Source organism: Cibotium barometz, chromosome 25, assembly GCF_041138505.1.
Source record: "Cibotium barometz isolate CiBa-2024 chromosome 25, ASM4113850v1, whole genome shotgun sequence".
Taxonomy (NCBI): Eukaryota; Viridiplantae; Streptophyta; class Polypodiopsida; order Cyatheales; family Cibotiaceae; genus Cibotium; species Cibotium barometz.
In genome coordinates this window covers 15,980,106-16,124,284 of record NC_141070.1, presented here as the reverse complement: position 1 = coordinate 16,124,284, position 144,179 = coordinate 15,980,106, and the positions used below count along the sequence as shown (strand labels likewise).

General features: G+C 42.7%; 2 protein-coding genes across 11 annotated transcripts; both read right to left on the bottom strand.

Moving 5' to 3' along the window:
- Positions 1-13,515: 13,515 nt before the first annotated feature.
- LOC147624302 (putative beta-1,4-xylosyltransferase IRX14H) lies at positions 13,516-22,396 on the bottom strand. Of its 4 annotated transcripts, none has more exons than XM_086819280.1 (3): positions 21,247-22,396; positions 20,582-21,133; positions 13,516-14,355 (listed from the first exon to the last, which is right to left on the bottom strand). In XM_086819280.1, the coding sequence occupies exons 1-3, from the start codon at positions 22,197-22,199 to the stop codon at positions 14,157-14,159; spliced, it is 1,704 nt and encodes a 567-aa protein (XP_086675406.1). In that variant the 5' UTR covers positions 22,200-22,396; the 3' UTR covers positions 13,516-14,156. The 4 variants fall into 4 exon arrangements, with proteins under 4 accessions (XP_086675406.1, XP_086675405.1, XP_086675407.1 ...); XM_086819279.1 differs by lacking the exon at positions 13,516-14,355 and adding an exon at positions 19,709-20,284; XM_086819281.1 differs by lacking the exon at positions 13,516-14,355 and adding an exon at positions 20,042-20,330.
- Positions 22,397-59,950: 37,554 nt separating this feature from the next.
- LOC147624301 (ubiquitin C-terminal hydrolase 12-like) lies at positions 59,951-117,223 on the bottom strand. 7 transcript variants are annotated; one of them, XM_086819275.1, is made up of 32 exons: positions 116,817-117,223; positions 116,682-116,739; positions 116,292-116,442; positions 115,538-115,695; positions 115,122-115,387; positions 114,806-115,024; positions 114,592-114,700; positions 114,355-114,470; positions 114,040-114,138; positions 113,828-113,937; positions 113,645-113,719; positions 89,470-89,548; positions 89,243-89,389; positions 89,060-89,140; positions 88,789-88,908; positions 88,589-88,711; positions 88,417-88,494; positions 88,179-88,270; positions 71,895-72,003; positions 71,732-71,800; positions 71,425-71,535; positions 63,714-63,769; positions 63,387-63,576; positions 63,158-63,259; positions 62,903-62,974; positions 62,695-62,760; positions 62,543-62,608; positions 61,471-61,557; positions 61,245-61,358; positions 61,065-61,139; positions 60,634-60,720; positions 59,951-60,506 (listed from the first exon to the last, which is right to left on the bottom strand). In XM_086819275.1, exons 1-32 carry the CDS (start codon positions 116,841-116,843, stop codon positions 60,465-60,467), a joined length of 3,354 nt encoding a protein of 1,117 aa, XP_086675401.1. In that variant the 5' UTR covers positions 116,844-117,223; the 3' UTR covers positions 59,951-60,464. The 7 variants fall into 7 exon arrangements, with proteins under 7 accessions (XP_086675401.1, XP_086675403.1, XP_086675398.1 ...); XM_086819277.1 differs by having other exon boundaries at positions 63,399-63,576; positions 116,817-117,217; XM_086819272.1 differs by having other exon boundaries at positions 116,664-116,739; positions 116,817-117,135.
- Positions 117,224-144,179: the final 26,956 nt, after the last annotated feature.

The window sequence follows — 144,179 nt, the reverse complement described above, 5'->3', positions numbered from 1 at the left end:
CTAGTGCATCTAGTGTCAATTGTGTATTTCTTCCACCCATAGGTTAGACATTGTGATCACTCTTTCCGAAGCTCTAAAATTCAATACTAATGTGTGCATTGGAAAGAGTAAAAAATCCATAGTGTCCCTTAGCATGTACTCTCATAGTGTCCCTTAGCATGTACTCTCATAAAAAAAATGTCCATCACAAATGTGCGTATGGCGTAATGAGATAAATATGCTAGCATCTACAACACCTACATCTTGTTATGTCCTTTAGGTCTAGCTAACTGAAAGGTTCAAGCAACTAGTAGCATTTTCTTAGTGATGATGAATACATTCCTAGGTGTAGCTGGAACCATGGGGTGTAGTAGTGATTCATAAGACTAATGCCCCACACACTATAGGGCCTTTCTTTTTTTATTTTCTCTACAATGTACTCTAGACTAGGGATTTCTTTAGCTCCACTACCCTTCTCTCCTACAAATGTTCCCTTTCTTGGAAATCTCTTTGTATAAAAAACGTTTGTTGCATATACTTGGTAGAAATCTCATGAACCTTTAGCTATTCTAACTTGTGGACTTAGGCATAAGGGCAAGTACTTTGTCCTTTGATTGACCTAAGTGATCCTCTTGTGCTTCCTACAAAGATGATTTCATTGTATTCAAGAGGAGCTAGCTAATTTCATAGACCACCCAATGTGTCTCAGTTAACCACTATTTTTTATTTTGCTAAGTGTTTTGTTTGCAAGATCTTGTGTTTCTTCCAACACTTTTATATCTAGCAGGGATTTTTCCTATGGTCAAAGGGTTTCTCCTAATGGTCTGGTTAGGAAGTTATTTCAGTTGGCTTCTCCTTAGTGAGTATATGGACCATGGAAAAGTCAATTTTTCTAAGGTCCTTTTTCTACTCCCCATCAACATCAACGGTTCTTCATACTTGTCCTTAAAAATATTTTGCATTCCCTCTTCTGGCAACAATGTTTCCTCATCATTTATGACAAGGTAATCAAAGGAAAATGTTCTAGAATAGGTGTTATTCAAGCCTTCCAAATGTCAACATAACAAGAATACAATTTCCATATGCATATGGGTTAATAGGATTCTCTTGGAATTTTGATGTGGGTAGACATAGTAGTGTCTCACCTCATAAAGCCCATAGGTTATCATCTAGTCCAAGACATTGTTTATTCAATGATGCATGGGGATTCTAAGGCTTAGGTTCTCGGGCATACTCAACGAAAAGTTCTCATCATCTTCAAGAAAATATTCATCCAATACTAGTGCAAAAATGTCTCATCATCCCCATCCTCTTGAACATAGTGAAATCATGGGAGGGTCACTTAGGTCAATCACACAAGACAAAGCACTTGCCCTTATGCCCAAGTCCACAAGTTAGAATAGTTAGAAGTCTGTGGGGCTCATAAAGTTTTGCACTATTGGATGGGGCTCTAAAGTTTTACACTATTGGATAAATAGGAAACTCAAAGATATCATTTGGCTCTTCTTGAAGGACTAAATCTTTGAGAAAGTTGGCCATTACTAGGGTAGGAGTTGTTTGTGTACCTAGGCAATTTCCTTATCAATTTGCTATTCAAAATTAATGGTTGATTAGCTATTCAAAATTAATATCTCTTTCAATTATTGACAGGAGCAAAGTGGAAGTGTAGAAAGATTAGGTTTGCTTACGCGTCCTAGGTACAATAGCTCAGCTCAGCTAGGAAACATGGTTGCTCAAAGTTTCTAAGAAAGTACTTGGGAGCTCCTTTTGAGAAGAAGTCACTCTTTCATTGTCGGTTTGTTCTTGCAAAGTCGACTCCAACTCCTTGGACTTCTCTTCAACAGCTTCTTCTAATAAGCTATGGCATTCCTATCTCAACTCTTCCATTTGTTGTCTCCCAAGGGCTCTTCATATTTTTCATGATTCCTTTGCTATTCTTCTTGGAATCTTTGAAGATGTAGCACAAAGTTTTTCCTTGATTCCTTTCTCCTTTCTAGCTTCATTTGGACTACATCCTTTTCTTTTTCGACATCTACTAGATCTTGGTTTGACTGATGCACCCTTTATTGTGACATCTTTTCTTCTTTTAGTAGTTTTTTCTATGAGGTCTAATGTTGCTTTTCCTAGTTCTTTGGATGTCTTGACCAGAGCCTTGAGTTTTGGATTTCTTCATCCTATTGCTTGATGACCTCTATTTCTTTGCTGGCTAATTTGTGCATACCATTATTGTCCAAACTAGAGATTTCATTAGTAATAACAAATTATCATTATGGTCATCTGAGTAACAATATTAATAACTAGAGATTTCATTAGTAATAACAAATTATCATTATGGTCATCCAAGTCACTAATTTCTCCTTCTAATTCCTCTAGAGAGACTACTTGTTCTTTGACCCTATTTATATTTAGATCTTCTTCCTCTTGTGTGTACCTTAGATGTTTGGTTGGTCATTCCGTTGACCTTGAAAGGGTATCATCATGAATTCTCTGGGGACATTTTGGAACACTTGTATCCTATGCTCCTTCTTCTATCAAGTTATCTTGAGCTTTTTCTTCTATCCTCACAACCTCTGGGTTTGTCGCCCCACTTTCATGCTTCTTTCTCTTACTTCTTGCTCATTCTACAAATTGTCATTGAGTTGTGAGCTAGCTTGGGAGGACATGGTTTTATTTTTCCAACAATATTCTCTCATCATTATGATCACTAGTTGGTTCTTGTTTTTTTTAGCCTCTGGTCTAGAAGAAGGTACAAATGGGATCCCTTGCTCTTCCAAAGCTTTCTTAGCAACAATCTTCTCCTGTCATTGTGGTCACTCATTGATGGCCGTTGCTTCTCCGTTACTAACAATCCAAAAGCTTCCGCAACTATCTCCTTTGTGATGGCCACTTCCACCATGTGTTCTCCTGATTGGGAAATCCCAATGTCACTAACGATATCATAGGAGTCCAAGTAGCTACTAATTGTGACTGGGGAATATTCCAATTCAACTATTGTAGCCATGTTACCCAAACTAGTGCCTTACAACTTGCTCTCAATTATATATTGAAAAAATCCTTTTCAACAACCAAGTATGCATTTATCTTCTCATACCATGTTCTGGGAGTTGCTTAAAGTATGCAAGTTAAGAAAAGCTTTATACGGCCTTAATAGAATAGCAAACAGATGCATGGTCTCTACATGGTAAACAAAGACCCATATATCGTAGAAAGACCCATATATAGGGAATCCTATCTGGTCCATATGTGCTTATAGAATAGCAGACAAATGCATGGTAAACAAAGACCCATATATAGGGAACCCTATCTTTTCCATATGTGCTTATACACACCTAGATCCACTCGCCATAAGGTCTTGCATCCCCCAGCCATAACTTGGAGTACCAGTGCTTAAGAATCGATCATGTTCCATTGAGCGTGGACTAACCTATGACATCCAGTCTTCTCTTTTTGGGAGGGCCACCTTTGTGCTCATGGCCAAGATTGCTCATCTCCGTGAAAGAAGACATCCTTTTCACTCTTAATGGCAACAGTCATCAACAACCCCTACCATCCTTTCCTCATATAAGAAAATTTAAAATCAATATACATTACAAGTTCAATGCAAGTTCTTCCTATTATGCATCTGCCCTTTCACAAATCGATTAACCTTGGCTACCCATAGTCAGCACTAACTTTTGATTCTAAAAATTCCCCACTTTCATTGCAAGTTCTTTTATAGCCCTTTACCTTCTGATTGAGAGATGATGGTAAAGCTTGACTTCCCAAAAGAAGGTTGATGGGCCTAATCCCCCTTGCCGAATTTGGACACACTCTAGTCAATGTAGAGTAATGTTGAAGAAGAAATTGAATAGGCACAAGTGAGAGTGTGGGAAATTTGTGTAGGCTTGCAAGGTAGTGGTGAGGTTGTTATTTATGCTCTATAGACATGTTGAGCTTAGGTTCATTTAAATGCATAAGTTAAAGTAGGATTAATTAAGTCAACGAGGTCAAAGTATTAAGAATATTCATAGAACTAAAAAATAGCAATAAAGATTCATCCACACAATTTTATGTCAAGGTTAATGTAGTGGCACTTCAAAATTTTGATGTAGGAGCCAAGAAAGTTCTCGAAGTGGTGATGTTCATGTACATAGTTCTGATGTGAATCTAGATCCACAATTATCTCCATTATTATCTCTAACAAATTTCTAAATCCTCTTGATCTACCCATGAATCTCACACACCCATGGGTCCACGTAATTTCTTACATCATTGCGTCATCATTTGGAATCCCTTAACTTGTTCACACGTAATTTGTTTGATTGCTTATATCATTTGGAATCCCTTATCTTTTATGACTTCAATAACAAATAACCTTTGGTTAATAAGCTTTTGCTTACACACCACACAAAAGAAGCTTTTAACTAAGGTCCTATAGACCCCCACACATGTGCACATGCATACAAAGCTCATGCATGCACATATAAGGCTTTTGCACACACATACAAAGCTCCTGCAAAATAATTTTCTCAATTCTCCACCCTCATGTTGTCACTGCAAGTGGTGAGCACCCACCACAGTAGATAGCACCCAATAGATTTCCTAGTTTAGACATTGTATGATGATTGGGCCAAATGTAGCTAGATGTTTAGATTAGCATTATGCCAAGTCTACATCCTACTTGTTGGCACTGTGCTAACAAGTAGGATGCATGCTTGTATGAGCTATATAATTGCATTTGTAAGCATTGGTGGACAACAGACCACAATGTTCTCGAGTTATGGGGCCCTTTGACGATCTATATGGTCTCAGATGGTCGTGGAGTCATGTAAAGCCCCTATGGGACATTGTTGTAGTCTAATATGGTACCTACCCAGATGATATGATTGGTTGGTTAGTTTGGACCAAGTCATGGGGTGGGGCCAACATGGACAATAATCTACATCCATGCTGACATTTTGGGGTCACTATATATGTACTAGTTTGGTAGCCTTTGTTCATGGAATTTACTATGTTCAAGCACTCTTGTAAGCACAAGGAATCCTCCATCCAAAGTCTTTCTAAATCACCATCAAATCTCCTTACTCGGAGCGCACAGGTGGGCGCAAACAACCATCATTAATTTTTTCAATTTTAATATATGGTTCTCTTCTTTCTCCAACTTCATTCTTTTTATATTTTGAATATTCTAATTTTTCTATTTTATTTTCTTAAATTCACTCCCCATCAAATAATACACATCATCTATCACTAGTTTTCACACATGCCGTGAGCAGCAGCACAAAATTATAAAATGGTCTCACTAAGGTTTTAGAGAGATAAGGACAAAGGGTCCTAGAGTAGCATCATGACAATAATGATAGTGACAAAAGGTCACACCAATCAAAAAGTAGGTTCCCAAGGATATGTTAGAAGCAGAAAGGCCTAAATATGGCCCACAAATTTTCCTATGCTAGGTGCCTAAGTTGAAGTCTCATCAAAACACCCCATCAAATTTTCATGTGCTAGGTGTGAATAACTTAAAGTCCCATCAAAACACCCCGTCATATTAGTCTTTGATTCCATAAGGTGATGCTATCAAACTTATCCTATCAACATGCAGTTCAAAACTTAGACCTCCACAAAAGTGCTTACCTTTTCTAAAGCAATTATAGATGCTCATCATAAAAGTTGATTAAGGGAAATAGCAATGGACAAGGAGTCAGTGGAGATATAGATTTAAAAGTGACAATAAAAACACTAACCCTTGGGTCATAGATGTAAGATCTAGTGAGAATTATCCCATACAATCTTTCTAAATCCATATAATGGTAACTATCTCATCAACACAAGAAACATAGGTACAAGGCACATCAAGAACTTTTGAAGTCGTGTTGTTTTTTAAAGATATGCTAAAACAATGATTCTATAGTCACCTCATAATACCACTAGGGAATATTTAAAATCAAAGTATTAAGGATAACAAGTGTTAAAAGGTCATAATTAGAATCACTATTATCAAGAATAAAAATAATTAAAATTTCATTATTGATTCAATGTGTGGCTAAAATTATTGGATGCACAAAGTCTAATTTGTTTCACTTAGATAAAAAGAATGTAAATTTCAACAAGGAGTACTTGCAAAGTGCAAAGACATACTATTATATTTGTTATTTTGGATACAAATAATGATGTGAACAAAAGTTTATCTTAATATAATAAACTAAATAAAATAATCAAGGTGGCTTATAACATTATAATATCTTAATCCAAATTTACAAGGAACGGGAGGCTAATTACTAACAAACCCTCTTAAATGATTAATCTACAATATTTATAAATGGCGACCAAGGAAGAATAGGAAAAAAGGAGGAAATAAAAGGCTACTTATAAACCCTCTCAAACGATAACAAACCCTCTAAATGATAATAAACCCTCTCAAATGATAACAAACCCTCTCAAATGATCAATCAAAAATTTGTTGTGCATACTCACTACAAGATTTACAAATGGCCAAGGGAGAATAGGAAAAAAGGAGGAAATAAAATTCTAACTACTAATAAACCATGATTAAACAAAAAATTACATTTTCATGGACCATGTTAAATGATTAATCAAATGCATAAATCTTAGGGTTTCACATCAGCTTTGTGTCACTAACTATTCCCTCTAACTAATTTTTAATCTCACATGATTCTTTTGATTTTCATGATCTTAGCTAACTAAGAAATGAATTATACCCTATCTAATATAGGCTAAAGAGACCTTAGATGGATCCTATCAGGAGTTATTTTTACACTTAGATAAAAACATGTTCAAGGTAGAATTATCACACGTGAAAATTGTCCTCTAGATTTTCACACTGTGAAGAGGGGAAACATAGGGGATAACTTTTCTTTTGTCTCAAAAGATTTGACACCCGTCCATAATTTTAAACTTTGCATAAGAAAAGTCATAGGACATTTCATAAAAATCAACCATGTTTCATGCCATGAAAATGCAAGATGAATAAGGTTGAATTCATCATACTACTGATCAAAATTACAATTGCCCTAAGCCACTCGTATATAACTCAACATGGTCATACAACCAAAGGCATTCATTTTTTCATACTATAAAAACAACCTTTGTGTTCTCATGTCATGACAATGTGGACTATCCCAATTTCCACACTTTGACGTCTTTAACACTAGTCATGGGCAAAAAGAAAAGGAGTTAAACCCTAACAAAATAATAATTCAACTTCTGCTAACTACTTGTTTCTAACCATGGTAATATTAACGATATGACAATCAATTTAGTTTCATGATTGAACATAGTCAAAAGGCTAAATCAATAGGATAATACTACAAGGAGTGGCATAATCAATTTAAAATTGCAAAGGCCAACAAGGAGATTGGCACGCATAAAAATGGTATATATATTTTCATGTTATGAAAATAGGATTTCATTTTCATGGCCATGAAAACAAAGCATCATAGCCATCTCCTCATCATCCACATGTACCAAGAAATAGGGCCAAATAGATAATGTGTAAACTTGGGACAACAGTAATAGCTTCTCCTCATACCAGGGCCCTTATAATGATAGTAACGAGGGTGGAGCATTGATTTCCAACACCCCCATCAATTTTCACCCGTAGTAGTAGTGACCTACCTCTTCAATCCAATGCCGAGTGAATGAAGATGCTGCTTCTCTAGCAAATCTCTCCCAAGGGTGGAGATATGTGGACACTTCTCTATTGTCATGCTCAACTTGTCAAAAAAGATCATCTTGAACACAAAGTGATACAGAATCTCAATGTGCTTCATACAAGCACGAAACACTAAGTTTTCATCAATTGCCATGCAACTTTGATTTTCACTCAACTCAATTGGATGCTCGTGAGCCCACCTATGTCCCTCCAAATTCTCCTCAATCAACGATAATGCTTCACGTGTTGCCTTCATGCCAGCTTGTGTAGAAGAAAGTGCCATCATAGGTAGCTTTTTACTAATCCAAGAGGTAACTCTAGACCCAAGTGAAAACCAAAATTTGACTTTCTTTTATCACAATATGTTTACTGATTTGAGCCATAATATCTAGACATAAAGACTTGCTCATGCATAGGTAATGTCGTACTTAGGTGTACCTTGGATGTATTTCGACACTATATCCCTGCCTTTCACCAAGAATTGGTTCTCTCATGGGCTGATTTAAGAATTTGCTTATCAATACACCAACTACAAAGTTGATGTGTGGCCATGTATTACACAAGAACATGAAACTCCCCACCACCTGATGTGGGGAACATTTTCCTATAGGGTAAACAAATGCCCCTAATACTTTTAAATCCAAGGTTAGTCCCTTCCAAGATATGAAAATAGAATGCCCTAACATAAATAAGCCTTTAAAAAAAATTAAAAAACAAACTAAACTTGTCCAAAGCTCCAAGCACCCCAACTCCATCCTAGAATCTAAGCACCCCAATGCCATTCCATATGAAGGCACATGATTCGAAGATGTTTTCAAGGATTGCCCCAAAAAGAGTGACAATCACCCCAAAAAGAGTGAAAACATGCTTTCAAGAGCATCAACAGTCGCTTTGATGAGCCTTAACTTGTTAAGTGTATAAGGAGGGACCCATTGATATAGTCCCCCTTCCAACCAAGAGAACTTACGAGGCTACTAATAAGTAGAAAGCTCAAATTTCAACTTCAAAGGAAGTAGCTAAAGAGCCGGAGGTGCAAGCCTCAAAGGCTATAGTAGCCCCTAAAAAGGCTAAAGGACTAGAACAAGAGGCCTAAAAGAAAAAAAACATTAAAGAGAAGAGCTCAGAATCTGAAAGTGGTTCATGCAAGAGCTCAAAATCTACCAAAGATAATGAGCAATCTCTTGCTCAAACCAGCTCTTCCCAAAGAGAAGAAGTCTATACAACCTACTCAAGAAACTAAAGGAGTAGTATCCCAACCCCATGTTAGAGAAGGGGAAAATGAAACAAGTCTGAGAGCTTGTGGGGGAGGGTGTTTGGGCACGGCACCACGGGGGCCGGGGGCATGAGGACACTGCTCCGGGGGGCGGGGGCAGGGGGGGTGTTCGACTGAATTAGAGCGTACTTGAGCAAGTAATCGCGTAGTCCAAACCACTGAACCCGCTTAAGCATATACCTAACCCTATTTTAGAGACAATCATAGAACCAATCAGATAACCTCATAACCTACCCAAAGGCCTTAATCGAACCCATAACCATTCTCAAGAGGCCACCGAAAAGATTTAGTATCAGAGCCTCTGCCCTCTGCTTCTCGAGCCAATTCACATAGGCCTTGCATTGGTAGATGTAGTGAAGGAGGACTTAGTGGGAGGTGAAATTTAGTCTTCCATGGTTCATTATAGTCACCATTTTTATCAGAGGTGATTGGTGACAACTTCATTATAGTCTTCCATGGTTCATTATAGTCACCATTTTTCTCAGAGGTGATTGGTGTGACGACTTCATTTTGACCCCATAGAGGTAATGCCTCCTAGGTAGATTTAGTGCTTCCGCATCCCTCATTGTAGATCCAAGCCCACCTCCGAGTGCGTGTAAATATTATCCCCGAGGGACATTAGGCCTTCTTATCCTTGGAGATTTGAGTCTCGATAAGTTCTCTTTTACAAGGAAATGCTTAGCTTTGTAAATATTATCCCCGAGGGACATTAGGCCTTCTTATCCTTGGAGATTTGAGTCTCGATAAGTTCTCTTTTACAAGGAAATGCTTAGCTTTGGAAAGACTTATCGAACTAGATAACTAGGAACCTAAGAGCCCACACAATTGAACCTGAAGAGGAGGATGAGCCACATTGAGTGCTTCCCCTTTCATATGCAAGACCAAGGGAAATCCAAAAGTTCCCATGAAGGTGTGAATGCCTTGTCACATGATGTTGCCTACAAGGGAACGACGGTATCTATAATTATGGTTGATGGTGCTGGCGTTGGCATTCACCAAGGATTGTTGGGTGGCAGAGTCTACCACTCATAAACACAAGCCTCGTGTGGTCAAGATTGATGGACGGAAACATAACTACACTATTAGACATCCTTGAAGATGCAAAGATTAAGACCTTTGGGCTAAGCTTCCACCACACAATCGTGGTGATGGATTTCCACAGAAGAGGATTATATACCATGGTCCTCGAAAGACCATGATCCTCACAAGACCTTATATGCAAGGCCAAAGATTAAGTAGGAATGAACAATAGTGGCTAAGATGCAAGGCCAAAGATTAAGTAGGAATGAAGGATAGTGGCCACCACCTTGTGTCACGAGCCACACTAGCTTCGCGAAGTCGAAAGTGGTTATGGTAGTAGCAACAAAGAGGCAATACCTAGTTCATGTGTAATAGCCCTACCTATCCGGATCCTATCAAAGAAGAGCCACACATGGTGCTAAATCCCAAAGAGAGTGCACACGCTCTTTTGTGGCACTGTCTAACATCCCCAAGGTGGCTCAAAGGGATTACCACAACCCCCCCCCCCCCCCCCCCGCCCATGCCCACATGCACTACCCTGCAACACCAACCCTGCAACACCAACGTGCTACTTGGAATTGTAAGGACAAAGCTCAATCAAGCGTGCCAGCAAAAGCCACTTTCATCACTCATGGAGCCCACACGGTAAGCCAAAAACCTTAAACCCCTATTATGTAAATATGCAATGTAGCATCCTATCAATTGTACATATATATTACCTGGGAATGAGTAATAAATTGGAAACAAAATCAAAAACAACAAAAAAACTAAAATAATCTTACGTGTATATAGACATATACACACATACACATGTGCACACACACACACACACACGTGCATATATATGTAACCCCTCTCTAGTCTTGCACAACACGCGCACATGTGTGTGTACATACATAAAACACATAAAAACTTACATGTGTGTATATACACGTGTCACGGCGGGTAGGAAAACGCTTCCCCGAGCCCATTTCCAAAACTCGACCAGGTGCGAGCCATTTTCCACATTTTTTCCTCAAAACCATCCTTGACTTGCCATTGATGCCTCATCGACTCAGAGTTTCACACAGCTTTCCAATTTCTAGCCCGTTGGCTTCATGAACATTTCCCACATCAAACTTTCCAACATGCCGACCTAGCCTCACATTTTGGCCCGTCGGCCCAGTGTACCTTGGCACAAGACTTCCCATCAAACCCATCCATCATGGCCTCTTTTTTAGCCTATCAACATGGCTCCATAAATATCTTAGCCTTCCACACAAATATGACTTCACTGGCCCAACCCCGTCTGGCGATTCACCGTTTTCGTCATTTATGTCATTCTTGCCATTTTCCCAACTATCACTTCACCATTGCAAAACACTCACACACAAAACACACACATGCATGCACATGCACACACAACCCCCCTCTATCCACACACACCTGCAAGCACACTCCGTACACTCACATTTGCATGCACGTCGTGCACACACACATGCTAACTCATGCACACACACCCATTCATGTATCAAACACCCCCACCCCCCTCTTCATTTTAAATACGCCCCCTTGAATTTCCCCTTCCTTCATTTAAATGCCCCCCTTTAATTTCCCCTCCTTTTACCCCCTTAATTTTCCCTTCCTCCATTTTAAATTACCACCCCTCTCCCTTTTATGTAATTTATTCTTTTTAATTTTGTTTCCTATTAAGTTATTTTAAAAAAAAAAGAGCTCTCCCTACCTACTTCATTTTTCCCTCTATTATTTATTTATTTGTTTAAAAATATCTGCTTTTTTTTAAATTTGTTTCCTATTAAGTTATTTTTTTAAAAAAAGAGCTCTCCCTACCTACTTCATTTTTCCCTCTATTATTTATTTATTTGTTTAAAAATATCTACTTTTTTTTAAATGATTTTTTTATAAAAGAAAACTTTTTTTTTTAAAGAAGATGCACGCATAGGGCATGTGTTGCCACATGGTAGGTTTGCCCTTGGGTCTCAGCCCCCATGTATATTTACTTACATTGTTTTTATCTTAGTATACTTGGTTTGCTCTCTATGTATGTATCTTTCCCCTTTTGATCTCAGTTTGTGTAATAGCATGTGTGAATATTTGAGTTTGATGCATCTTCCTATACTACTATGTATGCATACTATTATGTGTATCTTTCCTTGTTGGGTATTTACATGTATGTTATATATCTACATGTTGACAAATCATTATCATATATAATTTTCCAATTCCTTTACATGTTAACTCTATTCAAATGCATCATGTTGTTAGAGTTTGTATGTTGATCCTTTTTTCATGTTTTTGTTTGAAGGGTTACATATGTTTGGTTTTTGTTATATGAGGAGTGTGAAACTATACACTATTGATAAAAGTTGCATGCTATATGGTTTCAGAGCATCGAGCAGGCACTGATCCTATAACAATAGAGAATAACTATACATAGCATTTTGACATGTTTAAGAGTCAATTAAAGTTAGGATTTGGGTTGTTTTAACAAGTTTCTTTTTGTGATCCGTTTATGGGCGAGCCCAACGAAATGATGAGCTTCCTTGCCCTTTCTATTTGCATGCATTCACCCATGTCTTTTCAATTTAAAATCTCACGATTTCTCACGATTCTGTATAAAAGGCCTTGTCCGCTTGGATTTAATGCTAAGCAAGGTTACTGGGGGTGACCTTCCGTGGAGAAGGGAAACCCCAATCATGGGGAAGGAGGGGGCTCATGTATCAAGGTTCTATTAATTCAATGGCATGTCAGTGTTATTTAATTATTATGATTACTAATAATTATACTAATAATTAGAGTGAATAAATAAAATAGATACAACTAACACTTTAAGTCAAAAAATACTTTGCATTACGTGGTTTATGATCTACATCGGTGGACTCCGATCCAACGGTACATTAAATCAAGATGATCCCTCTTACATCACTCTGACAATTCATAAGGAACTGTGATTGAAGGCTTATTGAAGGTGGTGAATCTCCTTGTATTCAATTAATCATCTTAGACTATGTTTGATGACTTTCCCATCATTAGTGCTTTTGAAGAATTAATTGGTATTGCCTAAAAGTAAAAGCAAGGTTATGCAATTGATGTTTGTCATTAATACATGTGTTGTCATTTATAGACGTTAATTATGCAATTGATGTTGTCATTTTTAGATGTGTGGTGGTGCAAGAGACAGCAAAGGGGACCTTAGTCCATGCCTAGAAAGGGGTAGTTCACATGATAGAGACGCCCTTTTGAAATCTATTAAGGCAACTATAGGAGGTTATATACATGAAGTGTAATGTAGGTAAAAAGATGGCAAAGATCTTCAAAAGATCATCAGATTAGGGCTACCTTTGTCCCACTCTTAATGATAGATTTATTAAACTAACCCCTTAAAGGATGAAGAGCAAATTGAAAAACCGGTGCACCCTCAACATGATTACAAGAATTTTGCCAAAGCTCTAGAGGGACAAGGAGGAAATGAAAAAGGGGGGTTGGGGGGGGGGGGGGGGGGGGGGGATCCTTACCATGCATGATTGCAATTGCAAGATTTTCACAAAAGCTTTAGCCATCCAAGTTAAAGAAGCTATGAATCAATGGATGAGATAAGAGCAGAAAGGCTTTATAAACGGCCAATGTGACTTAAATGCTCAAACTGTTCTATTGAGGGTATATACAAAAGTCTTCAAAGAGAGAATTTTTACAGAAGGCCTATATATCCCGGATGAAATTTGTTGCTGTCTAGGAGAACTCAAAGCCAAGATATGTGCTTTATATAGGTGGGCTTGACAAACCATATGATAGAATGTTGTAGGGGTTATACACACAGGGTGCTTCTAAAGATTGTGTAATCTCAATGGGAGCCAATCAGTTGCCTGTTTCCATTCAGCTATTGGTAATGCCTACAAGCACATTGGGCTGGTTCATGGAATGACGGTCCCCATGATTATGCAGCAGATTTCCTATTATAAAAATTTGGTGCCTCATAATGATAAGTAATCAATTAGAATTAATGTGGTAAATGAGGCTTTACAGGTCTGTCTTCCCACCGATAATAATCCTGTTCAGAACATGTTTACATGCTTGTAGCACATACAAAGCTGCGTGTTGGCAGAGGCTATCATACCATCCCTCCACAAAGAATTTCAAAAAGAATTTTGCTCACATAAACTTGGAATTTGTTCCCAAAAAAAAGCCGTGTTTTCCCTCCACAAGCCTACTGAAAATGGGAGTCAGAACTCTGCTTTATCTTCTCTTCATGATGGAAAACCATCTCTTTTCTCGCCCTCTGGCGCTTTGCTTAGCTCTGTGCTTGTCATGTCCACCAACTATTTCAGAGGACACGAGAATAGATGAAGGTAAAGAAATTCTCTTGGGAGGAGGGCCTGGCCAAGGGGTTTGCTTTGATGGTACCACAATCTCCAAGCGTGGATCTATTACCCACCTGCCGGCGTTCATCGAAATATTAAAACTAATCAATCCATGCCAGTTTTGGTGAAATTAATGGCCACCTCAAAAAATAACAGTGGCCTAAGCATTCCAATGAACTTAAAGAATAGAAAACTGAGTAACAGAACACTACACGTGAAAAATAGAAAGAAAAAAAAACACCACCTGATGCCACTTCTAGTGACACCTACATCACAATGTGTACTACTCCACAAGAGAAGTTTGGTAAAACCAACACCAAGGTTACCGTTCTATGTGGGATCATCATATGGGACCTTGATGGCAACACAAGGCACCTGTTTGGTTGAGATTTCCCCTTGTTTGGGTTGAAAAAACTCCCTTTTGTAAATGTTAAATAAAAAAGCAAAGATGCCCTTGTGTTTTTGAAAGGTTTAATTAGCCCCCAATTGCTATGTCTGTTACATAATTGCTTCGACATTGCACATAGAAATTGATCAGTATTCCTTTCATTTTTTTCACTTTGCTTTGATTGCAGTATGTGGACATTCTGTCATGATACCAACATAGTTAACTTTATTCAGACAATCAGCACACACACAAAACCACAATAGGAACATTTTTCAGCTCAAGTTAGACCAAGATCTGATTCTCGCAAAATGAAATGATCCCTCTCTTCCTAACCCATGCCACCACTTTCAGAACTTGCTGACGTGTTAAAAATGGTTCTGAAGATTGTGCAATGTTGTGTATATTTATAACTCAAAAGGAATGATGGGTGTCAAAAAAATATGCATGTACAAACGTAAGACAAAAATAAAGTTTCATTAACTCACTCTTGAAGTGGTATGTGGACTAGAAGACTAGGAAGAAAACATGGCCATTGAGTGAACTGAGTTACAAAGTAGAGCAATGGGACAAGCAGGGTGCGTATACAAAGGCAACCTCTGTACTAACGTCTACAGGTGAGTCTACAGCATCTACACATATGCTGTCACACTGTTATGTACCAAGACACTAATCTACGGATTACGCATCTAATCCAACAGGGTAAGTGGGTCCCGGGACCAGGGATTAGCAAGCTGATACTTGGCTAGGGTTCTTGGATTGATAAAACAATCTTAATGGCTTTTTATATCGAGTTAGCTATTTATGGCGTAGTTATCACTTTATAAGTTAGAGCTTGGGTTATTACGAGACATATTTGTGGGGATGCACCACTAACGGTCTGGCTTGGACCAGGAGAGCAGATATGCTCAATGCTCATGCCAGGCACATGGCGAGTACATAGGTTGGCGGGCTTCGGTGGTATGGGACGCAAAGTTAGACACTAGCCTATGCGATTGTGCAAGATGCCCAAACCTTGGCTCGGGGGGAGATCAGTGGATGCTGGTCGCGGGTTGGGAGGTGAGCTAGCCTGTTACCTCATGATTTGGTTTAAGGACTAACCTTGGTTTTCAGATGGGTTTAGGGAGATTCAAGGAAGGACTTTACACACACTACGAGTGATGTTCGAGGGCAGCTTGGTACACACAAGAGGACTTCTCACAAGATAAGTTCTAAACTCCATGAAAACAAACATTACATCATCCCCATTCCATTGGTGGAAAGTAAGGGCGGATTTTGCACCCAAGATTCCAAATCTTCCTAAAATCAGTTCAGTCCAAACGCTTGTTTGTCGAGTTATCTTGGATTAAGCTCCAATCGGTTCCACTTTTGTTTTGGGAGAAAGAAAAGCTCCAGATATGGGCAAGAATAGCAACAGTTGCTACTCTATATCTGAGAGTTGGATTCAGATCGAGACCCATGCCCAGTATTAGTTCAAAGACCAATTCAAGTACCAGATTGTCATGTGCACAATGTGTATCTACCGTGTGCTACACACACACAAGACTAGCTTTCAGGTTTGGGGAAGCTTGGAGCTAGACAGGCTGATTAGCGAGCTGAGTTAGGAATAGACTAACGGGCGGGCACCCAAGTATGGCTTTTTAGTGAGCTCAGGAGTGAGCTCTTAGAGGAAGGGGAGTATGTCATGTGCATAGTGTGTATCTACTATGTGCTACATGCACACAAGACTAGCTTCTTCGAGGTTTGGGGAAACTTAGAGCTAGGCAAGTTGATTGGCGAGCTGAGTTAGGGATAGACAAACGGGCGGGCACCCAAGTACGGACAGGCGGGTGTCCAAGTGTGGATGCCCAATGACCGGCCAAGAGCCTATAAAAGGGTGGCCAAGGTTAGTCATTAGTTCATAGAGTCGCGTGTCTTCGTGAGAGCTCTATGGTCAGGAGCCTAGATCAGTGCAGACGTGCACCTGCTTTATGCAACCGAGGCTGGCAACAATCTTGAGGCCCGCGAGGGTAGCTTCGTGTCGGTATGGGACGTCACGAGGTAGAGATTGGTCGGTACGCCCAACTAGTTAGCTCAGCTCGTGGCTCAGTGGGGACAGCCAAGACTTGTGGGTTTTTCCCACGGCTGTCAAGGTTGGGAGGTGAGTCAGGCCTGCACCCCCTTCATGTTGCTTGGCTTTGTTTTGTAGGTTTCGAGTCTTGTATCAGGAGTGTTCTACGAGGTGATCCCATGGTCATCACAGAAACTTCCACGAGCATTTTCCTCATTGCTCACATGGAGGATAGCTAGTAACCTTTTGGATCGGTTAGGTTTGTGGGCAAGAGTTTCCAAGTTCAGAGGAGCTTCTACACGACGCTATCTCAGAGGGACCAATGATTGCCATGGTTCATGTCAAAGCGAGAAGGCCAACAGTTGTTCAAGGAGCTTCAGATGTGTCTCTCCAAATCCAGTACACAGAGGAGACAGAGGTTAGCACTGCAACAATTTGCATGGATGAAGTTTCGCTAGAGATACTATTGGAGGCAGAGCAATAGAATTTGGAGTAGAGCCTAGAACTAAAGTGGAGCAAAGGTGCATTGGATGCCCCAGTGCTCCAAGTTTGTATGTCACGTGCATGCCTTATGAGGATGCACATGGACTGTTAAATATTAATAGTGATTAATGTGGGAATAAACAAGTGTTAGGTGGTTGAGTAAACTAGCACTGAATGTAAGCCTTAAATAAGGCAGTTCCAATGTGTGTGAACAACCGCTAGTATGTATAAGTCTCTTGTGTGGGAACAACCTCTTAAAAGGCATATGTGGTGGCATCATATTTGGCATATATGGTGGCATCATACTTAGCAGATGTGGAATCATATTTAGCATATGTGGTGGCATCACATCTAGCATGTGCTTTAGAAAATGTAATGAGGTCTCTCCTATAAAAAGGACCTTCTATAATGAATTTATGCTTTCCACTACATCTTGTACTTCCTCAATCCCTTTAATCTTGTGCTGATTATCTTGTTATCATCATCTCTCTCTCTCTCCTCCCCACTTGTGTGTGGTTGCACTCTCGGCACTGGTCGACATTTGATATCAGAGTCGGTGCTGCTGCAACCCATGGAGTTTCACGCTCAGATCCCCTCGCCGTTCAGAGGCGTTCACCGCCATTTGAGAGCCCTCTGCCACGCCCATCGCCACCGTTTCAGAGCCCACAACCACCATGCGCTGCCATTCCATGGCCCGCCACTGCCAGCCAATCGGGCGGCACTAGTGCGCAGCCAACCAGCCCACCTCCGCCGGGCAGCCAGGCAGCGCGCCACCTTCAGCTGGCCCACTACCCCCGCCATTGCTTCCGCCCAGTTGGCACCCGCACTAGTCCTGCCTGCGCTCAGCTGGCTCTGAGACCGTCGCCAGTGCCTCGCCCACTGTTCACCTCTAGGATCGCTGCCTTCCGCCCACAATTCGCCTCTGAGGTCACCACCAGTGCCTCACCCACAATTGCTCCTCCAACCTGTACTCAGCTCCACCTCCAGCTCAGCCTTGTGCATTTAAGGGAAAGAGGGAAGAAGCACAATAACTCACTTCAACATTCTGTTCACAGAGGTACATGCATTTTTTGGGGCTTTCTTTCTCGGGGATTCTTGTTCATTAGGGGAAGTTTTGTAAAGTGGAAGCATCCATAGGCACTCTTGTTTCTATGCAACACTCCTGGAGTCTTGTGTTAGCTCATTCAAGTATACACCCTGTTTTTTGTATACTTTGGCGATCAGACCTTCAATCCCATCATATCCTAGTGCCTTGTGTGCACACTTTCGTAACTCTCTTTTTTCTCATATTTTTCCAAGAGCTCACATCAAGGGGGGGCTTTCATGTTCCTAGTTCTCTCTCCAGCTGTGGGAAATCCCGTACTACTGTGAGGATGTCGCAAAGAGCTTCTTCCATTGAACTTTCCAGGTTTGGTGCATTCATGAAAACTGAAGATCAGCTTGATGGTCCCAACTACACATTATGGAGTTTCATACTGAAGAGTATGTTAATAGGGGCTATGGGAGTTGTCACGGGGCAAGAGCCTCGTCCTACAGCACCAACTCCTGGCACCTCCTCGGCGTCAAAGGCAACTCAAACTGTGGCACAAGTTGTGTCAAGCATTAGAGGACCACCTCCTAGACCCACTGAAGATCTAAGACTGTGGGATGCCTGTGATGCTCAAGCAATGGCCATGATTGCTCTTTCAGTCAAGTGCTGGATTGTGCCTCACATCCAATCCTTTAGCTCTGTAAGGGCTGCCTAGGTGGTCCTCGAGGCCACAGGTAACCAAGTTGATGTAATGCCGCATGACATGTTTGATGGGCTGCTGCCCATATCTATTGATCAAACAACACTTCAGCCATATGAGCATGTTATGCCTCAGGAAACTGTTGTGTGAAACAGCCCTTAGATAGCTTAGTGTGTTTGTGTGTGAACCACCTCTTATAGCCGCTTTTATGTGTGAACGTGATATGCACTGATGTCATAGGTCTAGCAAAAATGTCACGATGCAGATCTTGGGGGAGAAATAGGCAGGAATGCCTCTTACATTGTCCCAATATCGCAAAAATCAGAAGACTCAAACCTATCCCCTTTCATCCCTAAGTAGCCCTAAATGGCCCCTCCCAGACAAACCCACCATTGAAAGCTCTCAATGTAGTCTTTATGTCAACATCCATACCTCCATGAAGTGCACGTATGGCTCACATAGAGCCATGTGTCGTTACCCCAGTCAGTGTGATGTGTCAAAAGATAAGCCAATAAGCCTATAAAAGCACTATACTCTTTTAAGCTTACACAACATCAATCAACAATCATTGAGTCATGCAAATCTGTTGTTTACTTGTGCTTCTCTCTCTCTCTCACTCTCTCTCTCCTCTGGATCTCCATCCACCATGGCTGCTCACTAAAACCTGGGCCAACAGTGGTATCAGAGCCCGTCTCCTCTCTGCCCTGTAGACTCCACCCACCGCCGTCATCTCATGACTACGGGCTGAAACTCATGTTGCTAATCGACTTTTAGAATTGAAGACAAAGACAAGAGGAATGAAGAACCTCACCAAAAGAAATGGCTCAAAGACTCCAAATTTGGCGAGAGAGAACAAATTCAAAAACTATCACGGTTAGTCTGATGTTACAAAAGCTCTTTCTTTAATTAGTCCATTTCAGATTGATTTTTTTGTGATGAAGACTTCACAAAGAAGTCAAGGATTTGCCGTGATCGATGGGGATTTCCAGTGAGAAGGATTCAATCAGCCCTTGATGCATGCGCCATGGCTAATCCATACGATTTTATGTGCTATATCCAAAGGTGATTCAAAGATTGGGTGCAGCCGAGCATGCTCTTTTATTCAGGTTTAATAGGTATTTTTGAACCAAGAACTCTCTCCACATTTCACCACTGCCTCGACCTGAGGATCACACCATTGACTTGAGCCATGTCTTGAGCAAAAACAACACCTCGGTCCTCCATTTTCAGCAAGGATAGCAAAATTTGGACAGAAGCTAAGGAAAGTATGGAGGGCGGTAAGGAAAGCCAGCTCTGCACCAGCAGAAAGGTGCCTCAAAAAAACAGCAGCTCCTACCTTCGATAAGCTCGGTAGGCTGAATGATGACCAACAATGCCCAACCATAAGACATCACTTCTTGACTTTGCACGTGCCATCCAGCAAGCCAAAAACCCTCAAGTTCAGCCAGTATCCTAACGTTTAACAACTCAGTGCTGTGCATTACTAGTCTTCACTATCTTTCCACCCACAATGCTCTTCATATATAGAGACCATATGAACTTTGCAGATTCATAAACGACATGAGTTCAAAATGCATAAATCTGACATATCGAAGCAAGGGCTTGAGAAATGCTGCAAAGGAACGTGCATGCAATGACACAGCAATACTCACCTTGAAGGAAACCTACTGTCGGCACGAGCCTCTACTCGCAGCCACCACAACAGGACATCTCGCCCACAGTTTCCAAGTGGTTCTACGAATGATGTGTTCTGCACAAACTCGAGAGGACTTTGGATGGAAGATCCACTGCCATCTAAAACTTCATTCCAGCCTCTGAAACCTACAGGCCTCTCGTGGTCTTCCCAGAGCAATCTGGCATTTAGAGAAAACCCTGCCCATTCCAAGTGCATTAATGATCTCTGATCCTGGGTACCCGGGCCATTCTCGACTTCCATGGATGTGTACCAGCCAACTATGTGCCCAGTTGAATCACAAGCTGGACCTTGAAGTGGAAGGACGGACAGCAGGGAGCTAGAGTCTTCTTTGCTTGCCGCCCCAAGAGTTCTTTTCGGAGATGTTAACAGACCAGAGAGTGGTAGAAGACCAATTGAAAAGCCTCCTATCCATTTTGTCTTTTGCACCTCCTTAAAGAAGTCCAAGCTGTATGTATTGCTATCATCGACAAATAGCACAATTCCATCGAGCAGCTGCTCTCTTATGAATCTACAGAGCACAAATAAAAGACATAAAGTGATAGACTCCCAGTCCTCAAATAACAAAAACAGATTAGGATAAGCACCAATAAAAGCCCTTTATCATGTTTTCCATGCCCTTACCTCAAGCCTTCAGCTCGAAGACGCACCTCCAGTTGGCGCCGCTTTTCCCAAAGTGCTGGCATTGCCTCTGGAAAACCCAAGTGATAATAGGGAAGCTGAGAGCTTGACAATAAAGAGGCAGTCTCATTAGACATGCCGCCTGCTTCAATGACAATCCAGATCAAAGGACTCGGAGCAATTCTGAGAGTGTTCATCAAGCACATCAGGTGAAGTGCTTGAAACGTGCGTGCAAAGGTTGGAGTGATGATGAGAAGCTGTCTTTGTTCATCTGAGCCATAGAGAAACATCTGCTGATGTTGCACAAGGTCCATAAGTTTGTGGGCTTCAATGGTCTGGAGAGGGTCAGGATGGGGCCGGCGCCGAATAAGAATCTCATGGCGTCCAATGTGAACTCTGCTGCTTTTCATTCCTGGAGGAGGGGGCTGCACTTTTGCTCGTCCTTGTTCCGCTTGGTTGATATCCAATAGTGGCAATTGAACCGTGCATGGGTGTGGGCACCATGAATTCCTTTGCAGGTGCAAAGCTGTATGGCCACCACCATTGACGTCCAAGGAGTCAATGGTTATATGACCATCTGAGCCAAGGGTTGTACGGCCATCCGAGCCTGTGTGTGTCCCTGTGGGGCCATCAGAGAATGGCGTTGTACGGCCGTCCAATATAGTACGACCCTCTGATCCGCTTTGCCGGGCCTCTGGGATGTAGGGAAACCTAAGAGCTACATCTATGCCTTCAACATGCTTGCTGTTGCTTCTTCTAAGGAAGAGGGTTACTTTAGCGGATGTCCCCATGAAGAAAACGGCCTCTCCCGAGAGCCGAAACCCGAGAATGAGAGCTGCAATGCAGAGAAATCCATGGAAAACCATCCGAATTAGGCTACCAGGGGACCTTAGAACTCCATCAAATGCACCATTGCTGGCTGTTCGGCCACTACGGTTTCTGGCGATCTTTGCCATGTCTGTCTTCGCCTACAGAGAGATCCCATCCAGGCTCGGCTCTAGCGACCACCACGTGCCCACTGTGACTGCATTATCCCACATTCATCGCGGGAAGGTGGGACACTGAAAAATTGCATATAATCCGAGGTCCGCGCGGTCATAAACAGGCTTGCGGCAATGAGTAGCATGAGCACAATTCTGCACAGTATTAGCACGGACTACTTTGGATACCTTTGAAGTTTATAAACTTTACCTTCAAGCACACATTTCCTCGCCAAATTTAAAAAAACCTCACACAAATATTCGAAGCATTTTTAAATTTTCCAAGAATATATATCCATGAGATTCAGTTTTCAAAGCATTTTTTAATTTTCCAAAAATATCGATGAGATTCCATGCATACACGTAATAGACCATCCAAAAACTTGTCATAAATTTTGACCCTCCTTACCATTAAGAAACTTGGTGTAAATTCTGACCTTGTTTCAAGGGATAATGGGGAGACACCTCCTCCCCGAAGGCTTAGCCTTGGAGGAGCTAGACATGATGGCCTACAACACACTCCGTCGAGCAGGAGGATTGGATGGAGGAGAGGTTGCTAGAGGAGGCCACTGCTTTAGTAGAGGTGGATAGTTCCACAAAAGGGAAAATCGCCCGACTCTATGAGGAGGTGGTGTGTGGCACATTGGTTGCAAAATGCTTGCCTCTTAATGTCCATGGCATCCAAGAATGGGTGTTGCTCCCACCATTCTACCTTAGTCACCTAGCTACACCAATCAACTTGACTGAATGGGCATCCCAATGCCCATTCCTTCCCTCTTGACCAATTCTCATTAGGCCTCCTTCGATTTTTTTAAGGAAAAAGAGAAAAGGCACATAAAGATTAATATAGATTACCTACCCCATGTCCCTGATTCCCCACCAACAAGAGAGAGAGAGAGAGAGAGAGAGAGAGAGAGAGCACTAATTCTCCAACAAGTTGTTTGACAACGAATGTGAAATCTATTTAACATGGTTTGAAGGCAATTGCAACAAGGGAAAGGACTCTTAGCAACAAGGGAAAGGACTCTTAGCAAGAAGATGATTATGTGGCGGGTCGAAACTCTTTTAACTACCTTAAAGTTGGTATGGGTGTGCATAGTTAAGGAAATAACTTTAACTACCTTAAAGTTGGCATGACCACCTCCCTTTGCACCACATCTTAAACTTGATCTTGAGGATGTGACCAACAATGGGAAGAGGAGCAGGTTAACCAATTTTCAACAATTTACATTGCCATCTTCAACTTGATCCAAAAAGCGGGACTCCCACCTTTTGGATACTTATTTTAAGAAAGAGCCTTCGAAGAGGTTACTCTCATTTACTTGGATGAGCTTAGATCTTCTTCTTTTTTTCCCTGCACGAAAGATATACATGTTCTATCTAACCACTTGGTCATAAAGTCTTCCAACTTATGTGCTTTTGTTGTGCATAATGCATCTCATCTACTAAAAGACTCCACTTTGCACCAAAGTTCTCTCTTGTGCTATACTCCCTTCCTAGCTTACACATGATGCCTTTGCTTGACTTCAAATCGTCCATCTTGCTACTTTTTATATGATTGGTACTTAGCTTGTTTCTTATAGCAATGACATCCATGAGGTACATCAATTCTAGCCCATTTGATTTGTGACCTAATGTGTGTGACCCATCAAGTAAATAGTCACATTGATTTGAGAGGTTGTTTTCTTGCTGACTAAAAGAGTTGTAAAGTTATTTCCTTAACTATGCACACCGATATTATTGCACTTGTTATTAAGAACGCAGTAGTTGGAAGATGTTGTGTGATCGGTCCATTGTCCCTCCAAAAGAGAGAGAAGTATGATGAAAAGAAATTAGTAGAGTGATTATAATCAAATGCTCACGTAGTCTACTTAAGGAAGCTCTATACTTGGGGTTAGTAAAGTAGTTATATTCAAATGCTCATGTAGTCTACTAAAGGAAGAGTCCTTGGACATCAAGAGAGATGATACTTGAGCCTCACTTATACTAATTATTTGATTCTCTCTCTCTCTCTCTCTCTCTCTCTCTCTCTCTCTCTCTCTCTACATATTGGAGTGGAACAATTGATCATTAGTATCCTAATTGAAGAGTTGTTAGCCGCAAACTTTTTATAAATGAGATAGCGTCAGAAAAAAAATAGTAAAGTAGATCTAAAGAGAAGTTGGTGAGGAGGAAACCGAGGGAACAAGGATATAACCATCCAAAGTTGAGGATGTACTCCGCTCCTCATTTGATTTTTGAATTGTTAGTGTTATTACCACAATATGTGACATTGTTTGGCTTCTACACTTAGTTCTTAAGGATTTATATTGGTTATATCTTCAATTGCTCCCTACATGATGCTATAACCATCAAATTTATATTGTTCTCTCACTTTCGAGGTTTTTAAAAATTTTGTGTATAAATAATAAGATTCTTTTCCCCATTTATGAGGTCATAGATCCTTGCTTTTGACAATGATGCCTAAGTTGATTTGTAGGATGGTGCTAGATCTAGAATCAAAGGAGGGCATTCTTGTGCTTGTGGCAATCCTTCTTGTAGTAATTAGAGCTTGTTAATGAAGAGTCTGCTCTACTAGAAGGTTCTTGTACAAAGGTTCTTATGTACTCTTTGTGTACTCCCAAGGAGTACAAAGGTCCTTGTGTACTCCCAAGAAAATTATGCTCTCTTCACCAATCGAGTAAGTATAATCTTGTTCTATCCCATTTTGGGGATAGATTCTTGTGACTACTTATTGAGAACATACTTGTAGTGAAGTAAAAACGTAACTAGATTTGAAGACCTACTTGTAACGATGAAGGGTGGCTGCTTACATTATTTTTCTTGCAATATGTCCCTTTTCTATGAATCTTTGGTTTGAGTTACAAGAACATTGGCATGTTGACATATGACAATTTAAGGTTAAGAAGGTTTCTTTTGGGTGGTCTTGTCACCCTTTCTTATATTGATTCTATATTGAGTAGCTAAAAGTGTAGATGATTTGGAGTATTTGTTCAAATTTAATTAAATAATTAGAGATCTTGGTGGGAATGTCCATACCTTTTGGTTGGTTGTCTCTTTTCTAAAAACTCTTGTTGAAGTAATTAGCTTGAAGTTGAGCACATGAGGTTCTTGTTTCCTAGATCTTTTTGGGGGGAGGAATCTAGTAGATTCTTAAATTTTGGCTTTTTTCTTTCTAGCAATAGACTCTTATATGTACTCTCTATTTTTGGGAGAATATGTGCTTGTGTCTACTGTTAACTGTTGCTATGATTATGGGAGGACCACCTCAAATGATTGGTGGGTGTGCTATGGAGAATAAAAAGGATTTCATTGATGGCTATGATAGCTTGCATCCATGTTGAAGCTTCGGTTGGAACCTTTGATGTGTCTTCCATCGATTTCTTAGATATACATCAAGGAATAAACCATAAACTTGAATAAAAAATCAACAAGATTGAGCATAAAATAAAACATGAGATAGAGTAGACATCACCATTAACACACTGTTGGGTGTAATCTCCCCCCTTATGCGTGCAGCTCCTCCTTTCATGACATGAGTATTTTGAGAATTATATCCAAAATATATCCCAAGGAGCTAATGATAGTTGTGTGTACAAAATAGGTCTTACTTTTCCACTTTTACAAAAAAAACTCAAGCACTAGAGCTTGTTCACACATTAAGTGTAAAATAACCAAAACTCTTCTGACATATATGCTAGTAATATAGCAACACCACCACGCACAAGCGTGCATACATAATATGTGCAATCATTTGGCATGTGGCCAACAAAAATAACTCATATGAGTAATAGTAATCCGAGATGTTATAGAAAAGATCCTCCATGTGCGACACACGCACTGCTCACCATCACTTATCTTATAAACGTAAACACATTAGTTGTTTCAATTGATTGCTATCTCCACAATTAATCCCAATATGAAAGGTTGATAGCACAAACATAACATACACTCACCATTTGTTACACTTTGATGAGAGTATCACGTTATACATCATCTAGCATGACGTGTATTACCGCGTATTAATAATACTTCAATTAGCATGGCACATCATTTGCATAAACCACTTGTTATGCTTCAAACTTGACTGAGCAATTGTCTAGCACAGTCCACTTATTTCACTTCAACCACACACAGTCGTCAAGCATGGCATTACTTGCTCACTTCAACAACATACACCCATCAAGCATGGTCTCAAAATATACCAATAACACTAGATAACTAGTATTTAACGCGGGGTCACCCACGATACTACTTCACTAGCATGGCACACTAGCGTTCAAGCGTCCCTATTCAGCTAAAGGGTGGACATTATGTAACATCCCTCCTACATGGATAAGCAACTGACCTCAGTTGCATGTTTGCTTATCGTGAGAAAAGGAGATCAATGTCTTACAATATAAAAATTCTAGTATCTTCTCTAATTTTGACATAAAGACATTCTATCAAGGAATTCTATGTGTAATAGTGTCCCATACCACCAGAAGTTATCCTACATAAACCTTGAGATAAATATGCATCAAAATCCTTCACACAGGATTAATCTTTGTGTCCCATATCATAAGAGTAATATGTAGTGAAAAATTCATAAAGCATAGTTTGAGATGGAAGGGCCAATTCCTCCAAGAAGTTCTACTTTTGATGCAAAATCTCTCCTTGAAATTTATGAAAAGTCTTAAATAAAATTTATTGTAAAAATAATCAAATGAAATGAGTATGTTACCGTAGGAGTCAGAATACTCGTAGTAGTGGTATTCTTCTTCATCATCATCGATTATGTTTATTCCAACTGAAATATACTTTGACTTTCATAGACAATTCGATGCAATATGTCCAATTTCGTTACACCTGTAACACTTCTTGAATCATCTTTATTATCTTGTTGTGAATCATCAGCCTTGGTATCAATACCTATGTTATTATTGCTAAGAGGTTTATTAAATGATTTTGGAAAGGTTTTAGGATTCAAGAACTTTGATGTTGAAGTTGTTATTGTTTCCTTGGAAATGCCATTTCTCTTTTCACAATTCAAGGCTAAGAACATAGCCGAGCTAAGAGAGTGTGATCGAAACATGTTTACTTTTGAAATTGTGGGTTTCAAACTTGCTATAAAGTTCCTTCTTTGATCCTTGGTGCGAAATTTCTCAATTACCTATAGTTGTAGCAAAGTTTTCCAAAACCTATCTACATAAGCGGATATATTATCTTTCTCAAGCTGACTGCAGATAGACCATCCTTGTCTAGCCCTAGCTTTGTATTGTGAGGGTAAGAAATCTTTCTTTATGAGCTGCTGAAATATCTTCCAAGATTTTGGTTTATGCTTGTTGGTTCTAGTCACGTTCTACCATAATGCTACATTTTCCACCAAATGATTGGTATCACACTTAATTTTATCCTTCTCAAAGAATTTCTCCCCCGAGAAATAATCATTAAGTTGACTAAGACAAGCAAGTATGGTGTGAGAATCTTTCTTGCCATCAAGGTAAAAGCTTTGCTTCTAATTTTCTTTTCTTTCCTAGACTCCTGATCTCTAAGAGTAGCTTGCACGGTTCTCTGAATTTGGTCATCATATCAGAGAGTCTGAAGATTCATCTAGCATGTCTATGTCTCTTCTTGCGGCATAACCTATCCCTCTTAAACCATTCTCAACAAGCTTAGTTTCTCTTACACAAGTGGTTTTGGAAGAAAGGGTGACAATCTCTCTATGCCCTTGATTCGAATCTCCATCCAAGGGTCCACACAATCCCCATGAACCATTGAACCTTTTTCTATGAGTTCTTGAGCTTTTGTCTTCTTTATCCTCTAGATTTTTGTGTGCTTCTCCCTATTCTTCAAGTGTAAGTACCCATAGCTTTGATACCACTGACATGGGACCTCATATACTTCTTGAAAAAATTAATCAAACTCACATATCCATCAAGGAATAAATCATAAACTTGAATCAAATTGACAAGATTGAGCATAAAATAAAACATGAGTTACAGTAGACACCACCATGAACACACTATTAGGTATAATCTTCCCCCTCATGCGTGTAGCTCCTCCTTTCACGACATGAGTATTTTGAGAATTGTATTCAAAATATAGCCGAAAGACACTAATAATAGTTGTATGTACAAAATAAGGCTTGTTTTTCCAATTTTACAAAAATAACTTTGCTTTTCCACTTTTACAAAAATAACTCAAGCACTAGAGCTTGTTCACACACTAAGTGTAAAATAACCAAAACTCTTCTAACATATGTGCTAGGAATATAGCAATGTCATGCACAAGCATGCATAAATAATATGTACAATACTAATTTGGCATGTGGCCAACAAAAATAACTCATATAAGTAATAGTAATTCGAGATGTTATAGACAAGATCCTCCAGTCAACTAATATGATTATAAATACCCATGCATAGAGAAAGGCCACATGCTTGGGGCGGGGGCACCCGATGTTCTGATGTTACACGCTTTTATGCACTCTTGGAGCTGAGCTCTACATTCCGGTGATGTTGTTCTCCTTTATTTCTTTTGCGTAATGTTCATATATATATATATATATATATATATATATATATATATATATATATATATATATATATGAGTATGTTTAATTAGTGTTTTAGGTTAAATTCCGCTCATGTTATGAAAGTCGTTGCTATCTTCTTGAATTCCGGAGCTCTGGCCCGGCTCCTAGTGTCTTGTTGATTTTTTCCTCATAGGATCCCATCCATAAACAGTGTTGCTATCATAAGCTCCTCTGAAATCGTCCATATTTGGTTGGGCTTCTCTAATTTTAGCATGGCTGGTAATCTTCTCTCTGAATTACCCTCTTTTCTCCCCATCTTTAGCTCAAAAATTAAATATACATACATAATAATAATAATAAAAAGTTAAAAGAAGAACAAAAGTGGCACACGTAGCGAGTGGAAAAGGGATGACCGTGTGCGCTTACACCCAATCAGACCCCACGGATGTAAATCTCGGGCAGGGACGCATCATACTTGCAGGGTTATAGATGTCCATCATAGAACGAACGGCTCACATTCTTCATCTCCACATTTCCAATCTCTTTCTCTCTGTGTGGTGCTCAGCCATTTAAAGCAAGAGCTATATAAAAAGCTTGTATATACCAACCTTTTCGAATAGTTCACCCTACTGTTCTGTGCCAACTTTTGGGCTTGAGATTTCCCTGGGTAGTACGTACTTACCAAGCTTTTGCAATATCCAAGCCTTCAAGTTCAATATCCAGTTCCTTACATGGATTGTTATCATAGATATTGTTGGCCATGTTTACATCCCCAGCTCATCTCATCTAATCCCAACTATGTTGTTCCCTATTGCCTTTGTAATTTTTCCCAAGAATCCAAAGTTATACTCTTATGGGTTACCACACCTCTAAAGAGAGAACTCTAACATTCACCATTGGATGAAGAAATATACAATAACCATCGTTTGGGGACTTACCAATGCTCCGAGCTCACATCCCTTGAGGTCTCCAACCTCACTTCTAGAAGCTCCAATCCTCCAAGCTCCACCTCCACGTTGTCACCGTAGAGTCCCTCGCACCACCACACAAGGCAATCTCTCTATCACTCTTCTACACATACATGCATAGAAAAGGCACATGCACTAGGGTACACTCTCACTCTCTCTATCTCTCTCTCTCTCTCTCTCTCTCTCTCTCTCACACACACACACACACACAAGAAGATAAGGCAAGAGCTCTCATAGCACTAAGGGGGATTGTGTCCATTCATTTTATGAGAAAATACCTTAGATACAATTGGCCCTTATTCACACTTGGGTGCCCAAAACTTACTAAGACCTTGGGTGGCCAATATCTCATAATGTACGACTTTTATAGTGCCTTTATATGTGGAGGAGCATAATTGTTAATCCAAAATGGGATTAATATCCTCCTTACCTTATGTAGGTTTTGTCCTCATCACAGAGCCTGTTTATCGAGGTCTAAAGACCTGGTGATCTAACTCATGTCGATAGAAGTTTCGGCGGGACTGAAGCTTTTTAAGGGTTCTTTAGAATGCAGTGGGAAATCCAGAACCTGTTGTCTACCATGTCTTCAAATGTAACATGCATATAAACTCGTAGACACCGGAGGCGATGGTAGTACAGCATCATGCCTCACTCACTTGGTCCTTGGTACATGTCGAAGAGGAGTTGATCCGCGTCAAAGCCATCATATATTTCTTTTGGTTGGTCAATGAGCGCCACGATCAGCTTCAATGGAATATGGCGCCACGCACGTTCAGGTCAGCATTTGTTGTCTTTGTTGGGCTATATCTGAAAAAGCTGCACCGACAAATAATGGAAAGTTGTAACACACATGTGAATCTCCTTGCTTTGCATCATGGAACCTAAGTGGCGTCATCCTTCGCTTGACTGGCATATAGAGTGGATCCACTCTTTGTGTGTGGGTGGTGCACACTAGTACTATTGACTATATTCTGGTATGTTCAAGTACTCCCTCCGCCACGCTAGCTGCATACCAAAATCTTCAATTCTGGGATTTGCATCATCTTTGATAATGTTGGTATAGCCCCCTCTTGTATGTACACGATGTGTTTTTCTCCATTGGCGATAGCAATAACTAATCATGAATGTCACAATCTTGATTTCTAGCAGATCTGCTAAATGAGGGTTAGCAGGTTTGTGTGTTTTGCGACATTAGCCCATAAAGCTCCTTCTCCTACCATTGGCAATAACTCCTCCAATTTTGGCATTGGTTCTCGAAGAGGATATGGTACATAAGGTTGCCGTGTAGATGTGACTATATGGTAAGCTTCTGGAAATATGCGTCTAGTGGGTTCAAATGGTGTGATTTGCATCAACACCTTCAACATCAGCTTTGGCTTCAATAATGGATTGCCAGCTCTAATTAAACCTTCATACTCTGCACATGATAAAGACTCAAGAACAGGGTCATCAGTATAAGGCTGTATGTCATCTCTCGAGGTTGAGTTGGACGTACCTCTTGAATTGACCTTGGCAGAGACGAGTGGGGTACCGACAACTCCTCAAGGGCAAGAGTGTTAGTGGGAAATTCTAGAGGGTTAAAAGGGAGATAAGAGAAGATGCAATCCACCTCAGATTTGTTAATAGGATTAACACTAGGATAAGGATGTAGTAGTTTACTTGCTATAGAGGAAAACACAGGATAAGTGTTATTAGGAGTGGAAGAACTTTGTGTTTCCTCTTGACCCTCTACGGAACTAGGGGGTGGGTGGCTGGGTTTGTTGATTTTCATAAATTCCTGGAGTTATATAATTTTATTAGGAGTTATATTAGGATATTCAATATGTACTTTATCAAAGTTATATATGACCGTAGTTATCATGGCTTCTAAATGTTTATGTATATAGCGATAAAGCTTAAGAATGCTATATGGGTGATAAAGTGTTGATTCAATTAGATTTAAGTGTTGATGTGTGTTATAGACCTCTAACCGCCCATGACTAATTATCCATTGATAGCTCCGTGCTACAACCTCGGTGTATTAAGGATATCATATGGGACAAACAAGTCAAGTTTGTCGACACTATTGTCCAAGATGTCTGAGTTTTGCAACACCCAACCCCAACTACAAAGGTTTAACATGATGGGATGCATGGGATAGAAGAATATATCACTGGGGTTTGTTAGTACTAAATCCTCCCAAAAAATATCCATGATTATAGTTGGGTCTGCATCTCGTTTTGTATTTTTCTGAATTAGTGTTAAATCCCCTAAGTTGAGGTCTTTAGATAAGTTGATTTCATATTGAAGGAGTGAGAGGATTAGTGTAGATAAAAACCGAGTTAGAGTTTGAGGAGGGGCCTGAGGAGTCACTGGCAATGAACCTATCTCTGAAGATCGTTCAACCAGTTGTCTCAATTTGTCCGATGGCTCCTGTCTTACACTTCTTTCTCTTACAGCAAGTTGGCTCTCCAATTCTTGTATTCTTGAGTTTTTGGCTAATAGAAGATCTGATATGGTCATTTCATGAACCATTCGAGCCGCATCTAATTCCTCATATCTGCATGTGGCAGCTTTTTGTGCCCTTTGCTGATGCTTCCAAAGCCTGAGCTTCTTCTATATGCTTGAGCCTCTCTGTGCCAATACTTGGCTGGCCTTCAGTTGCTGAGTAATCTGTTCCACTTCCTGTTTGTGGCTAGTGGACATCTATTCAATCTCCAACGACTTGGTATTGATCATTTCATTCAAGGCTTTAACCTTCTCTGCATGTGCTTTGTTTGTTTGCTCTCTCTCAGTCAAAAGATGAAGTACCTTCGTTTCCAACGGTTGCGAGGGCTTCATTGGTGGCAACAATAGTCCTTGTGAATTCTTCTTCTTTGGCATGGAACTTTTCCTGAGCATCTTGAAACTGTTGAGCATGTTGCCTTGCTTGTTCCTCCTGAGTATGTGCAACTTCTTTTTAGAGTTGATCCTTTGCTTGTTCTATTTATGTTTTCAGCTCCATATTCTCCTTAATCCTCTAAACAATGGTCTAGCTGAGTACTTGGTTGTTGCCTTCTAAGACCTGGTATCTTGCCTCATGTTCTTCTGCAGCCTTTAATCCTTTGAGGATGACATCTTTATGTGTAGCCATTGCTGCCACCATTTGTTATTGGAGAATTTGCACCTGGTCACTTGCTTCTTAGACCTATCTCTTGAGGGTAGCATTTTTGTCATTAAGCATGTGAGTAGTTAATAAGTGGCAGCGACATACCCTTTGTTCATGTTCCCATATGGAAGCACTAGTTAAAGCTACGCCGTCTAAATCGCATAGTGGTAATTGTAAAAAAGCCTTCCATAGTCTCTGTTAGGAAGCAATCAATATCCAGATTATGCAAGAAGGAATTCACCAGGATTTGGTCTTCATCATCTAGCCATTTGTCGCTTTCTAGGGCTTATCACTTCTTCGTCTTTTTTTTTCCGTTTCATGGCTTTCATCTGGGGCCTCCAAAGTGCAGAGGTTGCCTCTTCATTCTTGTGGCTTATATCCTCTTGTAGGATATCTCCCTCAAGAGCTTTATCTGCACTAATTTTTGCTGATGCATTCTAATCTGATATTAAAGAATTACGGAGCGGTGATAGGTTTTTGAAAATCATATGAGCTGGGCTAGGAGGAGGTGTTTGTTAAGGCACTTCGGAAGTTGTTCACAGTGGTATCTCCGAAAGGCAAATCCACCTTTCTTCTTGGTACTCCACCACTTGTTGAAAGAGGTGATGTATTGGGCCAACTCCACTTCCAAGCGTTCGGACTCCTTAGCGACTCCTGGAATGATACCCCTCATCTTCTTATTTATCTTTTTTCTTCTGATCTTCTTTAGTTCCTTCATAATCTCCTTTGTGTCCTTTAACAATGTCTGCCCTTCCTGTAGCTCTCCAGAGGTAAGTATTGGTGGCTCTACCTGCGCTACTTATTGTACTTGTTCTTCTGGCATGTTTTTTGGGATCAGAAGATCTACTACATGACTCAACACCTTGGTAAGTAAGTATGGATTGCATACTTTGGATTGGTGTGCCTTTAAGTAGTTCTCCATTTCTCTGTGAATGTACCAAACCTAGTCATCTTCTTTCTCCTCATGCACTTTGGCTATTTTGTTTAGACACTCTGTTGTATCTGTCAACTGGCTTGACCTGCAAGGACATTGCACGACAGGCTTTTTCTATCACTTCATTTTTTATATTCTCATACTTTGCCCCGTTTGAATTGTATGAACTCTTTTTAAGCATTGCATCTAAGGGCATCTTTTCAAAGTTGTGAGAATGTATCTTGATTGGCGGCGGTAGCTGCAAAGCCTCACGGATCAACTCTTCGGAGAGGAGGACTTGTTTAGTTGTGCCATCTGCCATTGTTACCTTTCCCCTCTTGGTTGCCCTGTCATAGGATTTCAAGTATTCCGCACACAATTCTGTGTTGATTTTGCAAGGGAGACACTCATACATTCGTCCTAGCCCGACCTTCTCCAACTTCTCCTTGACTTCAGAATCCTCCAAAATCTGTAGACATTCCGGGCTATGGTACTATAGCCATGTACTATTTGGATATCCTTGCTAATCATGGAGCCCTTGTACATCTATGCATATTGCCCCAGATAATTGAGATTTGTACCTCTTGGTGCTCTTTTCCTTCTGTCCATAGGTGAACCTGTGGGGTACTTGTTTGTGTGATTGCCAGAGTCTCCTCAACCTCTGGTTCTAGGGTCGCGGGCGGCGGCAGAGGATGACATCTGCTAACATTGATAAGAATGTCAGTCATAATGACTAGTGAGAGCATGTGGTCTCCTTTTCCTTCTTCTTTTTTAATGATTGTGTGTGTGTGTGTGTGTGTGTGTGTGTGTGTGTGTGTGTGTGTGTGTGTGTGTTATATTGATGCGAAGGGTGTTAGTGGGGTGAGCAATAACAAGGTGTAGAATACGTGGTGAGGATTCAGGCTAGAAGGCTTAAGCCGTGAGAGTGCAGGATCTTAACCCATGAAGTTGCAGGGTTTTAAGCTCTGAGACTGTTAACCCATGAGATGGCTTAAGCCGTGAGACAGCTTAAAACATGAGTGACATGACTTAACGCGTGAGAGGGCTTAACCCATGAGTGACATGACTTAACACGTGAGAGGGCTTAACCCATGAGATAGTTAACCCATGATATGGTTAAGCCGTGAGATAGTTAACCCGTGAGGGTTAAAAGCCGTGAGATGGCTTAACGCATGACATGTAAGCTTCTTCACCAGCTACCCGTTCAATACGTGTTTAGTATAGGGCAGTGGGTAATGATCCTTTCTAGTGGCTTACATTGACATTTTTGAGGTCAATGCAGACCCTTAGTTTCCCATTCTTCTTTTGCACTATCACGATTGGTGATAGCCAATTGGTGTGCTCAATCTCATAGATGAAATCCGTAGCAAAATGAGTTCGTCAATTTCCTCCTTTACAAAAGCTGCATATTTTAGATTCATCTGGTATGGTTTTTGCCAAGTTGGTCTTGATCCTTCCATGATTTGGGATAATATGTTGTACCACTTCAAGTGGTACACCCTTCATCTCCGTATATTTCCAAGCAAAGCAATCCTTAAATTCTTTAAGGAGAGGGATGAGTTCCTTTTCCTTAGTTGGAGTCAAGTCCTTAATGATATAGATAGGTTTGGTTTTCTCCCCTGGCTCGACAATATCAATTTCTTTGACCTCAGTTGGACCATCGTATGATGTGGACAGACCATCTTCAATTACTCTTTTGGTCGTCAATTGCACCACTTTTCATTCATCAATTGTGTATGTCTTGAAATGGTCCGACAGTGAGAGCAAGTCTGGTTTATCTTCATCCTCTCTTTCTCTTTGAGCCATCACCTTCTTGGCTTCACGCTCGGCTTTAGCCAGAGCCCTATTTCGTTTTTGGTGCCCTGCTTTTATGAGCTTTGGCATTTTCGGCTCTTGAGGGATGACCTCCTCCTTATGTTTTCCTTCCAGGGATATCTTACTCAACTCTTCACCCCAATTCTTAGAAAACTCCTCGTGCACCTCAATCTTCGAGGTATCTCAGCCCCCACTGGCATATATGGGTTTACTTTGTTAAGAGGGCATTTCGTCGAGCAATATACGTCTTTTGTTTTTGCCATCTTCTAAGGAACTGGGCATTGGCACGGCCTTATGATCCAGTCTCGTCTCTGTGCTCTAGAGGCTTTATCCTCTGACTCCTCTTCTCATGGTTGCACATTGACCATACACACTGAGGTGGTGGCACATTGACCATACACACTGAGGTGGTGGGAACATTCTTAGATTCGACATATCTAGGTTGCATAACATCTATCGTGGCCAACATATGCATGCAGTTTTCGTTGAATTTGGAGGGGGAAGCAACACATACATTTCAGCCTCTTCCTTCTCCTTTGAAAATTCTACCATTGGTTGGCAGACTTGTACAGACCTAGTTCGCTCAGTGGTGGTTGAATAATTGCCAAACAGTTGCCCTTCCATTGGATGCATTTTTCACATTTACAGATCTATCTTTAGGATTTGTGAGTCCCTTCGAACATACACAACATGATCTAATGCCCAATCATGAACCAATTTGGATTCCCTCATGAAAGGTCTCCCCAAGATTATGTCGTATGAGTCTAGTTGGCGCAAAAAGTCCATTACAACAAATGTATGATGGTAGCAGAATGCAATGAGTTTAAGTCGCACATTCTTCGATATCCCCATGGGTCTTAAAGATGTTTTGTCTACCATTTTGACAATTAGATCTGCTCTTTCCAGATCTAGTTTTTCCCAATTCTTCCAACATCGTTTGGTAATGATGCTGACTCCCACTCCTCCATCCACGCTCCTCCATCCACGATAGCCAATGCTTTTGGTATCTGTTATGATGAATTGGAATTATAGCACTAGTGTCATTACTCTCATAATATCGACCAAATTTATTGATCGGTATCTTGACGAATCTAGGCGTTCTTACCCCTGCATGTTTTAAGTTTCTTTCTGCTAGAGGTGACTGGGTCTCCTCTGTAGTCGTCATTGGGTTTAATCCTCCCTCTACCCATTCTTTTATGTCTACCCACAATGTCAGTGAACTACGTAGCAATTATCCCAATGGCACTTGGACAATAATGGACAGTACGGCTGCGAAACTACCTACTATGTCTCTTCATTCCCCCTAGCAACAAGTAAGGGCTCCTTCCATGCATTAGTCTCATATTCATTCCTAGGGAATGAATGAATGGACATGTCTTGCTCTTCCTCCTCAAACATTCTTGCCATAAGGTCGTTGTGAGTCCCTCCCTCTCACACCCTTCTGGGAGTAGGCACATCCAATTCCTTTCCCTTATTAGCTCGTCTCTTGGATACATTGTATCCCTAGCTTGGTTAGCCCTTAATTTGGTTTCATGAACTCGTTAGCACTTTTCCAATAGGGACCTAGTTTCTTCAAGATTTCTTATCTCTTCTTCAGCATTTGGGTATTCACCAATCCCCTTAGGGATTATTGGTCTCTCTCTTTGTGCCTCTTGGGTAAGCTCATCTGATTTTGGCACTTGATCGCTCTTTTACTTTGATTGGGTGAATCCAGTGTCCATGGTTCTTCTTCAGACCCATCCTAGATTGTGACCTTGGACCCACTTTTTTCACTCTCCTCCTTCTTCCAATTCTAGAGGTTGTGGCACATGCTGGATTCTTTCCTTTGTCCCCTTGTTTGGCTTGGGCTCATGTTAGGACATTTAGTGGCATGATGTTTCCATGCTACACGCTTATGGTCCTGATAGTGACCTGGTTAAAAGTGGAGGCAAAACCACTGGCGTGATATGGGTAGTCTTTGATCAAATGATCAACCCCACACTTAGTACAAGTAAGTACTAGCATGTCATTACGCAGTGTTGCCATTGGCTGAGTTTGATGTGCATGTCATTAGGTAGTGTTGCCATTGGCTAAGTTTAATGTGCATGAACCACATTCTTATATTAGGACAATTTGTTATTCGATGAGGTCCATCACACAACCAAAGCATTGTAGTGGCCCCCTTCTCATATTTGAGTTTATGTCTTTACCTTTCCACTGTACTATGGTTTTGAACACTGGTATTGGCGTGTTATTTTGTAAGACATAAAATTCTGGCATAATCTCCACGACCTCCTCATAGTATTCACTATTAATTTCTACCTCACACACGGACCATCTCACCCTCATCCGATGGCTCCTCAATCAACACTTGGTTGATTTTAGCCTGTGGTGGTTATGGCGATAGAATAGGTGGTGGTAGAGGTAACGTGTCATGTGTATCGAGAACTCAGTAAATAGGATGGGTTTGGTTGGCCTGCAACTGCAGTGATTTGCACTAGTGGTGATGGTAAGGCCAGTGGCATTCTGGGTACTGGAAGTTGTGCTACAATTTGGAATCTCGGATACCTACACATGGAAGTGTCATGGTTCCGTATTTTCACACAATGAACACAATAGAGTAGCGGCCTTAATCTTAATTAAGGGCATTCGGTAGTGGTGTGATTCATTCTACACATAGAACACCATACCAGATCTCTCCGAGAGGTAGAGATGAGCATGCCCATGCCCCCTGATACTTCTCTTTCATCCTTGACTTTTGTTTTGTCCAGTATAGCATTACTGAGCTCGCCCACAGTCATGTTCCCAACTTGTTTGCTTTGGGTTCCTGTCTTGTGGTGACTCGAGACTCGCGATGTTGTTGCTACAAAAGCTGCCTTGATATCTTCAGGTTGTGGCAATTCAAGCATATTGTCTTTATATTCGATTTCCAACTGACAGCATGCATCCAGAGTAGCCAGTCGGGCTAATACTAGATAATCATGCATTCTATGATCTCGGACTCCTCTCCAGAAGCAGGGCAATAACATCAATCAGCCTCTCCCGTAGCTTACATCTTCGATTGAAGTGCTTGAGCTAAGATACATAGTCTTGTATAGACTCATTTTCTTTTGTTTGATATTATGCAACTGTGCCACAAGACTCCATCTGTCACCACTTCGAGCAAAGCTTGGCGCACGAATACATTCTTGAGCGCCGAGTGAAGTTAATCTTATCTTCTGGATTTAGGGTTTGAAACCATTGATGAGCCTTTCCTTCTAAGGTCAGTGAAAAGGCATGAATCATGGTCATGTCACTCTCACGGGCCTGCAGGTTTCGCATGTGGATTCAAAGATCTCAACATGTTGGATCAGGTCCCCATCCCCTGAGAAATTTTGTATACGCTTGGAAATGATATGTGGCTTCATTTGGGATGGTCTAGATTTTAGAGCAGCGCCTAGATCCCTAACCATTCCTTAGCCCATTTTCGCAACCATATTAAGCAAATCTATCCTTGTGGCCGCGTTAAGATCTACATTATCCGCCATTGGTCTTTGAGGAGCTACTACCTCCCTACCTAGACCTCGTCCTCTTCCTGCATTGCCTATTCTAGGCATTTTGGGTCTATGGGTAGGTCCCACCAACTCATTATGGCCATGCTCATTATTAGCAGCCTCCGCCCATCTTTGTTAAATTGAGAGATCCATGGCCTGCAAGAACATGGGATGATTGATCATTTACTCTATGTCTTCCTTTGTGTATAGGCAGTTCTCAACTTCAACATTTTTCCTAGGTAAATTATCCCCTTCACCTTGGGTATCAAATTCTTCCTCCGCTCTTGGCTCTTCATTAATGGGCTCTAGATTTGGGATTTCTCCCTCATTCATACCCATTTCCATATCAGCAGTGGCATTCCTGGATATTTTTAGTTCATTACCACACGTGATTGAAATAGATTTACATTTTCCATTTCCTTTGGTTCAACCTTGTTCTTTGAGTATCAAGCTCTTGTTTCCTTAAGCTCAATACTCGCAATTGTCACTCTACTTCAGCCCCCTTCAAGTCCAATTCTAGTTCTTCTGAGATTGGGAAGAAGACTTGACCAGTCTTGTGTTGAAATATACAAGTGAATAGGGTGTGTGCAGGAACAAGCCCTTGGTGGCTAGGCTGTAAAAGAGAATCTATAAATGTGAGAGAACCTGTGAAAAGGTGAGAAGTATCTACTGGGAGAGAATAAAGGGTAGCATGAGGAGATTTAGGAGGTGTGGAGATATTCTGGGAGAGGTGGAGAGAATCAAGCAAAAGAGGTGGAGTGAATCAAGGAGAAATCAGTGGGATTGGATGCTTGGATTAAACTTTATAAATTGAGGCATTGGCCTAATGAGAATTTGATGGTTTTTGATTATCCATGCCTACATTAAACTATCAATTAATTGCTCACTAATCACATCTTAATTATCATCTAATCTCTTTGTTAATGATATTGATTCTAGCATTTAATCCACCATAGCTCATCACATTGCTATAATTTTAACATGGTATCAGAGCCTAGCCTGGAATCCATCAAATTTATGAGCCCATTATCTAACTAATTAGGATTAGTAGATGATTAAGAAATAATCACTTTTTTAGTTATTTTCAAGTAGCTCACTGTACCCCCAGCCAGTGGAGGGGCTTGATCTCCGGATTTTCCAATGGCCGAGCTCAAGCACACCGCCTCAAGAGCTCCATATACCTCCTTGGGTAGCCATTTTTTTCACCATCTCCCACAAGCATTGTGAAACCATCTCACATTAGACTATGGATCCTCATCCCTCCTCTCACCTTACACCATTCACACACACACTCATTAGCGTGCATTAGAGAAGAAGATTAGAGAGAGGATTAGCAAGAGCAAGACTCAATTGCATAATGGGAGAATATATTACATAACGAGAGAAAATGACTTATATACAAGGCCATAAGTATTCACACATACTTAAATCCAAGAACCCAAGTCTCATAAGTGGCCTATTTCTTATACAATGCTTAATCTCATAATAAGTGTGAAGCACATTCACATAGGAAATCTAGAAAATGACTTATATACAAGGCCATAAATGTTCACACACACTTAAATTATTGAACTAGCCAAGAACCCAATTCTCATAAGTGGCTTATTTCTTATACAATGCTTAATCTCATATAATACATGTGTGAAGTATATTTACACAGGGAATCTAATCCAGCTTGTTGCCACACACTTGGAGTAGAAATCACCATAAATACTCTATCTTTCTAGGCATCCATCCAAGTTGTAGATTTGGACACTATTGTGCTTCATAGATTGATCATACATGCTTTTAATGTATTTGTCTTTGTTATCTAATGTAGAATCATAGTGGCAACTCTTATTAACTCTAAAATGGGTTAATATCCCCCCTTCTTGTTGTCAACGATCACATCCTCATGATCGAGTAGAAGACTTTGCTGTGGGGAGATTAAAGGAATTGTTTGTTGATGCTTATGATATATGACCATTGTTCCTTTAGAAGGAATGGGAAAAGCTATCAATGATAAAGTTAGAAAATGGGATAGCGATTTCTGTGCAAGTGATTGCCTTTTGTTTTTGTAATCCCAACATGTTTTTTTTTCAAGTTAGCAGAGGTTCAAAGGCTTGTTGAAGAAGAGATGGGGGGGTTCGGAGGAATATTGAACGAGACAATGAATCTTAGGATTTTGTAAAATGATCTACGATGAATCTTACGTGGTCCTGTATTCTTTATCCCATGTGCTTTTGATCTTTTTATGTATAAATATATTTTGCGCTCTTAAAAGTAGATATACAATGAAGTGCATCAAAGTGAGTCAAGTAGTCTCTTAATGTAGCTATTGTAAAGTCAAAATCCTTAAAGAGGCATGAAAGAATTCTTTCAACTTGTGAGGTTAAAGTTCTTCTCCTTCTTGAGATAATTGTGGGATTTATGGTGAAGAGATTATTATTAAAGGGGTTCATTTGTTTGTGAGGTTTGAATGGGTTTCACTAAGGACAACCTAATGGCTTGCACCTATTTAAAAAAATCTAGGCAATGGGTTGTACCATTGAGACTAGGCTTTTGTCCACCACCATGGCTCCCCCATCTAGAGATGTACCTGGAAGGATTTAGATGACAAGGCTATGGTGTATACATACTTGCATTTTCCACCAGTGGAGGGTGAGCATTTGTGTTTACTCACACTAAGCAACTACTATAGTAATTAGTCAATTGAAAGAAGAATGGTAAGCTAATGTGCTTACCTATTGATGTGCGTTGATGTGATTGGCTAATAAAGACATGCTTTTGCCACCAAGTATTGCAGCCATGTAACTTATTAAAATATTTTCAGTGTGACCCAAAGGTATGAATGAAGCATGGCCGGTAGGGGTGAATCCAAAAAAGATGTCATTTTTTGTCATATTTGTTCTTTTTTTCTTCTCTTTTTTTTTTTTTGTAGTGAATCCAAGTGATTGGCAGGCCTATGTAACAATCTAGAAGGGTTTCCTCTGGCAAGTGACTCCCAAAGTGGGTTGGCAAATAGTTTGAATTTTGTCATAAAGCATTCGGCTAACTTTACTGTGGAAGGAGTAATTGTTAAAGCTTAGCTTTAACTAAGAGCTCTTCATATGTTAATACATCTAATGAGATAACTTATTGCATAGCCTTGTTGTTCAGAGTGCAAGTATGTTCTTGTGGCTCCTCTACTTTTGGGAGATTATCTACTCCATTTTGGTTAACATGGTTTTGCCGCCTGTCCAACCTATCGTAAGGCGACTTTTCATCTTACTCCCGCATGAGAGTGGACACTTAACTATTGTAAGACAGTGCTAGAATATATAAAGTGGTCTTACTATATGCTTAATGTCAAATAGGGCCTTACTATATAAAGTGGCCTTACTATATGCTTAATGTCAAATAGGGAAAGTCTATGGACTTAGTGTACATAGTTGCTTAAGACTAGTAATAGAGACCATACCATTTTAAGTTTGGATGGTCTAGTGTGAGAACTAGTCCCTTATATATAATTCATTTTTTATAATAAGCAATACACAATCATTCCCTTGTAATAGTTTTCTTGTGAGCTCTCTTCCTTCCTCTTCTTGCTTGCTTATATGCTTTTGAATACATGCTGCTAGATGGATGCATACGTGAATAGGCTTGATTGTAAGCTTCCCTCTTCAATTAACTTCTTCTTCCCCGGCACTACATTGAGAGCTCTCCCTTTATCCCTTTGGAAAAGGAGCATTTTGATGTGACAAATAGAGTGAGAACGTGCCACAATGGGAAGTTGCATTTGCGGCTTGAAGCAAGAAGACCCAATGACGCATGCTTCAGCAAGACTAAGGTAAGCTCTTGACTTGAGCATAATTGGAACCATTGTTAGGGAGACTAGGACTCACGTCCGTTTTTCCATCCATTCCAAGCTATTGGGATCACCCAATATTGCTCGGTGTTGATTAGGAGTTCACACTCCAAAAAACATACGGTTTTGGAGCCTTAGATGTGTTTATTTGTTGCTTTTGCTTTTATTTTGCATTAGGGTATTCTATTTCATCTATTAGTAGAGCAAACCCCTGTTTATGTGTTGCTTTTGCTTTTGATTTTGCTTTTGAGTCACTTGCATTAGGGTATTCTATTTCATCTATTGGTAGGACAAAACCTTGTTTTTTGGTGATTTTCCCGAATTGGAGCCCAAGAGGCTTAGATTTCATAGCTTTGATCCAAGAATCAACATAACAATTATGAGTGGAATCTAGTCCAAAAACATGAGCATTGAGCTCCACTAGGTTGATTTAGAGTGAAATTATCAATTTTTGTTTGTGCATTTCATAAATTGTTCATGTGTTGTGGAATTGGTAGAGTAGAAGCGTGCTAAATCAACTAAAAACAATCAAAAAATACTTCATTAATTACATCACGACTCTTAATTAGGATTACAAATATTAAGCAAATCTTAGCAAGTCTGAAAGATCACAAAACCACCAAAACCCAAGCCAAACTAGCTCTTGGGTACGAGACGTGAGCCCACAGTCTAACGCATAAAGATATGAATCTGGACACATGATCCTATAGACATGAGCATATGGAGGCGTGAGCCATGAGTCCGGATGTGTGAGCCTAGACACATGAACCTGTCTCAACATGAACTTGCAGACGTAAGCCTAGAGATATATATAGCTAATATAGTACGAACTAATTATTACAGCCATAAAAACCGATACAGACAGCGTTACGTTGCAGCCTCACCATAGCCATGGGAGAGGGGAGGGGAAGAAGACAGCTCAAATTCACCACCCAACCATAGATATAATGTGTGCATGATGTCCACATATACTCACCTAATTATGTGTAGGCCTGCTCGTACACACTAGCCCGACAGTGCTCTATGGGGGCGGTTGAGGCACTCCAATTACTAGGCATCTCACCCTACTAGCTCCCACCGGCCATGCCCGGGGCCCGGACTTTGCTAGTGGTCGAGCCGTAAGCGTATTACACGTAATGTGATAGACATACCTACATATGTCCTTGGAAGATATTCTTATCATATCATCTATACTAGCTATAATTTCCAAGGAAAACTTTGTCCTTCATAATTATTAGAGGATTAAGTACACTTATTATCCACCATCAAGTGCACACAACCTTGTCATAGGCTATGTTCCTAGATTTTTGTATCCTAGATAGGTATATTTTACACCAGGGAAGTTTGTGAGCCGAGTTCATACAGAAAAGGCATGAACCTAGAGACATGAGCCCATACTACGTGAACTTGCAAATGTGAGCCTATAGGTGTGAGCCTAGAGACGCGAGTCTAAAGACGTAAACTTTGATACGTGAACTAAAAACTTGTTTGAAACCTTAGACCATCTAGATGCATGCACTAGGAACCTTTGATATGAACCCAATCTGTACTAATTTTTGAAAATAATAATATAGTCAATTGTAGCGCATTAAAAATGCAAAAGGCCATAATGTTTCAAACATTTGGTGTCGATCCTGAGCTAGGTTTACCATGACCAATATGTAGCCCAACAATCATAGTTTATGGTGGTAAATGGGACATGTGTCTTTTACCATACCTAGGGACAAGTATTCCACAATGCATACAACAACAAGTGCACATAATGTAAGAAATAGCAGTCCCACTCTCCACAGGAGCCCACTATAGACATTTCTTTACCCCACAACCAAGTTCTAGTTCTTTTCCATTGGGACGTGGAGAATAGGGAACACGAAAGAGGGTAAAGAGCCAATTTGTAGGACTACGTCCTCATAAAGGGATCCACAAAAGGGTATTCATAGAATTTGTCCTCAACCATGAGCCCTTGCAGCCTTAACGCTAGGCTGGCAGAGGAGTAGTGATTGGAAACCATGTAGCCCACCCCATCAGTATAGGCAAGAGGTCCCGTACCCTAAATTAGAGGGTCTCACACAACCACCTCCTTATGTGGGGGCCATGGTGCAACAAAGAGCAAGAGACATCAAAAATATGATACATAGGCCATTGATGCAATGTTTTCGATGCAAACACCCACACCATAATTGTGAGTGGCCTCACAAATACCCAAGCCGTAGTAGCTCCTAAAATGCTAACGAACCAAACCAAGAGGTCTTGAAGAAGAAGACCTCGAAGAGCACACGTAAATGCAATGCATGATCAATTATCAAGGGCAACAATGTCATGAATATCAAAAGTGGTTCAAAACAAGAGCTCCAAAGCTACCTCCCTTGCAAAGACAGCCAATGATCTCCCACTCAAACCCACTCTTCCCAAAGAAAAGAAACCCACAGACTATAAAAATCTTCCATAGATACTCAAGGAGTACCCCAACCCCGTGTTGGAGAAAGAGAGAATGAAACAAGAGCCCAAGAGCTTATGTGAAAGGTACAGACTGAACTAAAGCTAGTATTAGAGCAAGTGGTCGAGTACAAACCACAAACCACATCTAAGCATATCCCAAAGCCCATTATAGAACTAGTGAGGGATCATCATAGTTTGCCCAAGGCCTCTGTATAGACCCGTATCCATTCTTAAGTGGCCATAACTAGAACCAATTCTAGATCCTCTTCCTTAGGAACCATTCTAACCAAGCCCCAAATTTCTAGATGTAGTGAGGGAGGGCTCAATGTGGGAGGTAAAAGTTGGCCTTCCATGGGCCACCATAGCCAATGCAACGCCTTTTCTGAGGTGATTAGTGATGACTTTATCTCCTCCCCTTCTTCAGAGGCATCGCCTCTGAGGGAATCAGTGCACGTACCTTACACATTAGGAGGTCCTAGCCCACCCTAGAGTGAGTATGAGCCCAGCAAGTGGAGTATCACCCCCTGCAGGACATAGGAGGCCTCACAACCTTCTTGTCCTTAGAGGTTTGAGTTCCGATAAGTTCTCTTTTACAAGAGAAATCAGATTGGATGAATGGGAATTTAAGAGCCTATAAAAGTAAACCTGATCAGAGAGTAGGAGGAAGAAGATGAACCATGCCCCATTGAGCACCCTCCCTCCATAGCCAAAACCAAAGGGCAACCCAAAGTACCCATGAACTAGCTGGGGGACTATTTTGAAAGTGATAAAATGAATGCAGTGTTACATGTTGTGTATAAGGGACTTATGGTCTCTATGATCTTGAATGGTGGTACTGGTGTCAACATAATCACCAAGGATTGCTATAGGAAGTCTAGGGTAGCTTGCCACTCGTAAGCACAAGCCTCGTAGTCAAGCTTTTTGCCCCGCGAATGGAAACACAACTAAGCAAGATGCAAAAATCAAGACCTTTAGACTAAGTTTCCATCAGACATTTGTAATGATGGATTTTTAGAGAAGAGGATAATACACAATGATCCTTGGAAGGAATCACATGAGAGATGCAATGCTAGTTCATGATTAGGAAACCAATCACATCTGTATATGCAAAGGCAACCAATCCTCGAAGAGATAAACCTAAAAACATGAAATGCTCATCCCATGGGGTGAGGCATTCTTGCCAATGAGTCTGGCACAATCATTCAAACTACTTCAATTAACATCTATAAATGTTGGATAGTGAAGATGAAAACTAAGATTTCAAACCTCTCCAAGAGCCTCTGAGGATTGGGTCCATGTCTTCTGGAAACTATGGATGCTATTCCATATAATCTTGGAACAAAGTTTGCACAAGTGGACATGACAAAAATCACCTCCATGTTCATGCTTAGTGTGGCATCTCTCTTGAGAGCTAACAAAAAATTTTGAGCCTAGAGTAGTTAGTGATTCATCGTAGAAGAACCAAATTTTGTGTTACCTACCATAGTCACTCAACCAAGAAAAAGGAACCCACATAGAGAGCCTAAGAAGTATCTTATCCCCATGGAGACAAATATTCACTAGCTTTGTTAACTCAAGGCTATAGATTCACATGAAACCTACACCCAACAGTGGGAAGGTGACTTAAACAAGGTCACTATTCAAACCAAGACAAGGGTCTATAAAAGTGACAAGGAGCCCATGAGATTTGAGCAAGCCAGAGGTACCAGACATAATCTCAATAAGATTAAGGCCAAGGCAGAGAAGGAAGCAAAACTCAAGAGCTCATCGAGCCTCAAGAGAAAGATTTGAGGCAAGTACTCGAGTACTTCAAGTCCTATAACATTGGGGAGAGAGTGAGGAAGATTTGAGGCAAGTGCTTGAGTACTTCAAGTCCTATAACATCGAGGAGAGAGTGAGAAGGCTCAAAGGAGCCCAGGTAGAGAGCCACATGCCTGATATGACAGTCTTGCTAAGGTTAAGGAAATAAATCTTATTAGCACAGGTGAAGAACCTAAGCAAATATTCATTTGCCAACAAGGACCTCACCCTTGAGCAAGAAGAAGAATTGATTGCCTTGCTGAAGGAATTTTAGGATGTGTTTTCTTGGAAATACACTGACATATAAGGGAAATTCCTTTGAAAACTACAAGACTTCTTTCATGGTCACACCAAGAAAAATTCTCCAAAACCCACTTTGCAAGCTTTTACCCTATGGTTTTTCTAAAATAATTTCTTTAGCTTCTTGTATGCCTATTGGCATCCGTCTATCTATTCGAAGACAACCAACATCTTATACGAAGGTTTGGCATATATGACATATAGGAAGATAAATCTTTTGTAATACCCTACGTGCCCCTTGAATGAATCTTTGTGATACATGTGCACATCATTACCATTCTTGGAAATATGTATAAGGAGTAGGGACCCTCATAGAATCCACTACTAGAGAGTATAAACAATGGGCTATTTGTAGATTTAGAGATTGTCAATTTGGCCTCTCCTAGAAACATATTTACTAGATAGTACCTCAGCAAGCTACACTATTGTGGGGATCTTTCCATTTGCTAAGCTTGAGCACACTTCTTCAAGAAATCCACACCTCCTTGTGTAGCCATTTTCATCATCGTCTCCCCCATTAGCATTGTCACACCATCACCTTGAATTACGGATCTTCATCACACACCACTCACACATACTCACTAGCATGCATTAGAGAAGAAGATTAGAGAGGGGATTAGCAAGAGCAAGATTCCATTGTACAATGGAAGAGTATATTGCATTACGAGAGAAAATGACTTATATAAAAGGCCATAAGTGTTCACACACACTTAAAATGTGATCGACCAGGCGCCTAAGGCTCATAAGTAGCCTATTGCTTATACAAATCTCATAATACATGCATGAAGTATATTCACATGAATCTAGTCTAGCTTATTGCCACCACACACTCTTGGAGCAAGAATCGGCATAAATACTTTGTTGGACCGTTTCTAGGCACCCGTCCAAGTTGTAGATTTGGACACCATTGCTTCATAGATTGATCATACATGCTTTTGGTGTCGTCATCTTTTCTATTTGATGTAGAATTATAGTGGCAACTTGTGTTAACCCCTAAATGGGTTAATACCTTTGACCGCACAAGAATTTGTGGCCATTATGCATGTAGCACAACACTTTTTATTTCTTAGGACCTCCAATTTCTCATGAAGAGTGTTGAAATTTTTAACTTATTTACAATGCAAAATTGTATAATGTGTGGGAAAAGGTTAATTGTCCAAAGGTTCTTTGTGAGGCACATTGTAAAAGGATGGAAAAGATGAGAGATTCTTAATATAAGCAATGATGTAATAAGCCATGTGATGGCAGAGATACTCGAAGTGGTGAAGATAATCACAGAAATGATTTAGAATATTTAATGGTGTGGATCGTGGAGAGAAAAGTGTTTCATGATGCTCAATCATGGAGCCATAAATTCAAGCTCATTGTGAGAGTGAAATCTATCAATGTAATCTAATTATGATTAAGTTCCTTCATTGTGTTAATCAAGTACTAGTCGTCTTACATTTTTAACTATAGATTTGATTATGTGCTTTGATTCCCATGGATTTTCTAGTGTGCTTTGATTCCCATGGATTTGATAGTGTGCTTTAATCATCCCTAGCTTCATTTTGTGCATTTTCACTACACATCCCACGAGCATAGTACCAATAGTTGGATGCTCATAGTATCAACAGTTGAATGCTCACTTTAATTGTATTGGTCTCTTCTTACCTACCTTTAGATGTAAACTTGTATATATTTTGAAAATAGAGTATGTAAATGATCATTATTCTCTATGTAGATAACCTTACCTTGACATGATATCACCACAACAAAGATCTCACAAATACAATAGAATCTTAGTACAAAGTTTAAGATAACTTATCTTGGTGGGCTCTTGCATTACTAACTTGGAAATGAGATCTTGCAAGTGCAAGACAAGAATTTCATCTAATTGAGTGCAAGGCACTTAGTACTCCAATAAAGGTCAACTTGAAGTTTTCCATCAAATACACTTTAGCTCTTGTAAATAAGACCTTATTTAAGAGGTTGGCTAGAAGTCTTATATAATATCAGGTCAAATTTCAATTTTGTTGTTGGTATTTAGAGCAAGCTCTCTAGAAAGTCCGATAGAATCTTTGGAAAGCATACAAGTGGGTGTTTAGATACATCCGAGATACTCAAGAGTAAAACATTTCCTATGCTACGAGCAAGACCCTAAATGGCTTTTGTGACTAAGATTGCGAGAGTCATTTGAACACCATGTGCTGAGTAACATCCAAGCGGGTGTTTAGATACATCCAAGATACTAAAGAGTATAACATTTACCATGCTATGAGCAAGACCGTCAATGGCTCTTAAGAGTAAGATTGCAAAAGTCATTTGAACACCATGTGCTCAATAACAAAATATTGTTTTTCTCTTGGATTGAAATGCATTTCTTGAGTCAATAAGAAACAAACACAATTACACTCTAGTCGCTTGATAGAAAGATGCATGCATGCTTCACATCAAGCCAAGAATTTTAGTTGAGAAAAGTTTTACAAGAAATGGAAGTGGTGCACAAGTAGCCTACAATGCTATAATGTGAACCAAGTTGCATGACCATTGCTAGGAATCATGTGTTTCTTGCTCGCACCAAACATGTTAAGATTCAGTATCATTTTATGTGCACACTTGAGGCTCTCAGCCAGTGAAGGACAAGTAGGTACATTCTTGAGGTAGTCATGTATTTGAAGATAAAAATCTATATTGAGAGCATCCCTGCTAGAAAATGCCAATTGTTGCTTGACTTAAAGTTTTACATTGTCTACAAAATATTAACAAGCCCACCTAAAAGCTGGGCTTCACTAGTCTTGGCTTTGTAATGCTCAACATCATCATATCACTCTCACACTCTCTCAAAGATCCAGGACATGCTCCACCACCATCACACCATCTTCCCATGTACCGTCAGAAGGAGACCTCTCAGCCATACTCAGTAGCCCCATGCTCTCGACATGCTTGAGAGAGGTGTACCCTCTATATTGGAGGATGATGTCCCCCACATGCTTCATATTCTCATGTACTCCATGATGAGAGTCTCTTGTACTAGTTCTTATACCCCATGTACTTCCCCATGATGATCATTATATCAACCTCTGCTTTCAAAGAGCTACATTATTTGTACTTGTTTTGTTTTTCTTTTCCATGATGAGACATACCATGGATAGCATCTGTATGATTTTGGTCTCATAGACCCATTAGGCCTTTAGAGGAGATGTTTAATATAACTCTCTCTCTCTCTCTCTCTCTCTCTCTACATCAAGGAGTAGCTACCTGTATGCAAAGCACATGTGAAAGAAGAAGGGGAAATTAATCCCTCCCTTCCCTCGGAGGTTGAAGCCTAAGAAACAAACTAGAGGAAGGTTTAGTGCCCATAAAGAAGGAGATGGAGAAACGCTAGGTCACAGTGGTAAGGCAAGAAGTAGAGAGAGAATGGACATAAGTGGTGAGAAAACACCCCACATCGACTCCCATCATACATGACACCTTTTTATAGAGGGACTTCTTTCACAAAGACCCACTAAAGCCCAAAGAGAGGGCTACCACGCATTTCAAGCTATGAGTGGGCATCCGCCTATACCGAGAGGAGACACATACATATGGTGGGGTACAAGGCACCAAAAGTGGGAAGCAAACCCAAGAAGACCCAAGAACCCACATGGTCAAAGAAACTGTGACCAATTTGGACACTATTCTCCAAGATCCCAACATGATGAGAAATTTTGAGCAACTATCAAAGAAGATCAAGCAAATGAATAAAGGGGATGAGCAACCAATAAAGGAGGACGCGGCTGAAAATCAAAAGTCTTCATCAAAGAGATCAAAAGAAGAGAAGCCATTCCAAATTAGCCCACTCTCATCATGGGAAAAGTCAACATGTTCAGTAAAGGTCAAGGAGCCTATCTTCTTGATTAAACCTTTCATCTTCCTCATCATCATCATCTTCTTCTTCTTCTTCCCACTCTAGGTCACGCTCTCCATGCTGGAAGGTTGTCACCTCATGCTGACACATGGCTAATCTATATCCCACATGCTGATTGTGTCATTGGATAAAAATGATATATATACAATAATCAATCTTAGTCCCCTCTCATCCCTCCAACACCCTTTGGGTTAGTGAGTGACGGGATGAGGTGATGGGGGGGGACTCTCCCGTTGTGTTTGAGGCAGATATGTGGCTGGGCCAATAGTGGCATCAGAGCATTGGTGGTTGTGGTTGTGTTGGTCTTCGTTGTTAGCTCCTCTGTGTCTGCTGCTTTCACTGGTAGACATGCTTAGAGCTATGAAGCTCCCATGCGTGGCTGCCGGTGGGTTGAGGTCACCCTGGGGCCCATGTTGCTCCCAGGTGAGCCTAGTGCTATTGGGACCGATGCTAGGTCGGGGTCGTTTGCCTGCCTCTATCCGTGGGCTGAGGCGGGGGTATATGCTGGCTGCCAAACATCATCCTCTATCCGTGGTTGAGGCGGGGCTATGTGCTGGCTGCCGAACATCATCATGCCTCTGAGTCAGCATGGAAAGGGTGTGTGTGTGCAATAGTCCGCCAAGGAGTGGTATTGGATTCATGTCTAGGGTTATGTGGACTATGAGGATTTCTATATTTCACCTTTGAAGCACTCAGATGCCATGGTTCCAAAGGAAGAGTGCTATTATCCAAATTTCTCAGAGGACTTTCTTTTAAGGATAAGAATAAGGATATCACTACCGTAGGAAAGATAGCATCCCTATTGTATGCCATGTATCTATTTCCAACGCAATAAATTCTCCCATCTTCGTGTATATGATCTTTGTAAAGGATAAGAGTGAAGACTCAATGAAAGATTTGAACTCTCTTGAGAAGGAGAGACTACAATTTCTAGAGGGATACAAGGATTACTTTACGGATGTTACTCCAGGAGAGTTGCCTCTTGAGCAACTAGAGGATCATGTGATAGAGTTGATTCCAAGGAGTTCGCCCTCAAATTAACCTCCTTACCATGTGAGTACAGTACAATAAGAAGAGATTATGACACAAGTATAGGACTTGCTATCAAAGGGGTCGATATGGCCTAGTTCTTCACCCTTTTGTTCTCCAGTGCTTCTAGTGCAGAAGAAGGATGGCTCATTTTGCATGTGCGTGAATTTTTGAGCCTCGAACAGGATTACAATCAAGAATCGGTTTCCTATACCGAGGGTTGATGATATATTGGATCGGCTAGAAGGCGCGACACTCTTTAGTCTGATTAACTTGAAGAGTGGATATCATCATATTCGGATCCAACCCCACAGGCTATTCGCAAGACTACCTTCCATACCACTTTTGGATTGTATGAGTATTGGGTGATGCCTTTTGGACTCACAAATGCTCAAGCTACCTTCAACCGCATGATGGATCGAATCTTTACACCACATCAAAAGTATGCAAGCAATTTCTTTGATGACATCATTGTGTTTTCCAAGACCGAAGAGAAACACAAAAAGCATTTAGTTAAGGTATTTTAGGAGTTGCAAGGACACAAGTTGTTCATCAATGGAAAGAAGAGTGAGTTTTTCTTGGAAGAAATACATTACCTCTTGCACATATAATGTCTAAAGAAGGATTGAGGATGGATCCAACAAAGCTTGAGGCCTTCAAGAATTGGCCAGAATTGAAGTCGGTACATGAGTGCACTATTTCTTGGGATTATGCTCCTATTACAAGAGGTTCATTAGAAACTTTGGCACCGTTGCATGATCTAACCAAGACAAAAGTAGTGTTCAAATGGGGTGAGCATCAGAGACATGCCTTCAACCTATTGAAGGAGAAGCTTATTGCTGGACTAGTATTGGTGAAACCTTTTGTGGTGGAATGTGACGCAAGTGGGGATTGCAGAGGCATTTTTTGTAACAAGGACATGTGGTTGCCTTTGAGAGCCAAAGGTTACAATATGCCGAGAAACACTTGGAGGTTTAAGAAAGAACTTTTCATTTCATGGTGAAGATGGATCATTAAAGTTTGAGATATTTTCTAACCCAAACGAAACTTTCCGAGAAGCATATGAGGTGGGCAAACTTTTTACCCATGTTTCATTTCCATATCATCCATACACTTGGAAAGAAGAATGTGGCTGCAAATACTCTATCTACGAGACCACAAGTACATTCATTGACCATTGCCTATCATAGAGAGTTGGATTCCACTATTGAAAAAGGGATATTTGATGATGGATACACGGTTATGCGCAACAAAGGATTTAAGGCAAAAAGTGATTGAAGAGTCACATGCACCACCTTATGCAAGGCATAAAGGTATTTCTTCTACTACGCAAGCATTAGAACGGTACTTATATGGGCCTAGCATGAGAAAGGATATTGACAAGTACGTATCCAAGTGTTTTGACTTGTCAAAAGTAGTATAATCGTCAAAAGACTCTAGTAAGGATTGTTGATGCCCGAGATGCCATGAGAAAGTATAGCTATGGACTTCATTTTTGACTTGCGGAAGTCAAAGTTTGGGACTGCTTATGCCCGAGAGGCCATGAGAAAGTATAGCGATGGACTTCATTTTTTACTTGCCGAAGTCAAAGTTTGGGAATGATGGTATTTGGACCATTGTGGACAAGCTCAATAAGCAAGCTCATTTCATTCTAGTAAGAACGACCATTAAGGCAAACCACATGGCAAGGATTTTTCTGACACAAGTATTCAAACATCATGGAATGCCCAAGTCTATCATTGGTGATCGAGATTCCAGGACCACTAGTTTGTTTTGGAGTGCATTGTTTGATAATATGGAGACGAAATTGGATTTTTCTTCCTCATATTATCCACAAACAGATGGAAAGAGTGAGACCGCGAATTCAACCATATTGGATTTGTTAAAGTTCTATGTGGCAGAACAAAAAACAAAGTGGGAGAAGTATCCTCCACCTGTAGAGTTTGCCTGCAACAATACAGTGCATAGTTCCACAGAAAAGGCACCGTTCGAGGTTGTTTATGGCAAAATTGTACTACCACCACTTCTAAGGACTAAGAATGAGATCTTTGCACCAGATGAGTATGTCAGAGTTTTGGATACGGCTTTTGCACAAGTGTGAACAACCATAGAGATGTCATGGGCTAAGTAGAAAAATCCTTCAAATAGGGAGGTGGAGTACGAGGAAGGTGATTGGGTATTGTTGAAGTTTGAGAAAGCAAAGCTTCGAAAGAAGAAGGGCAAAGAGAATGTTTATCCTAAATTGTCCACAAAAGGTACTATGGACCTTTCCAAATATTGGAAAGATCAACGATGTTGCTTTTAAACTAGCAATACCCAATCATTAGAGATTCACAATTCTTTTTATGTGAGTCTCATAAGAGCTTATAAGTATCCCGAACCTTTGGAACCAGTGAACGAGGATCCACTAGAGAAAGTTCTTCAACCAGAGAAGATTGTCTTTCATAAGGAAAGCAAGGGATCGCATGGCAAGGTTACTAGAAAGTATCTTGTCAAGTTCAAAAATTATTCGGCTATGGATGCCAAGTGAATGGATGAGAATTACTTTGCAAAGTATCCACAAATTTTACAGGTATATCAAGAAGCTTTTTAGTTGAGGACAACTGATTAGAAGCCAATGAGGATGTCACCGATCTTTGTATTTTGACATCCAAGGAACCAAGAACAAAGGAGAATGGTCAAGGTTTATATTCCACTGCAAGGAATTGAGTATTCTAAAACTCGAGGGTTATTGTCTAAGTTGTATCCAAAAGGAGCAACTCTGAGAATGAACACTAAATCTTTTGTGTAAGAAACATGGAACTAGCCATCTCATGGAGGCATTGTTTATCAGTGAAGAAAATCACAACATAGTACATGGATATGAATATGAATATTGTTAGTCTACCATAGTCAGACACTCACATGGGTAGTTGGAATACAGAGGAACTAGTGTGAAACTAAGGCAATGCTTGTGCATTCATTTGTTCATTTGATTTCCACTTGCAAGCATATCTGTGTATATGTGCAAAGGGTTGGGGGCACTTGTGAGCATATCTATGTATATGTGCCAAGGGTTGGGGATGCCCAATTAAAACCAACAACAAGCATGTGTGCACGTGTTTGTCTTATAACATATAACGAGTGTGTGTTGATCTTGACAAAAAGAGAATCATGCTAGGTAACTCGTGCCTGAGGGCGACTCTAGAGGTGCAAGGGATGGCAGTATCTGCCACAGAGATCAAACCCAAGGTCACTTTGTGAAGGGTGAAAATCGTAAGGACAAGATGCTCCCCGAAGCCAAGCACAAGAGAAGAAAGAGGAGGACATTGCGCATGAAGAACCATGTCTCAAGAGCCAGAGAGAGGAGCTAAGCCCACAGCAAGCAAAGAAAAGCAAGACCCAACAGTTGAGGACAACCATTTGGGTTTTATCTAGTATAACTCGAAAAAGGGGGGGGGGGAGGGGGGGAGGGGGAGGGGGAGGGAGGGTCAACGCAAGGCTATTCCAACCCCTAGTGTGGTGTCTTCTCTCTCTACTCTCTCTCTTTTGTTTATTTTCAGATTTTCTCATGGTTTTACACATATAAGCTAAGTACCCGTGCCACAGCCCTTATGAAGGCTTGTTATACCACCCATCTCCCACTACACCCAGATTCACTTCCACCGTGATGGAGACTCGACATATGTAGATCTGAATCTCCCACTAGCCGACCTCACCTCTCATCGCACTACAATCTTACACACCTTTGCCATAGCCGCATTTCCATCCACCAGTCAATCCACCGCCAGACCCCCTAGTGGCACCATGCCCTAGAATGATTGGTACGACAAAGAATGACGTACAACACGTGAGCGTCTCCTACACAAGGTTGCAATTGGCCAAATCTGAGAGCGAGATGCTCAAAGAATTAACCAATACACGACTAGACGTAAGAAATGAGCACATGTTAAAGGCCAATACAAGGACTTACACCAATCTCTCAAAGGTGTAAATTGTAACGAGGGCTGGAAGAAAATCCGAGAGAAACCCCCACCCACCCCCATAACATCCCCATCCATATGGCACACATATGCACAATCCCTGAACAAAGTACCAAATCAGCCCCCCATTCCACCACCATCACACATCCATGTCCCATCACATCAACCTTCACACCCCCCATGGTAGCCCGAGCCATCCAGAGACTCAAAAACGGTAGATTACAAGACCACAAAGGCCTCTTGGCAGAGCACATCTCCCATGCAGGGGAGACTCTAGCACCCCTCCTAGCCCATATGGTCAACCGGCTCTTTTGAAAGGCTTCCCACCCACCTAGACAGCCCATATCATCACACCCATCCATAATGTCAAAGATCCCATGGGACCCCAACAATTACAAGACACTTATGATTGGCCACACATTGACCAAACTGGTCAATACTTGAGATGGAGCTCAACACACTAGCAAAGAGACATGGGCATAAAGCATCACGACAGGCAGGCTTCTGCAAGTCATTCTCCACTCTGGATCACATCTTCACCCTCCGAGCGATCATAGAAGAGGCCAGAGCACGACACCAACAGGTTTACTATTGCTTTGTGGATTTCCACAAAGCATTTGTGCCTTGAGCCAGACTACTACAGGAACTCCAAGATTTGTGCGTACCATTGGGTACCATCAGACATAATCTGGGGGATCATGGCATTATATGAGTCGATGCCCATGAGGATTATCAGAGGTCTCCAGTACCATTGGAGTGAAGCAAGGATGCCCACTGTCTCCCACGCTCTTTGGCCTCTACATTGACAAGATTTTGGCCTTCATTTATAGAGGAGAGGGAGGAGGCGTATCACTAGCAAGCATCATTGTTTGCATACTACTTTATGCGGATGACATTGTTCTTACTGCAGATTCTCTAGAGGCATCTTGACACATTACAAGACTTTTGTGTGCAACGAGATCTCACAGTAAACCTTGGGAAGGTTATGGTCTTCAGCACATCTCCTCTTTTCCCATCTCAACTGATTTTCACCTACATAGACAGGCCAGTGGAGATTACACACTCATGTGTACTTGGGAGTTACTTTTACAAGACCGGTCTTCTCGATGAGCCATGCTACACAGACTAGACAGATACGAGGGTATGCTTCTCTCACGCTCATGGAGAGAGTGTTTCCAGGTCCATTCCCAAGAGCTAAGGACCAAGATGTGGCTATTTTACACCTTGGTCACTCTGGCATTGATGTATGGAGTACCCTTTTGGACACCTGATCTTACAGCAGCTAAATGGCCGAAGATAGAGAGGCCTCACATCATGATGCTCTCCTGTATGATACGCAGCAAACCATCGGTCCCACATGATCATCATACAACCTATGGAGCTAACCCCCTGGTAGGGGGAGGGAGCCATCAACGATATCGAGCATGGAGTTAGCCTGTAGAAGATTCTACACATCCACCGGGCGTGGGAAGGTGGTTCTGTGCCTATCCAAGATCTCCTCAAGCTAGGGTTGATGTCTGTGTTGCTAGCGAGGTCCAAGGAGTATGGGATGTTGGGCTCACTATAGCACCGTGGCCCAGTCTAGAGTCACACCAAAGTGAGGTCTAGCAAGAGGTTCGGCACTCCGGAATGTGGCTCGATAAGGGTGTAGGTATCCTCGTGGTGGCTGGTGTGGCATCCTCGTGGTTGAAAGAACTGAGTGATGGCCGCCTGGGGCTGGGGTGGATGTCTTCCACGGGGTCTCGACTCCCTAATGATTGAGTCTCTCTGGCCATGACGCTCTAGCAGAAAGAGGCCTAGGAACTGCTGATCTAGGTAATCCATGATCCTGGATAAGGGTCCAAACCCCTCTGAAGAGACAGTGGAACCTCCCTCGAATCTCATAATATACGGAGCACGTACACATGAAGTGCTCCTTTGACTCGACCTCCAACTGGCTCATAGTGTATATCCTCTCCTCACAAGGTATCTGCATGGCTTTCCCTGTCTCTATCCTCAAGCAGTGCGATGACACCCACTGGCCCACTACAATACGCATCGCATGTGCCGTATATATATCAAGATATCTGGCTCTCAGTATAAAACGATCCTCTGTAAGCCGATCATGATCCTTCAAAATCTCCGGTTGAAATCTAATTTCCAATCATTCCCTCATCGGTGTACCTATGGCATCATTGGCAATCAGAACGCTCACCACCTGTCCACTCAGGGACCTTTTCGATAGTTCCTAGCTCATAGTAACCGGCAATATATTCACATATCGAAATGGAATCTCCGTTGAAGATCAGCAAGATCAACGAATCTATATAAAAGAGCCATGGACTCATCCGTTGAAAATCAGCAAGGTCAATCAACCAGATCCATGCCCGAATTCAAAAAACATCTCTTACTCCTTGTTCTAATATCTTCCCCAAGTACGGGTGGGTATCGTCGGCGACCCAGAGCCCGAGCACCGTATGGTCAGCACCCTCTAGGATCCTTTGCAGGCGACCTAGCGCTTCACTCATAGGCCGCTTTCTTGGTCTCTCATCCACCGTACCACCGAAAGCTCACCATTTTAATCGAACCGAGACTGGTCAAGACCTCGACCGACCTTGCTACGCGAGACGTCCACCGTTGACTCTCCGTCAGCTGTTGCAACTTTATCAGTTAGGTCTCCACGACCTCATTCTCAAGACGGTCAAAATGCTTCCCCAGCATTATTGACATAAAACAGTCATTTAAAAACAGGTCATAAATACAGTTTCTATAATGAACTCTCGTCTTTCACACTGCCATTTGTGTGAGTGGCTCATGTGTTGTGATCAGGTATCTTGTATGTATAGTCCCAATAAATTATATCTAATCACCATGTCCCTGTCATCTTGAGAAAGCGTGATGGATGGGGAGTCCGGATGGTACTGGAGTGTGGGGAGGCGATCCATCCCGAGTCCTTGCCTCGTGAACCATATGGCTCGGATTTGACATTCCCAGCTCATAGCTCTCGTCTCTGTTTTTTTCCTTTTGTACCATGATGAAATTACTTGGACACCATTGTATCACTTTTGGTCTCATAGACCCATTGGGTCTTTTGAGAGAGAGAGAGAGAGAGAGAGAGAGTGACATGTGTAAGCATGTCTATATATATATATATATATATATATAGAGAGAGAGAGAGAGAGTGACATGTGTGAGTGTGCATGTGTGAGCATGTCACTCTCTCTCTCTCTATATATATATAGAGAGAGAGAGAGTGACATGTGTGAGTGTGCATGTGTGAGCATGTCACTCTCTCTCTCTCTCTCTCTCTCTCTATATATATATATATGTCACTCTCTCTCTCTCTATATCTCTCTCTCTCTCTCTCTCTCTCTCTCTCTCTCTATATATATATATATATATATATATCACACTCTCTCTCTCTCTCTCTCTCTCTCTCTCTATAGAGAGAGAGAGAGAGAGTGACATGCTCACACATGCACACTCACACACACCATTATACCATTTTACCACTGCTTTATCAAACCTGAGGTGCTTAGCTACAATGTAGAGCTCTTCAGGCCACCCAAAACAGGAAGAGCCTACAAAATCAATAAGACATCACTGTGCTAAGTTTATACTAATTGAGTGTCAAAAGTTAGGTCTTAAAACTCGCCAAAATTGTACTTTATTCCACACTGGGAAAAGAATGGAATTCCTGAAGCAACTAACCCCTACAAGTTGTCTCCACCAAGGTTACAAAACAAGGGACAATCCCCAAGGAGCATCGATAACTCCCTCTATACACCCAAACAACCTGGGACAACAAGCAACACTTGATTTGCCCTGGCAAGCCGCATATGCCAAAAGCCACTCTAAATATATGTGAAGATAAATATCACACAGATGGGCCAGCTATAAGCTTCATCCACTGCATCAACAAGTTACCATAACCAGAAAACATAACCCACTGTCCTTACCCTGGGTGAAAACTCTGATGTCTGGAGCTCTCTCTCTAGTTAACACCTTTTTACAAGCACACTAGGGCATACCAAAGTGCTACTTAGGAGTAGCAGATAAGAGCCTTGACATCATGGAAAGCCATAGTGCGTACACAATCACCCCCACTGAGGTGGAAGCAGCCATATATAAACCCGAATAATAATCGACAAGAAGACAGCATTGTTTAATTGTATATTTTTACAGCCTTCTCAAAGCCATGCCGATTCTGCAACCAGAAGAGCAAGGATCAGTACCAAGAATATAGTAGGGCTTGAAAGTTGAGCTTTAGCAGGTCCACTCATGCCAATATCCATCAGAGAAAATAACCATGTGTTTGTAAGAGGGAAAACCACCTGATTGGCCTGGTGTGATTTCTTCGGAGAAGAATCAGTATGCTCCAAGCCAAGATAATACTCCCAAGCACCATACGTCTCCTTTTTCTTTTTAGTTATATTGGGAACACGAGAACAATTTTTGTTAAAAACCCTTTCAATTGCAATAGAACGTGCAGATGGATAGCAGAGTTGAGTATACAATCAGGCATAAAGAGAAAGGGAACAATAGCTGGGGGGCTGTCCATTTTTTGAAAACGGCAGCCACAATGACTAATTTCCTGCAGCTCCCCATTTTTGAAATGGAGGAGCCGCCTCCTGGCCCTGATGACAGGAGGGCCGGGTCACCTGACATCATAGTTGACGGAGAGGGGGGAGGGGGGGGGAGGGGGGGGGGGCGCGCGCGCAAGCTAGCATCAGTTAACATGAGGGGAGAAAGTGTGCCACCATACCTGGAATCTGCTACTAACGATGTCAGAGTCTACAAAATATTCTGGGCGTCCCAAAGATACAAAAGCGAATTTCCACTGCATGTTGAAGGAAATGACGATCAAAACTCTCTATAAAAATGAACCTTAATGTTGAAGGGAGGGGTCCAATAGACCAAAATCCAATTATGTCACTGGTTTTACCTTGGAAAACTCTTCGTCAGAGACTTCCAGCTTCTTTTGAATGTGGGACTTCACAGCAAGCAACGTTTCGTTCTCACGGATGGCTAAAAAGAAAGGCTCCCCAAAGTTTTGCACCTGTTCATCATAAAGAGAAACATGCCATGTCACATATGACTGAAAAACCAAACTTGGAAGAGAATGTGATTGCAAAGAAATCTTTTGTGATGCTTCTGACATCAGCCCATACCATTTGATTTGGAGCTGCATCTCGCGTGAAGTGGTAGACATGTATCAAACGATCTTCTGGTCCCAAGTTGCCCTCCTCATCAGGGATCTAAATAAATATGGCAATGCCACCACAGCCCCCCCACCATAAAAAACACACGTCAACACAGACACTAGTCTCACAGTTAGCTCTGGATTTATCATCATACAACTTATTTTAATTAGTGTGGCCTGCGATTGATCTGTTTTTGGACTTAGTTTTATAAGGAAATTGATGCAGGGCAGGTGCTTCCTAGGCAGACTTGGTGAAATACTGTACTCTATCCTCTGGTGTAGATTGACAAAGGATGGTGTCATGGAGGTTGAGTACGTGTGAGGTAACATGGTGTAAAGTAGGCTCCTTTGGGATTCTACATAGAAGCCTGAAGCTGATATGAGTAGATGATTTGCTTCCAGTAGAGAGAGTGTCGTAAGATCTACTATGATATTCGGATTTGATAATGGGAATCCTATCACATAGTCAACTGTGCTGAAGCCTCCCCCATGAGGAAAGCAAGTCAGCTCTAGTAGAAATAAACGCCTACTAAAAAGTTACCTAAAACGCCTACTAAGAAATTGTATGCCCACAAGCCTTTTAAGATCCTTACAATAGAGGACATGGGTATGAAGAAGTGATTCCTTCCTAGACGCCCAGTCTGCTACATGATCAGAGGCCGATACACACTGTCCTTCCCACGCATGCTGGGGAATACTTCATTGCACACCCTGGTGAGCAGGGACTGGCACTACTTGATTACAAGCTGACCCCGTCGTGGATGGGCATGGCCCAAGGGAAGATCAATAACTAAGTCATAGATACCATAAAATGGAGTCTTTTCTCTCAAAACTCTTCATGTAACTTTGAACCTCAAGGCCAAGATAAAGGTGTGGCAACCATGCACCTTACAAGGTGAAAGTCAAGTGATACTTGGTCTGAGAAGAAACGAGATATTAGATGTCCAAAGATGGAGCAGGAACCAAGACAATAGCATCATAGGTTTAATAGTCAAAATTAATCCACTTCATAACCAATATCTCTGGCCTAAAAAAGCTACCTCTTCAGCCCGTAGAGTCCAGTACTGGTCATTTATGTTCTCAATCTTTTCATTGAGTGGAAATATCTGCAGATGAATAAGGCAACGCTTAGCAACCTTGAGAGAAACATGTGCAGACAGCCATTCAAATCCCTGACATAAATATAAATGACCTTGTATATTTTGTGATAGAAAACCTCCAAAATCCGGAGCTCTGCTTTTGGATTGGAAAGTTCCACCTTTGATGTGTCAAAAATAAGAAAGACGTTACAAAAAGCACCAGAAAGTCTGCTGATCTAGGATGACCAGATAGTTTGTCATCCAGACTACCTCCAAAATCAGAAATAGAGGCAGGGTCTTTAACAGGTGGCCTATAATCACCTTTTTTTTCAGTTCACATATCACATCTCCGACAGTACTTTGCTTTGGTAGCCTAACGTTGTGCACAGAGACCTACATAGATTCAAGCAAATAGACCAATTAGTTAAAGTGGAGAAGGAACCAGCTTGCAAAGAAAGCTTGGCACTCATGCAGTACAACACTTGGCAGCAGTTCAGTGGAGAAGGAAGCAAGCTTGCAAAGAAAAGATGACACTCAAGCAGTACGACACTTCACAGCAGCAGGCATGGTTCTAACCTCCTCTGTCTTTGAGTTGTGAAAGGCCACCTTTAGAGTCTTCAACCCTTGCAACTCTGGTAACGGTATATCCAGAACTTCAAAATATAGGATATCTGACATCTGAGGACCAAAAAAGCCAACTATAAGCATTTAGTTTTGAAGTCAGCAAAAAGGTACGTACCCCCAAGGGAAAAAAACTCCAAGAAAACTACAATTCTACCATTCAAAATGAAAACATAGTCATTACTTGATTGGACACCTGGTTGTAATGGATAAGCATATCACCGAGCCGCTCTACACCACGGTACTTAATAGGCTGTGGCTTTGGTTGCTGGGCATAGCAGTTGTGAGATGTCAATCTTATCTTCAAAGGATCATCTAAGCCAACTTGCTGAGCCACTCTCTCGGTAACATCATCATAAAAATGTTGTTTTGACCTGTTGAAACAAAATCCTTAGAGGTGGCATAATTCATGACAATAACAGTAGGTATCACACAACGTACTTGTTAATGTACTCACAGAGAGTGAGGAAATACATTTAAAATTGATTTCGAGGGTGTTTGCAGAACTTACAGCTCTAGACAGAACTCGTCCTCTTTGGGCTTGTCAAGCCGCCGGAAGTGTACTACCTTCATAAAAAGAAGAACCTTTATAAATATCCTCCCAAAAAAAGCGAGTTTGTGGGCATGAACCCTACTTGGTTGCAATGATGATACAATGCTACATGCACAAACACTTCATCTCATTGCATTTTGTCATTTCATTGACCACCTCACACACTGCCTAGCCCTCTCGATTGCCTAATTACGCACCCATCCTCAGGGGAGTCCCGTAAAGACACGACATGAAACCCGCTAGGGGCATCTAGAAAGGGAAATGCTAACAACACAAGGCAAGTATGCCAGCCAACAAAGCACTCAATCTATCATCAAGCAGGATGCAGATAGCTCCTCAGCTTAAGCTTACCAGGCACAGCATAGCAAACAACACAGTAATGTACCATCCTTCAGGGGAATCCTGTAAAGACAGTGCATGTCACCTGCTCGGGAGCATCTAAAAAGAGAGATGTAAACAACATGAGGCACATATGCCAGTCAAAACAGCACTCAATCTATCATCATGCAGGATGCAAATAGCAACTCAACTTAAGCTTATAAGGCAAGGCATAGAAAACAACACAAAAATGCTTCATAGATATAGATGAACACGGCATCTTAACAACCTAAAGGGTGTTGGATGTGAACATGTACAAGGATCATGTGGCTGATCAATCCCCGAATGGCAATAAGCCCAAAGCTTTGCGAGAATCTCCGAGCTTCTCCGTGAGAGAGTTAATCGCTTTTGCTTCATGCAATGAGCCTCTCCCTGACATAATGATAATGCACCTCAATGTGCTTTGTGCGAGCATGAAACACTGAGTTTCTCACAACAATGACCACTGCACTCTGGCTGTCAATGAAGATGGAGGTGGGAGACTGTTGTCCAACAACAAGATCTACCAAAAGGTGTCTCATCCATACACTCCACGGTAACTGTAAAAGCTGCCATGTACTCAGCTTCACGGCTCAAAGAGACCTTCGTTGGTGGCTGCTTCTTGCGAAGCCATGATATACATGAATCAACACAATGAAAGAAAAAGCCATGAGTGGACACTCCCATCTCATAACATCCAACCCAATCGTAGTCACTACTGAATATCACCCCCCTTAGCATAGAATATAGCCCAAGGGACTAAGTACCCTATAAGTATCGAAATACTCGCAGGACAGCCTGCCAATACTTACTTTCAAGACTGTGTATAAACCTGCTCAACTGTGAGACCCCAAACTAAATGTCTGATCTCGTATTGCATAGATAGATGAGGCACCCAACAGTCTATTAATAAAGTGATGCATCAAATGATTCACCTACATCCTGGAGACTGAAGACAACCAAAAACACGAAAATGAGCCATAGAGAGATTCCTACCATTTCAAGCTTCATAAGGGGTAATTGTGTGCAAGGCCTTGGTAATTGCCTCCAACCAAATAAATAAGAGACAAATCCTAACCTTTAACCATGCAACGTGCCATCTCCATGAGAGATCTATTATTCCTCTCAACCACACCATTTTACTAAGGTGTGTAAGGCACCGTGCATTGATGTTTTATGCCTCTTTCAACCATATATACATGAAACTCCTTTGACATAAGCTCCATCCTCGATCTGTACGAGGAGTGCTAACTTTACATGCAAAAATATTTTCAACCACAAAAATAAAGTTTCTAAACCATGTAAAAACCTTGGACTTTTCTTTCAACGGATCACCCAAGTGTGCCTGAAGTAGTCATCAATAAAAGTCACAAAGTAGAGATATCCAACGATCAATGGTGTCCTCATCGAACCACATACATCACTATGTATAAACTATAACTTATGGATAGCCTTTACTAATCCATCTTTCAAGAATAACGCCCGTTGCATCTTGCCCCCCTCACATACATGTTTAACAAGGAACCTCAAGCCTTGGCAACTCAGACACCATCTCTTGCTTTAAGGCACAACACACTGGCAAAATTCAAGTGGCCAAAGTGAGCATACCATAGCTCCACATCACTCATAGCACATGTGGCATTAATTGAATAAGTATCATGTGCCAATCTCTCATACCTGTCCAACCTATTAAGCCCATGGCTTAGAGTACCAGATACGACAATGATATCTCTATCACTCGGGTCATGTATCTCCATCACTCCGGTCATGAACTGTACACCTATCAACAACAAATCTAACCACTAGGCTTGCCCTATCAATAGCAGAGACTAATAGCAAATTCTTTTTAATGCTTGGCACAAACAAGACTTCTGAGAAAGTAATTGTCCCACCATTTGCAGCAGTAAGCACAACTTTACCAACGCCTTTCATAGGATACGACAAGTGGCTTACACATGTGACTGTGTCTTCTTGAGGAGCAGACTCAAGAGAGGAAAACAAATCACGCTAAGAAGTAATGTGCTTACTAGCACCACTATCAAAAGACCAGACATGTTGATCTGTCACTGACATGCATGGACAGAAGGATCATAACTACACTGCACAATGAATGCCTAATCATCTTGTGCATAGTTTAATGCTTCCTTCTTTTCAACACTTGGTGCTGATACATTAGCCACATCCATACCTGACTATTTCTTCTTCTTCTTCCCTGGCCTTTTTTACCATTCATCGATACAATGGCCTGGCTTTCGACAATAGTAGCATTTGCCTTTCTTCTTAGGCTTATCACCCCCCCTTCTCAGCATCCTTGCCAGAAGACTGGGTTGATTCTCCCTTTGGCTAGTAGCCACCTTAAGAGAAGACTTGGCCTTCACCTTTTTGACTGGCAACGAATGCCCAATCTCCCACATACATACTAGTTCGGTTTTGTTGGGAATTGGAATTGCTCTTCTTGCAAGTGCATTGTAACCAACTCATCAAACGTAAGGACATTGGGGTTGCCCTTCATCACGAGCCAAAGTGTGAATGCAAAATCCGAGTATGAATCCGATAAAACTTTGAGAATAGTAGACACCAATGAACTGTCCGGATAGACCTCATCAATACATGCAAGCTGCTCTCTAAGATCTTTGATCCTTGTGAGTGTTGAATGTACGATTTACGTTGCATCTCCACTTGTAAGTCCTCTAGAGGAGACATCGGTGTGCATACGTGTAGTGGTATATTTATGGGCATGTGAGCGGTCTCTTAATTAAGTGTAAGGTTAGTGTGAATACACTTAGTTGTAAGCCCAATGAGGCGTGACGTGACGGATTCAACCACGTGTCCAAGAGAGAGAAATTTAGAGAGAAGGGATTAGGGAACTTTGCACAGTACACCACACTAAGTGGGGAACAAGCCCCGTCCCCTTTCAGGAATTTATTCAAGAACAACCCACGAGCATGCTGGCCAGGATCAATACATCAATGAATACAAAAGCAAACAAATATACCGATGTAGTATATCCAAGTCAGTGTCAATGTCGAGGCACGAGATCTTTGATGCCGAGCACACCACGGGGATGACCCATAAGAATCTCTCACCGGGCTAGTACCAGATCCCATATTCAAGTCCAAATCCAAGTCCAAATCCAAATTCCAAGTCCAAGTTCCAAATCCAAGCAAGTTCCAAGTAATCTCCAAGCTTGTTCTCAAAGTACACACGTGGATTGTGTAGATGACGAAGTATGAGATGATCAACTGTAGTCTTCAAACTTGAGAAGGGACAGCCCACACAAGACCATTTAAGAGCATATGAACCGGATTAATCTCACGAGCGATACAGCAGACTTTGCTAGTGCCCAAAACAGCAAGTGGTGCTGCTGTTTGGGCAGCACACAAGTGCTCTGGAAGCGGTACAACTGGCAGCAGACGATGGCTCAAATGATGGCGGTGTATCCAAGCGTAACAAGAGGTGTAAGAGGCACAATCCAAAGCAGCTGCCAGGTGACAGAGGCTCTGTTGGTGGCAGGCAGCTGGCAGCATCGTACAAGGCTGCACGGATCATGTACACAGCAGCCAAAACAGTAGATAGCTGGCCAAAATAGTAAGCAGCTTGGGCAGGCAGTGCAGCCAAAAGATGCAGGAGGCACCACTCGTTGGCTGGCGCAGACAGCACAGTTGGCAGACAGGTGGCCGGCAACAGGTGCAGCAACCAGCCAGGCAGTGCTGATGAGGTGGGGTTCAGATGGCAAGCGTCGGCTGGTGCTTAGAAGGCAGCAGCAGCAGGTGTTGTACTAGCGCACAGAAGGCAGCAGCAACAAGCGGCCTCCTGGAGCACAAAAGGCAGCAGAGGTTCAAACAGTATGGACGACCACTTCCTTGAAGATGATGATTTCCACGCCTCCACATCCTTGTTTGATAAAGATGGTGATGGCAAGCTCCAATCTTCAATGATGATCTCCTTGCCTTCTTGATGATGATTGTTGTCCTGATGATGATGAAGAGAACCTCATGATCATGAAAAGGGAGGGGTTCGTGCTAGCTTTATACCCAAAGGAGGTCCTTCTATTTTGCCAAAAGCTAGTAAGGCTTTGGCTTTTGCTTTTCTTTACTTTGCTTTTTCTCTTTTTCTTTTATTAATAAAAATATTACTCAACTTTAGTCAAAAGTTCTTTTTTTGCTTTTCTAGCATCAAGGCCTTGCTTTTTGGCCCTTTAGCTGCTTTTTGGAAAAGCGGTTTTTAGCTTTTTGGTCCGGCTCAGTCTCCTCTTGCCAATGGTATCCCTGGCTCACGGTCAACTCTGTTTGACTTTTTGCTTTTTCTTGCTTTTTGACCCAGACTCTATATAAAGGACCCGCATGTAACATTATTTATAAGTGCAATCAAGCTAAAGCAAGTTCCCTCTCTCTCTCTCTCTCTCTCTCTCTCTCTCTCGTGCAAGCATGTGTGTTCATGCAATCAAGTGTTTCTCTCTCCTCTTCTCCCCCATAGCTATGCGTTTTATTAACATGGTATTAGAGCTTTGGCTTTGAGCTGTCTTGGCATGTGTTGCTGCTCTTTAACGCGAAGAATCAACTCCTATTCATCTCATGCTGCTGCAAACACACGTGGCGCTGTGCATGTGTAGTCCTACTGCAATTCATGCAAGCTCTTTCTTGTTTTGCTGCTGTTCACACCTTGTTGGAGTTGCATTTTTGCTACCATAGCAGAGTTGACTGTGCGCACAGCCATAGGGAGCACTAGTGAAGTTGTGTGCTGCTGTTCTTCATCGTATGGGGCTAAAAACGTAAAGGCATATGCTTTTTTTCATCTCATGGGGTGACAATCGATAGCCTCCACACACTGCCCTATCCGGGACGTTTTATTTTGGCATTCGGTTGTGGCTCGAACCCTGATTATTATCTATCATAGCAAAACCACCCATCAGTTGGCTTCTTTCAATAAATAATGTGGACCGGGAACGGAACCGGATAGTTGGTATAAAGTATCTCTTGAAAACGCTGCTCTTCATCACGTAGAGGTGAAAACACAAGAGCTTCGCTCATTGTATGAAGAAAGGGACCGCTGAAAAACACACATTCACTGCTGGTTCTTCATCTATGGAGGAAGGAAAGGTGATTCAACCCATCTTCAGCAAAATGGAAGTGTGGTGCAACTCTTCATCAAGCCCAAGTTGCCGAGAGGACTGTTTTCAGTCCAGACGCAAATGGGGTAAGCAGTTTTTTCTGCTGCAAGTGGTGTTTTAGCTGCAAATACAAGGATTCTTGCACTATTGGTTGAGGTTTTTGGCATAATTATTGGCTTAGTGTTGAGGCATGGCATCTCAACTACCTATTGGGTTCTCGGAGCTAAGCAAGTTGGATAGATCCAACTATCCATTGTTGAAAGTAAAGATCTGTGATCAGCTTGTTGACCGCATGTTGTGGAAATTTGTTGAAGGCAAGGAGTTTAAACCACGAGGGCCAAAGAAGAGTTTCACATCCACGTTGAGAAGGAGACTTAATCATTGAGGATGATGAAGGGGCTATTGACCCACACTTGATTGCAGATTGGGAGAAGCGTGATGCTGAACCACCCTTTACCTTGATTATCATGACCACATCCAATTCCATGATTCTGCTCGTAATCTGCTGAGGCATGAAGGATTTCACAAGGACAGTTTGCGACGAAGAGCCTCACCAGGGTGATCAATTTGCAAAGTTGGCTATATGGTTTGTCTCTTAATGAAGGTGACTCTGTTATTTCTTACGTTACTTAGGTGAAGGACTTATGGAACAAGTTGGTGGCCATTGACTCCAAAGTTGATATTACACAGTTGGCACATACACTCTTGAGCAAGTTGCCTCCTTCTTATCGTAGTTTTGTCACTTCTTTGACAATTGGGCATAGGGATAAGCTTCTTGATTTTGAGGAGATCTCAACACTATTACTTGAAAAAGAGATGAGGAACAAAAGGTTTGGTGAGGAGCAAGCTTTTGCTGCATCATTCGGCACAAAGAAAGAAGAGAAGGGTACGTCAAAGTCAAAGGTGAAGTGTTGGTATTAGGATAAGAAGGGCCACATCATGAAGGTATGTGAGATGACGAAAAAGGACAAGGCCCACCGTAAAGCAAAGAAGGAAGCATCTACTTCTTCATCGGATGACGACACAAAGGCATCAAAGGTGGCATCTACTATATTGACTTTGGCAGATGCAATGGCATCTATCGATTTTGACTGGTCCATCTAGTCTTGAGCTGGCCTTTTACATCCCTTTGGATTCAGAGGGAGATGTGGAAGGAAGGGGGAGAATCAATTGATTCTCCCCTGTTATCTCGATGGGGTCTTCATCGGCAACGTTAGAGTGCACACTGGTGCTGAGAACATCTAGGGTGGCAACACCTGGATTGGTCATGGATCGCTCCCAAAGGACCGGTCATTGTCTTCTTTGGAGGACTGGAGCTGTTCATTATGATTCAAGGCACTAGGTCACATGAGGATAGCTCATTTGAGAGATGTAGTGCAATGAGGCATTAACTCTAGAGCAAAGGGGGGGGGGGGGGGGGAAATAACTTCTATGGCATCATTGGTCGTGGAGCTGAGAGGGAGTGTTTAATGTAGGGTTTACGGTGCATCTCCACTTGTGTGCCTCCTTGAGGGAACATCGTAGTGCATATGTATAGTATTATAATTATGGGCATGTGAAGGTTAGTGTGAATACACTATAGTACACTCACTTGATCCAATGCCTATATAAAGGACCCTCATGTAACATTATTTGTAAGTGCAATCAAGCTAAAGCAAGTTCCCTTGTGCTCTCTCTCTCTCTCTCTCTCTCTCTCTCTCTCTCTCTCTCTCTTGTGCAAGCGTGTATGCGTTCATGCAATCAAGTATTTCTTTCTCTCATCTTCTCTCCCATAGCTCTACATTTTATGCTTCTTCTCCTCAACATCTGTATATAGTGCATTGGGGAGTGGAGGCTGATCATCCCGGCCATCATCGTAAGATTAAATTTCAAGATTACAAGATGCATACTTTAAATTACGCTCATGCTTTTAAAATTAAAACTTTGAAATCATTTTATAATTAGTTTTATTCATCATAAAAGAAAATCCTAGGCTCAAATAAGATATGAGACTACAGCGGTCCACATAGGTGAAATATGGGGGTTCCTCCATAGTTTCTAAGACATGGAAGACTGATGGTAAGGGTGGTAGACTCTAGATTGGGTTGTGTCTCTATGGGTAAGACCGTGCATTTGAACTCAAACACCAATATTCAATCTGTGTCTCTATGGGTAAGACCGTGCATTTGAACTCAAACACCAATATTCAATCTGTGGACTTACTTGCCGGTTATTTACATACTCCAAATAAGAGGGAACATCAGGATAGCGGTACTGCAACAACTTCTCCCGGGTCAGAGTTTTTTGAAAGCAAATAATATCTCCATCCTCCAACTGAAATGCCCCCCCCCCCCCCAAAAAAAAAAAAATTTTGTAAAGTCTTACAGAAACAAAGATAAGTTCATAAAACCTTTGATTACCGAGTAGAGTAACTTTCATGTGTGGTGCTAGCACGGGCATGCAGCATAATCAATAAGGATCCCTCAAATAAATGAGTAAAAGAAAAAGTAAGTCGCTTCAGATATTATACCTGGCTTGCCCTAAACGTAGCTTTCTTCTCCACAGGTTCACACATAACATTTGGCTCAAACTTGATTTCCTGTGTATCAAAAGCAAAATGCTGATCAGCTCCCTCTAAAGTGGACCATCTTTCTTAGCAGATCATTGGATCAAAATTGCCATTGGCAGCAAACCTCAAACAGTTGGATCTCTTCATGTGATTCAAACCCAGCCATATCATTCAACTTGTCCAAGATGTCAAGCGGCTTACCACTTGCCTTGACAAAAGTTCTTCCAACATAACTGCACAAAGAAACACAACATTTTAAAGCTCAATAACATGTCCACAATCAGCCAGTAATGCAGCATCTCTAACCATCATAGCAAAATAAAAGTCAAATCACTGAAGAATCAAACAAAAATACTGGTCCTGGTCTCTCGTTCCAACGGACATTGATCCAAATTTGGATAATACTTAGTCTCAATTTTTACCACTATAATCATATCTTATATTGGCAGCACCATTGTTGTAACTGAATAGACATTATTACAGGGTCACCTTGGTGCCGTTAGCACAAGCCCTTGAAGGAGTTGAATCCAACAGCTAAAATCTACCAACCCTTGAGGTCCATGTCATGTGCACCCTACACTGGGGTACATACTACACAGTGACACACTAGCATCATCATCAATGCAACATTTGTACAGAAGTAATACCTTTTTCTAGGAATATTTGTCATACGTCGTGACCCCATTGTAAGCCCTTAGTCCACGGACAGTCAAGCTCAAGCTACGTAGGTCAATCTGGAGTCAGTCCTCTTCGCCCACTTGGAGAATTCATCAAATAGGTGCAAGTAGCAGTCAGCCTTAGCAGTAGGTATGCATTAAGTAGCTTTAGCATAAGCCTGACCAAGGGCTGTTCACAGCCCTGGACAGCCGAAAGGGCCAGCCAACAAGCATCTGTGGCCACTATGCTCTGGTCGGCCAGCATATGCAGCAGGCCGACAACATATCTAAGCATATGCAGCAGTCAGCCAGCATTACGACTAGCAGCAGCATGGAATCAAAAACTAAAACAGTGGATGTGAAGTGCTAGCATTAAATGCTATTTTTAGCATTAAATGACCAAAAGAAGCTGGCCGACAGGGATTAAACAGGCCAACTAGCAGCTTGTGTTCATATATAAACAGTCACTTGATCCCAGCCATAAATTATTCAGAATTCAGTAAGTCTCAAGTCAGCAAATCAGCACTATCCTCTCCAGTAAATTATTCAGAATTCAGTAAGTCTCAAGTCAGCAAATCAGCACTATCCTCTCCAGGCTAACATTGAAGCTCCTCTTCCATTCTCAACCAGCATATGTGCAGTCCTACAGCTATTCTAGACTTGCATAAGTGGCCCCGAAGAGTCTTCTGTAGAGCCCTTGGATTGGTGGATACTCAGCCGGCATAGGTCTTCCTCGTTCTTGCGTTGGGCAGTCATAGCGCTTGTTCTCATTGTATAGCATTTCTCCAAAGAAGTAATATAAGCAAATACTCCTACTTGTAGAGAGAGAGAGAGAGAGAGAGAGAGAGAGAGAAGAGGGGATGGTTTTGGGACCCAATAGTGTGTCATCTACTTCTCTTCTCTCTCTCTCCTCTGTGAATTGGATGCTAAAGATCTCACCACATTAAGGCATAAAGAAGGCCCTGTTGTGTGTTACCACGATCAACCTTAGTGCGTGTAACATTGGTATCAAAGCATCGGGTTGGTGACCCAACTTGGCTACCTAAAGAAGTGAGAGCATATGATGGATGGTAATATTGCGGTCCAAAAAAAACACCAACACCTCCACCATGTCGGGAGAGACATCGCATCAAGAAGAAAGCCAGCAAGAAGTTATGGAAACACAAGGCTTCCAAAGCGACACACCAAAAGAAAGTACGCTTCTCCCAAGCACAGAAGAGCACCTAATGATGGGGCAAATAAATTCATGGAGAAGCCCAAAGAAGACCTCTCAGACCTAGAAAAAATGTTCTTCGGTCTGCAGGAACAAAGAAGAAAAGACGACGAAAGACCTGAAGAAGCAAGAAGAAAAAAATAAAGTAGAACAGAGATGTGTAGAGGAACAAAGGGATAAGGAAGCCACACCCGCAAGTTTAAGGAAGACCAGCGTCATCGAGAAGCCGACCGACAGTTTTAGCAAAGACCCAACGGGAAGGCTATGCAAAGACAGCATCAACAGACGATGGCACAAATTCTGGCATGCAGCCCTCCCCAAGATGGCTCCAAATACCTCGTCCTCCACTGCCCCTACCACCATCGTCATACGAACCTCTCCAAATTTTAGTAAGTATGATGGTAAGTGTGATCATGTTGCTGTTACTCAATCCATTCATCAATTTGAAGCACATTTTCCATTAGCTAAAATTACAGATCCACAAGACAAAGTCCATGTGGCAGGGGAAGTTGTTACTTGGTGGTAGCATCAGTCACAACTTCACACAAACCCCCTCACATGCCAATTCCAATTTGATTGGGCTACTTTCGTGGCTCACCTCGAGGCCCGTTTTCTTCCACCGCAGTATATGACCAATCTTGAGGATAAATTTTACAAACTCACGCAAGGTAGTTTCTCTGGTTTGACCTATTCCAACAAGGTCATTACCATGGCCCAACACTTGGGTATATCGGAAGAAGATAGCTAAAACAATTCATTAGAGGTTTAGACAAAAACATTAGGTACCCAGTTAGGAATTTTGAGCCTCAGACTTATGCACGGGCCCCAGCAGCAATCATCTACCCAACATAAGGGAGCTTAGAACAACAAAGAGCACAAGGACCAAAAGAAAAAATTTCAGGGTCAATCGGGCAATAACAAAGATTCTACGCCCAAGACGACTCCCAAGGAAAGAGCAGTGAGCATCACTAAAAGAGGACAAAGTTCGTAGACTTTGCTCCCTAGAGGTCAAGACAGAACATCACTACCTTTTCAAACACCTTGTGTACTATATGAGATACAAGGGAGGTTCCATTGCCTTTTTAGAAATGGATTTGGTCCGTTGTCCCACGTCATTGACTTTCCAGACCAACATTGTTTGGGACTCTATCTGATGGAGCTGCGCAAGCATGGAGACCGCATATGCAGAGAGGCCCGAAGTCAGGCCCCACATACCTCACAACCACCCATCACCAGTTCTTTCATGTGAGACATCAAACAACAAGCATCTCGGCCTCCAGATCCAAATGATCTCACCTCACCTCCCAAGTGTCACATTGGAGAGAGCAACCCATTGCCACAGGCCATATCGTCAAAGCAGATTGGACAAAAGTGATATTCCAAACTGCGGCTCCAAGTCTAAGAGATCCTCCAAAGACATAAGCGCTCCACCAGATATAACGGATGTACAAAGAAAGAAAGAAAGTTCTATTAAACGTCTACAATGTTGAGATATCGAGCTCATCTAGTGAGGCGGTGAACACTGATGACCCGCCTGGGGGATAGGCCCCACACTTATACCACTCGCATGGTTGGTGAGATCATGGGTGATATGCGGCCAGTGGGATGACAGGCTATGTGACAGCCATTCTTAAGACTGGCATAGTTATAGCGCCAGCTCATTTAGTTGGGTTCACACTATAGAGAACCCTAGTATGTATTTAGTTGAGTACCTTTTCATATTGTGTGTACTCTTATCTTTGTATATGGTGTGTTGAGTGTTCTGTGAAGAAGAAGAAGATTTTCAGCCTCTCACCTTGTGTGTTCTCTTTTAGGGTTTTGTGAGTGTGTGTGTGCTTGCAAGAGCTCAAGCTCTCTTCTCCCCTGCATCTTTTTATGGTATCAGAGCCTGGTTCATGCTAAGGACTGAGCTACAAGCAAGAGAAGAGCGGTACGAGAGTAAGAGCTTCATCTACTCTTCCCTATTTGTGTTGGCGACTACACCCTTGTCAGGAGCTCTACGGGAGGCACCGGCAAACGATCTCTGATTGAGGAGCTTTCTTCGCGGAAGTAAAGCTACAGGGCAACTATTGAGTCCTATTGGACAAAGTTTTTCGTGCCGAAAACGTGTTTCGAGCGCGTTAGGACCTCCGTTTTTCAGAAAGCAAGCGATTTCGAGCCCTGCGGGTAAGTCATCGTTTCTATGCAAAACTCTATTTTAAGAACTACAGGAAGACAGGTTGGTTGTGCAGACATTGTGTGTGCTGCAAGGAGGTCAACCGTTGCCCTTGGGTATATGTATGCACATTGAGGTCACTGGTTGTGACATTTGAGTGTAGTACAGTACCGCTGCAAAAAATACAGCAGTTTGTGGAGGACAAACCAGAGTGCTGTTTCTGGTAAATTTGTGTGTCTGGCAAGATGTCAAATGATGGCATAAACCAGATTGTTGCTGAGAAGCTTGATAAGAACAACTTCCATGCTTGGAAGTTCAGGTTGACAAATTTCCTGATGGGAAAGCGTTACTCGGACTACATAGAAGGTGAGCATGAAGAGGCACTGGAGATACCGGAGATCAATCCGACTGCTGTAGATGTGAAAGACTTCAAGGATTGGAACCAAGGAGCCAGAAAAGTTATGTATTGGCTCTCTATCAGTATACAGGACACCATGATTGGGCAAATACAGGATGCCAAGTCCCCTAAGGAGGCGTGGGATACCTTGATAAAACTCTATGAAACGAATACCAAGGCACGAAAGATACAGTTGAAGAATGAACTTCATACTGTGGAGAAAAAGAGTATGTCTGTGAATGACTATGCATTGAAGATCAAGGGTATTCTGGAATCCCTTGCATCTATTGGTGTTTTAGTAGATGATAATGATAAGGTGAAAGTCTGTCTACGTGGTCTCGAGCCACAATATAAGGCGTTCAAGACGTCTATTCAGACTTGGGAAAACATTCCCAATTTCACAGATGTGGTGTCTATGTTGATTATAGAAGAGACGAGCTTGGGTGAAGACCAACAGTCTTCACAAAACAAAAACAGTTCAGAGCAACAGGCCTTCTACACAAGTTCAGGAAGAGGACGAGGTAGAGGAGGCCGTGGACGCGGCCAAGAAGGTGGCCGAATAGGTAATCAGAATTATGGCCAGCAGCAACAACAACAGCAGTCCCAAAATTCACAACAACAACAACACGCAGATGAAAGAGTCCAATTCAGAGGCAGGGGGAGTCAAAGAGATCGTGGAAATTAACAAAGGCAGTATAATGATACACGTGGATGCTTTTATTGTGGTAAGCCTGGACATGTGCAGGCAGATTGTTATAAGAAGCAGACTGACATGCAAAATGGAAAATTACAGCAAAACAACTATACATCCTCGAGCAAAAACAATGAGGATAATGAAAGGTTGTTTGTTACGCAACATGTCGTTAATGCCATGTCTGAAAATATTGAAGCAGCACATAAAGATGATGTATGGTGCGTTGATTCAGGTGCTTCGAACCACATGACAAGTCATGGGGAGTGGTTCAAGGAGATGAAAAACCTTGGAAGACCAGGTTTTGTGGAAACAGGAGATGACACTGCTCATCCAATTGCCCATGTTGGAGATGTACCATTGTCCATGCAGTATGGCAAAGTAAAGTACCTTGCAGATGTAATTCATGTTCCGAACATAACAAAGAATCTGGTTTCAGTTGGCCAGATGATTGAGCAGGGTTTGCAGGTTCGGTTTAACCCTAATGGTTGTTATGTTTAAGACTTTAAAGACAAGTGCAAGTTGGTTGCAAAAGGCAACAGAGTGGGCAGAATGTTTACATTGAATGTAAACATGCCTGAAGTGAGTGCTGCGATGTTTGCAAATGGTTCAGGAATTGTTGCAGACACAGACATTCGACATAAAAGAATTGGACATGTGAATGTGCAGAGAATGAAGTCTATGTAGACTAAAGGAATTGTAACAGGCTGCCAAAGTTTAAAGTCGAAGGTATGCACAAAATATGTGAAGCATGCCAATTTGGAAAGCAAACAAAGCATGTATTTCCACATAACAGAAATGTGAGCAGAAATGCACTAGATGTTGTGCATTCAGATGTATGGGATCCTACGAAGACCATCTCTATGGGAGGCTGCACGTATTATGTGACATTTATTGATGACCACACAAGAAAAGTGTGGGTATACTACATGAAAGAGAAGAGTAAAGTGTTCACTCATTTTCAAAATTTCAGAGTTATGGTTGAAAAGCAAACAGGGAAACATGTAAAGTGCCTAAGGTCAGATGAAGGGGGAGAGTACTTCTCCAATGAGTTCTCTAAATTTTTGCAGAAGAATGGTATTCAGAGACAGTTTACATGCAGATACACTCTGCAGCAAAATGGAGTTGCTGAGCAAAAAAACAGGCACATTGCTGAGATTGCGTGAGCATTGATAGAAGAGAAGAATATGCCGCATAGCTATTGGGCTGAGGCTGTTTCTACAGTAGTTTACATCATGAACAGGACTCCAACTGCAGCCATACATGATGTAACTCTAGAAGAGAGGTTTACTGGCAGAAAACCTGATTTGTCTCATCTGAAAGTCTTTGGATGTATTGCATATGTGCATGTGCCAAATGAGCTAAGAACTAAGCGGGATCCAAAAGCTGAAAAATGTGTGTTTATTGGGTATTCCCTTGAGCAAAAGGGATACAGGTGTTATAACCCTGCTACACGTGAGTTGAGGGTAAGCAGGGATATTCTTTTTTATGAGATGAGCAGCTGGTATGCTACTGAAAAAGAAGCTATTAAGGCTGATGTGAGTGGAAATGTAGTTGCACAGAATACAAGTCAGCAATCACAATCTTTGAGTGGACCAGGAGAGTCCTCATCTAGTGGTTTAGGTGATAGACCATGGAGTGGCAGGCTACGTCATAATAGCAGTCCTGCAAATGTGATTAGTACATCACATAAAGGTAAAGAGAAAGTGGTTGAGCCCCTTAGTATGCCTGACATTTCTGCAGGACATTCTCATGTTGATGGAGAGTCTAGTGGCTCAGAGATGAGCCTTGATGAGGATCTTGGGATACCAGCTATGAGAACACCTGGTGTAAAGAAGGCTATGAAAGCCATGAATGCAAAGCTGCGAAGATCTGGGAGAGTGAAGAATCCTATGCAGAGGTTTACCTATGATGGTCATGTGGCACATCACTATGCATACATGGCAAAAGTTGTACAGGTTGTAAAGCCCACATGCATTGATGAGGCTGTTGGAAATGTGTGTTCGGAGAAAGCTATGGATGAGGAGATGGATGCACTATATGGAAATGAGACTTGGGATTTAGTGCAATTACCTGAAGGCAAGAAAGCCATTGGATGGAAGTAGGTGTACAAAGTAAAACATAACAGTGATGAAAGCATAAGCAGGTACAAGGCTAGATTGGTAGCCAAAGGATATGCGCAGACATATGGCATTGATTATGAGGAAACTTTCAGCCCAGTTGTAAAGATGGCAACAGTGAGAGTTGTGATAGCAGTGGCTGCGTCAAAGCAATGATCTTTACATGAGATGGATGTAAAGAATGCATTCTTGCATGGGGATTTGCAGGAAGAGGTGTATATGTTGCAGCCATCTGGTTATGAGGACCCCGAGCATGTTTGCAGGTTGAAGAAAGCCTTGTATGGCTTAAAACAAGCACCAAGAGCATGGTCTGACAAGATTTCTGAATATCTTGTCACTATTGGCTTTCATGTAGCCAATGTAAATTTCTCGTTGTATGTGAGACACAGTGATAGAGGGGTTGTGCTTGTTTTTTTTTTTCCAAGAAAAGATCCTTTCATTAGTTATATAAAAAACGCCCGTAGGGCTACAAAAGATCTCGCCTGCTCATAAGAGAGACAGAGCAGTGAATACAGCATGGCAGCCCGGGAGACTCTCCCTAGGTGCTGCAAAATACAAGCATCAGTACAAAGAACTGAGAGGCTAAATCATACAATAGGGGAAGGGGGGAAGAGCCAAACAGATGGCCTGTAGTGCCAACGGGGGGATCCCGTGTGTAAGGTGTAGAAAGGGCCACAGCGCCAAGTGGTGTGAAAGGCCTGGCGCCGTAAGATCGCCTCATCCGAGTCTCCCCGGATGCGGTCGTACTGTCCTCGCAGGATGTGGATCAACTCCTGCCAAATCCCCCGTACAGTCTCTGCTGGAGGCTCCAATCTCCTCTCAAAGGCCGTAAAGCACCGAGCTCTCCAGGTGAACCAGATGGTGAGGCTGCCGAGGAGCTCCCATCGTAAATCCCTCTCTTGTGTCCAGCTGGCGGACGAGAAATCTGGTGCCGGAACCAAGCGAGGCTGGCCCCTAATAAATCTGATGGCCTGACTGCCCTGCTCCATCTCATAGCCCATAGCAAGCCCTGACGAAGTCGACCAAGCAGCAGCACCCCATGTAAACATACCCTCTGGAGAGAGAGGGGCCAGAATACGCAACATCCGCAGCCAAATCTGTTGCGCCTGAGGGCAATCCCAAAGACAATGTCTCTGTGTCTCCATAGGGTGGCCGCATCGGACGCAGGCCGCCGGAAGACCGCTGTAAACAAGCCAAGTACCAACTGCTGAGCCCCTGTGGGCGACCAGCCACTGAAAAGTCGAGATCCTGCGGGCCTGTCGACTAGCCCAGAGCCGAGCCCAAAAATCCTCCAGGAACTCCTGTGAGAGTCCCTGTAGTCGCCAATGCCCCGCTGCCGCTGGAGAGACCGTCCTCCTCGCCGTCAAAATATGTCGCCCCAGCCGAACAGTATACTGGAAAAAGGTGATCTCTGTGGCCTCAAGGGATGCATAAGGATCATGCCACTCGTACTCCCCGGGGTCCCACTGTAGCCGGGCCAAGAGACGCGCTGCATATGCCCATATGCGCCAATCTGGGAGCACATCAGCAGGGTCGGGGTCAATATGCCACTTCCGAGAAGCGGCGGCCACTACCCGAATCCTCTGAAAGGTGCACTCTGCAACCAAAGGCGACTCCACCTCCACTCTCTGAAGTCTGCCCTCATCCTGAATCTCATAGTAGAGGCAACTGCCATCCTCAGTGCAAGCTCTGACAGCAATCAGGATCTCCAACTGTGTAAAGGCTCCCATCCACCGTGGTGCCACTGGCTCGAGAGGTGTGAACCACTCCTCTGTGAGTGCCTCCTGAATATCATCCCTCATAATCAACCCCCCTTTGAAGTGACTCAGCCTCTCCACCTGGATCTCCTCTGGTAGACTGCAGAAGGCTTGCCAGTCTCCAAAACTACGAGCTGGGCCTGCCGCTAAAGGCCCCCAGGCTAGCCGAGGCCGAGAACCCAGCATATGACCCTGCTCTGTGCGAACCGCTGGGCTCCAGATGAGCGGCTGTCTGGCCCGCTCCTCAACACAAGAAGGAGGTCGCTGAGAGAGCCCTGGTCTCAGCAGCTCCCAAGCTCTCAGGATACTCAAAGCAAATCTGTCCTCCCATCCTCTACTGAGGCCTGTCCTCCTCATCTCTATAAAGATCCAGCGAATCTCTGGTGCCCAAGTGCCCCCTGCTGGGGGCGCAGGAGCCTGCAGCCGCTGCAAGAGGAGCTCTTTCCAAGGCTCAGCGCCTGGAAGCAACCCCCGAACGATAAGCTTCCCCAATAAAGCTCTACTCTGATCGACTGGATCTATAATGCCCAAACCTCCCTGAGCCAGCGGAAGTGTAATAACTGCCCATGCAACCTTTGCCCAAGCTAGCTGGCCGTCCCGCCCAGACCACAAAAAGTTCCTGATCAACCTCTGTACCTGGCTGATGCAAGAGCTCGAGAAGATCCAGCAAGACGTAATGTACCACATGGTCGCTAACAGCACCTGATTTGCCACCACCACCCTCCCAGCCAAGGATAGTCGAGCTGTACTCCAATACGAAAGCTTCTTCCGAATGCTCAGAAGAAGCGGGGCAATCTGCTGCTCAGGTGACAAATCTAGGCCAATCTGGCATCCCAAATACCGCACTGTTGTGACTGGAGGAATCCATCTAAAACCGGGGTCCGGGCTCCATGCCGGAGTGGGAGCGCTACTGATCCAAAAGGCCACTGTCTTGCGCCAATTGATCAATGTCCCGAAGCTGCACTAAAAACCTGGAGCGACTACTCTGCCCGAAGAAGATTGGCCTCTTGGCCATGCAAAAATAAGCCCGTGTCGTCTGCAAACTCAGCATCAAGCAGATCCTCCCCCCGAACTGGGAGCTGAAGTCCTCTCAAACCGACCTCCTCTGCCGTCAAATACATGCTCATAGCCTCCGCAAAGAAGAGAAAAAGAAAAGGGGTGAGGGGACACCCCTGACGGACTGATCTAGTCAGCTCAAAACTCGGCCCCCGTCCTCCTGCAATCAACACCTGGCTGCGAGCTGTGGAATACAGAGCCGCCACCCCTCTGATCCATCCTGGCTCAAAGCCCAGGCGAAGCATAGTGCCCTCTAAGAAACCCCAATCAACTCTATCGTATGCCTTCTCAAAATCGAGAAGCATCACGACCAAGTCCTTGCCAAGAAATCTAGCTCGGGCCGTCGCCTCCCAGAAAGTAAAGATGTTGTCAAGGATACTGCGCTCCTTGACAAATCCTGTCTGAGTAGCATGAATCAACTCCCCCAGGAACGGCTGGATCCTCAAACTCAAGGCCTTTGCTAAGACCTTGTAGACAGTATTGAGGATCGTAATAGGCCTCCAATGCCTAATATCATCTGATACTCCCTCCCCCTTGGGGATAAGATAGATCAAGCCCTCTGAAAAGCTCTGCGGCATCACCCCAGTGTCCAAAACATGCTGAAAGCCCCTGCGGAGGCCTGGCCCCAAAAGGTCCCAATAGCGCATAAAAAAGACCGGCGTCAATCCGTCCTCCCCTGGGCAACTATGTCGCGGCAGGACCCTCAAGGCCTCGGCAAGCTCAATCTCTGACAGAGGCGCACCTAGAACTGTACGCATACGGTCTATGACCCTCCTCTGCACATGGGCCCACACAGTCTGTCTGCAAACATCTCGATCCTCAGTGGCAGGCTCCGCTGAAAGCAGGTCTCTATAGAATGCAGTGGCAATGGCTTTGATCTCCCCGAGCTCAGTAGCTACCGATCCATCCGGTCTACCAAGCTGGCGGACTCCTGCTCGCGCATGACGGGGCCCAGTGATCTCAAAAAACTCTCCAGTCACTCTATCGCCAAGCTGCGTCCACTGAGAGGCATGACGACAATAGTAAAACTCATGTCTCTGCTCCTCTACCTCTCGAACCTGCTGGCGTGCCTGGCTCAGCTGGGACGCCGCCCACTCACATGCAGGCTGCTGCTCCTGAAGGCGCTGTAGCGAAGCAAGGCTGCGTCTCAGCCGATGCTCCCGCTCGCGAATCTCTCCCAACCGTGTCAAAGCTGCAACATGCAGAAAAGAGCTAAGATCGATGAGTCCCTGGGCACACTGGCCCGCTGCATCCTGGTCAGAGCACTGACTATCGTGCCAGATCCTCTCAATGTCCTCAGCGAGACTGGGATCTGTAAGTATCCTCTCTGGGATCCTCAACTGCAAGCTGGGCTCCCGTGTCCTCTCCTCCAATGTCAAGATAACTGGCGCATGATCTGAAAATGAGGTGCCAGCGAGAATGCCGACGAAGCCCCCTCGCTCCCCTAACCAGTCGCCCACATAAAAGCGATCAATCCGTGATAGATTAGTCCCTCCCTGCCGGCGATCTGACCGGAAGAAACTAAGACTGTCCTGAGACCGGGAGAAAGCCCCATGCTGCCATGCATCAATGATCCTCAGTGACATGCACAACCGGTCCCAAGCTGCAAGCTCCGTGCCGTGCACTGTAACATGACTGCCTCCCACCCTATCTGCCGGGTCCTCAAGCATGTTGAAGTCTCCCCCGACACACCAATGTGCGGCCTCTGGCAATGCATCCGTAACCTGGGTCCATAACTCTGCTCTGGCACTAGCATGATTGGGCGCATAGACGTTGAGCACGCCCAATAGCTCATCATGCATCCTCAGAATGACATACTGTGCTCTACTAGGCAGGGGGGTGGAGAGGGAGCCGCTGCCGAAACCGGGGCGGAGGCGGGAGGAGGCGATGGTGGAAGCGAGGCGGTGGGGGGGGACGGGGGTGGGGGGGGTGAAGGAGGGGGTGCTGGCATCTCCTGGTCCTCAGTCGTCGCCGCGGGGGTCTCCTCCTGGAGGGGAGAAAAGCTGTTCCTCACGGGAACCCAGTGAGGCTGAGATTGTGGCTGCTGCTGCAGCGGTCTCTGGACGTGCTGCTGTGGCTGTCTCCCTCGGTGGCGCCCCTGTCCAGGCTGCTACTCCGAGGCCTCTGTGGCCTGAGCAGGAGTCCCGGAGGCAGCCTGCCGAGCCGAATCTGTGGGCGGGCCATCAGTAGCCTGCTGTGGTGAGGGTCGGGGTCTCCTGCAAGGGCAGGCCGTGGCCAGATGGCCGACCTGTCTGCAAATGAAGCACTGATTCGGAAGCCCCGAGAACTCCACTCTCTGATCTATCCATCCCCCCCCCTATCCTAGGTAGCTGAATGACCTTAGGAAGGGAGGAGATGTCAGACACCAACACTCTGACCGAAGGTAGCCCAGCTGCTCTGGCCACCACTGAAGCAGCTGAGGGGCCAGTCTCTAGTACCGAGCCCACCAATGCTCCGAGCCTGGGGAGGAGCGGAAGATACTCCCGGCGAAGTCCAGGGAAGCAAACTGTAACATGAAAAAGACGCGCTCCCTGCTCCGCCGCTGCTGGGTCAAATCCATGCTGCCAAGGTCTGAAGAAAGCCCGAGCACCCCTGATGTCAAGGGGACTCATGGCAAGGACCTTGGCAACACTCTGGGCGGCCTCGAACTCGATCTGGTAATGTCCACGGCCCAATAGCTGTACATCCAGGATCTTGCCCACATCTGCAAGAAGGGGAGCCTGAAGAAGATCTCGGATCTCCCCTCTGCTGGGGCGAGTGCCGACTACAGATGGTGGAATGTGCCTAGAGGCGTTCCACCTCTACGGCGAGGCTCGCTTCCTCTTCTGGCGAAAGAGAAAGCCTGATGGGGGTATCCTCAGGGACGGTCGAGGGGACTGCAGAAGAGTCCCTCTGAGGTGGGGCGCGAGGAGCCTCCATCAGAGTCTGAAGCTGTGGCAAAGGCGGAGCGAATGCGATACCTGCAAGAACCGAGCTGCACGGAGAGGGAAGGCGGGAGGATAAAAAAATAAAATTTAAAAAAAAAAAGAAAGAAAAGAAAAAAAAGAAAGAACCCTAGGGGGCGGAAAAAATAGCAAGAGCGGGGGGGGGGGGGGGGGGGTGGGGTTAAGGCGACGAAGAAAAAGGGGGGGGGCGGGAGTAGCGCGAAAGGACAGGCGGTGGGGGGAGAGAGGGCTGGCGGAGGGGGGGGGACGGGGCGCTGACGAGGGGAGGGGGCGCGAAGGCGAACTGAAGGGGGGGGGGGGGGGGGGCGAAGGCGAAGGCGAACTGAAGGGGAGCGAAGGCGAACTGAAGCGGGGGGGAGCGAAGGCGAAATGAAGCGGGGGCGCGAAGGCGAACTGAAGGGGGGGGGGGAGGGGGGCGCTTCAGCGCGAGAGAGGGAGAGAAAGCGAGGAGAAGGGGGGGGGGGGGGGCGCGATGGCGAGAAGAGGGAGGGGCGCAAAAGCGCTGGTAGGCGGGGGACAGGGGGCGAGGAAGGGAAGGCGAGGGGTGAGCAGCGCGAGCAGGGGGTGACGGCAGGAGCTTCAGCGAGCTTTTTGTGAGGACATTGGCAAGACACTTAAGCTATGAATTCTCATGCAGCAGTCTGACGTCTGTCGTAGGGGTTGTGCTTGTTGTCATCTATGTAGATGACCTAATCATTATGGGGAACCATGATGCAGAGATCTTTGATGTAAAGATCTTTGTCATCTACCTCAGTGTCATTGGATCAGAATGGCAAGTTGAGTGCAGATTCAGGAGAGATTTTGGAGGATCCTACTATGTATAGGCGCATAGTAGGAAGCTTGATCTACATGACGATCACCAGGCCAGATTTGAGCTATGCTGTTGGGTTGGTGAGTCTGTTTATGCAGGTTCCTCAGAAACCGCATTTAGATGCATTGAGACGCATACTGAGGTATGTGAGGTCTACTTTGCATTGTGGACTATTTTATGAAACTAGGACAGAGATATGTGTACACGGGTACACAGATGCTGATTGGGTTGGTAGTATCTCAGATAGAAGATCTACTATTGGCTTCATGTTTTCTTTGGGGAGTGCTGCTATGACTTGGAGCAGCAAGAAGCAGCCTACGGTTGCTCTATCCAATACAGAGGCGGAGTACAGAGATGCTGCTATGGCAGCATGTGAGGTAGCTTGGTTGAGAAAGCTACTTGCAGATTTGGGTCTATCAGTGGATAGACAAGTTGTCATTTTCTGTAACAACATTAGCAGTATACAGTTGGCCAGGAACCCAATTTTTCATGCTCGCACGAAGCATATAGAGGTCCACTACCATTTTGTCAGAGAGAAGGTTTTGGCAGGAGACGTTGACCTTGTTTATGTCAGCACACAGGATCAGGTCGCTGACATCTTCACCAAAGCATTCGGTACAGAGAAGCTCCGCAGATTCACGGCTTCGTTTGGTGTACATGAGATGGAGTTGAGCTCGAGGGGGAGTGTTGAGATATCGAGCTCATCTAGTGAGGCGGTGGACACTGATGACCCGCCTCGGGGATAGGCCCCACACTTACACCACTCGCATGGTTGGTGAGATCATGGGTGATATGCGGCCAGTGGGATGACAGGCTGTGTGACAGCCATTCTTAAGACTGGCATAGTTATAGCGCCAGCTCATTTAGTTGGGTTCATACTATAGAGAACCCTAGTATGGTGTGTTGAGTGTTGTGTGAGTACCTTTTCATATTGTGTGTACTCTTATCTTTGTATATGGTGTGTTGAGTGTTGTGTGAAGAAGAAGAAGATTTTCAGCCTCTCACCTTGTGTATTCTCTTTTAGGGTTTTGTGAGTGTATGTGTGCTTACAAGAGCTCAAGCTCTCTTCTCCCCTGCATCTTTTCATACAAATGACCCGAAGGGTCTATAAGACGAAAAATGTGTTGCAATGGTTCCATGAGGTAACTAGATCATGGAAAAAGAAAATGAAACAACTAGTTACATATACAGTAGTGATCATGTGAAGAGACGAGATAATCATCTGAATACAAAAGTATTAAAATAGCTACTTGCCTCACATCGTGAATATAAGGTACCACCTTTAGTATGATGATCACTCTGCAGGGGCAACATCCATGACCTTGTATAGGGTCTCTATATCCACCTCGTGTTTTGGGGCCTATCTCTTCGAGGGATCTCACGGATGTGGAGCTGCCACATGGATGGTCACCTCGAACCTGTCAGACGAGGCATCTGGTGCATAGAAGCTGATGTGCTCTATGCAAGGTGACCCCAGGGGGGTGTGGGGCCACCAACAAGAAGCTTGTGATGAGGGGTTGTGAGGTATCCTGAGTCTGGGCTTTGCCCTATCTGAGAAGAGATCTCTATATCTGCATAGCTCCATCACAAAGAACCCTAGACATCAGTAGTCTGGAAAGTTCATAATCCTGGATAGTGGGCCAAAACCTTCCCACAGGAGTAGTCGATAATCTTTATATATACCTAGATGAATCCAAGAACATGCCCAAATTCATCTTTTAGGAACATGCATGTTATATAGTCATAGTAGTCAACCCACAAGACTATATAACTATCAACTCCAGTATGCATAGTATGGACTAGATACTACGACATCCCCACTAACGTCATCAGTGCCCAATAGTGGGTGTGGAACTATGTATCAAGATATGCTCTCACACACACTCCACACACACACACACACACACATAAGAGCATATATTCACACAAAGCCCTTCATACTGAGTTTCTGTCAAACCTTCGAAGATGCAGGGCAGACTCAACCATAATGAAGCCTAGCACTAAGGGAAGTAGCAAATAGAAAGAATTAGTATAGCAAATAAGTAGTTGATAGGCCAAATGCACCACTAAAGATAGAAAGAATTAGCACAAAATCAACTGGCTGCAACTCGGAGGAAAACTTCACAATGTGAAATATGCATGTCCGCTAATACGGCTGAATTATATACCTAGATGAATCCAAGAACATGCCCAAATTCACCTTTTAGGAACGTGCATGTTATATACTCATGGTAGTCAACCCACAAGACTATATAACTATCAACTCCATTATGCATAGTATGGACTAGATACTACAACATCCCCACTAACGTCATCAGTGCCCAATAGTGGGTGTAGAACTCTATATCAAGATATGCTCACACACACGCACTCCACACACACACACACATAAGAGCATATATTTACTATGTTTGACTTAGGTTTCAAGGGGTAGTAGACATGCCCCTTCAATCCGATTGGTCTTTTAATGCACTAAATGTTGCCTTTGGGTCTCATAGACCCTTTGGTGTTCTGCAGACACATATTTACTCTCCATATAAACACACATATGCACACACACACACACAATATATATGCATACTCTCCAAAAAAAAATGTAAAGTTTACCGTAGTTCTTCCTTTTCTGGATTGTAAAGCTTGAAGAAAAGTAATATGTCGTCCTTTGTCTTGTGATATACAGAGAAGAGTGTTTGTGGATCCTATATTATTGTAACAAAAAAGGAAAGTTCTAAAATCCCACATAAAATACACTGCTGCAGCATGCAGAAAGCAGGGCACTAAATCCTCCAGCCTAGAACAGATCAAAGTAGAACTTAAATGAAATAAGTTTTAAAGACCGCAATACTTGATCAGGAAGGACTTCAAGAAAAAGTTTCAGCTCCGCATTATGGGCTTTGTTTGCCGCTTCCTTCAAGTGGCCCACCTGCAACAGAGAAAATCAAACAAAAATGCTGAAACTTAAGCTATGTAGATTACGCATTTATCCCAATACTGCCAGAAAGCAAAAGACAGTATACCGTTTGATATTCTTCCTGTTCTGTCAAGGGCCTATTTGGGCGGTAAGTCTGGTTCTGACGTTTAGCCCAGAGCCAAAACCTTTGATATCGAACAGGTATTCCCAACTCCTTGGCAACCTCCTCCTGCAACCAAAAATTTATTACATTCCAAAATCACAAGAATCCAAAGAAGACTAGCTAAAATAGAAATTTCCCCTTACCTTAAACTGAATAAAGGGAGTTTGCTTCTGTATCCGAAAGCTCTGTACTTTATCGTGATCAACAAGGTCAAAAAAGATGTCTTTCCCTACTTGACTTTCAAGATTGTGGTCTCGAGCTACCTGTCCAGGCCCACAAAGTCCATCACATGCATCCCAAAGTGGAATCGGATTAAAGGATGGCAGGTCTGCCTACAAGCATACACATCCAGAAACTTGAAAACCCAACAAAAGATGGGACCTGAGAGTGTGTTCTGTCTTCTCAATCACTGACCTTAATGATTGTGTAAAGGTGTGCTTCTGCCTTCTCCTTTCTTTTATGCTCCTTTTCTTCCTGCTCCTTTTTTAGCCTCGTCTTTTAACAAAAAGAAAACAAAGATAATGACAAATGGCCATTAAAAACCTCAAACAAGAGCTTTTGAAGCTTATCTTCTTGCCAAAGGAAGACAAAGACTACCTGCAGGTGCTCTGCAATGTCTTTCTCATCAACATTACAAACAATCTTATCCTTATCACTCTCTCTGATGTAAACAAGCATGTATGCATTCGAATACTTTGTGAACTTGAAAGGTGCATTGTTGAAGCCTGGATTTGTTTGCGGTAACTGCAAAAGATGCCGAATACTTTTCAAGCCTTACTTGAAAAGCATGGACAAACAAAACTACAATACTACAATCTCCATACCTCCTCTTCTCCTCCATATTGTTCTTCCAAAGCAGTCTTTAACTTCTCTTTTGTTACTCTTTCATCATCAAATTTGTACCTGCAAGTTGCGAAACAATAGCCATTGGTCGTCTCTACTTGGAATTATATCCTGCCACTCATCAAGTAAGTGGTGGTGCATTTACATGCTTTTCCTATTAATTGCACTTGCGCATAGAAGCCCATGTATTGTCTCTATTGGATAATTATGAGTGCTAAAGCTTAATGTTTAGTTGCTTTTGAGTTGTATCTACCAACGGATTAAGTGAATGATCGGATCTTTATTGGAGTTGTTACAGAGGTAGGCTGCTTTTGCATTAGGACTGGGCGACTGGGCATTCTCACCCTGCATATATTGGTGCTGTAGATTTCCAGTTGGAACCAAGCATTTTTAGACATATTGGTTAAAATCTGGGCTCTCAGTCATTGATTGCCTAAATAATCAAGGCAAAGACAATCGTAAAGGATCTCCATCCAACAAGTGGGGACCAAGCAACACCCTCCTCATTCAGTGTGTACAATTTATATAACATGTATGTTGTGCTAGGAGTGTTACTAGGGACCGAAAATGGACCAGTCCCTTCATTTGGATAGCCTCGTACAATACTTTATGTGAATCACATAGACTCAACAAACACGCGAAAACAAACAAAAGCAGTACCAACTACTCTGGAATCGGTAGATGTTCTGATTAGAAACCTCATGCTAAGCACACCATGACTGGCTATGGGGCCTACAAACTTGCACAACTAACCCCTCACAATGATCATGCTTGGATACCTTGATAACAGGATTAAGACCCACTTTCAGGCTTACTACAGGGTCCTCCATGACCAAGCCCTAGAACTATCCAACATGGAACCACACAGTAGTGAGGCCTAAGGCTCACCTCCCAGCCATTGAGTCCTCTGGACTCACCCCCGAGTTGAAGTCCCTAGATACATCCTTGGAGGTGCTCCCCCGCAGCAAGACATGACATCCCATACCACCAGGCCACACCCTACAGGTGTCGTTACGGTGAACATCCCCGATGGGCAATGCTCAGCGATGTCAAACTAGATGACTTATGAGCCTCGGTTTCACTTATATAGGCCAGTGGGCTTTATAATTAGCCCTAGTGTTTTTATAAGCTTTTAACCCTATAATTACTTATAACTACGCCACCACTCATAAGTCTCTTCCCACATTAGGGATATCTCCCAACTAGGAGCCCCATGTTTGGCCTCCAACCTGACCCCGCACTAGTGTGCTTCAATCCGCTCTCAAGGTTATGAATTGCACAAGAGTGGCCACATCTCATGGAACCTTTGCTCCAAGCCACCATATGCAAGCAAAATGTCCTTATTCACACAATAGCAACCATGTGAACCTTTCTTTTCCTCCCATGTGAAATGAGCCCTCACCTGAGTGCTACTACCTTGCAAGGTATCACCACAATATTTGCAAACAAGGCAATTGGTGCCGGAAGTCCCATACCTATTGATGAAAATAGTGTCTTCCCATGCATCCCAAGTACCATCATTCTTATTTCAGCAAGCCACTATTGTTAGATAGTAATAGTGATTATGTGGAAATAAATACATGCTAGGTGATTGTGTAGACTAGCACTTTATATATTGTGTAAAATAGGCTTTAAAAAAAGCAGTTCCAATGTGTGTGAACAACCGCTAGTGTGTGCAAGTTCTTTGTGTAGGAACAATCTCTTAAAAGGGTCTTATGTAAGCAACAATGTGTGGCACAATGACACCTATTAGGGACACTTGGAATCATGTTTGACATGTGGCATATGTGGTGGCAGCCTATGCTACACCTTTGTGAAGGGGGGCTTCACCTATAAAAGAACCATTATTATAATGATCAATTTATGCTTCAAATCCACGAGTTTTTAATCTCTCGTTTAACCCCTTAATCTCTTTATTAATCCTTAATCCTTTGTTAATCTCCCAATTAAGTGTCATTAGTACGCTTAAACCTTGTTGGTCGACATCTCCCTCTCTGCATATCAAGGTCCTTCAATTGGTATCAGAGCCCGATGTTGTGAGGTGCACGTCGCCAAGAGCAACGGAGTCCAAAGTGTGAGATGCTATTGTTGGTCACCATCAAGGTATTGGTCAACATTGAGAAAGGCGTTTGTGTGTGCTAGCTGCAAAAGGTGATGAAGCATCAAGTGCATGCATGTGGTTTCCCTACTTGTCATTAAGCTGACTCCAAAGGAGCATCAATGCCATGATTGCATACTGTTAGCAGGCCACATCAGCATGTATAGTTAGCAAGCAACGGCTTTTCGTCAGGAGGCTTTAGCAGCAAGCACGCAAGGTATATAGCAAGTCATATCATGTATTCTTGAAAAAAGAAAAATTGGGGATTTTTGTGATTTAGGGATTTTTGTCAAATTTGCCAGTTTATGCCACACTTCGGGGTTTTTTTAAGAAAAGGTCTTGTGAGATTTGGAAGCATCCATAGGCACTCATGATGTTTTCTTAGTGCATCCTTGAATTGTATAGTTCATCTCGGTGTTGCAAAACAGATTTCCCGTAGTCTTGTGTTAGCTCACTCAAATATACAGCCTGTTTTGGTATACTTTGGCGATCGCACCTTCGATCCCATCATATCCCGGTGCCTTGTGTGCACACTCTTGTACCTCTCTCTTGCTCTTACTTTCCTAAGAGCTCACATCAAGGGGGGCTTTCGTGTTCTAGTACCCTCTCCAGCTTTGGGAGATGTCGCAAAGAGCAACTACCACTACATCTTTCCGGGTTTGGTGGGCTCATGACAACTGGAGATTGGCTTGATGGTCCCAACTACTCATTATGGAGTTTCATGATGAAGAGTCTACTAATAGCCAAGGGGTTATGGGAGATTGTCACGGGGCAAGAGCCTCGTCCTACAGCACCAACTCCCAACACCTCCCAAGCAGCATCAAGGGGGACTCAAACTGTGACACAAGTGGTGTTAGGCATTTCAGCACCGCCACCTGAACCCACTAAAGATCAAAGATGGCGGGATAAACATGATACTCAAGCACTGGCTATGATTGCTCTTTCAATCAAGTGATCCTTTGTTCCTCACATCCGATCCTACAACTCTACAAGGGCTACCTAGGTGGTCCTCCAGACCATGTTCCAATCCCATAATGAAGCATGAGTCATGTACCTAATGTGGGAGCTAGGCAACTTGACCATGAAGAGGGTGATTCCATCACAAATCACCTTACCAAGGTAGCAGACCTAAAAGAACACCTATTGAATATAGATGAGGTAGTTGATAACAGAAAATTGGTCACCACCATTCTTAACTCTTTACCAAAGTCCTATCACAGTTTCCATACTTCTCTGAATCTCTCTCTAAGAAGAAAAGAGAGAAGCAAGCTGGAGAGAGAGAGAGAGAGAGAGAGAGAGAGAGAGAGAGAGAGAATGTGGTGCACAGAGAGAGAGAGAGAGAGAGAGAGAGAGAGATTGGAGAGAGAGAGAGGCTACTATTGGTCCTTCCCTCTTGCTGGTCGTGCTCGCCAGTTCTTGTTCATAGTCGAGCTTCTGCTTCTGCCCTACCTCAGGGCGTGTGTGTGTGTGTGTGTGTGTGTGTGTGTGTGTGTGAGAGAGAGAGAGAGAGAGAGAGAGAGAGATGGGTAGAGGCGGATAGTCGCCATCAGCAGGCAGTCGTCACCCCCAGCAGATAGTCGCCATCAACAGGCCGTTCAGCAGAGATACGCTTGCCCTTTGTGTGATCGACATCCTTGCAGAGAAGACAACATACCGCCTTTCGTTATCAGTGGAGCTGCTTGCAACAAGAGGTATTACTGTAAATACAGCAGGTACACTAGGGTTTCTAGCAAGTACTGCAGGTTCAGTAGGGTTTCCAGCAGGTGCTGCAGTACAGTAGGGGTTCCTCCAGGTACAATAGTTTCCGCAAGTACTGCAGGTACAGAAGAGTTTCCAGCTGCCGGTACTGTAGGTACAGTAGGGTTTCTAGCAGGTGACTTGCAGGTACAGTAGGGTTTCAGCAAGTGGTACAGAAGAGTTTCCAGCCAGTACTGCAGGTACAGTAGGGTTTCAGCAGGTACTGCAGGTACAGAAGAGTTTCCAGCCAGCACTGTAGCAGGTGCTGAATTTGGGTTTGAGGGAACGAGTTTTCTTTGCTTTTGTACATGGATTTGGATGATCCGGCTGCTGCTGTTGGCGACATGGCTGCCAATAGCCTTAACATGGATCTTATTGAGGAGATGATCGAGAAGGATGTGGGTTATGCTTCAGATGCCTCAGAGCAACAAAAACGTCAAAGGCTTGATGTTGATGTAAGCTATACTCCGGTGAATGTTGGAGAGAATGCAGCGGAAAGTTCTCAGGCACCTTCTCCGGAGTTTGCACGTTTGCTGCAGATCACTGGTGAGCTTCTGCAAGAATATGTGAAGGCAAATAGCGTGCAAATGGCTGCAGTGGATAATAGTGGTGTGGCTGATGTATGCATGGAGACTCCTTTGTTGCTACAACAGCTAGCAGATTTTCATGATCGTGCTGCTATCTTTTTCTTTACAGGGCGTATTCCATTGTTGCCTCGTCTTAGAGCATGGCTGGGCCGCTTGGTGTCGCCTGAGGCACTTGAGGAGATTTACGATGGTCCGAGAGGCTTTTATGAAATACTTTTTCGCACTTCGGAAGCCCGTAGGGCAGTCTTGGAGCAGGTGCCACTTTTTTTGGATGGGCAGTTGGTTCATGTGGTTCCGTGGAAGCCTATGGCAGAGTACCAAGATATGTTGCGTCAGGCTTGCCCAGTTTGGGTTGAAGTGAAACAATTCCCACCAATGTTTTGGCGTGTTTTACCAAGTCTCATGCGAGGTATCGGTGATGTCTTGGTGGTGCCTCGAATGACATCTAGAAACCGAAATCGTCTATGCATGTTGTGGAATACTGGGAGACCTAGGCCGACACATTTGCGTGTCAATATGGCTGGGCTGCAACCTTTAATGTATGAATTGAGGTGGGATACATTTGCTGGCCACTGTTTCAAATGTGGTGAGATGGGCCACTTTGTCTCCGAATGTCCTAAGAAAGAACAAGTTGCTGCTACAAAGGATATCCTTGATGGGCAGTTGCCCATGGAAGATGAGCATGATGCTCCTTCACATGATGCCCAACACATGGATGTACATGTGGATGTTCGGAATGAGGTTGAGCAGCCATGGGTGGAAGTACGTGGTAAAAAGACACGATTTGTTGCCCCGCGGGGGGATTTCTCAGATGCTGTTTGGCGGGGGCCTTTGCGTGCTCATCAGGGGCCCTTACATACATATGCTCGTCGCCCTTTGGGTTCAGGTGCCCAGCAACAGACCAGGATTGAGAGGCCGGGAGGCCAACTTTCTCAAGGTACAGGGCCTCTTGGGGTGGATAGAGTAGAATGCTATCCTATTAGAAATCGCCTAACAAAAGAAGCACAACAATAATTGCCTCTTGTGTTTGGTTCGAAGGGTGAGGTCATCTCGCCATGGGATGGTCATTACCCTTTGACACGTGCTCGGGAACTCCAAGGGCAATCTGAGATCACAAATACCATGTCTAAAAATGCAATGCTTCAAAAGGTTCGTGATTTGGCAGATTGTCCTGGGCCTAGTACACGGCCTTGTTGATTCCTTTTCTGGGAAGGCTTATGAAAATTGTACAATGGAATGTAAAGGGTATTTCTTCGCGCCAAAAGCAGTTCAGGCTTTGGCGTACAACTTTTTGTCATGGTTAGGATGTTTTGTGTGCAGTTGAACATAAGCAGCATAAGTTGGCTGGCAAAGCCTATGTATATAAGGGATTTCATGTTTTCTACAGCGGACATCCTGCTTCGCAGTCAGGTGTTATGTTTGCTGTTCGTTCGCAGTTTCAGCCTTCTCTTGTGATTCAAGATGTTCATGGAAGATTTCTAGTGATACAGATTGTTTGGGATGATACGCCTTTATGGTTGTTAGGGGTGTATGCTCCAAATAATGCTCGTGCACGCCGTTTGCTGTGGAATGACTTGTGTGCTCTTTCAATCTCTCATCCTGGCTTTGTGATGGGGGACTTTAATATGTGTGTCTCCAGGGAGCAAGCCACGTCACCTCATTCTGTAATGGATGGCCCGGAGAGAAAGGCGTGGGAAGCTTTTGCAGCAAGGTCGCTAAAACAAGACATGTGGTCTTGGTTGCATTCAGATGAAAGGGGTTACACTTATGCCTCACAACAGTTTCGGGGCACTTATGCTAGATTGGATAGGATGTATATTTTACATCAAGATCTCTTTTTGCCAGAGGTTCTTACTATGATGGTTGATCAGCAACAGGTTTTGTCAGATCATTGGCCGCTTGTGTTTGAAATGGTCTATCATCCTGTGGATGCATATAAAGGCTTGTTGGGACGCTTGCCTTTGCGCTTAAATCACACTTTTTTGGAGCATGAAGTTTTTGATGTTTATATGCGTCAGTTGATACGACATTTCTCCACAAGAGTGTCCATGGCTGATTATCATGCTTGGCCAGTGTTCCTTACCAACACTCGGAAATTAGCACGTCATTATGGTCTTGCTAATGCCTCTATACAAAAACAGCATGTGGTCCTCCTTGAGTCGCTTTTAAAGGGCTTGCAGGCGTTCATGTTTACTGACTCTATGGATGCTGAAGTTGCGGATGCCATAGAATGGCTGAAAAAGGAGCTATCTAGGGTGCAGGAAGCACAATATGTTCGCTTTAAACTACTTGCACGTCTTGATGCTTTGCGGGATGCTAACTGTCAATCTCATCGCTTCTATGATAAGTTGCATCAAAAACATATGCGTGAGAATATTGTTAGGCTGATGGATGCCAAAGGCAACCTTGTTACTCAACCTTCTGAGGTTATTCAGCATTGCATCAGGTTTTATGAAGATTTGCTTGCCCCTCGAGAGGATGTGTCACCGGCTGTCCTGGCTGCAAGGGAGTCATTGTTTGCTGAAGTACGATATCAAGTTGACCCTGATGTGGCGGTTCAGCTTGATGCTCCTGTTACTCAAGGGGAAGTGGAAGCTGTTCTCTCCAAACTTCCCATGGGAAAGAGCCCTGGTTGGGATGGTTTGACAAATGAGTTTTTCCGAAAATATGCTGATCAGCTTGCAGAGCCTTTGACGCTTATTTGTCAAAGGGTTTGGGATGAGGGATATATGCCTGCCGATTGGAAGTTGGGCATACTTCGTTTGTTGCCCAAAGTCCCTTCGCCTACTTCTTTGGCTCAATGGCGCCCGATCTCACTTATGGGTATTATGTATAAAATCTTTACAAAGATTTTTGCCAATCGCTTGCAGAAGGTGCTTCCTACTCTTGTTCATCCGTATCAATATGGATTTGTGCATGGCAGGAATATTTTGCATAATATTCTTAATGTTCAAATTGGAGTGGATTATGCCAAGGCAAAGAAGCAAGAGATTGTGATGGTGCAGCTGGATCTTGAAAAAGCTTTTGATCATGTCAGCTGGTCTTTCCTTTCTCAGTTAATGACAGCCATGGGCCTTGGTCCCAAAATGGCTAATTTGGTGCATTTACTTGGCTCTGGCTCTATCACGCGGATTATGCTCAATGGAGGACTTTCGGATGGTATTTCTCTCACCCGTTCTCTCCGACAGGGTTGTCCTCTTAGCCCTCTTTTCTTTGCCATTGCCACTCATCCTATGTTATCTCGCCTACATGCTATGGCATCGCATGGTGAAGTGGTTGGTTTGCATCTCCCTCATGGCAAGCAATTGGTTGCTCAAGCCCTTGCGGATGATACTTTTATGTTTCTCAGGGCCGAAAAAGCCAATATAGATCGAGCAATGGAAGCTTGGAATAATTTTGCATTGGCTTCTGGGCTGAAAATAAATTCATCAAAATCAGCCCTCATTGTATGCACGGAATTTGATCTTGAGGCATTAGGGTGGCAAGGCCGTGTGGTGCACACAGGAGACATTGTTCGTCATCTTGGGATATCCGGTGGGTGTGGATGTGGACCCCCAAGCGCTTCTTGCTTGGATTTCTGCTAGGATCTCAGATAAATTTGTGTATTGGAAAGCTCAAGGGTGGCCTATGCATGTGAGGGTTAAGGTAGCTCAGGTTATTATGCTTAGCATGATTTCCTATTTTTTACCTTTGCTACCTTGGACGCACAAATCTCTCATCCGTTTGGTTGCTCCCATTCGGTTTATGCTGTGGTAGAGGCAAGGAAATATTATGGGTCAAACATGGATAGCTTGGAATCACATTACGACGCCCAAAAGAATGGGTGGGGCTGCTTTACTGGATGTCCGCTTGCATATGGTGGCGCGTAGGTGGGCGCTTTTTCAGGATATGTGTTTGCAAGAGCAGCCTTGGGTTTTCATGGCTCGTGACTTGATTGAGTTGGAGGGATTGTCACATGGGCGGACATGTGTGCAGGCTTCATGGTGGGACATTGTGAATGCGGCTCATCCTGTCCGTATTCGCTCATCACACATTTTATCGCATATTCTCCTTTCTTGGCATGAAGTTCTACTGTTGGCTCGGTGGGATCCTGGTCATGAAAGACTACTTTTGAACTCTTTGCAGTTCGAAACATTTGTGGAGTCGCGTGTCATTGTTTGGCCAGACAGAGATGCTTCACGCATACGACTCAACCGCATGGTCAGGCTAGGCTTGGTTAGAATCCGAGATGCTGTGATACCTGGTCGTGACAGGCCATATTCATTTCGTCGTATTCGGCAGCACTTTAGGGTTCCTCGGACATTTCAGCCACTATGGGCTGACATCATGCATGCAGTTGAGCCTTTTACTCCATTGCCTCGGCCATCTGCAGATCAGCCTTGGCTTGATTGGGCACCATATGTAAATCTGGTGACTTGATATCACTCTCAGCTAACCAGGTCTATCATAAGCTTGTATCAGAGAAAGATTGGGTTTCAGCCAAGGCCAATAAGGTGTGGGGATTGCACAAGTCTAAATCATGGTGGCAGAAAACTCTTATGAGTGGTTGGCAGTCTAAACTCCCTTACCAAGGTAAGGTTTTCATTTGGAGGATGTTGGTGGGAGGGTTACCTACACGGGATCAGCTGAGCCGTCGTAAAATTACACTGGCCTCTTGCTTCTTCTGCACGACATGCACTGAAACAGTTATGCATCTGTTCATGAGTTGTCCAGTGGCCCGTCAGATTTGGTCTTTTGTCTCTCGCGTTTGGGAGGCAGTAGAGAGGTCTACTGTTTCGGCTCATCAGTGGATATTTGGGATTTGTCCTCAAGTCATTACTTCAGACAGCCACCTTGTGATATTCCATTTCCTTAGATGGACAGGACTTTGGCATATTTGGACTACACGGAATGGCTTCATTTTTGATTCCTTGTCTGGAATACATGGGCACATTCTACGTATCCGCGGTTTGCTGCTTTGGCAGTTTTCTTCTCTTCTCTCAGCTCAGCTACTGGATGCAGATGTTATTTCCTTATGGTCTACGGCGGCTCGGCTGGCTCATCTTTGATGCTTCTATCTGGGATGCTTATTTGGCTAGGAGGCTTTCTTATTAGTGTACAGGTTTGCATGGTCATGATCCTTTAGAGGATCTTTTGTGGGGGTTTTGTTTGGGGCCATAGGTTCTGTGTGAGCCATGTGGCTGATGTACATTTTGCATATAATATAAAACACCATTTCACGAAAAAAAAAAGAGAGAGAGAATGTAACAATGCTTTAGAAAGATGATACTACACAACTCAAAATGATGTGATGATATTACTTCGAATCAAGTACATGCTTTTGTAGGTTTAGAACCTTTCAAGGGGTGTTCACACCTAAGCAAGGATTTACACACACATATACATGAATAAGGTTACACACAGACATAGGGTGGAGAACATACACATATACTTAGCCCTATTTGGGGACAGTACGTACGCACATGGACACAAGTGGGTACATAGGTGGATGCATATACACGAATACATCCGTGAAGAATACGCGCATACAAGGCTCCGAATACCCAACATGCAAGAGATCATCCTTCAACATAAAATCTTGATACTATGCGAACACACGAGGCCCGAATACCCAACATGCAGGAGATCATCCTTCAACATAAAATCTTGATACTATGCGAGAAGACTTTCCATTTTTTGCTTCAAAAGAGTTGCTAGTTGCACAGCAGATTGCTCGCTACGGACATATATCAAAGCACATTCGGGTCCTTTTCTAATGGCTCTTATCAAGATATGTGAGATGAGTGGTGCTCCTATCTTCGCGAATCAGGACAAGGTCACGAACACCAGCAACAATTGTGAAAGTGTCTTGCTTGCAATCAAGAATGGGTGCAAAGTCCCTGAACCACTTAATGTCGAGAATCATCTCACATCCCAAAAGAGATGATACAATGAAGTTTCGCTAAAATGTGGCCTTTTGAACCTTGAATTCAAACTCCTAAGCAAAATATAAGTGCAAAGACCAGGTGTGAACCCGTCTACGTCCAGATGATGGGGTACAAGTGTACAACTCATCTTTTTAGCCAACAGAGGAGAAATGGCATCCTCACAACTGCCCATATCAAAGAGGACAATAAATGTTGTCCCTTCAATGTGCCATAAGCACAGATACATTTGCCCCTCAACATCACCCTCCTACCTATCATCAAATACCATGATGGGCACCGAGTTTAAAGCGGGTAGAGAGAGAGAGAGAGGGTTTCAGCTGATAGCCACACAGAGATGGAGATAGACATAGTACACAGGTGTTAAGAGTGAGAATCAATGGAGATGATAAGAGTCAACCTTCCACATATATCCATCCATAATAATAATAATATGAAAGTACAAAACAATAGATAGAGTGTCCTTTCACACTAGAAAACCACATGGAAAAACTGCCCTTGTCTAGGTCTTGTTCACACATAGCACTACCATAAGTGTGCATTTGCCTTCATATCCCCTCTGTAGTTGAAGTGTGAACTTGTACAAGGAAGCAAATCACTCTCTATATGAGAGCTAGCCTAAAGCTTTTCGAAAAGCTTCAAACTTCTCTCTAGGCAAAGCCTTTGTAAATAGATCTGCAACATTATCTTGTGTAGGGCAGTAAGATAAATTGATCTCCCCTACATGTAGTCTCTCTCTCATATAATGATAATGAATCTCAATGTGCTTGGAACATGCATAAAACATGGGATTTCGTGCCACGGCCATAGCACTCTGGCTATCAATGAGAATAGTAGTGGGTGTCTAGCTATCAGTGAGAATAGTAGTGGGTGTCAGCACACACCCACTACACGAAGCTCAGCCAATAATCTCCTCAGCTATACACAATCTACCGTAGCAGTGAAGGTTGTCCTGTAATTAGCCTCGCAGGTAGATGTAGCAACAGTGGGTTGCTTTTTACTCAACCAAGATATACATGAACTCCCAAGAAAAAAACAATTCCCACCAATGGATTGTCTGGTATCATAATCACCAACCCAGTTTGAATCACTATATGCATGAAGCTGTAAGCTATCCCCCCCCCTCCCCCTAAGGATAGAACAAACCAAGATCCAGGGTACCCTGTAGATAACAGAAAATAAATTTCACAACTTGCCAATGCTTTGTGCCTAGGTTGTGCATGAATTTGCTCAACAGACACCCCACAAGGTATGTTGTGTTACACAAGTAAATGAGGCATCCCACTGCCTGGCTGTAAATGCCGCCTTCAAAAGGTTCACCAATGTCATGCATGTTAAGCCGTAAACTTAGTTCTACTAGAGTAGAAAGTAGCTTGCACTCTTCCATGTGAAACATTTTCAACAAACTCTTTATGTACTTAGTTTGTTGCATAACAATGCAATCATCTCTGTGCATAAAATGAATGCCAAGATAGCAATATTTCTCAATGTGAGCTTCACCAAAAGCATAAATGGCCTAATGACGAAGATCTTCAACAACATCCCTAGCAGGGTTAGGGGACCATGAGATTAGGGGAAGAGCAGGCGGATACGGGTAGCTAAGGTTAATTATTAATAATACGCGTGAAGTCGTTATCTATGACTGGCTTGGCTTGTGGGGGTGGCACCTTAGCCCATCGCTTGGGGGTGCTTGCGGAATCGACCTACGGTTGGGCGGTGAGCTTGCTTTCACCCTTCTATGTTGTTTATACTAACCTTGTTTATGCCTGTGTATTAGGTGATTCTTCAAGAGGAGTCATTACAAAACCTGCCCCAAGCACTAACCTTGTTTATGCATGTGTAGAACACTTGTGCCTTTATGCTAGGGTTTTTCAGAGATAGAAAGAAGAGCACGGAATCACACATACAGCACACCTAAACTATTGCTCTGTATCATGTACAAGAAAGAAGTAATACAAGTGAAATTCAAGTACAAGGTGTCGTTGAGAATAAAGACGTCAAATCATAGCCCTATGACCTACTTCGCCTACAGAGAAACACTCTGTGAAGTCCAACACTGAGGAAAGCAGATGAATATGACGATTTGGCTTCCCACATATAAATATGCACCAATGCTCCTAATCAGCCAGTAGTAATATTGTCGCGGCTGGTTGTACCCAACCGCCACATTATCAATGCCACGTCATCAATGCCGCATCACCACCACCCGTCATCAATGCCACATCACCACCACCATGTCATCAATACCACATGTCACTTGCGATGTCCAACCTTGCCCGTCGGCTACTATCTAATGTCTAGCTCTATGGAGTCATAATAAAAGCATTGTCCAGCAGCCATCTTGGCACAACGCTCTTCAGGGGTGAGGCGAGGCTCCCCCACTTGCCTTGTCCTTATAATCCTTGGCCTTGGACTAGCTATCCTTGTCTTTGCCTTTTTGTTGCCCTTGTTGTTGAGTCCCAGACTAGAACTCTCCCACATCTTGAGGGTTGCAGCAAGACAAACCGCATCTGAAAGATCACGGGGCTCATGTGCACGAACGTCTATGTACAAAGACAGTTTCAAACCATTCACAAATCGCTCAACCTACTCTGACCGCCTGGACGGTCCTCGGAGCTTCAGCAAAAGCTTCAAAAAACAAGCGAGAAAGTCGGTTATTATCGGTTTGCCATGTTTCTACATAAAACGCTCCCACTGTTTCTTCAATCCACGCTAGTAATCTACAAGAATGAACTGCTTCAAGACCACCTTATGGCAATCATTCCAACAAGTCACGGAGTGGTTCCGAAGGTGATCTTCCCACCACAAGAGAGCAACACCTGTCAAAGCCGTACAATCCAAATTGAGCTGAAAAAAGCCACCTTCTCCAACCAACATGGTAGCCATCTCACGATTGGTGACGATTTCTCCGTCCATCTTCCCATTGAATTTGGAAGGCTTCAAAAGCTTTATTAATTGAGCTCGTTCCTCACGAGGCATAGAGGAAGAACTCGCCAAACCAATAGTCCCCTGACGTTAAGCCAATGAAGGCAAGCAGGAACTATCCGGAGAATTTGGTGGAGAGAAACCCCATGAAGGAAACCGTTGTGACACGAACAATGTCTCTCCTATCGACTACATGCAGGTGTAGAATGACGGTTGCCAAACCATCTAGTACATCCTTGCATGCAGCCAAAGGAGTGAAAAATCCTCCTCCAGAAAGTTTTCCCACATCATCCTCAGAATCGTCCAACACTTGCTCCAAAACATGGGCCCTTGTAGATTCCAGATCCGAAATACTATGTACTCGAGGTGCCAACTCCATCTTGTTGAGACGAGCAAATATAGCCTCCATGTTAGCCGCGTGCACATCCATGGATGCCTTCAAGCCAAGAAGCAAATTCGTGAGCAATGAATCCATGACAAATATGAAGTAATCAAGGACGAGGTGAGAGATTTCAGGCCTACAAGAAGAGATAAGGTTTTGGTGGGGCACGAAAGCACAACTCATGTGCAATGAAGAGAACCCAAATATTCACTTTCCCCAAACCCGAACTTGTGCACTCTTGGAATCTAGGTGATCTACCCTATCCAACTAGTCAATGCACATGGGTGCTAGAAAAGAAAAGAAATTTGCAGGTTCCCTAGGCTTTGATACCAATTGTAGAACACTTGCACCTATGTGCTACGGTTTTAGAGAGATGGAAAGAAGAGAGCGGCCGAATCACACATACGGCACACACAAGAGCCCTAAACTACTACTCTGTATTATGTACGAGAAAGAAGTAATACAACTAAAATTCAAGTACAAGATGTGGCTGAGAATGAAGACGTCAAATCACAGCCCTATGACTAATTGTACACTCCTCGCTAGCACTTGATCGACTAGTAGTAATGTTGTTAGCCACTTGTAACCTGATCGCCATGTCATCCGACCCAGCCCGTCGGCTGTCACATGCACTTTGCATTGTAGTGCATAGTGACAAGATGGCTCATCATCAGTGCAACACTATACAGTTGTAGAACCCTTTAGGATTTGATATTTGTCGTACACCATGAACCCATTGTAATCCTCAGTCCAAAATATGTCAGGCATGAACTACGTACGTCATTCCTCAACCTTAGAGAGTCAGTCACTCAGCCAAGTCCCTTAACCCACTTGGAGAGAATCATTCATGCATATAAAGTCGATAGAAGCCTTAGGTTTTGCATCAAAGCATGGTTGCATATTGCATATCATTCATCCCATATGCACATAGACCACCTAGACCATTGCAGAAGCCTTAGAATATCATCCAGTATTTTTACCATATTTTATAGCATTTTTTCCGGCATTCATTACCATTATTCCATTTATCAAGTCGTGTAGCTTTATTGAGCCAGTCGGCCAGCTTCACAGCCAGCCGACCAGCCCCTAAAGTGCATATAAATAGCATTGCTTCACATCATTCACTCATCGTCACATAAGCGTTTCAGTCTTCAGCCTCTTGGAGCTTCATCGCTTGAGCATTAGAGCATAAATCAACAAACGCATCAGCCCATATTCAGCCAAGGAAGGAAGCGCTTCAGTACCTGCGTTTTCAGCCTTCATGCAGAATTCAGTACTCCTATATATCATCGTTTTGCTACAGCCACTTTGGTGAAGGTAAAACGTTTAATATTCATTCATTCCTAGTGCATAACACAGCCTAGAACAGTCCCAATCAGCCCCTTCCCTCAGCCTCAGATTTGAGGCCTTCCTATATTCCATTGGAAGAGTGCATAGGCTTAAGATCGGTCATCATTGGTGCTTCTACAGCCGTGTACAAAATTTAGCCCGACACTTGGTCTTTCAAAGGTCTTGCGTTTGGCTTATCTACAATCCCAAGTCAATCATAAAGTCATTCTCTTCAAAGATAATAAAGCAAAGACTCCTAGCAATAGGAGGGGGCCCTTTAGTGGGTAATTTGGGACCCAACAAGGTGTGCAGATCTCTCTCTCTCTCTCTCATCTCTTAGAGTATGAAGTGATAAACTGGATTGCTAAAGATTCACAAAACTCAGGATATAAAAGGTGGTGTGAGACTTTGTGTGACAGGATACTGATTACGCATAATTCCGCTGCATATTACATTGGTATCAGATTCAGCTTGTCCACACACACCGCATCCTAGCATGAGAGCATCCTTGGATGGTTATACTTTGCTCCGGCACGACCACCGACTTCAGTAACGTGTCTACAGAGGAGAGTACACATCAGCACGAAGACATCTCCCCCGAAGGAGACCTTGCTCTTCCTCCTACTACAGATACCATAGCTCTACTCCGAGCACAAAACCAACCTCTTATGGAGCGTCTCCAACTCTTGGAGGCAAGAGCAGCAAAATCACTCCTCCAGTTACCCCCAACTTCGTCACCCTCTTCTTTCAAATGGAACAACAAAGACGAGAGGAATACGAGAGGATGAAGCCAAACGGCGGGAAAAAAAAGCATACATACGGGACTATGAGGAAGCCCAACGCGGGCTTTAAGAAGACCGGCCTCAGGCTGAACTCGCCACTCGGGAGCACCAACGAGAGCTCGCTTGAGAGCGCATGTTACTCAAACACCAACAGGAAAAGGAGGCCTTGCATCTGAAATATCAGCACCTCTCTTCAGTTTCCCCACCCATAGGTGCCACCAGCCAGCATCCCGGGACATCAATAACCGTCATCCGAACTTAACCGAATTTTAGTAAGTATGATGGTAAGTGTGATCATTTAGCAGTCAATCAATTTATTCATCATTTTAATGCTTATTTTCCATTGGCAAAGCTAACCGATCCTCAAGACAAAGTCCACGTAGCGGCTCCACACCTCACGGGTGAGGCAATCACTTGGTGATAGCATTGGTCTAGTCTCCATACAAACCACATCACAAGAGTCACAGCTTTTCACTAGGATACCTTTGTCCATGACCTTAAGACCAGATTTCTCCCTTCCCAATATTTGACAAACCTGGCAAATGAGTTCTATGGACTCAAACAAAACGGGTCACCCGTGCTTCAGTTTTTCGATAAGGTTATAAATTTAGCACAACAGTTAGGGTTATCTGATCATGCCAAGATGGATCAATTCATTCGTGGATTAGATCGCAACATCCGGTTCACTGTTCGTAACTTTGAACCAAGCACATATGACTGGGCTTTGACTCTCGCTCAAAATGAAGCAATGAAGATGAACGGAGGCAAGCCTAAGCAACCGCAGTCTTGTACCAAACCCCAGCAGCAATCTGCTTCGCAGCCGGGGAAAGGTAATGCATCTTCTAAAGATGCTAAGAAGGACAGCAGTTCTAGCTCTAGTTCAAGGGGTAAGAAGGATAAGGAATCCAAACCTAAGAAAATCCTTGAAAAAAAGGCTAAAGCAGGCATCACTAGAGGCTATCTTCCTCCATAGGAGCAAAGGAAGTACTAGTCAGAGAACATATGTTTTTTCTGTCATACCGTTGGGCATGGTAAGAAGGATTGCCAAAAATGGCAAACGAAGCAAGCCTCCAAACCACCTTCTTCCTCAGTTGCCACAGCATCTCCTACTCCTCCAGCCCCGCCTACTACCACCAACACAGTTCAGCTTTTACCTTCTATGCATCCTATGCCATCCGTGGTATTTGATGCTAAGCAGGAGGTGAGAGTGATGCTGCACAGAAAACCCTCAACCGAGCTTATGACTCTGCCAAGGGCCGCCAGTTTGTAGTCCTATTTGACATGGGCAATTTTGAGGACGCTATCTCTCCCCAGTTGGCTACCAAAATGAGTTGTACATTAGTACCCTATCATTTGGATGTGGACAGGTTCACACCTAGTCTCTGCACCCACATATCTCAAAAGACACAGCAATTTGCCTTTGTAGTTCAAAAGGCCTCGTTCCAACGAGATTTCATTGTCTTACCTCTTTTGAGGTGTGACATGATCTTAGGAATCCAGTGGTTTCGTTAGTATGAGCCTATTCCCGATTGGGGACAGGACACTTTTACTATCTGTAAACGTTTTCCTGAGCCCGTCATGATTCATTGGAATAGAAGCATTCTTGGCATCCCATTGATTTCTCATCTCCAAGCCCGACGAGCTATCCGCAAGGGAGCGGAAGAAGCATTGATTTATATTCGTGCTTAGACAGCCTCTACCTCATCGATAGCGGCTATCTCATCTTCATCTCCAGTCCTACAATTAGCAAACCTCCTGTCTAGACACCAGGACATTATGCTTAGGGACGATCTCCCGCCCAGTCTCCCCCCATCCCGTCCTGAGGACCATCATATCAATTTGCTCCTTGTATCAAAACCTCCTAGCAGATTCCCTTATCGTCTTTCCAAGACTTTAGAGGGCGAGCTAGAAAAAATAAGTTTCCTATGCCAAGGATTGAGTACATTTTGGAACGTTTAGACAGTGCAAAATTTTTCACTAAGATCGACCTCAAGAGTGATTACCATTAGGTCCGCATTTTTTGAAGCTGACACTCCAAAAACAGCTTTCCAGACAGAGCGTGGTCACTACGAGTTCGTAGTCATCCCCTTTGGGCTTACTAATGCACCCGCAACCTTCAATAAAATGATGTCCAAGATTTTTGCGATCCTTATTGATAAGTGTGTTCATATTTCTTGATGACATACTTATATTCTCAGCCACTACAGAGCAGCATGAGAAAGTTGTGGAGAAAGTCTTGCAACTTTTGCGAGATAATGGGCTCTACATAAACGCCAAAAAGTCTATCTTTGGCGTAACAGAGGTTCAATACTTGGGCTATAACATCGGTTCCGCTTGGACCTTTTAAAGGTTCAAGAGATCTTGGATTGGGACATCCCTCATACTGTCCAATAGATCCGTTCTTTCATAGGTCTTTGCCAAGCCTACAGAACTCATGTTCACCACTTTTCCAACCTTACAGTACCTCTCACCGACTTTTTTTTTTCCCAAGAAAAGATCCTTTCATTAGTTAAAAAAACGCCCACTGGGCCACAAAACTCTCATGCTCATAAGCAGGCAAAGCAGAGATCCAATCAAGGCAGCTAGGGAGACTCTCCCTAGGTGCAAAAAGGTACAAAGATCAGTACAAATAACTGAGAGCTATATCATACAATAGGAAGGGGGAAAAGCCAAACAGGTGGCCTGTAATGCCAGTGGGGGGTTCCCGCGTGTAGTGTATAGAAGGGGCCACTACGCCAAGTGGTGTGAAAGGCCTGGCGCCGCAAGATCGCCGCATCCGAGTCGCCCCGGATGCGGTCATACTATCCGCGCAGGGTGTGGATCAGCTCCTGCCAAATCCCTCGAACAATCTCTGCTGGTGGCTCCAGTCTCCCCTCAAAGACCCTAAAACACCGGGCTCTCCAGGTGAACCAAATGGTGAGACTGCTGAGGAGCTCCCATCGTAAATCCCTCTCGTGTGTCCAGACGGCGGACGAGAAATCCGATGAAGGAACAAGGCGAGGCTAGCCCCTAATGAATCTGATGGCCTGGCTGTCCTGCTCCGTCTCGTATCCCAGAGCAAGCCCTGACGATGTCGACCAAGCAACGGCACCCCACGTATACATGCCCTCTGGAGAGAGGGGAGCCAAAATGCGCAGCATCCTCAGCCAAATACATACCTTCAACTTTAAACTTTGACAGCCCTGCCCCAATTCCTTTAGTCTGCATAGACTTCATTCTCTGCACATTCACATGTCCAATTCTTTTATGCCAAATGTCTGTGTCTGCAACAATTCCTGAACCATTTGCAAACATCGCAGCACTCACTTCAGGCATGTTTACATTCAATGTAAACATTCTGTCCACTCTGTTGCCTCTTGCAATCAATCTGCACTTGTCTTTAAATTCTTCAACATAACAACCATTAGGGTTAAACTGAACCTGCAAACCCTGCTCAATCATCTGGCTGCTGCGCCTGTGGACAGTCCCATAGGCAGTGTCTCTGTGTCTCCAAAGGATGGCCGCATCGGACACAGGCCGCCGGAAGACCACTGTAGATAAGCCAGGTGCCAACTGCAGAGCCCTTGTGGGCAACCAGCCACTGAAAAGTCGAGATCCTGCGTGCCTGTTGACTACCCCAGAGCCTGGCCCAAAAATCCTCCAAGAACTCCTGTGAGAGTCCCTGTAGCCGCCAATGCTCCGCTGCGGCTAGAGAGACCATCCTCCTCGCAGTCAAAATATGCCTCCCCAACCGAACACTGTACTGGAAAAAGGTAATCTCTGTGGCCTCAGGGGACGCATAAGGATCATGCCACTCGTACTCGTCAAGGTCCCACTGGAGCCGGGCCAAGGGACGTGCAGCATATGCCCAAATGCGCCAATCAAAGTCCACATCTACAGGGTCTGGATCAATATGCCACTTCCGAGAAGCGGCGGCCACTACCCGTATCCTCTGAAAGATGCACTCTGCAACCAAAGGCGACTCCGCCTCCACTCTCTGAAGTCTGCCCTCATCTTGGATCTCATAGTAGAGGCATCTACCATCCTCAGTGCAAGCTCTGACAACAATCAGGATCTCCATCTGTGTAAAGGCTCCCATCCATCGTAGGGCCGCTGGCTCGAAAGGCGTGAACCACTCCTCAGTGAGTGCCTCCTGAATGTCATCCCTCATAATCAGCCCCCCTTTGAAGTGACTCAGCCTCTCCACCTGACCTCCTCTGGGGGACTGCAAAAGGCCTACCAATCTCCAAAACTGCGTGCTGGGCCTGCCGCCAATGGTCCCCAGGCTAGACGAGGCCGAGAACCCAACATATGACCCTGCTCAGTGCGTACCGCGGGGCTCCATGTGAGCGGCTGTCTAGCCCGCTCCTCATCACAAGTAGGAGGTCTCTGAGCAAGCCCCGGTCTCAGCAGCTCCCAAGCTCGCAGGATGCTCAAGGCAAATCTGTCCTCCCATCCTCTACTGAGGCCTGTCCTCCTCATCTCTATGAAGATCCATCATATCTCTGGTGCCCAAGTGCCCGCTCCTGGAGGAGCCCTAGCTTGCAGTCGCTGAAAAAGAAGCTCCTTCCAAGGCTCAGCGCCTGGAAGCAGCCCCCGAACAATAAGCTTCCCCAATAAGGCTCTACTCTGATCAACTGGATCTATAATGTCCAACCTCCCTTGGGCCAACGGAAGAGTAATAACTGCCCAAGCAACCTTAGCCCGGGCTGGCTGACCATCCCGCCCAGACCAAAGAAAGTTCCTGATCAGCCTCTGTACCTGGCTGATGCAAGAGCTCGAGAAGATCCAGCAAGACATGATGTACCACATGGTCGCTAAAAGCACCTGATTTGTCACCACCACCCTCCCAGCCAAGGATAGCCGAGCTGTACTCCAATACAAAAGCTTCTTCCGAACGCTCAAAAGAAGCGGGGCGATCTGCTACTCAAGTGACAAATCAAGTCCAATCTGGCATCCTAAATACCGCACTGCTGTGCCAAGAGGAATCCATCTAAAACCCGGGTTTGGGCTCCATGCCGGAGTGGGAGCGCTACTGATCCAAAAGGCCACTGTCTTGCGCCAATTGATCAATGCTCCCGAAGCTGCACCAAAAACCTGTAGCAACTGCTCTGCCCTCTGAAGATTGACCTCCTGGCCATGCAAAAATAATCCCGTGTCATCAGCAAACTCAGAATCGAGTAGGTCCTCTCCCCGGACTGGGAGCTGGAGTGCTCTCAAACCAACCTCCTCTGCTGTCAGATACATGCTCATAGCCTCAGCAAAGAAGAGAAAAAGAAACGGGGCGAGAGAGCACCCCTGACGGACTGATCTGGTCAACTCAAAACTCGGCCCCCGTCCTCCTGCCATAAGCACCTGGCTACAAGCTGTGGAATATAGAGCCGCCACCCCTCGAATCCAGACTGGCTCAAAACCCAGGCGAAGCATAGTGCCCTCTAGGAAACCCCAATCGACTCTATCGTATGCCTTCTCAAAATCGAGAAGCATAACGACCAGGTCCTCGCCGAGAAATCTAGCTCGGACCGTCGCCTCCCAGAAGGTGAAAATGTTATCAAGGGTACTACGCTCCCTTGACGAATCCTGTCTGGGTAGAATGAATCAACTCCCCAAGGAAGGGCTGGATCCTCAAACTCAAGGCCTTGGCCAGGACCTTGTAGACAGTATTGAGAATCGTAATAGGTCTCCACTGCCGAATATCATCAAACACTCCCTCCCCCTTGGGGATAAGAAAGATCAAGCCCTCTGAAAAGCTCTGTGGCATCACCCCAGTGTCCAAAAACATACTGAAAGCCCCTGCGGAGGCCTGGCCCCAAAATGTCCCAATAGCGCATAAAAAAGGCAAGCGTCAATCCGTCCTCCCCAAGGCAACTATGGCGCGGAAGGACCCTCAAAGCCTCAACAAGCTCATCCTATGAAAGAGGTTCACCCAGAAGTGTGCGCATACAATCTGTGACCCTCCTCTGTACATGGGCCCACACAGTCTGTCTGCAAGCATCACGTGCCTCCGTGGCTGGCTCCGCTGAGAGCAGGTCTCTATAGAATTGGTGCTTCTACAGCCATGTACAGTTCAGCCCGACTCTTGGTCTTTCAAAGGTCTTGCGTTTGAGTTATCTACAGTCCCAAGTCACTCATAAAGTCATTCTCTTCAAAGATAATAAAGCAAATACTCCTAGCAATAGGAGGGGGCCCTTCTTTGGGTAATTTGGGACCCAATAAGATGTACAGATCTATCTCACTCTCTCTCTCTCTCTCTCTCTCTCATCTCTTAAAGTTTGAAGTGATAAAGTGGATTGCTCAAGAGTTATGAAACTCGGGATAAAGAAGGCGGTGTGAGACTTTGTGTAACAGGATCCTTCATTATGCATAATTCCACTGCATGTTACACCCGCTCTACCCCGCATGCTCGTAGGTGTGTCACAGCATGTGTATTAGGTGATACTTCAAGAGAAGTCATTACAAGCCCTGTCCCAAGTCACCCGAGTGCTCTAAGCACTCCAAACCCCATGCCAACCCCAATGTCATTCCTTACCATGACATGCTAGGATTCGATCATGCTTACAAGGATTGTCCCAATAGAGTGACAATCGCCCCAATGGCAAAAGCATCAGCCACTTCGACAAGCCTTAACTTATTGAGTGAACAAGGAGGACTAATTCATACAGTCCCGACTCCCCCTTAATGCCATCAGAAGGCTCCAGCCCAAGAGGAGGGCAACAGCCAAAACATCTAAGGCATCCAATAAGCAAAAAGCTCAAGCTTCAACCTCGAAGCAAGCAACTAAAGAGCCTCAGGCAGAAGCCCCAAAAGCTACACTAGCCCCTAATAAAGCTAACGGACCAGACCATAGGTCCAAAAGAAGAAGAAGTCGAAAAGCACACAGAAGCATAACGCACGATCAATTGTCAAGGCAGACGACGTTGTGACCATTGAAAGTGGTTCTAACAAGAGCTCCGAAGCTGTGATCTCCCGCCTAATTGGGGGAGGAGGGGGGAAAATGTGCTTTAAAGCTTGTTAGGTGCTAGAGTAAATGCAATTCAACCTCATGTTTGTCAATACTGTCTTATGATTTCCCAAGGTAAAGTGTCAAAGTATCCACATGCTCTCTTTTTTTCCTTGTCTCCCACAAGAAACAAGTAGGAGAATTTATTTCTTTGCTAGTTTGAATGTGACTTACAAGTGGGATGGTATCCCTACATTAATAATAATATTCTTTCTTTTATAAAAGGCAGTAATGTGCTTCCATAATCCTTCAACCATGTATGCCAAGGCATATCACATCCTACGACTGTGGTGCAATCAAAAAGTCTTCTTTATCTGAAATATCCATGTACATGGATCATGCTCTTTATCATGGCTGACACAGCTCCCGCTCCTTTGCCTTCAAACCCTCTATTGGCCTCCATAAGATCTGCTGAATGGCACATATAAAGGCCAATAGCTGCAGCGATCTCAGTAAATATAAGGTTATCTGATGAACAATTATCAGCATAATAGAATGTCATGCACATCACTCGTGTATCTTGCATTGTGAGTGATCTATACTCCGCACAAGGGACTGAAGACAGGAAAGCAATGATGTCTCTGCAACGGAAATGGCTTGAAACTAGGAAACGGCATGTCTTTAATATTATATAGTAGATGTGAATAGAAATGGTGAAAGGAGTTGAGAGAAAGAAAGGAGATACTTTGGATGGATCATAATCTAATAGAGAGAACAAGGAAAATTGGGAAAAATCAAAACTTACCTGGGGAGAATCCTGGGAAATTTCGCAGGTGAGATTAGGAAACAGAAACGGAAAAGGAAACCCCCAAGAAACCATGTTTCGGTGACTGGCTGGGATACGGCCATTTACTGTTACTATGCAGGACAGTTCCCCGTTAGGGTATCTTAAACTACAACACTCCTTTTACAATGCTTCGTGTAAGATCAGGCAGAGACCTTCACTTTGACCTTGACAAGGCTGGAAAAAAAAAGGCATCGTCATACCCAAAGTTTTAAAGTTATATTCTCAACCTACAAACACCGGTTCTGTTCCTCACAGACCGGCACTTTCTGCAATGGGGGCGACCTTGGCATGCCCGACACAAAATTGTATTTCCTTGTCTACTAGGATTATTTGTGGATCTGCAAGCTCCAATTTCCCAGTAGTCATTATAACAGTATAAAAGCTTTTCCCCCTACTTTAGGCAGTATGCCCTTCCAAAAAACTTAAATGAGAAATGTACATAACTTCACAACATCAATTAAGTTAGTTATCCAGTAAACTAAATGTTGCCTTCCATGAGAAAATGAGATAAAAGACTGGATTGACTTCTCAATGAAAACTTCCAATCCCTCTAGATATTGGCGATGTCAAAACTAGAGTAGCAGTTTCTCCAACTTCACTTCATTGTGCATGGAAGAGGGTGATACCATTGATCTGAAAGTGTTGGCCTGATAAAAGCATAGTAATGGCCACCATGTACTCCTCCGCTATGTACCAACACACTGAAACAAGGTTACAAAACAGTCAAATCATCCAACCCACTTGCTTGATCAAGTGTTACCATAAAACCACTCAATAGGGCCCTTATTATGCATCCACTCATTTCTCACCTATGAAGAGTATACATATTTCGTACACTTCTATCGGCATCAGGTGAAAGATATCGCCTATTTTCTCTGTCCAGATCAAGTTGAAGAGGAAATTCATACCTGTCATTGATCTGATGACAGACAAAAACCCAACTTTTTGAAACTGAATTTCTAGGACTCTCAAAAAGCTGTGGAAATAAAGCAATTTTTAAATACATTATACCAGGACCCACCTTAACCATAATGTCCCGTGTAAAGTCGTATTCAAAGCGCTTCAGCTGAAGCTGGAGTACTGGTGGAAAGTCAATGAAGAGAACACCCTTTCGCGCATCCTGTATGTGTGTGACTATTTGTCAAAAAATCTGCCAATGGGCAGTGGAAGTAGGGCTTGAACAGGCCATACAGCCTGTCCATCTTTTTGCCTCCCAGCTCATTGGTATTATGAATGCAAACACACCAAATCAATCCTCAACGAAAGAAAAGACAGCAGCCCATGTATCTGGCACAACACTGAGTGATAATACAGAAAAATGGCTTGTGATGATAACCTGCAAGCCATACTGCTCAGCATGATACTTGTTATCACCCTCTAATTTCTCCACCTCCACATACTTGTTGAATGACTCATAGACATCCTTGCAACCTTTTACATCAAGCTGCAAATCTGCCCAGTTTTGCAGCACAGTGCATAGATTTTGTTGTTTAGTCTTGTACAACAACATAGGGTTCAAGCTATTTGTATAATGCAAGCATAAACCTCAACAGATATTCGAAAAAAAGGATACCATAAAACGACTCTTTTCGGGTGGACTTGTAATCTACATTGATACATTCGATGTAGTTCATGTGGTGTCCTTCAAAAAGCTGCTGAATTGTACCCTCCACAGCTGTGCCCTGCACATCATAAGTAATCATGATCAGCAGAGATAACCCATGACAGCTCAAAAGACATAGCGCATGCATAACGGCGGAAGGCCAAGAGAACAACCCAATGCTCACTTTCATCTTATCTTCAAGCTTCTCGCACAGTACACGGTTCAGCTCTTGCACATCATGCTGCATGAATGAATCATAAGTGTCCCAACCAAAAGACTTGGTTAAATCTTTGGTGGAGGCACTCGTATCACTATATTGGATTTTGTAGAAAAGGCTCTGAAGGGCGAGGGGAATGCTATTAGAAGGAACATCATTCTCTGTGGTGGGCATGTGATATACAGCCTGCACCACACAAAGACAAATATAATGGCCCTCCATTCTTCTCGGTGTAGAGACTCGCACATAGCATCCTAATCCTCATAAAGTAAAAATTTAGTACCTTTCGAAAATAAGGAATGTGATATAGTGTCTGAAGGAGCGAATTCATATAGCATGTAGCACCTTGGTTCTTCAGACCCACGAACCCAGTCTCTTTTTTTGAATCGTATGCCCAATAATCTACCAACTTTCGCACATTCACATCAGCCTCCAAAACCAGTGTGTCATTTACTAAGTAACCCTTATTAGAATCATAGACATCTTGAAGGGGCATGAATGATGTAAACCCCCAATCATTTTCTCGAGCATTGAATTGATGTTGTGTGTCTGCCATGGTTGAAACACATGACTCAAAATACCACCTCTTGAAAACCACTGCCAGATTCAAAGTATACAGAACCTCCAACCAGAGATTATAAAATGATAGTTCTCATGCATTGAGCGTAAATATATGTGATAAAGGTGTAATAGGCAGACCTTTTCGCACAGTCAACTTTGGATCGTACTGATTGACAATGGCCAAACTGAAGTGAGCATATCTTGTCCAGCCATAAGGCAGAGTGAGTGCATCTGCTACATCAAGGTAAATCGACAAGTAGTCCACATTATTGCCCTTGGGAAACAAGAGTACTCGCCTGCGTTATTAAATCACCATGTCAAAATCTACCTGATACATCAAAGTAGATAGGCAAGCACTGCAAGCAATTGTCCTTGCAAACAATAAAAATGGCAGTTATCCTAAAGCACAAAGTCAAAGCCTCTGCTACTAATGCGCTTTCCATGAAAACCTACCCGCTGTGAGGGATCACCCCACATGGAAGCTTGGAAGGGAGAAACGCCCGTGCCCCCCCCACCCCCCACCCCCCCTTCTTCCCTTGATGGTATGCAAGTTTCTAGAATGTCAATGCTGATAAGAAACAGATGCCAATGACAAACGGGCAAACAGCCTATGGCTAAATAAGATGAGGTCCTTCTGCTTTGCATTGTTTGAAATTGATGGGCAGAAGGCACTGGGCCTTTGTGCTATGCATTTTGATATATGGCTATGCTATACATTTCAACAAACAGCTTGGGCAGAATAAGTATTCATGCTATCCATTCAACAATGTGCAGTGAGACCAATGTGCAACATGAGAGCCTTTAACATCCCTATACAGCAATTTCCGTAATTTGATATGTCTCTACACAAATCATGTGGCTTAAAAGATTTAGAAGACATCAAGAAGGTTACCATTTATAGCCGCCAACCATGAATGTATCAGAGTAATGCTTCCTCAGGTTAATTTTGGAGTAGTTCTCAATGCTCCAAGTGTACTTGCCGAAGAGCGGATTGCCCACTTGTTGATTCTCCACACTTGGCACACCATCGCCCTGCCCTACAACTGAAAAAAAACAATCGATTTTGATGATGATAACATTACAACTAGCGATAGAAGTTAGCCTACTTAGCCTAATACTGCTGAATTTAACCTAGTCCAGCAAAAGAGCAATCCGGCACCAGAATTAATCTGCAGAAAAGTGATCTAATCTGCCATAATGTGACCTAATCTGCCGGTGATAAACATTGGTGTTCTGCAGAAAAATGAAAGAATTTGACCTAGACCTGAGAACAATGGATTACCCTCCATGGGCTCGGCGTCATTTATTTCCTCCGGGGGCACCAGCATGTCGTCATCGTCCTGAAGAAGGGACCTTCGGGTGAGATCGGGCACAGAGATCATGAACAAAATATAGGTTCGGATTTTTCGGCACTTACATCGAGAGGAGGTGCGATCATCGTCATGGAGGGGCGCTGATAGCGATCGAAACGGTCGGGAGATGGCGCCAGCAGGCCTGTATGGACTTCGTTGCGGCTATGGCGAGGGTTATGGCTATGATGGCGATGGAGCAGGAAGCCCCGATTTTGATTGCTTCTTTTCTTCAGGTTTTTCTCGGGTTTGGCTTTGGAGGTGGACCTCCTCTGATGCTCCCATTCATCTGCTGTTTCTGCCTGTATATCGCTATGGCGATGGAGAGGCCGTTTTATGCCGCAAAATGCGCTAGTAGGAGGAGAGAGAGAGAGAGAGAGAGAGAGAGAGAGAGACTGGAGGAGGAATCATGAGGGAAAATTAAATCGTACTTTTTTTCCCTTCCCACGAGGTGAGTAGAAAATAAAAAATCGTTATATTTTTTCAGATTATTTTTGGGTTATCTTGCATTCTAAGGTGGTTAAGTCGAAAATAATAAAGGTAGTCAATGGGTGTCGTCGAACGGTTGCTCTCTCTAATCGGTTGCATCTAGAGAGAGCCGAACATCTCCTTCATGCAACCATTGAAAAACCTCAGATGCCAGAGACATCGCGCAAGGCTTCTTCTTTTTTTTTAAGAAAAAACCTCAGACTCTGGAGACATCGTACAAGCCTACTTTTATTTTGAAGAATCCTACTACACTCTTTTTTGTTTTCTTTTCTGTTCAGTATGTGTGTATTGCATCAATGGAACTTAAAGGTTTTGTTTTAATTTATTTTTTATGTTCATCGAAGTTTACTTGTACTAGATCGAATTATTACTATTATTTATTTTAACGATTGTTTTTTTATAGACTACAAGAGCATCTAAATTCTGGAAGCGGTGACCCACAAGAAAGGCTAACGTCGCAACTCTTTTTGCTAGCTCTATTGATAAAGCATTCATGAATTATTTCATCAACAGCTCTGCTTTGCTAGCTTACAATTATCTCAATGTGCAACATTTTGAATATATAAAAAATCAAGGAGAGATCTAAGTAATTCCATTTTTTATATATGTATAGTACATGGTGAAAAGTAATCTTTCAAACAATCGCGTGATAGTAGGTAAAATTCCAAAATGCCCATTCTTTTAAAAATACAAATTTGCCCAATACTTATTACATATATGCTTAATATATCATCTTTTCTCTCTTTGTCTCTGACGTAGGAAAATGTCAGAAATGAACCCAAAAAAAAACCCTAGTGCCAAGGATTCCACTACTCTTTACTAGATCTAATATATTTGGATTTTTCCTCAGTGCCCCATAAGTGTCCAGTAAGGTCAAAAGCTTCTTATCATAATTAGCTTCAACTTGGTGGAATGTGCTTGATTTGGAAATTAAATTCTTACATAAGTTCTTGCCATCAAACTCGACTCCCATAAATGACTGGCAATTTGCAACCATATTTGAGTGATCAATGTTCACAAACTGATTATCATACAATTACTAACACCATGTGTAAGCGCATGCATATTAATGCCTATAGTTCTTTTTCCTTTGTAGTATAACGCCTTTAGCATCATTGAATTTCTTGCTCTCAAATGCTAGTGGTCATTCTGTAAAAGATCTACACCTAGTGCATCATCACTAGGGTGTTAGTAATTTCAGTACGAGAGTAGTGGTGCAATTTATTTTAATGCAACAAAGCTTCTTTCCAATTCTTCATCTCATTCCAATGGAAGTGAAGGCTTGTTCTTCTTACTAACAACCCCTTTTAAACCTTTTGTTGTTGAACAATAATATACTTCCAGAATGCAATAAATCCTTAAAAACATCAAAGCAACCAATCATGGGTATCGATCATTTGATTATAGCAAGCATCTTACTCGTACCCCCTCAAATGATATAACATGTCCTAGATAGAGTGAATTCACTTAATCAAACTATGATACATATCGTAATGTCCTTCATAACCAAACATATAAACCACACAAGTAATCTCTAGCCAAATCTAGTTGGATGATACCTTAGGCATGTAGAAACTTACAATCATCGTTTCATAAGGACCAACCATAGATCCACTACTTCAAGCCGCCCTCAAGCATATGGAGAGGAGTAAACGTGAGCAAGATACGAGCCCTTTAGATCTCTAGGCCACCTCTCATCTATTGATGTCAATACGCCTCTAGGTTCACTTAACTAGTGATTTACTCTATTATTAACTCAACATATTTATGAAATAAATAAATCCTCTCATGGTCTTAGTTATTTGACTTTAGGATTAAAGAAATTGTGCACGATGTAAATGCTTCATTCTCGCTCTTATTACAAAGAAACATAGATGAATTTTTGGAATGATATGAGACTACAATAAGAGAAGTTGAATATGATTGGTCATCAAAGACGCTACTAAAGGGTGCACTTGTTAGAATTTTGGGATTAATTTCGTAAAAGGAGGAAGATGTTTAAGTATTAAATTTAAAGAATCCGCTTACAAATTTCTTGAATATCAACATGTTAACTAACATGAATCATTGATTAAGTTAATCATTTTGTCTATGGTAGTACTTAATTAGTGCAGGTTAACGAGCATGAATCATTGATTAACCATCACTGATTCATGTTAACCAACATGAATCATTGATTAAGTTAATCATTTAATCATTTTCTCTATGGTAGTACTTAATTGGTGCATTTGTGTGTGAGTGGGGGGTAAAAAGAACACAAGCCTCCCCTTAAAATTATGATCATAGGGAAATGTACCATTCCCCTATTTAGAATAGCATTTTCAACGATGAAAGTGGAGGATAGCAAATTGTTAAAGAGATGTAGCAGTTACACTTACATGTTGGCACATACTTTGAAATTGTTTTGAAGTGTTTCTCTTGCTTATTTGATATATGTTGCCAAGATGTCATTTGATAATGATAATATTTTAAAAATTACATATACAATGAAAATAAGAAATAAAAGTTCTAAACTTTGAGAAACAAGATAACAATCGGCTTGTTGTAAAGCTAAGGTTCATTGGTTTATATTACTCAAAATAGGACATTGAAATTTAGCTCGGATGAGCCTAAGGTATTTATAACAATCTCATGTTGTGACAAGTGGAATATCCTAGAGGTTGGGGGCTGTTGTCCAACCTTAATGCCAAAGGATCATGTGAGATAGTTCTTTGATAACTCGATCAAGTTATAACACGGTGACATGAAGTCCACATTACTTCGATTGAGTTCTACCATGTAAGGCAACAAGTGGACACATGTAGCTCGACTGAGATACGTACATATATATGTATATCTACACACACACACACACACACATACATACATACACTATGAGTATGTCATGTGTTGGCATGTGTATTGGCTTAATGGTGGTGGGTAGTACAGGATATTGCGGCTTAATAGTAGCGGGCAAGGTGTAGCTTGTGGGGAACCCACACGAATGGGCACTTATCTATTGTAAAACCACGTTAGAACATCCAAAGCAGCATTACTCTAAGCTTAATGTTAAATAGGGAAAGTCTATGGACTTAATGCATATACTTGCTTAAGACTAGTTATAGAGGCTGGACCATTTTTAAGTTTGGCCGGCCTAGTGTGAAAACTAGTCATTTGTATATAAGTCATTTTAACAATAAATAAGACAAAAATCACTCCCTTGCAATAGTTGAGCTATCCTTATAGCTACAAATTCCAAGGAAATTTCTTGTCCTTCGTAATTATTGGGAAATTAAGTACACGTAAGTGCACACCAACCCTGTCATAGTAGGCCATGTTCATAGATCGCCATGCCCCAAATAGGCCTATTTCATACTAGGGAAGTACGTGAGCCAAATTCATACAAAAAAAGTGTGACCTTATAAATGTGTACCAAGTATGTAATGAAGCACATGTTGCTTATATACACAAGCAATTAGAGTCAGAGCATATGGACAAGGGAGACTCTAACAGTTTTTTTACAAAAAATATGGATTTTAAGGAGTAGTTGGTTAGTGTTGATGAAGTATATTCTAAAAGTTCATTGGTGCTGCCTAGTGTCTTGAATGCATTGTCGGACTCATATAAAGGTTTTGCTTCTACCATTAGACTCATGATGAAAGGCAATCTAAATGCCTTGAAGTTTGAGGAGTTGGTATCTATGCTCTTGCAAGAATCTAGGCAAAACATATCTGTTATGTGTATAGGAGATCAGGCTTTTGTTGCCAGTTCAACAAAGAGGCAAAGGTAAATCCTTTCCTTAGGGTAGTTACAAGACAAAATTTGAGTCATCGGGCAACAAGCCTATAGACAAAGAAAGTGACAAGCCAGATGAAAAATGGAAATGCAACTAACGTGGTCACTACATTAGTAAGTGCAAGAAATGGTTGGAGAAGGAGAAAAGAAAGATTTAGGTATGGCTGATGTGTCAGCATCTAATGCAGAAAACAAAGAATCTACAAACTATGCACATGATGATTGGGCTTTCATTATGCAATGCAGTTATGACCCTTTGCATAAGGATGTATGCATGGTTGTTACAGCTGTACATGTATGGTATTTTTACAGTGGTGTAAGCACATTATTTTTCATCGCAATTTGTTCTCATCACTTGAATATGTTCCACATGGAAACATGGAATGTGTTCTCATCACTTGAATCTGTTCCACATGAAAACACTGTAACATGTGCAAACACTGTAACATGTGCAAACAACTACTCATATCATGTAAAAGGAGTTAGTAAAATTGTTCTCACTACTATAAATGGTGGAACAATCACGCTTTCAGATGTATTATATGTACCAAGGATCAAGAAGAACTTGTTATCTATCTTTGCCATTACTAAGGCTGGCTTAGTGGTCCAGTTTGTGGATGACAGATTTATTGTTCATGATCGTAGTGATGTCGAGATAATTGTTGCTTTTGGTACTTTGTCTTATGGCCTTTATAGGCTAGCTACATATGAAAGACAAAGACATGTTGTATGTATAGTTTATGCCACAAAGGCAATGGGTGTGATACTAAGGTGTGGTATGCATGCTTTGGTCACTTGAACTTTGGCAGTTTGCTGTAGTTGCATAAACATGACATGGTGTCTGAGCTGCCACATCTTGAAGCCCCTATCAAACATGTTTGTGAGGACTACATTCTTAGAAAAATGCAGTGGGTATCATTTTTCAAAGATGGTTTAGTTAGAGCTATCCAAAAATTGTAGCTTATACACAATAATGTATGTGGTCCTATGAGGACACCATCTATTGGGGGCTACCTCTATTTTGTCACATTCATTGATGATTATTCCAGATATACGTGGTATATTCATTGAAATCATAGGTTTTTATGTGCTTCAACACTTTGCTGCTATTGTTGAAAATGCTTTTATATGTACGATTGGTACCTTACGTATATATCTAAGGAATTTCATGCATACATGGTTGATCATGGGATAAAACACCAATGTATTGTGCCCTATGCACCTCGGTAAAACGATGTAGCTAAACACAAAAACATGTCTCTCATGGAGATGGCACAATGTATGGTTGAAAGTTAGGAGTTGCCTCATGGTTTCTCACTAGAAGCAATCATGTGTGTAACATATGTTTTGGATAGGTGTCCTCCAAAGGCTTTGCATACAACTACGTCTTTTGAAGCTTGGAATGGCAAAAAACCCTTTGTGGCTCACTTACGCATTTTTGGTTGTTTTGCTTACACACTTATACCGAAGTAAATTCCTAGCAAGCTTGACGATAACGCTATTAAATGTAATTTTTGTGAGATACAAATTGGAAAGTAAGGATTATTGTCTCTATGATCCTACTACCAGGCAGATTCTTGTGGAGTAGAGATGTTATATTTGCGGAGGATACAATTTATCCCTTACTTTCATGTAAAAAAAGGGCAAAATGTATGTTTGCAGGACATGTTTGACACTCTCCTTACATTGTTCAATGCAGGACACATTGATGTAGAGCATTTGGATAATCAAATGAATGCTGAAAATTAGCCCACACAGCTTACAAATCAGCATGTTTTTCAGCCCATAAATCAGCCTATCGAGATGAGGCAAATATGGATGATGCAATTGATTAGGAAAGAAGGGAAATTGAGGATCCAAAAAGTATGCCAAAATGGTTGGTGCAAACACTACGTGATAGCAAATTGGCCACTCCTTTGCCTAGCAGAACATTTGCAACCCTCATCACGCATCTCTTGTTGACACAGGTTATGCTCTTATTGCCAGTTTATGAGATGAAGAGGAACCTGTCTCCTTTGATGAAGTAAAGGAATCTGAAAATTGGATGAGTACTATGCAATCTGAGTATGATTCGATACTAAAAAATGATACATGGGATTTGATAGACTTGTCTCTTGTTGGCAAGAAGGCCATTGGTACGAAATGGGTTTACAAGCTCAAACGTAGAGCGAATGGCAATGTTGAGTGAAACAAATCTAGGCTTGTTGTTGCAAAGGGTTATGTATGAGAGAAAAGCATTGACTATGGTAAAACCTTTGCACCCACATGTCGTATGATTACCATGCAGACTATCATTGCATTTGCAGCATATAAAGGTTAGAATGCACGTGAGAGTTGGACATCAAAATTGCTTTCTTAAATGGAGATTTAAACGAGGAGTTCTATGTATCTCAGCCTTGTGGTTTTGTTTAGAAAAGTCAGGAATCAAAAGTATATCGATTGAAGAAAGCTTTGTATGGTCTTAAGCAAGCTCCGAGAGCATGGTATAAAAAGATACATCAATACTTGGTTGCACAGGGTTTTTGCAACAACCCAACTGATAGTACCCTCTATATCAAGAGGACTAAGGATGTTTTATTGGTCATCATATTGATGACATACTGCTCACGGGCCCTAACGATGATTATATTTCAACTTTCATGGGCTGATTTAGAGAAGTCTTTTGAGATGTCACATCTTGGACCGTTGCACTATTATTTGGGCATAATGATGGCATTATTATGTTACAGTGGAAATAAATAAATGCATTGTTGAAGAGGTTCAATCTTAAAGACTGTAAACATGTGTGGCTACACCTATGGAGCCAGGTTTATGAATAAGTCTCAAAGATGTTGTCTTGTATTTAGAAGTTGTTAGATGCCTCTTGTATTAAGAAGTTGTTAGATGCCTTATCTTTTTGTGTAACACCCGTCTTGACATTCAGTATGTGGTCTCAATATTGAGCAGATTTATGCATAGCCTAGGCACAAAGCATTGGTAGTCTGTCAAACGAGTGTTCCTTTAAAGGGAACCAAGCAGTTTGGGTTATTTTATCCCAAGGGGAGTAAATCATAGCTGTATACATTTATAGACTTAGACTAGGCTAGATGTTATAGCATACGAGTGTCCACGAGTGGTTTTTACTTTTTCCTTGCTCATTCATGTATATCATGGCTCAACAAGAAGCAACCCATTGTGGCCACTTCTAGCTATGAGTAGAGGGTAACATTTTTACAGTGACAGTTGAGTGTGTTTGGCTCAGGCGAGTTGTCACCACTACCATCTTCACTAGTAGAGCGCTATAGTAGTTGCGGAGGAATCCAATTTTTCATGCTCACAAAAAGCACATTGAGTTGCACTATCATTATGTCAGGGAGAAATGTTGTGCATGGGAAATCAGCTTAGTCTATGTGCTAACACATGACAACTTGGCAGATTTGTTCATTAGGCTTTGCTTATCCTGTGGAGAAACCATTTACTCTCTTCCACGAGGTACCTTTGAATGGGTCAAGGCTGAATCAGCTCCTTCCTCTTGTGAGGGAGCCACAGCCTGGCCCTAGATAACTGGCCAAGGCTGAATCGGCTCTCGTGAGGGAGCCGCAGCCTCTGGCCCTAGATAACTGGCCCTAGATAAATGTTATTTTTTCTCTATCATTTGTTTTCTTTGTCTACCTGTTTTTTGGTTTAACGATGCTACGATTAGGGGTCACTACAGCTTGGCCCTAGACAAATGTTATTTTTTTCTCAATCGTTTGCTTTCTTTTACATGCTCATTTGTATTAGGCTTTTTGGTTTGTCCATCTTTTTTCTGGTTTAATGTTACTATGAGTAGGAGGCAGGGGTAATCACGTTATGGTCAGGTTTAATGTCTACTTTGTCTACCATGCATCTATGCTCATTGCCATGCACTTATGCTCGGTTCTTTATTAGGGTTTCTATACTAGTGGTTTTTGTTAAGTGCTTCGAGGTTGGGTTTTGTCTACTCATTTTGCCATACACTTAAGCTTGTTTTGCCATACATTTGTGCTTGGTTCTGTTTTATAGCAAGCACAAGCATATGCTCTTATGCTATGCACTTATGCTTGTTTGCCATGCTCTAATGCTCGTTCTTGTTATATTTTGCCCTGCACATATACATCAGGCCGATTATATGCTTTGTTGTGTTTTGTTCACATCATTTGCTTGGTATGATTTTGAGTGAGGTTTGTATACATTATGGTCCTGTGTTCTACTGAGACAACAGGAAAAGCACTAATAGGTTAGCTTCTATTTTTTTTTCTTGCTTTATGCTCTTTTCTTGATTCGCAAGGCAAGGGAAGCTCTTAAAGCCATAGGACACATGTTATCCATGGCCATGGATAGCCCTACATTTGTAGCTCTGCATGTATGCATGCATGCCCGAGAGAGAGAGAGAGAGAGAGAGAGAGAGAGAGAGAGAGAGAGAGAGAGAGAGAGAGAGTCTAGCTGGCTGTCTTAGTGTCTATTTGGTTCTCAATTATGTTTATGTTGTAGACTCGAACCTCAAGTGTGCGAGGCCATAAATCTGCAAGGCCATAACTGGTAGAGAGCCTTAAATCTACAAAGTCTTAACTGGTAGGTTCTCTATGAATGTCTCTTAAATATGAATACAAGTTAATGAAAGTTCTTAAATTAACCTCGAAATATTAAAATTAAGAATTGTTACTGTTGGAATTAGGGTTGCAGGAAAGCACACAAAGCTTGGAGAAGAAGAAGCAAGAATGCACACAACACAAAGTGTATTAGATTGTGTCAATGTACAAAGATAAGTTAGCCCTAGAGTGATGGGCGTATATACAAGCCGGGGGAAAAAACCTCCTAAAGAGGGAAAAAGTGCCCCGGCGGTCCTAAGTGTGTTCACACACATCACTGCCTATGTATATGGCAACAAATCCCCCCTGGGAGTGATGGTGTGAACGAGAGTTGGCACTCATGTATAGGGGAGCGCCATGCCCGAAGTAGATCAATCCACAAAGGGGAGCAAGCCCAAAGCTTTGCGGAAAGCTTCAAACTTCACGAGGAAGCGCCTTTGTGAAAAGATCGGCGAGGTTATCCTGTGTTGGCACATAGGCCAAGCTGATCTCTCCTGCTAAGAGTCTCTCCCTGACATAGTGATAATGCACCTCAATGTGCTTTGTGCGAGCATGAAAAATTGGGTTTCTTGCAACTGCCAATGCGCTCTGACTGTCAGTGTAGATAGAGGTGGCAGACTCCTGTCCAACACCCAAATCAGCCATAAGCTGTCTGAGCCACACACACACTCAACCGTAGCTGTGAAAGCTGCCCTGTCCTCAGCTTCACAACTAGAAGTGGCCACATTAGGTTGCTTCTTGCTCAACCAAGATATGCATGAGCTATCGAGCATGAAACAAGAACCACTTGTGGACACTCTTGTGTCATAGCAACCAGCCCAATCTGAGTCCGAAAAAGCATGTAAATCTGGCAGCAACGACCCCCCCTTGGGATAAAACAACCCAAGATGTATGGTGCCACTCAAGTAGCGAAAGATGCGTTTAACTGCCTTCCAATGCTGAGACCCTGGGCTATGCATAAACCTGCTCACCTGTGAGACTGCAAACTGAATGTCTGGCCTCGTAATGCATACATAAATGAGGCAACCAACAGCTGTCTGATAGAGTGTGACATCAAAGTGATCTCCAGCATCATGAAGACTCAACTTCAAACCTGTCTCCATTGGAGTAGCAATAGGCTTACAGTCTTCAAGGCCAAATCTCCGCAACAATGTCTCAATATACTTTGTCTGACACAAAGCAATACCTCCATCACACTGCTTAAATTGTATCCCCAAATAATGATGCAAATGCCCCAAATCTGACATCTCAAAAGAGGCATTCAAATCAGCCTTAAAATCAGCAATATGACTCTCATTTGGTCCTGTGAGCAGCATGTCATCGACATAGAGAGCAATGATTAGATGCACATCATCCACACGTTTAGCATACAAAGTGCTTTCTGTTGGATTATTCTGAAAACCATGTGCAGTCAAATATGCATGTATCTTTTTATACCAAGCTCGTGGAGCTTGCTTTAAACCATATAAAGCCTTTTTTAACCTGCACACTTTGTTTTCCTGCCCTCTTTGAACAAAATCACGAGGCTGCGATACATACACCTCCTCATGCAAATTTCCATTCAAGAACGCAGTCTTTATATCCAACTGATGTACATTCCAACCATTATGAGCTGCCAATGCACAAATGCTACGAATGGTAGTCATACGACAAGTGGAGCAAAGGTCTCATCAAAATCAATGCCCTTTTCTTGAGCATAATCCTTTGCAACAAGCCTAGCCTTATAGCGATCAACACTGCCATCTGGCTTTCGTTTCAACTTAAAAACCCACTTACATCCAATGGCCTTTTTACCAATAGGCAAATCACACAAAGACCATGTACCATTCTTCATTGTAGCATCATATTCACTTTGCATTGCAGCAAACCAATTTTCTGAATTTTGTGCCTCATCAAATGAAAGAGGTTCTTCCTCTTCACACATACTAGACACAGCCAAAGCATAACAATCTGATGTATAAGAGGCATGTTGAAAACCTGAACGAGTACGACTAGTCATAGGTGCATCAATCTTACTATCACGCAAGGTTTGCACCAGCCATTTTGGCATACCTCTAGCCTGCTCATTTTCAGCCCTATCCTCATGAATTACATCCTATAAATCTGTATCAGAAATAGGGTGATCTATGATGTCGTTTGAAATCTGCATAGGCTGAATATTTACCTCATTAGGACTTACATTTGAATTCCCACCTGTAAACAGAGACAACAATGTATCAAATACATCCCGTGAGCTCACACCTGTCTCTTTAGTACATGATAACAAAGGCTGCACAGCATCTTCCATAAAAACAACATCTCGACTAATCAAGATACGCTTTGACTGTGGATGATACAATCTGTAACCCTTGCTCTCAGCACTGTAACCAACAAAAATGCATTTGACAGCCTTATCATCCAATTTTCTGCGTTGTTGCACAGGCACTAAAGCATAGGCCAAGCAACCAAAGACACGTAAGTGACTAATAGAAGGCTTCCTGCCATGCCAAGCTTCGTATGGAGTAATAGATTGCAAGGCCTTAGTGGGACACCTGTTGAGTACATATGGAGCACACATGACAGCCTCAAGCCAAAATGCATGTGGCAAAGCTTGGCTCTTGACCATACATCGTGCCATCTCCATAATTGACCTGTTTTTTCTCTCAGCAACACCATTTTGCTGAGGGGTATACGGCACTGTACATTGGTGTTTTTTCCCACGACTAGCCAGAAATGCATCAAACTCTTTAGACATGTACTCCCCTCCTCGATCAGAACGGAGGGTACCCACATTACAATTAGATACATTTTCAACCATAAGCAAAAACTGTTTGAAGCACAAAAACACTTCGGACTTTGCCTTTAGTGGATATACCCATGCATGCCTTGAGTAATCATCAATGAAAGTCACGAAGTACAAGTGTTTACCAAATGACGGAGTTTGCATAGGCCCACATACATCACTATGTACAAGTTGCAATTTGCGAGTGGCCCGCACAGAACCATCCTTTGAAAACGCAGAACGCTACATTTTGCCCAAAATACAACCTTCACAAACATGTTTCAATGGTGCCTCAAGAGGGGACAATGAAGCAACCATATCAAATTTCTGCAAACGCAGCAAACTAGGAAAGTTCAGATGACCAAAACGAGCATGCCATAGTTTTGCATCTGAAACTGCCTTTTCATCAGAAACTACATTTGCTGAATCTTCCACACACTTGTCATAAGAATTGAGCCTATACAGCCCACGAAACAAGGTGCCAGATACAATAATCGTATCACCAGAAGTCAAATCATGAACAGTACATCTGTCATCCACAAATTTGACTACAAGTCCAAGTCTAGCAAGCGCAGAGACAGACAATAGATTCTTCTTTATCCCTGGCACATACAAAGCATCTGAAAGTGTGAAAGCGCTGCCATTTGCAGTCTCGTAAGCATAATTTTACCAACGCCCTTCACTGGGTAAGAAGCATTATTGGCACATGTGACAGTATTTCCATTAGGGACAACCTCAAGAGAAGTGAACATATCACGATGCGAGGTAATGTGCTTTGTAGCACCACTGTCAAAATACCATACATGAGAGTCAACAGAAACTGCCAAACATGCATCATGTACAGATGGGTTATACTGGCAATACACGCTAAACGCCCATTCTGTATCCTGCACAACATTTGCAGAATTTGCATTTGTAGAAGCATCCGCTATTGTGGCTGCATTTGACCCTTTCTTCTTTGCCTCTTTAGCCTTTAGCTTAGGGCAATTCTTAATGACATGATCATTTGCCTTACAATAGTTGCACCTGGTCGTTTTCTTGCCTTTATCATCAAGAGCCTTCTCAGACTTATTGTTGCTACCTGTGGAAGGAGAAGAAGTTGCAGACCTACTAATAGAAGAAGAAACAGTGGAAGGGGCTGCCTTACCACTTCTTCTCTACTGCCGGGCAGCAATAAATACTTGATCAACTGCACGCTGCTTGGCCTTGTTTTGCCTAGACTGCGCTTCTTGCAAGAGCTTGTTGACTAAAGTATCATACTTGACAGCATCAGGTCTGTCCTCATTAAGAAGTCTCCACGTGGAAGCAAAAGTTTGATATGTCTCAGATAAAGCATCAAGAACAGTCTGCACAAGAGAATGATCAGGAATAATCTCACTTGCAAAAATCAACTGTTCTTTGAAATCTTTAATCTCAGCAAGAAAAACATTCATGTCATCATCTTCTTGCATAATCTTCAATTCTAGCTCTTTACGCAGGTAAGCGATTTTTGCCTCGTTACGACCTGCATACAAACCAGCTAGAATATCCCAAGCCTGTTTTGCTGTTTTAGCTGAACGAATATGTGGGCTGATGTTACGTTTGACAGAAAGTGCAATCAAGGCATGAGCCTGCGCATCTTTACCATCCCAACGAGCTTATTCAGCAGTGGGTAAAACAGCAGCAACAGTAGAGCTGCTAGAACCTGCAACATCCTCAACAGATCCTACATCCACAGAACCTGGACGTACATCCGAACCCTGCACAATGTTCCACACTCCTTTTGTAACCAAAACATGCTGCATCATGTATGCCCAAAGTGGGTAGTTGCTGTCTCTATCCAGTTTGTCTTCAGCAGACAACATGCGAAATACATCATTGCTGTTATCAGCCATGGCCACTGACTGAAACTGATGCAAAAGTTGCCTGTAATGAAGCAAAGACTAAACAGAAAACAACTCGTGCTATGTAGCACGGTCCACAATAGAATACGTATGCCTGTTTTGCAGAAAACTGCACTGTCGAAATTTCTACAGAAAATGACGAAAACACATGTGCAGAACTTGAAATGCAAAAACGGAGCCCGAAACGACCTCAGATGCAAATTCTGAGAACGCAATGCCCTACGGGCTGATTTGCAGAGTATAGGGACCTACAAGCGCTCGTGAAAGCTCACCTCAATCGGGGAACGTGAGTCGGAGGGTGCTGGCAGCGTAGCACTGGGAGCCGATGCCTGCTCTGATACTAATTGTTGGAATTAGGGTTGCAGGAAAGTACACAAAGCTTGGAGAAGAAGAAGCAAGAATGCACACAACACAAAGTGTATTAGATTGTGTCAATGTACAAAGATAAGTTAGCCCTAGAGTGATGGGCGTATATACAAGCCGGGGAAAAAAACCTCCTAAAGAGGAAAAAGTGCCCCGGCGGTCCTAAGTGTGTTCACACACATCATTGCCTATGTATATGGCAACAGTTACTATGTGCCTTGTAGTACTTAATTCCTATTGATTTGTCATTTTGTGTTCTGTGAATCAATTTTCTAACCTTAAATATTCTTAGTTTGCTAATTTTTTTTCTTTTCTTTGTTAGTTTCTTGTTTAACTTATATTCCACGTAGATTATTATCTCAAATTTTAATTTATTTACTCTCTTTTTAAATTTTAGCATTGTTATTTATACAAATTTTATGGCAAAAATTTAACCTTGTCACCTAAAAACTAGTTTTTCAGACTTATCTTAATAAAGCTAAAATGGAGTGTAAAAAGTGTGCTTTGTCAATAGGCTTGAGATACAAAAGGAAACATTGATAAATATCAAATAGGTAGGCTTGTTATAGTAATTTTCATAGATCTTGTGATAAAATGAAATGTTTTATGTTTTTTTATAGTAATGGCATATAAGCAATCAACTTTGCCACCGTTGCCTGGTTTTACACATTGTTGCCCTATCCAAAAAGAAGGCCAAGAAAGAGAGAGATTCAAGTTTGCATGGCATGTGGAATGATGCATGGAACATGTCTTTTGATTGGGCACATTTTAATTCTACACGTGGTCGTATATTTTGCACTATATGCTAAAAAATGAAAAAATGTAAAAGTGAATTTGGTACATGTGGATCGTGAATATACAACTAAGTGCTATTAGAGTGCATGCGTCTTCAAACCAGCATAAATGGGCTACTTACTCTGCCAACTATGGAAAAAATGCTCTATAAAAGAAGGAATAAAGTAGCAACAAGGTGATGTGGATTTGGGAATGTTAAATTTGTTTCAATGTGCCTATTACATTTCCAAGTAGGATCTTGCTTTCAACAAGTTTTTAAACCCTATTGAACTAATGTCTATGTGTAGTGTGCAAGCTCTTCCCAAAGAGCTTTATCAAAATGATAAGGCTGCAGCCTTGTTTGCTAACCATAAGAGAAGTGCAAATTTTCTTTTTAAGAGGAAGAGACACTACCTACCAAAATCGTTCCATTACACCATGAGGCCGCATGGCAACCTCCAAGGTCTTCACAAGCTTGTAAAAAAGTCTTAGTAAACATAGTAAGGAGTCCTTTAGTGCCATTATTGGAGGGCGGATACCTAGACAAGTCAATGGTCGATAGGTCAGGACACCACAATTGTGGCCAGTTGATACCTATAAAACAGTCTCGTTATCTTAGCCATCATAGATGTAACACAACCATTGCTTAGAGCATGGGAACTTTTATTGTTGTAACTACGCCTTTAGTAGTATAAATTGTAATGGAAATTAGAACAATGGCCACAGTTTGATCAATCAAGTGTCTATCATGTATATGAGTCTCTTTTCTTTGCTTTTCAGTTCAGTAATATATAAGTGCCGATTCATCTCTTGTAAATGGTAATTCGTCTCTTGTGATTTGAGTTATACTTAGTCTTCTACACATGTCTATGTATTTTGTTTGGTGCTACACTAGTGTATGTTGTGTGCATAACCAAAGAATACTCTAGTTGTGCTGGTGCAAATCTTGTAAAACTGACTCTGGTGGACTCAGCACTCAGGGGGGGCAGAGAGTGTTGGTGACATCGGTTGAAAGCAAAAGCAAGATAAAGTCAAAAAAATATACTTTCGAGTCTTTGGATGAGAAGGAAGAAGAAGATTTTGATGTCTTAGATTCAAGTGAAGAATCAAAGGATGAGGAGGAAAACCGCAAGACATGGTCAAAGAGCAAGAAGGTAGGGAAGAAGCCAAGGAGTTGGCTATGGCCATGGCACAATTATTTAGTGAAGGAGCGAATACCCCTCAAGAAGTCCGAACTTGGTTCGGAATCACAACCATGTGGTCGAGGAATGCGACTTAAATGTGTCTGGTGTGCCATTTGTAGAACTACCACGCACAACCTGGACGCTTGTAGATATAATGGAAGAAGATTACCTCAACTAGCTACAATACTGACCCTAGTGGTGGTAGCAGTTTAACCTACCCCACAGATGGCTCTGTAGGAACTATACAGAGGGCCTCCATTTCACCTAAGAGGATTTTCTCCCAGGGATGTCCCAAGTGCATAGTGCCCCGCTCTGAATTTCACCTGTTTTTATTGCCATGCATTGGGTCATCGGAAGTCAGATTGTTAGATATGAAAGAAATGTACATAGAACCGAGGTGGAATGCACGCAGGCATTGACTCCGTCCTGCTGGCAGTGAATGCCGTGGAGATTACAAATCTAGAGGAGCAAGCAGTAGACAGGCTGGTGGATCGTGGAGGAGGCCAAATTGTCAGCCATGGTGGTGATAAGGTCAATGCAACCCAAGACTCCAGAGGCAGAGAAAGCACCAACCTCGGATAAGAAAGGGAAGCAAAAAGTGGTCACATGACAGGATCATCATAAGGTTTGGAGTGTCCAATTGGGTACATAAGCAACAATCTCAAGAAGCGCTTCGGAAGATGGAGAAGGAAAGGACACGGTCAATAACTCAACAAGAAGCTGAGGTTACATTACAATCTGGTGGTCCGACCCAACAAATCACGGATTAAGAAGGAGTAGTGTCAAAGACAAGGGACACAATAAACCCTAAGGCACCAAAGAAAGAAGAAAGGCTAAAAAAGGTACCGAGAAAGCAACTCTGCAAATTGATCTATTGGAGGATCTGAAGAAATAATAGATCCATATGTCGGTGGAGCAGCTCTTAACCCAAGTACCAAATTTCAGAGAGTAGTTGGTCCACCAACTAATGTCCCAAGAGGAGAGGATGGGTCCATCCTAGACTCTGGAATTAACAAGATGGAGACTCCATTGAGGGAAGCTCCGATCTATGATGAAGACATCCCGATGATTCAGGTCAAGTTGTCTGGAATAGACATAGTAGAGGTATTGCTGGATGGTGGATCAGGAGTCAACATTGTGTTCGATACGACATGCCAAAAATTGGGATTGAGCAGTAGTGGGATCCAGCACCATTGACGGTAAAAATGGCAGATCATCACACAGAGTACAGTTGCTTGGAGGCTCACAATGGAAGTCTTTGGATTCACCTTCCAAATAACAATGGTGGTGCTTCACATGGAGGACATCAAAGGTGCCTACCTGATGTTACTACGTAGACCATGGCTCCGAGTATTCATTGATAAATCAAGATTGGGATGTAGATAAAATGACCATTTGGAGAGGCAAGAAGAAGGCTAGACTTTCAGTGGGGCCAGCCCTGCAAGAAAGTGGAGAACTTGTCTCTTGGTTGAAAGTCATAGAAGGAGTCAACATGTTGGAAGGATTGGATATGGATGAAGAAGAGAAACACACTCCAGCGAAATGCCGATCTGATCAACTTGTTTGAGGTAGATGTGGTCAGCATCATGGATAAGTACCACCCAGCCCGTAATCACTAGAATGAGGTAGGAGAGAGTTAGCAGGACCCGCTGCCGACAGGTGGAGTCTCCAGATGAGGCATATGACTTTTATGAATGATTGGACAAAGATGACAATGTACCAGACCTCTAGCAGATCATTGCAGTGGAGAAGGCTTTCGCTCGAAAAGGACTTGAAGCGAAGATGATATAATGGAAATCTGGGCACAGAGGCAGATCCGAAGATAGTCCGAATCAGTGTAAAATTGGATGATGCATTCCAAGTGGAGATTCAAGGGATTGCTTCATTCCTTTAAGGATGCATTTGCATGGAGCTACATAGACATGAAAGGGATTAACCCCCGTCGATTCTACTAGCATCGAATCAATCTGAGGGAGGATGCAGTTCCAATCCGACATATTGGATGAACTCAAACTACGCAAAAGGGTAAAGGAGGAGCTGGATGATAAGTTACTGCATGTCAGGTTCATATATTCGATGATCGGGCAACTTGTCTATCTCTAATCATGATCATCTCCAAGAAAAATCAAAACTCAAGGTTTGTGTGGACTACATGAAGCTCAATGCCGCAACCATTTTTGACTCCTTCCCTCTTCCATTCATAGATTCCTTGTTGGATGCAATAGCCAAAATGTATTTATTCTTGGATGGATTCAGTGGCTACAATTAGGTACAGATGGCACCAAAGGATCGAGAGAAGTGGACATTCGCTAAATGGGGTGCCTTTGCATCTAACGTGATGATGATCGGGCTGAAGAATGCTCCAGCGACATTTTAGTGGGGATGGTTCATGAAGTTTTTAAAGAGAATTTGACAAGCTTCATGTGGGTGTTCATTGATGATTTCATTGTCTTCAAGAAGTCATGTCAACATGACGCACCTAAAGTTATGCCTGTCAAAATGCAAAGGTTCCAGACCAAGCCTGAACCCAGCAAAATGTGAGTTTGTAGTCCAGAGTGTAGTATGCTCCTTGGCCACATAGTATCTCAAGAAGGCATTGTAGTAGACCTGGCCAAGGTAGAAGTGATGCGGAAAGCTCTAGTTCCGACAAGTGTAAAGGAGCTGAGAAGGTTTTTGGGGCAAGTTTGATGGCATAGGTGAATGCTCCGGTACCTAGCACATGTAGCAATGCCACTGAACTAGCAGTTGGCACATGTAAAGATGCCACTGAATTAACAAAAGCATGCCAATGTAGAGTGGTCAGGCCTCAAGCTGATGTTGACCGAAGCCCCCATTGTCCAGGCACCCAGTTGGGAATCGCCATTCCACGTGTGCGTGGATGCATCATCTGATGTGGCAATTAGGAGTGTCTTGATGTAGAAAATAGAGAAAAAGTGGTTTCACCCAGTTTACTATGCTAGCCGAAGATTATTGGATGTAGAGCAGAACTACTCCGCCACTCTCATAAAGAGGCGTTTGAGATAATTTACTCGGTTAGCAAGTTCCGCCACTTCCTGCTTTGGCAACAAATTTACTTTCCATGAGGTCACTCCACATTACTCTACCTGGTGGATTAGCAAAGCTTGGTAAAAAAAATGGCTCAGCGGATGCTGACCCTATAGGACTTTGAGTTCAGCATTGTGCACACACCGGGAACTAACCATGCACTGGAGACTAGTGAAGCTCCGATTGGTGTGGCTGATGATCTACCAAATGCGGAGCTGTTTGCAGCCGAGGCAATCATGCACCGATCCCTTCAACCTGATACGATGAAATGTTGCATTGTGTGGCCATGGGTCTGATGGAGGATAACCTTTCTCGAGACTAGAGGAAGAGCTTGGCTAGCCGAAGCGGGAATTTCCAAGTGATAGCCGGATACTTGTATAAGAGGGGCATCGACCAAATTCTCCATCCGGTGCATCCACCTCATGAACAGGAGGCTATCCTTTGGGAATCCCATCACTGACGACGATCACTTCACAAGGGAAGTGACAGGGAGGAAGGTACTCCAAGCCCGACGGTACCAAGAGATGCCTACAAATTGGCCAAGAAATGTAGTGTGTGCCAAAGACTCAGCCAACCGACTCACAGAGATTGGATGCCTCACAACCCGATCCTCCTGTGCCACTAGAGCCATTCCAAAAATGGGGACTCAATTTTGTGGGTCCATTCAAGCCGCCAACTTGCTTTATCGGTAACCAGTACATTCTGGTGGTGGCCATGAACTACTGTACCAAGCGGGTGGAAAAACCAGAGCTCTTAAGGAACATGCAACCAAGTCCACTGCCAAGTTCCTCTATGAGATGATCATCAATAGCTTTGGATGTTTGATTGAGGTGATCCGACAAACATTTTGTGAATGATGTCATCCTCCAATTGGACACCTAGCGCTTGATCATCCATAAGAAGTCCACTGTCTATTACCCACCGCCACAGGCCAATGATCAAGCAGATTCCACAATAAAATCCTACTATGGATTCTCAAGATGTTGGTCAATGAAAATCGCTAGATTGGGATGAAAAGCTGTATTTGGCCTTATGGGCATTCCGAACTACCTATAAAGTCTCTACAATGATGACTCCATTCAAAATGGTGTATGGCATTGAAGCAATGATGCCAATGGAGTTCTTGGTGCCCAGTCTTTGGATCACCATAAAAGAAAACTGAGTTCGAAGGAATCCCTACAGCAATGTCTAGATCAGCTCATGCAACTAAATGAGGATCAATTTACCAATTTTTTTGTCACCACCATGATCCAGAAGAGGAGGAAGAAGTGGGTGGACCGACATTCTAGGTTTCGGCTGTTTGAAGAAGAAGACTCGGTCCTCTTGTTCCAATCAAGGATGGGTTCGCATTCGGGGAAATTAAAGCTCCGATGGAGTGGACCATTCTGGATAGTAGAAAATTTCTATGATGGAACCGTTCTACTCGGAACACTCACAGTGTAGAAGTTGGTGAAAGGCTACTGCCTCAGACCGTACAAAGGATTGGTGCCAACGAATCCTTTCATTAATGAGACGGCGCTAGCCATCCACTACTTGGAGGTTGATCAAATTAATGAGGACGTTCTTCAAGAAATCATCATGGTAGATTCGTCTGAAAAATTATTTCTATCCTCTTTAATCATGCAAACTTGAGGGCAGCATGGCAATCATGCATGGCACAACACACAAAAATTATTTTTAGGTTCTTGTTGCATGCCATTACTTTCACTTTTTTCTATCTCCTTGCATACAATTGTACATCTTGCACCCCTGATCATACTTTCTTACTTTGGTCACAGCCATCACAGCTGCTCTCACAACCCCGCTTGCGACATCCCATTTTCTTAGCACACAGCACTTGACACTCTTCAACACCTCACAGATGCAGACACCATGGTGACCTTCGACCCCTTCACCCATATTAATAGCAAACAGATTCTGAAGGAGTGTAGGCATGGTAGGCAAACACAGGGCTTGCAGACTTCATGAACATGTTGTGGCACACAATCCCGGCACACCTTGCAGCCAAAGAACTCGTATGCTTGCTTTGAGGGAGCACCACAATCACACTGAGACGACGAGGGGTGCAGACACAGTTCACTAAAGCCTTAGTAGCAGAAAGGCTCAAGCTGCCCCATGAAGGCCTCACAGAGATCTCTCTACTACAGCAGGATGAGCTAATGGTCCGCTACTTCGAGGAAAGAGTTAAAGGAGAACATAGGCTAGCAAACCGCTACAACGCCACAAAAATCACCTACCTACAAGATGTTCCTGGAGATGCTATAGTTGTAGAATATGACCCAGCATATATTTGCAGCCATGGGCTAGATACGGAAGGTAGAAAAGGGTGAGGATGTCAACTGGGCATCCTTGTGTTTCACAAAGCTATTGAAGGAAGTTGGTCGCTTGGTGAAAAGCAACACCCACACTAAGGTGGGGCAATTGCTCACAATCCTCTTCCCATTCAGCGAGGCCACAGGCAAACCCACCTACCAAAATAGAGGAGCAACCTGCCCCGACACAATAGTAGGAGTAGCAAACAATGCCAAAAGCCGACACAGATAGCTAGCTCAAAAAGGACAATCAGCCAGACCTCCAAAAAGGGGAGAACCGACTCCACCACCATGACCTCTCATAGTTCAAGCAAAAGCTAGTATTGGCCTCCCTCTCCTTCAAGGAAAAGAATTAGAGGGTGTCAACGAAGTTTCTCACCTAGAAGAAGGTGGAACCTCATCAATCGGGTCAAATAGCTCAGAGCCAATTAGTGGTAGTCTCCAGCCTGGTGGTTCCCTCCAAGCCACCCCAGCCAATCAACCTCCCAACGACTAGAAGATATGTAGAGTACTTAGTTCGTAGTTTCGTAGTTTCGAGGGAGAGGATCCGTTCATGACAAGAGAGATGGAAGCCTGAGCACTCCGACTAGAAGACACGGTTACAAGCTTTAGCAGGAGAACATGACCCTCTGACAATAGGTGGTGGGATGCCCATCAGGAGGTAGTAGATGTAAAGGAGGAGGGCTCAAAAGTGGCCACTATCTTTACAAGCTTCATGGACTCTATCAAAGATAGAGCACTTAAGGATTAGACTCGAGTTAACTTCCTCGAAGCCCAACTCAAATCTCACACTCAAGCACCGTCCAGATTGATACGGAGATATTGGTTGTGCTGTTTGACACACTGCAAGAAGATCTGGTCCCTCAATGGGCATAATCTTATGGATCAGCTCTGTCTCCTCCCCTCAAGGCTAGTGCAAGCCCCCTGCTATCTTCCTGAGGAACGATTTGGATCATGACAAGGATGCCCGTCCTGAAGACAACTCCGACATAGCCCACCCCTCCTAAAGGATCAACTTCTTCAGTCCCACAAGATGATCTACTACTAAAGATGGTGCATCTTGAGAAGGTCACCAGCCAGGTACAAAAGAATAGAACGCCAAGTTGATTGCCCTGGGGAAAACGCCTCTCCAGATCTAAGAGGAGAAGGTCAACATGGAGAACCTGCAATTGGCTTTGGTATCCATATCCAGAGCAGTATCCCCAACAAATAGACTTTGCCATGGTACTACTCAAAGAACATGTAGTGGCCCTCCAAAAAAATTATGATGAGCTGCAGCATCGGATGGCCGCCATGAAGATGGCTTACAAAGATAAACACAAGCACACCCTGAAGGATAAAGATGACATGCAGGCTCACATTGATGAGCTGAAGACAAAACTGGCCAGTAAGAAGCCTCCGGCGGATTGGGTGAGGGAAGCACTAATACACTCACAAAGATATCTAGGAAGCCATCACAACCCTTGAAGAGGCCAAGAATGTAACACTATGAGCCGACCTCGCAACTACCCGAGCGAAGATCTCTGACACACAACAAGAGGCAACCAGGTAAGTTGGCAATCTCACACAAATAATCCATCAAGCGTGTGCCTACATCTAGATCCTCGTAGGTGTTGTCGCCTGCTGCCAATCTCCCTAAACCCTCAGCCTGGATATCAGTCTCTTTTCTCTTCTTTTCATTTCGATAATACACAAGTGCCAAGTCATCTCTTGTAAATGGTAATTTGTCTCTTGTGATTTAAGTTATACTTAATCTTCTGTACCTGTCTATTTATTTTGTTTGGCGCTACACTGGTGTATGCTGCGCGTATAACCAGAGAACACTTAGTAGGTTATTTGGTCGATAAACTACTTAGTGTTATCTGGTTATCCACACAATATACACTCAGCAGGTTATCCATAAATCACAAGAGACGAATTACCATTTATAAGAGATGAAGAAGCACTTATATATTACCAAAATGAAAAGAAAAGAAAAGAGACTGATATACATAGTAGACACTTGACTTATCCTACTGGCTAATAATCAACGGCCATTGTTCTAATTTCCATTACAGTTTATAGTGCTAAAGGCACATTTACAACACGAGAAGTCTATTATTAGCCAGTTTGATCAATCAAGTGTCTACTGTGTATATCAGTCTCTTTTGTTTTCTTTTCATTTCGATAAACATAAGCGTCGATTCATCTCTTATAAATGGTAATTCATCTCTTGTGATTGAAGTTATACTTAGTCTTATGCACTTGTCTATTTACAACACGAGAAGTCTATTATTAGCCAGTTTGATCAATCAAGTGTCTACTGTGTATATCAGTCTCTTTTGTTTTCTTTTCATTTCGATAAACATAAGCGTCAATTCATCTCTTATAAATGGTAATTCATCTCTTGTGATTGAAGTTATACTTAGTCTTATGCACTTGTCTATGTATTTTGTTTGGTGTTACACTGGTGTATAGTGTGCGCATAACCAGAGAACACTTAGTAGGTTATCGGATAGTGGTTACCCAATAATAGCATTGTTCATTGGTGTATAGTGCACGCATAACTAGAGAACACTCAGTAGGTTATCGGATAGCGAGGGTTACCCAATAGCAGCCATTGTTCACATTGAGCGCAACATTGGGTACTCTTCAAAGTGATGAAAATAAATATTAGGAGAACTATGCCTTAAATAAACTCTTTGGGAATGACTTAGGGCATGAAGATTCAATATTTTAATCTCAAAGTGAAAAGGAAAATTGAAATTAAAAGTGAAGGTGAAACTGAGACATCCATGCTTCCATTAGAGCCTATCAAAGTTTGGCTAGATTTTCCTATGGGAAAGAATGTAAACAAAAAAGAGGCGTAATTAATCCTAAAATGAGTGGCAACATTGTAACCGCCGCCGCAGAAACTTGGGTATCCTTGGGACAACCCGCAATCACCCCTAGAGACATTGAGGTGATGGATGCTAGTGGGGAATGCCTATAAATTTGGGGCTATTTCACTATTCTCATTGAGGGGACTAACATGGAATGGGAATGTCAGGTTACTCTAACGATCTTTAGGAAATCATCTTGGGTGGCTTTTGGGTAAATATTTCACTACTCTGACCAATTAATGTAAACTATCACTGTAGAACACTAAATGAATACATTCACACTACTCTTATGAGACTACGATCTATTTGCTAGCAGTGCAACCTTACCACATGGAGCTTGAAACCCCAAAGCCTGAACTTGATCCTACTTTAAATCTCCCAATATTTAGTGTTGGATTTAAAGTATTTAGAAATATCAACACAATTCATGCTCAACTGTATCTATGTCATGAACATGACCCTTGAAGTATAGGATTTATTAGGTCAGCTTGCACTACAAGATTATCTTTCATGCAGAACATGAATATGCCAATCTATGTGCAAGCTAATCTACCTTAAATGCAAGTTTTTCATGATTGAGTTTGTGTTGGAAGAAAAATTAGTTATGGGATTGGAATGGATCATTGCTACCAATGCTAAACCTTGCTTTATTAATAATGCAATCACCTTGAAGGTACACAACACAGAAGTGGTATACCATTTTCCACAAAGAGGATTTGACATTGAAGGACCTATACGCTACTGAGTGTAAAAGGCTACAAACCTCCTCCCATAACGCACCTCACCTTGAGAACTAGCCTTCTCCATCAAAAGCTCTTTCTTTAACATCAATAGAGCCTTTGCTGGAACAAATAGCCTCTGCGACTGTTATCATTGATAAAAAAGACGTAAACTCTACATTGACAGGACCTCATGATGATGAGGCTTCTACTTCGAGAGCCCCTCTTCGACCAACCTCACCAAAGGAGTTAAAGGCTTCCATCACAAAAACCTTGTCTCATTGATAGCCCCTCTTAAAAAAACAAACCTCAATCATCACCACGAGACGACACCAAAGGTCATCATGGTAAGACAAATCTATCCAAGTGACCTCGCCATTGGTAAAGAAATTCCTTTCATGAAGACCCAAGCCTTATCATTGATGCTATCCAAACCAAAAGATGTCATTGCACCATTGCGAGCTAATGCTAAGATAGGTACCAAACCTTTCAATTCCACAAAAGAAGGTATATCCACTATATAAGTCAATCTCAAGGTATCTTCATGGTATCAAAAAGTGTGTAGAAAAGAATTTATTTGTAGCTTAAGGCTATTATGAGGGTAACAATCCAATTTGGCTACTATACTAAGATAGGTACCAAACCTTTCAACTCCACAAAAGAATCTATGTCAACTATATAAGTCAATCTCAAGGTATTCTCATGGTATCAAAAGGTGTGCATTTATTAGTAGCTTAAGGCTATTATGAGGGTAACAATCCAATTTGGCTACCTCACCAACCCAGACAATGCTCTCACAACAACACTTATAATGGAAATCTCAAGTGCCAAAAAGCAGAGCACTCATCAACTTCTTCTATAGCAAAAACCCCAAAGAGCCCAACAAGATCTTCTTCCCACTCATCAGTTATTGGTTCCCAAAAAACTATTGCAAAGCACAGGGATTCTATATCAAGGTCATGAAAATATGTGGATCCTAAAGAAATCCACAAGAGCCCCTCAACTTGCAAAAAGAAAGCAATCTCGAGAATGAAGGCACCAACCCCCTCGTCTCGTAAAGTTCATAAAAAATGGGTGCTTACATGCCTACTCAATGCTCAAGGCTATTATGATAGTAATCCCACCATCTGGGTACCCCATCTGGGTACCCAAAGCAATCAAGAAAAGAATAGCCTCACCCACGAACTTTGTACTAAGAGGAAGCACAACCACGTCACGAGTGGTGTGGTGGCAGCGAAAGCAACCGCAAGCTGTCCACAAGAACGCTCTCCCAAAAATGGATAAGCCACAAGAACTGCTCACACTTTTAAAAAATATGCAAAAAGTTACCTCATCGGCTGTATCAACATATGTAGAGCTACCAGTCAAAGCTTTAGCATTAACTTTTACTCCTACTACCGTAGAATCTCAAAACACTTAATAGCATGACTCAAACTGCTTTCCGACAAACATTAGAACCTACTCTCTCAAAAAAGAGAGGAGACACAAGAACTTGTTGCTTTCAAAGGAAGAAAAATTAACAATAAGGGAGCCACAAGAACCCTCTGTAAAACAAGCAAAGTGCCATAGGAATCCCCCCCCAAAAAAAACCTCATCAACTATCTACAAACTCCTCAATCACCAATAGCCAATCACCAATACTCTCTCAAAAGAGTAGCACAAGAACTTGTTGCTCGCAAAAGAAGAAAAATTAACAATAAGGAAGCCACAAGAACCACCTGCAAAACAAGGAAAGTGCCACAGGAATCTCCCACAAAAGGAGCCAAACAATCCTCATCAACCCTCAATCAACAATAGCCAATCACATGAGTGGGTAAGCTCATTGTCTTTTACCATCCTTTTTTCAATTGGCTAACTATGGCAGCAGCTGCTTAGTGAACACAAATACCATTCTTTTTTCAATTTGCTAGCTTGCTCAATGAGTAAACACAAATACTCACCCACTGGTGAAAAAATGCAAGTTTTAATGCAGCATAGCCTCATCATCAATATCCTTCCAGGTACATCTGTTGATGGAGGGGCCATGGTGGGTGATGGCCTACGTGGTCAATAATACCGCTCATCACTTGGATTTCCCTTGAAAATGTGCAAGCATATTAGGTTGTCTTTAGTGACACCCATTCAAACCTCACCAATAACGAACCACTTCAACAATAGTATCTTCACCATAAAATGCCACAATTCTCATAAAGGTGAAGAACTTCTCTATTATTCTCACAAGTCAAAAGAATTCTTTCATGCATGTCTCCAAGGATTTTAACTTCAACACTTGAAGCTATATCAAGAGTCTTCTTGACTCACTTTACTACACTTCATTATATATTTGCTTGTGTAAGAGCACAAAATGTATATATTAAAAAATTAAAAAGCACATGGAATGAAGAATGAAAGGACAAGTCCAGGTTAAGTTTCCTCTAAGATAATTTAACAGGGAAAGTAACATCCAAGAAGCTACATTTGCATCGCTTTAATGTATCAAGAACATATCACATAAGAAACTGAGATTCAATCTCTCATTTTGATGATTGTGTCAACATTCCTCCAAAGTTTCCATCTCTTCTTATACATTACTAACAAGTCTTTAAATTTTCACTAACTTGAAATATATAATGTAAACCTACTTTGGATTGCCAAGAAGAAGAAGAAGAAGAAAAGATTAAAAAAAAAACAATTGTAA

Coding starts and splice junctions, on each gene's coding strand:
- LOC147624302 (XM_086819279.1), bottom strand. CDS start 22,199: ATGGCAAAGATCGCCAGAAACCGTAGTGGCCGAACAGCCAGCAATGGT. Junction 21,134..21,246: donor CTTCGAGCTGAAGGCTTGAG/GTAAGGGCATGG, acceptor TGTGCTCTGTAG/ATTCATAAGAGAGCAGCTGC. Junction 20,285..20,581: donor GACAGTAGGTTTCCTTCAAG/GTGAGTATTGCT, acceptor GTCATCATTCAG/CCTACCGAGCTTATCGAAGG.
- LOC147624301 (XM_086819272.1), bottom strand. CDS start 116,843: ATGACGATGATCGCACCTCCTCTCGAT. Junction 89,549..113,644: donor CCAACACTTTCAGATCAATG/GTATCACCCTCT, acceptor CGCAACTTGCAG/GTACAAATTTGATGATGAAA. Junction 60,507..60,633: donor AATCACACCAGGCCAATCAG/GTGGTTTTCCCT, acceptor TTCTGGTTGCAG/AATCGGCATGGCTTTGAGAA.